The 144,179-nt window shown below is 39.7% G+C and overlaps 2 protein-coding genes across 5 annotated transcripts; one reads left to right on the top strand and one right to left on the bottom strand.

Annotated features, from left to right (window-relative positions):
* The first annotated feature begins 66,056 nt into the window (after window positions 1-66,056).
* Window positions 66,057-68,197, top strand: LOC114691100 (etoposide-induced protein 2.4 homolog). Its single transcript, XM_037203699.1, has one exon. The coding sequence runs from the start codon at window positions 66,206-66,208 to the stop codon at window positions 67,226-67,228; it is 1,023 nt and encodes a 340-aa protein (XP_037059594.1). The 5' UTR covers window positions 66,057-66,205; the 3' UTR covers window positions 67,229-68,197.
* A 6,719-nt stretch (window positions 68,198-74,916) lies between these two features.
* Znf800 (zinc finger protein 800) lies at window positions 74,917-123,445 on the bottom strand. 4 transcript variants are annotated; one of them, XM_028866237.2, is made up of 6 exons: window positions 123,255-123,343; window positions 122,272-122,391; window positions 117,462-117,557; window positions 107,546-107,689; window positions 103,125-104,817; window positions 74,917-79,218 (listed from the first exon to the last, which is right to left on the bottom strand). In XM_028866237.2, the coding sequence occupies exons 2-6, from the start codon at window positions 122,330-122,332 to the stop codon at window positions 79,059-79,061; spliced, it is 2,154 nt and encodes a 717-aa protein (XP_028722070.1). In that variant the 5' UTR covers window positions 122,333-122,391; window positions 123,255-123,343; the 3' UTR covers window positions 74,917-79,058. The 4 variants fall into 4 exon arrangements, with proteins under 4 accessions (XP_028722070.1, XP_028722071.1, XP_028722075.1 ...); XM_028866238.2 differs by lacking the exon at window positions 123,255-123,343 and adding an exon at window positions 122,996-123,077; XM_028866242.2 differs by lacking the exon at window positions 74,917-79,218 and adding an exon at window positions 100,149-101,892 and having other exon boundaries at window positions 122,996-123,445.
* Between the last annotated feature and the right edge of the window lie 20,734 nt (window positions 123,446-144,179).

The raw sequence follows: 144,179 nt of genomic DNA, 5'->3' as shown, positions 1-144,179 counted from the left end.
ATTGAGGCGTAATTCATAAAAGGGTATATTGTTTTGATGAGACTTTTTACAACTGTGGCTGGATGTCTTTCTTTAGTCTTCCAAGAAGGGCCATTTTACTTTTTTAGAGTTACTTTTAAAAGTCATGAGGTCAACAACTTGGACTACTATGCATGTAAGTGCTAATGCAAATTAAAGCCCAAGTTGACCTCCAGCAGCAGTTCATTCTATGTTGACAGTGAGAGAACACTTTGCCTGTTAGGATACTGTTACTCGTGGACTGAAATGCTGAAGAAACCCCTCCCCCTATTTTGTTTTTTTGCAAAAATCAAGGTATATTCTAGGGTTTCCTGGTTGACCTCAACAGATAAACTGAGATGATAGTCTTAGTTCAGAAATGATCTGAATGTAGATTTACAGTCTATGTGTACAGCTGGCTAAGTGAGATCGCTTTCACAGTTCTGCATGTATCCCATCAGCTCCCCATTAGTCACTGAACTCTTAAAACTGGTATTGTAACATTATCACAATGTTTTGCACCAATTTTATAAACTTTACAGTGCAATATGTGTTCCTTTTCTGAGGCAAACCAAAGGTATATTTCTCAAGGTTCTGCTGCTATCAGCAGCGTTGATGGAGGATTTTTTATACATTTGTAATAGATAGAAATAAATCAGAAAAAAAGAAGAAAAAAAAGTGGTGGAGGAAAAGGTGAACACTGCAAGAATACTCAAAAGGGCTGAGAGTTGCAAAGGCCAAGAATGGCTTTGCATAGTAAATGGAATAGAACAGCTCTGAACTATAGCTTACTTTTCCTGGTTTGGTCTGACAGAATGATTGAATGCTTTTGTACAAAAATCAGAGCCTTAAAAACAAGGATTTGGTGAGATTGTAAAATGGTGTGCCACTTTGGCAAAAAAGTTTGGTGGTTGGTCAAAATGCAAAACATTGTTACTCTGTTACTCAACAATTCTACCCTTAGGAATATATCCTCAAACTACTGAAAATGTGCACCTATGAAACATGTACATGAAGGTTTACAGCAGTGTGTTGCTAATAGTAAAAAAGTTAAAACAACTCAAATAGCTATCAAATACTGAGAGAAATAAAATGTAGCTTATTCATACAATAGAATATTACTAAGACATAAAAATGAATGAGAAACTGACAGATTAAATGACTTTGGTGAACCTTCATAAAAAAAATATGTGATCCCTGAAAAGATAGAAAAAGCAAGCTGTAAGATCAAAAGAAACACTTGAGAAAAAATTACCATATACAGCATTAAATAGATTATTTATTCTAATATATTAAAACATTTATTATAAATGAAAGAAACTTTGGGGGTATATTTTTCTCATTTGCAAGAATTCCCAAGTATTCCCTCTGCTTGCTAAAATGTCATAGCCAACATTTAAATAAAATGAGTGCTCACAGCCAAATAACTCAAAAATTTTAATCTTGGAAAATTAAGATCTTGTTAAGCAAAAAGTCAGACTCAAAAAGACAAATATTGCATGTTTTCCCTTCTGTACATGATCTAGATTAAAAATAAGAAAAGAGAGGCTTCTTTTTTAAAATGGGCAGCAGTTGGTCCACAGACTCATAACTTCGCAAAGTACCATGACTATCGAGTGCTCATCTCTAAATGGGACATCTATCACACACACATACACACACACACACACACACACACACACACACACACACACACACACACACCAGCACAAGGCCCAGGGAACATATAGAAAAGTGGGCAGAAATAACATTAGGGGTGGAGAGCAGGGAAGAGCGTTGTGAAATGCTGTCTCCTGGACATAACAAGGCCATTGCACTTGTAACAGCTGTAGTGACCTTCACAAGACCTACACAAAACCAGTCTTTCAGCATTCCAGAATGGAAGGTGGAGGCTCATGAGGCAGTGAATACCTTCTGAGGAAGAGGGGCTCCTTTTTCTTCAGGGGTGTTACCACTGGTATGTTGCCTGTGCTCCAATAAATAGCCCCACACTCATTCAGGCAAGTAACCCCAATTAAACTCAGTGGATCATAGATAAAAAGACATGAAGGTAAGCAAGGATCTGTCAGGAAGGACTCCAGAGGGAGTGGGATGTGGGGGAGGGTAGTGGGTGGTAATCAGATACATTATACGCATGTATTAAATTGTCAAGGGATGATTAGTTCATTAATTAAAATAAAAAAGAACACATGAAAGTAGAAAAATTACTTGGGAAAAAGGGAGACTACGGTGCAACATGAATTGCTAAAAGGTATTATTAATAAAATATCCAGAGCCAGATATTGGGGTGAAAGCTAAAAGATCAGAGGAACAGAACAAGCCACAGCCAACCTCACCTTACCAACTCCTCAACCTCCAGAGCTACTTCCTGTATACTCACACCTATATACCTTTCTGTGCCCTGCCATCTCACTTCCTCTCTCCACCCAGCTACATCACTTCCTTTTTATGCCCAGCTCTATCACTTCCTGTCTGTCTGTACAGACCTCCAGACCTCTATGGTTAACTAGTGCTGGGATTAAAGGCATGTGCCATCACACCTGGCTCTGTTCCCGGTGTGGCCTTGAACTCACAGAGATCTGAATGAATCTCTGCCTCCTGAATGCTAGGTTTAAAGGTTCGTGCTTCCATTGCATTAAACATACATTCCTGTATGTTTAATATAGTGGCTGGCTTTTTCATCTGATCCCCAGATAAGCTTTATTTGGGTGCACAAATAAAATGTCACCACATTCCCCCTTTCTTGTCTAAAATTTAAAAAAAGTTATAAGTAATATAAGAAAAACTATATACATTAAGTACACCATATACAATATATACAGGCAATAAATGCATGAACAATGCCTAGTCTATTTGCATTGGAAAAATTCAGCAAAAATATTCCAATATCCATCCTATCTTGGTGAGTCCAAAATGTACTGAATTCACTTTCTATCCTAACTTGCATTATCAACTGAAAACTATCTTTTGATGTCTTTCAAACTTATAGACTTTACACCTCTTTAGTGAGTTTCTTTTCTGAATTTGTTAACAAGGAAAACTATAATAAAGTAGCCATGAGTTTTCTCTGGTCCCGCCTGTCCCTGCAGTCCCACAGCCACTTATAAAATGATCACTCAGAGGCTTGATATTATTTATAAACTGCATGGCCTATGGCTCAGGCTTCTTGCTAGCTAGCTCTTTTATCTTAACCCATTTCTATTTATCTGTAAGTTGCCACGTGACTGTGGCTTACTGGCACTTTCACATGTTGCTTCTCCTGGCAGTGCTGGTGTCTCTCTGCCTCTGCCTTTCTTCCTCCTGTCTGTCTCCTTGGATTTCTCACCTGCCTCTAAACTGCCTTGCCATAGGCCAAAGCAGCTTATTTATTAACAAACAGGAACAACATATATTCACAGCACTCAGAAAGACATCCCCAACACTTCCCCTTTTCTATCTAATCAAAAAAGAAGGTTTTAGCTTTAATATAGTAAAATTATATATAGAAACAGTTATCAAGCAAGCAAGAATTACAGTTGCAATATCTAGTCTATTTGTATTTTGTAAAATTAAAGAAAATATTCTATCATCTATCCTATATTTGTGAATCTAAAGTTTCATATATAATTTATCTTTTATCATAGCCAAGGAAAATTATAACTATCTAGTCTTCAACTACATCAAAGACCCCAGAAGGATTATTACCTAAGTAAATAAGAAGTGCATTGTAAGCATCTTTAAAAATCTAGAATGGCCGAGATAGCCGGCTGCCTGGACAGTCACCCAAAGTTCCTCTGCAATGTTAGGACATCCATTTTTAGCCCATAGACTTAGTCTCTCCATCATTTTTCCCTGTGTCCTGTAGAATGTCTGGCAGTCTCCTCTGTGAAGCAGGAACATGAAGAACCATCTTGCCATGGGGAAGAGGTAGGGGAAACAAGAGAAGGTAGTGAAGATGAGCATGATCACAGTGATACACGTATATGTAAATGTCAGAACAGACCCCATTATTTAGTTCAATTAGTATATGCTAATGAAAAGTTGAAATAAAGAGATCTCTGAAAATCACCACAGGAAAAAGATTGTCCATCTGTGTAAGAATTGGAGGGAGAGACAGGCAGAGAGACAGAGGCTACAGGGGAAAGTCCTGGGCGGTAACTGAAACAGCAGCAGTGTGTATGTGTGATGGCTTCTGGAGATGTGGAAGCGCTAAGGACTTTACAGTCACCTTGTTCAAGTTCACTTTCAGTTTAAGATGCACTAAAGAATCATGAAATGGGATTTAAAAGTTAGTGATCCTGCTCTGCCCCCGCCCCGCACTGACTGTGTGACCCTGGACAGAGCCCTGATGGCCCTGTTCCTCACTATCACACAGGGCTGATGTAGAGGTTAAATAAGACTTTGTATTAGAATGCCCTTTACCAGCTATACATTCTACAGAATCTGAAATTTAATTGTTATTTCCAGCCATTTTACTTTTTTTTGAGTTTTTTTTAAGTAAATTTATTTTACAACATCATTTAGTTCAACATAATAGCCACAGATTCCCCTGTTCTCCCACTCTCGCCCCCCCCTCGCCCTCCCCCCACCCACCCCCCATTCCCACCTCCTCCAGATCAAGGTCTCCCCCAAGGACCAGGATTGACCTGGTAGTCTCAGTCCAGCCAGGTCCAGTCCCCCCGTCCCAGACTGAGCCAAGTGTCCCAGGTCCCAGGTCCCAGGATTCAAACAGCCAACTCATGCAACAAGCCCAGGACCCGGCACCAACACACGGCTGCCTCCCAAACAGATCAAGCCAAATGACTGTCTCACCCGTTCAGGGGCCTGATCCAGTTGGGGGCCCCTCAACCTTTGGTTCATAGATCCTGTGCTTCCATTCATTTGGTTATTTGTCCCTGTGCTTTATCCAACCCTGGCTTCAACAATTCTCGCTCATATAAACCCTCTTCTTTCTCACTAATTAGACTCCCAGTGCTCCACCAGGGGCCCAGCCGTGGATGTCTGCATCCAGATTCCTCAGACCTTCCTTGGATGGGGTTTATGGCACAACTAACAGGGTGTCTGGCCATCCCATCACCAGAGTAGGTCAGTTCCTGCCGTCTCTCGACCATTGCCAGCAGTCTTTTGTGGGGTATCTTTGTGGATCTCCGTGGGCCTCCCTAACTCTCTGCTTCCTCCCCTTCTCATGTGGTCTTCATTTACCATGGTCTCCTATTCGTTGTTCTCCCTCTCTTTTCTTGATCCAGCTAGGATCTCCCACTCTCTTTCCCTCGACCGTCGCTCTTCATTGTTCCCACTCATGACCAGGCTGTTCATGTAGATCTCATCCATTTCTCCGTGTCTTTTTTGGGGTCCCGTTTTCCAGGTAGCCTCACTGGTGATGTGAGTAGCAGTCCAGTCATCCTTGTTCCACATCTAGCGTCTTCCTATGAGTGAGTACATACCATATTTGTCTCTCTGAGTCTAGGTCACCTCACTCAGGATGATTTTTTCTAGATCAATCCATTTGTCTGCAAACCGTATGATGTCATTGTTTTTCTCTGCTGAGTACTATTCCATTGTGTATATGTGCCACAATTTATTTATCCATTCTTCAGTTGAAGGGCATCTAGGTTGTTTCCAGGATTTGGCTATTACAAACAATGCTGATATGAACATAGCTGAGCAAGTGCTCTTGTGGTATGATTGAGCATTTCTTGGGTATATGCCCAAAAGTGGTATCGCTGAATCTTGGGGGAGATTGATTCCCAATTTTCTAAGAAAGCGCCATATTGATTTCCAAAGTGGTTGTACAAGCTTGCATTCCCACCAGCAGTGGAGGAGAGTTCCCCTAGTTCCACAACCTCTCCAGCATAAAGTGTCTTCAGTGTTTTTGATCTTAGCCATTCTGACAGGCATAAGGTGGTATCTCAGAGTTGTTTTGATTTGCATTTCCCTGATGATTAGGGATGTTGAGCAATTCCTTAAATGTCTTTCAGCCATTTGGGTTTCCTCTGTTGAGAATTCTCTGTTTAATTCTAAAGCCCATTTCTCAATTGGACTGTTGGTCGTTTTGATGTCTAATTTCTTGAGTTCCTTATATATTCTGGATATCAGTCCTCTGTCACCTGTGGGGTTGGTGAAGATCTTTTCCCATTCTGTAGGCTGTCGCTTTGCCTTGTTGACCATATCGTTTGCTCTACAAAAGCTTCTCAGTTTCAGGAGGTCCCATTGATTGATTGTTTGTCTCAGTGTCTGCACTACTGGTGTTATATTTAGGAAGTGATCTCCTATGCCAATGCGTTCAAGATTACTTCCTACTTTCTCTTCTAGCAGGTTTAGAGTAGCTGGATTTATGTTGAGGTCTTTGATCCACTTGGACTTAAGTTTTGTACACGGTGACAGATATGGATCTATTTGCAGCCTTCTACACGTTGATATCCAGTTATGCCAGCACCATTTGTTGAAGATGCTTTCTTTTTTCCATTGTACACTTTTGGCTTCTTTGTCAAAAATTATATGTCCATAGGTGTGTGGGTTAATGTCAGGGTCTTCAATTCGATTCCATTGGTCCACATGTCGGTTTTTATGCCAATACCAAGCTGTTTTTATTACTGTAGCTCTATAGTAGAGCTTGAAGTTAGGGATTGTGATGCCTCCAGAAGTTGTTTTATTGTACAGGTTTCTTTTAGCTATTCTGGGTTTTTTGTTTTTCCATATGAAGTTGAGTATTATTTTTTCCAGGTCTGTGAAGAATTGTGTTGGTATTTTGATGGGGATTGTATTGAATCTGTAGATTGCTTTTGGTAAGATTGCCATTTTTACTATGTTAACCCTGCCTATCCATGAGCATGGGAGATCTTTCCATTTTCTGACATCTTCTTCAATTTCTTTTTTCAGGGACTTAAAGTTCTTGTCATATAGGTCCTTCACTTGCTTGGTTAGTGTTACCCCAAGGTATTTTATGTCATTTTTGGCTATTGTAAAGGGTGATGTATCTCTAATTGTCTTCTCATCTTCTTTGTCCATTGTATATAGGAAGGCTACTGATTTTTTTGAGTTGATCTTGTATCCTGCTATGTTGCTGAAGGTGTTTATAAGCTTTATCAATTCCTGGGTGGAATCTTTGGGGTCACTCAAGTATACTATCATGTCATCTGCAAATAGGGAAAGCTTGACTTCTTCCTTTCCAATTTGTATCCCCTTAATCTCCTTATGTTGTCTTATTGCTCTGGCTAGAACTTCAAGTACTATATTGAATAAGTATGAGGAGAGTGGACAGCCTTGCCTCGTTCCTGACTTTAGTGGAATTGCTTTGAGTTTCTCTCCATTTAATTTGATGTTGGCTGTTGGTTTGCTATATATTGCCTTTATTATGTTTAGGTATGTTCCCCGTATTCCTGATCGCTCCAAGACTTTTATCATGAAGGGGTGCTGGATTTTGTCAAATGCCTTTTCTGCATCTAGTGAGATGATCATGTGTTTTTTTTCTTTGAGTTTGTTTATATGGTGTATTACGTTGATGGACTTTCGTATGTTGAACCACCCTTGCATCCCTGGGATGAAGCCTACTTGATCATGGTGGATAATTGTTCTGATGTGTTCTTGGAGTCTGTTTGCCAATATTTTATTGAGTATTTTTGCATCAATGTTCATGAGGGAGATCGGTCTGTAGTTCTCTTTCTTTGTTGTATCCTTGTTTGGTTTAGGAATCAGGGTAATTGTAGCCTCATAAAAGGAGTTTGGTAATGTTCCTTCTGTTTCTATTATGTGGAACAATTTAGAGAGTATTGGTATTAACTCTTCTTTGAAGATCTGGTAGAATTCTGCGCTGAAACCATCTGGTCCTGGGCTTTTTTTGGTTGGGAGACTTTTAATGACTGTTTCTATTTCCTTAGGGGTTATTGGGCTATTTAAATAGTTTATCTGGTCTTGATTTAGCTTAGGTATGTAGTACTTATCCAGAAAAATGTCCATTTCTTTTAGGTTTTCCAGTTTTGTGGAGTAGAGGTTTTTGAAATATGACCTTATAATTCTCTGGATTTCCTCAATGTCTGCGGCGCGCTCCTCGGCCAGCGAGGAAGAATGACCACCATGCAAGGATCCGTCTCAGAACACACTTTATTGGAGCGCCTCTTGATCAAGGGAGAGCGGGAGGTGAGGGGCCCCGAGGACTAAACTGCAGCTGCTTATATAGGGAATCAGGCAAACGTGTCGTACTGTGATTGGGTCCCGCCAGAATGCTAGCACGGGGAGCCACAGGATAGGCTGAGGACATAAGGCCAATTACCATACTCATGCATCATAGCCAAATATGGAGTTGTTTACAGCTAGGCTACCAGGAAGCCAGCGCCATCTTTGAATAGCGGCTCCCTACATCTCCCCCCTCTTTATTAATTAAGCCGCAGGAGAGAGTATAGGTCTGATTTCTGCAACACAAGTATTTCATCCGATCAGGTCCCCACCTCATGATGTGTTGACCGATCGAGGATGAGTTAACTGTGCATAATTGCCTGCATACCTTCCCGAGTGCAATGGACCTACCAGTCCCTGGGGTACAAAGGCTATGCATGTAACAATTGTCCGCATACCTTCCCAAGTGCAATGGACTAACCAGTCCTAAGGGTGCAAAGGCTATGCGTGTAACAATGGTCCACATGCCTTCCCAAGTGCAATGGACTAACCAGTCCTAAGAGTGCAAAGGCTATGTGACTCCATATGCAGTCAGACTTGCTCTCCTTGAAGGAAGGAAAATGTCCTACACTTCAAGTGCAGTGCACGAGCCTGGCATCCTGTGCTCAATACAAGTAATATGTGAAAGCTGTCCACATACCTTCCCATGTGCAATGGACTGCCAGTCCCAGGGGTGCAAAGGCTATGCATGTAACAATTGTCCACACACCTTCCTGAGTGCAATGGACTAACCAGTCCCAGGGGTGCAAAGGCTGTGTGGATATTAGGTAAAGCCAGATCTGAGGGGAGGAGCCACACTCCAAAGCGGCCAATGCTTGAGTGATAATGCCCTTGTCCTTTTTATACGTGCTCGCAAACGGCAGACCAACCACAGACAAAACACGCATCCTCCAAGGCAGCATGCCAAAATTAAATTCTATCTCCCTTAAACCATCCATACCCAGCCTTAGTCAGGGGGATACAATCCCCAGACTGATCTAACTGGAAACATAAAGATCCTCTCTCGGGAAAGATATGGTTTTCTCCTAAGGTCGCTTATACCATATCCAAATTCAACAAAAGGGAAGATTAATTGCACTATTGGGAGTAAAGTATCTGGGAAAGACTTTTGCGTTATGTTGTGTCGGCATCGGCTTCGGGAACACAGACAGTATCCCCCATCTTTGTTCCATCATCCCTGGCTGCAGGCTCAGCAGAAGCATCAGCAGGCTCAACCACGGAGGCATCCTTGATGACTCTCGTCAATCGACTCGGTACCCAAATTGGATCCTCCTTGTCCTGTGGAAGAACACAAACAGCTCCCCTGGATCTCGATATTACGGGATCCAGTCCATGCCATTTGTTATTTAACACATCTTTCCACATCACTTTTTCCTCCTGACAAGGAGGTGCCACAGTGTGTCTGTCAGCCGCTGAATCGCCAGCATCATTCAAGATTAAAAAATTGAGAGTAAAGAGTGCGAGAGATATTTTCTCTCTGGGAGAAGCATGCTCTGCTATCCCCCGTTTTTGTTTTTGAATCAGTTCTTTAATACTTCTGTTGGCTCTTTCAACAACGCCTTGGCCCTGAGGATTATAGGGCAGGCCTAACGTGTGCACTACTTGAAGTTGTGCACAGAAGGCACGGAATCCGCGAGATGTATACGCGGGGCCATTGTCTGTTTTCATACGCTGAGGCTTTCCCCAGGCTGCCCATGCTTCTAGGCAATGAGTCTTGACATGAGTTACCTTTTCTCCCGTTAAGGGTGTGGCATGAATGACTCCAGAATAAGTGTCAACGGATACATGAAGATATTTTAACCTTCCGAATTCAGGAATATGAGTAACATCCATTTGCCATAACGCATTCGGTTTGAGTCCTTTAGGATTCACACCCACATGAGGTGGATGGAGGAAAGTAACACAGGAAGAACAGGATTTTACAATATCTCTTGCCAGATGTCTAGGAATGGAAAATTTCTGTCTTAACGTGTTTGCTGGCACATGAAAAAGTTTATGGAATTCTCTAGCAGACTCTACGAGATCCGTCACCACCAAGGCCAAGGATCGAGTAGCTCGATCAACCAGATCATTAGCCTGGGACATAAGCCCTGGGAGCAAGGTATGAGCTCGAATGTGCCCAATGAAGAATGGATGCTCCCTATGCAATATACAAGTCTGTATCTGGTGAAGGATGTTAGACACCGTGCTAGTGCCCCACAAATTAATGGGGATATCTACTACAAAAGGTTGAACGGTTCCTTGCTGATTCTCCGTCCTCCAGATCAGCTCTTTTGCACTGATGGAGGGAGTATGAGCATAACCTAGTCCCTGCAATGTTTGAGAGGAGCTCTGTAAAGGCCAATGCCTAGGCCAGGCTTTGAACTGGATAATACTTCGGTCTGCACCTGTATCCAATAGTCCTGAGAATGCCTTTCCTTCTATCTCTAATTCCAGCATGGGTCTTTGATCTAAATCCATGGATAAACATGCCAAATCTATTCCTGTGGAACCAAAACCACCATCTTTCCTCTCTTTATCCTTAGCTGGAAATCACTCATGCATGGAAGGTAAGATAAGCAATTGAGCAATTCTATCTCCTGGAGCTATGGATATAATACCGTGGGGAGAATGGCACAGTACTTTAATCACTCCTGTATAGTCTGAATCTATAACTCCAGGAAATACAATCAACCCTCTCATGGTGGAGGAAGACCGTCCCAATACTATTCCCACAGTTCCCTTTTCTAATGGTCCGGACATATCGGTTTCAATTGCTTGTACTCCCATCTTGCGAGTCAGTACCAGTCCGGTGGCGGCACGGAGGTCCAACCCTGCGGAGCCTGGGGTTGCTCTCCTTGCTGAGGAGGGGGCCTCATGCTGAGACCCTGTATTGCCCCAAAAACTTTCGGGCCCTGCGGACGTGGGCCCCTCACCCCGTTTTTTGGCTCTTGGTCAGTAGACTGAGGGATGGGTCGACCATTAATTTCCTTGACCGACCTACATTCATATACCCAATATTTCCCCTTTTTGCATCTAGGACACAGGCCAGGCTGCCTCTGAGGTGCGGACAGGCGTTCCCTGGCCTTAGGGCATTGCCTCTTAAAGTGTCCCTTCATTCTCTCTTCCTTGGGCGGCTCGTGTGGCTGCAAGGACTGCTGCCGCTAAGCCAGCATTACTTAGCGGTCCCCCAATTTCTCGGCAGGCTTTTAGTCAAGCTTCTAATACCTTTCCTTTCCATGGTGCAATAGCTCTACGACATTCTTTAGTGCTTTGCTCATATACTAATTGTTGAACCAGAGGCATAGCTGTTTCTACATCACCAAATATCTTTCCTGCTGCCTCCATCATTCTAGCTACAAAATCTGAAAAAGGTTCATTAGGTCCCTGAATGATTTTAGTCAAATTCCCTGATACTTCTCCTTTATTTGGTAATGATTTCCAAGCTTTAGAATAAATCTCATTTATCTGCTGATAAACTTCAATAGGATATGCCATCTGATTTACGGTCCATTGTCCTTGACCCAGTAGCATGTCAACCGTCCACTGTGGTTGATTATTCTGAAGATTAATTCTAGCTTGTACCTGGGCTCTATCTGTAACTATAGATTTGAAGTCCAGATACTGTCCTGTAGTTAAGCATGCTCTGGCTATTTCGAATCAATCTGTTGGAGTCATGGCCTGAGCAGTGAGCCTAGTCAATAATGTTAAGGTATAACTAGCTGTTACTCCGTAGGCTCGAGCAGCCTCTACCAGGTCTTTTAATTGTTTATAAGGCACAGGTTCATGATATCTGTTGTTTGCTTGCGGATCTTCAAAGACTGGAAACGCGGACGCTAGCTGTGTCCAGGTGTCTCTCCTGATAAAACGACAACCTCCACCTGTTTGCAGGCACGAAGGTGTTGCTGAGGGTGGATGTGGTCCCGAAGGCGCCGTTGGTTCCACATTCACCCCAGCAGAAACATTATAAGGAGGAGGTCGCTGCTGCCCATATCTCTCTTTTTTATATTCAGCGGCAGCTTCCTCTAAATTTTCCTCTTCATCTGGATCCAATTCATTGTCAGCCTCTTTAGGCCTACTTAAGTTCTCCCCTTTAAAGTCTAATTCTGATAGACTATCCTGGTGCTTAATTAATGCCTTGTGTCCCTTTTTAATGATTTCCACATTGCGTTCTTCCTTGAGACATGCATATATGAAACAGCAAAGAAGAGCAACAATTGTCATAGGAATGAACACAAAAGCAAGCACAAACGGATTTATCCCAACCATCAGCATACCTGGAGAACTTACCGACGTCATCGCCGTTCCTGGCGACTTACCGATGTCACCACCGTTCCTAGAGAACTCACCGACGTCCTCGCCGTTCCTGGCGAACTTACCGACGTCACCGTTCCTGGAGAACTCACCGACGTCACCGCTCCGTGTGCTGAGTTCTGAATCCTCCTCGACCCCTCACCTGGTGTCGAGGTTTCCGTCCCGGGTTTCGGCACCAGTTGTTGTCCGAAGTTTCCGTCCCGGGTTTCGGCACCAGTTGCGGCGCACTCCTCGGCCAGCGAGGAAGAACGACCACCATGCGAGGATCCGTCTCAGAACACACTTTATTGGAGCGCCTCTTGATCAAGGGAGAGCGGGAGGTGAGGGGCCCCGAGGACTAAACTGCAGCTGCTTATATAGGGAATCAGGCAAACGTGCCGTACTGTGATTGGGTCCCGCCAGAATGCTAGCACGGGGAGCCACAGGATAGGCTGAGGACATAAGGCCAATTACCATACTCGTGCATCATAGCCAAATATGGAGTTGTTTACAGCTAGGCTACCAGGAAACCAGCGCCATCTTTGAATAGCGGCTCCCTACAAATGTCTGTTGTTATGTCCCCCTTTTCATTTCTGATTTTGTTGATTTGGATACTCTCTCTGTGTCTTTTGGTTAGTTTGGATAAGGGCTTGTGTATCTTGTTGATTTTCTCAAAGAACCAACTCTTTGTTTCATTAATTTTTTGTATTATTCTCTTAGTTTCTAATTTATTAATTTCACCTCTCACTTTGATAATTTCCTGGCGTCTATTCTTCCTGGGAGACTTTGCTTCTTCTTGTTCTAGAGCTTTCAGGTGTGCTGTTAAGTCACTAGTGTGAGATTTCTCCAACTTCTTTATGTGGGCATTTAGTGCTATGAATTTCCCTCTTAACACTGCTTTCATAGTGTCCCATAAGTTTGGGTATGTGGTGTCTTCATTTTCGTTGATCTCTAGGAAGTCTTTAATTTCTTTCTTTATTTCTTCCTTAACCCATTGGTGATTCAGTTGAGCATTATTCAGTTTCCATGAGATTGTAGGTTTTCTGTAGTTTTTGTTGTTGTTGAGATCTAACTTTAACCCATGGTGGTCTGATAGAACACAGGAGGTTATTCTAATTGTTTTGTATCTGTTGAGATTTGCTTTGTGGTCAAGTATGTGGTCGATTTTAGAGAAAGTTCCATGGGGTGCTGAGAAGAATGTATATTCTTTCTTGTTAGGATGGAATGTTCTGTAGATATCTATTAGGTCCAATTGGGTCATGACATCAGTTAAGTCCTTTATTTCTCTGTTAAGTTTCGATTTGGGAGATCTATCCAGTGGTGAAAGTGGGGTGTTGAGATCTCCCACTATTAATGTGTGGGGTTTTATATGTGGTTTAAGCTTTAGTAATGTTTCTTTTACATATGTGGGTGCCCTTGTGTTTGGGGCATAAATGTTCAGAATTGAAACTTCATCTTGGTGGATCTTTCCTGTGATGAATATGTAATGTCCTTCTTTATCTCTTTTGATTGATTTTAGTTTGAAGTCTATTTTGTTGGATATCAGGATGGCTACCCCTGCTTGTTTCTTAAGACCATTTGATTGGAAAGTCTTTTCCCAGCCTTTTATTCTTAGGTAATGTCTGTCTTTGAATTTGAGATGTGTTTCTTGTATGCAGCAGAAAGTTGGGTTCTGCTTTCATATCCATTCTGTAAGTCTATGTCTTTTTATAGGTGAATTAAGTCCGTTGATATTAAGGGATATTAACGACCAGTGATTGTTCATCCCTGTTATTTTTGGTGGTAGTGTGTGTGTACTTCCCTTCTTTGGGGTTTACTGTTGTGGCTTTATCTATTGCCTGTGTTTTCAAGTGTGTATCTGACTTCTTTCGGTTGGAATTTTCCTTCTAGTGCTTTCTGTAGGGCTGGGTTTGTGGATAGGTATTGTTTAAATCTGGCTTTGTCTTCGAATGTCTTGTTCCTTCCGTCTATGATGATTGAAAGTTTTGCTGGGTATATTAGTCTGGGCTGACATCCATGGTTTCTTAGTGTCTGTATTACATCTGTCCAGGTCCTTCTGGCTTTCAAAGTCTCCATTGAGAAATCGGGTGTTATTCTGATGGGTTTACCTTTATAGGTCACTTGGCCTTTTTCCTTGGCTGCTCTTAATATCCTTTCTTTATTCTGTACATTTAGTTGTTTAATTATTATGTGTCGAGGGGACTTTTTTGGGGGGTCTAGTCTGTTTGGTGTTCTATAGGCTTCTTGTATCTTCATAGGCATTTCCTTCTTTAAGTTGGGAAAGTTTTCTTCTATAATTTTGTTGAATATATTTTCTGTGCCTTTGAGTTGGTATTCTTCACCTTCTTCTATCCCTATAATTCGTAGGTTTGGTCTTTTCATGGTGTCCCAGATTTCTTGGACATTTTGGTTCATGACTTTGTTGGCTTTAGTGTTTCCTTCGACTGATGAAACTATTTCTTCTACTGTATCTTCAATGCTAGAAATCCTCTCTTCCACCTCTTGCATTCTGTTGGTTATACTTGCATCCCGAAGTTCCTGATCTTTTACTCAGGTTTTCTATTTCCAGCATTCCCTCTGTTTGTGTCTTCTTTATTTTTTCAATTTCCCTTTTCAGTTCTTGGACTGTTTCCTTTGTTTGTTTCATTGCTTTTTCATGATTTTCTTTCAGTGCTTTATTGTTTTCTTCCAGGACTTTAATGTTTTCTTCCAGGACTTTATTGTTTTCTTGGAGGGCTTTATTGTTTTCTTCTAATTTGTTTGCCCTTTCCTCTAGTTGTTTACAGCGTTCTTCCAATTTTCTTGTCTTTTCCTCTACACAAGCCTCTACCTTCTTCATGAAGTTACTCATAAGGCTACTTTCTTCTGCTTCTTCCAATTTTTGGTGTTCAGGTCTAGATGTTGGAGGCGGGCTAGGTTCTGGTGATGCTGTATTGCTCTTCATTTTGCTGTATGTACTTCTGCCTTGACATCTTCCCATCTCCTTGTGGTTCCTTCTTCGTCTTATCAGTGTACTTGTTTCAGAAAGAGCTGACAGATTCAGGAAGACTCTCTCTCTTGTCCAAAAGGGAGTTCTCTTGTCCAACTCTCTGGTCCAGAAGGGAAGTCGGGGGCAGGCTCTGGTCCAGAATGGCAATCGGGGGCAGGCTGGGAGCTAGGGGCCGGTCTCTAAGTCTCAAGAAGTGGCTGGAGTCTCGGGCAGATGGGCGTGGGGGCAGGGCGCGGAGATTGCAGGGGTTGCCGGGGGGGCTTGGAAAAGGGGATCCTTCCCGGTGGGGCTAGAAGGGGAGCTGTCTGGTGGCCAGAACCTGGTGCCAAGTTGGGCAGGTCTTGGGGGGGGGGGGGGGGGGGGGGGGGGGGGGGGGGGGGGGGGGGGGGGGGGGGGGGGGGGGGGGGGGGGGGGGGGGGGGGGGGGGGGGGGGGGGGGGGGGGGGGGGGGGGGATCTTCCGGGGGCTAGGGGGAGCTGCGGTGGCAGAACTGGTGCCAAGTTGGGCAGGTCTTCCCGGAGTGGCTGGTGCCCAGGGATGGGGTCCGGGTTGGACCCGGGTACTCACCTCTGGACCAGAAGGGAAGTCGGGGGCAGTCCAGCCATTTTACTTTTAAGAAAAGGAAGACAATTAAAATTCAAACCTTTTTTAAAAATATAGAGCATTTATTAACAATGGGAAAACTACATTTATAATAACAATGTATTAAATATTACAGAATAAACATGGCCAGAAAAGCATTAGAAACTCATAACAGAGAATGGGCACAAAGTCAGACTCATCTAGAGCAAGTAATCTGATGCTTCCGTAGAGCATACCTTTATTTATTTCTCCAAAGAAAGGCAACATTGGACACAAGCACCACTATACTGGCCTCCTCCTGTTCATGGTTTTGCTCTCAGTCATTTTATTTGTCCACACTCAACTACAGTCTGAAAAGGCTAAATAAGAGATTTCTGAGATTAACACTTCACAGTTTAAAATTGTGTCCTAAGAATCAGGTTGAATCTGGTGCTGTCATTCATCCTGCTCCCTCCCACCAAATGCATGAATCATCTCCTCATCTAGTGCATTGCCTCTGTATATGCTATCCTCCCATTAGTCATTTACTCACCATTCCAGTTATCAGATCAATCCCAGGGCTTGTGTTATGTAGTAGCCAAATGCTATGTTGCAGTGCCCATTTCATTCACTTCCCTTCTTCTCCTCACATAGGCCTTTCATCACCTCACATTACCATAGCAAAGAGGATAAGTGCATAAAACAAGTCATGTCTAGAGAAAGAGGCCATGGTCACAACTTTTATCATACTATCTGGTTATAATCATTCCAATAATCATTAATTATGGCTATTAATCTTTTATGTGCCTAATTAATAAATTAAACTTTACCATAGGTATAGGAAAAATACAGTGTGTATTAAATTGGTTCCAACTTCAGTTTCAAACACATACTGTGGGTCTTAGAACCCATCCTCTAAGTTGCTAAGGGAGGGCTACTGTGGTCATGCTCTTGGTCTCTTCAACCATGACGCATCTATTTCTTAGACTGAAATTATTATGAATCACTATTCATATATTTAAATGTCTGGAGTCTTATAATTTTCCAACATAAAAGTTATAGCTTTTAGTTTCACGAATTTAGAGAACATAGAGTCATACCTATAATTTGTGGCTCCCTCAGATACAATATTCTTTCTCAAAATCTTGCACATCAAACTACTTACAAAACACTACCTTTTTTCAGTTGTAGGCAAGAAGAAGGTGGAAATATCACTTAGTATTAAAATGTCATGCTCGTGTGGAACAACATCTGAAAATGTAAAGACCACGGCACAGTAGTTATAGCAGTTTAAATAGGAATGACTCCCATAAGCTTACATATTTGAAATCTTCATCAGGGAGTAGCACTACTTGAGAAGGATTAGGTGTGGCCTTGTTGAAGTAGGTATGGCCTTTTTTTTGAGGAAGTGTGTCACTGGAGATAGGCTTTGGGTTTTCAAAAGCCCAAGCCAGGCTCAGTGGTTCTCTTCCTGCTGCCTTAAGATCTGGATGTAAAACTCTTAGCTACTTCTCCAGCACCATGTCTGCCTGTGTGCCACCATGCTGCCCATCATGACAATAGCAAACTAAACCTCTGAAACTGAAAGCAAGCCCCCAGTTAAATGCTTTCTTTTATAAGAGTTGCCATGGTCACAGAGTCTCTTCATTGCAATAGAACACTGACTAAGACAGTAATTAATAATATTGTCATGTACCACCTACATGGATTTCACAAATTTCTTTTCAAAATGGGAGAAAATGAAAAAGCAGGCTTAATCAGGGTGGGGGGGCTCTATCTTATTCTCACTCTAGACTCTGACCCACTTCTGAGTAAAATATAAACTATTCTAAGGAATCACAGGAAGAGAGAAAAGGAGAAAGGGTTAAGCATGGATCAAACTGACTTTATTTATTTATTTATTTATTTATTTATTTATTTATTTATTTATTTTACAATACTATTCAGTTCTACATAATAGCCACGGATTCCCTTGTTCTCTCCCTTGTTGCTCCCCTCCCCTCCCCCCAGCCCACCCTCTATTCCCACCTCCTCCAGATCAAGGTCTCCCCCGAGGACTGGGATCGACCTGATAGACTCAGTCCAGGCAGGTCCAGTCCCCTCCTCCCAGATTGAGCCAAGCATCCCTGCATAAGTCCCAGGTTTCAAACAGCTAACTCATGCAACGAGCCCAGGACCTGGTACCACTGCCTAGATGCCTCCCAAACAAATCAAGCCAATCGACTGTCTCACCTATTCAGAGGGCCTGATCCAGTTGGGGGCCCCTCAGACTTTGGTTCATAGTTCATGTGTTTCCATTCATTTGGTTATTTGTCCCTGTGCTTTATCCAACCTTGATTTCAACAATTCTCGCTCATATAAACCCTCCTCTTTCTCACTAATTAGACTCCCAGTGTTCCACCAGGGGCCTAGCCATGGATGTCTGCATCCAGATTCCTCAGTCCTTGGATGGGGTTTATGGCACAACTATTAGGGTGTTTGGCCATCCCATCACCAGAGTAGGTAAGTCCCAGCTGTCTCTCGACCATTGCCAGCAGTCTTTTGTGGGGGTATCTTTGTGGATTTCTGTGGGCCTCTTTAGCTCTTTGTTTCTTCCTTTTCTCATGTGGTCTTCTCTTACCATAGTCTCCTATTCCTTGTTCTCCCTCTCTTTTCTTGATCCAGCTAGGATCTCCCACTCTCTTTCCCTCGACTCTCATCCTTCATTGCTCCCACTCATGTCCAGGCTGTTCATGTAGATCTCAGTCATTTCTCCGTGTCTTTCTTGGGGTCCCGTTTTCCAGGTAGCCTCACTGGTGATGTGAGTAGCAGTCCAGTCATCCTTGTTCCACATCTAGCATCTTCCTATGAGTAAGTACATACCATATTTGTCTTTCTGAGTCTGGGTTACCTCACTCAGGATGATTTTTTTCTAGATCCATCCATTTGTCTGCAAACCTCATGATGTCATTGTTTTTCTCTGCTGAGTAGTATTCCATTGTGTATATGTGCCACAATTTATTTATCCATTCTTCAGTTGAAGGGCATCTAGGTTGTTTCCAGGTTTTGGCTATTACAAACAATGCTGATATGAACATAGCTGAGCAAGTAGGAAGCAGTCTTGAATGCATTGGCATAGGAGATCACTTCCTAAATATAACACCAGTAGTGCAGACACTGAGACAAACAATCAATCAATGGGACCTCTTGAAACTGAGAAGCTTTTGTAGAGCAAAGGATATGGTCAACAAGGCAAAGTGACAGCCTAGAGAATGGAAAAAGATCTTCACCAACTCCACAGGTGACAGAGGACTGATATCCAGAATATATAAGGAACTCAAGAAATTAGACATCAAAACGACCAACAGTCCAATTGAGAAATGGGCTTTAGAACTAAACAGAGAATTCTCAACAGAGGAAACTCAAATGGCCGAAAGACATTTAAGGAATTGCTCAACATCCCTAATCATCAGGGAAATGCAAATCAAAACAACTCTGAGATACCACCTTATGCCTGTCAGAATGGCTAAGATCAAAAACACTGAAGACACTTTATGCTGGAAAGGATGTGGAACTAGGGGAACTCTCCTCCACTGTTGGTGGGAATGCAAGCTTGTACAACCACTTTGGAAATCAATATGGCGCTTTCTTAGAAAATTGGGAATCAATCTCCCCCAAGATCCAGCTATACCACTCCTGGGCATATACCCAAGAAATGCTCAATCATACCTCAAACTGACTTTCTAAGAATCCTGGAAGACCTGAAAGGAACGAATTCCATGTCCTGCCAAAATTAAGTGAAGAGTCTGTCTTTTGGTTACTGTCATAGTTAGGGTTTCTGTGAGGAGACACCATGACCATGGCAACTCTTATAAAGGAAAGCATTTAACTGGGTAGATTACAGTGTCAGAAATTTAGTCCATTATCATCACAGTGTGATGGCAGTGATGAAACAGAAACATGGCAGTGTGCAGGGAGACATGGTGCTAGAAAAGGAGCTGGGAATTCTACGTCTTGACTTACAGGTTACAGGAAGTGGTCTGTCTCACTGGGCATGGCTTAAGCATATATAAGACTTCAAAGCCTGCCTCCACAGTGACACACTTCCTCCAACAAGACCACACTCACTCCAACAAAGCCACACCTCTTAATAGGGCCACTCCCTTTGGGGGCCATTTTCATTCAAACCACCATAGTTACATTAACATATGGTATTGATTAGCAGCCCTTCATTTGCCACTTTGATTCCTTTTACCAGTGCTTTTTTTCTGGTTTTATATACATGTGTTTAATTTTCCTAAATTTGCATGTATTTATTTGTGTGGGGGCGTGTACACATGTATCATAGCATACATATGGAGGTTAGAGGATGATTAAGGGAGTCAGTTCTCTCTTTCCACTGTGTGGATTCCAGAAATTGAACTCAATCAGGATTGGAATCAAGCGCCTTTGCCCACTGAGCCAACTCATCCGCCTTCTAACTGTGCTCTATACCTCTATTCCTGAGTCCAAAAAGGGACCTATGTAAAACCTGATGTAGCTGGAGTTTTCTCCAGTCCTGCCTGGCCCATGGTCAGGACAAATCTCTCTCACCCACCAGTCCCACAGTCACTCAGACTCAACCAAGTAAACACATAGAGACATATTGCTTACAAACTGTATGGCCACAGCAGGCTTCTTGCTATCTAATTCTTCTATCTTAAATCAACCCATGTCTATTTGTCTATAAGTTGCCACATGGCTTGTGACCTTCTGGTACCTTACATCTTGTTTGTCATGGCAGCAGCTGGCAGCGTCTCCCTCACTCAGCCTTCCTGTTCCCACAATTTTCTTCTCTCCTTGTCCCGCCTATACTTCCTGCCTGGCTACTAGCCAATCAGTGTTTTATTTATTAACCAATCAGAACAACACATTTAACATACAGAACATCCCACGGCAACCTGAAAATAATAGAATGAGTAGTCTGATTAGGCAGACATTGTAAATTCTGCATGTCCACTTGGCTCTCTCACAGAACTGCCCCTAGGAGAACAGTGATGCTTCAGTGGATGTTAAATTTAAAGCATTTAGTGGGTAAAAGTGATTGTGTTCTGGCCACCTTGTTTTAGAAGCAGCATGTTAGACTCTGTAAGAGAGGTTACTTCTCACCTACCTAGGAGAATCTAGAATGTTAAAGTCCCATTTGTGGGGCCCAGTCAGCTCCACAGAGGCAGTAGGCAGAATCCAGCATCCATTGTTTTCACCATTCTTTGTGCAGGAGCAGGGGACTGGACTGATTGAGCTCCAACTTCATAGCACATTGTTGTGCTTGGCCCAGCAAAGCCTTTCTCTTATTTTACCTTTCAGTTTGTCTCTGTCTGCTATTCCTTTTCCGTCTTTCCTTTTCAGATCACTGGCCACATTTTTTAATGTTTAATGTGTTTTTCTTTCATTGGACCACCCTTACTCTATCCTCAAGCCTCCTCCTAATTTCAGCATCCGGTTGATAGAGGCTTGTCCCATCCCTCACCTGTGGTCATTCCATGATGACCACTTTGACACTTCAGTTACTTGACCCCTGCTTCTTCACTCATTCTATTCCATGCTGCACTGGTATCATCATGAATAACTGATTCATAACCTCCTCCCAAGCTCAGGGATGTAGGCTTAAAGGATAACCTAGCAAGAAGGTTCCTGGGCCTACCAAAGATGCCTTTGTCTCCCCAGAGCCCTGCTGTCAGGGATGCTCCATATAACACATATCCAAAACATCATACTTGTGAACTATGATAATGATGTGATTTTTCCTCCTCTGATTCACAGTAGGGAAATGTAGAGAGCAGAAGAGGACCTAAGTGTGAGAGGTTCTGAGTAAATGCGTATTTTTGACATAGGCACAGCCGCAGTCCTGGAGAGAACTGGCAAGGCCTTCCCTTCTGGTCTGTGTGTGGATGTTAACAGTGAGTGCAGATGTCCATCCTAGTGTTCTCCCCCTACCCCTCCATGGATGTTTGTTGCCTGAAGACTGCTCTCCTACAGAGACTGCTCCTACCAAGATTAGCTAAGCCTGCCTCCTTATTTATTTATGTGCACTAATCCCAGTTCTCTATTCAACTCTCTATAATAAACATGCTGAGCTTGCGGGATGCTGTAGGTTCTGCATCCAAGAGCCCAGTCCACCCAATTCCCAGTATTTCTGTACGTGCATCTATATGCCTGTCTATTCTTCACTTCCTTGCTCTCCCGGTCAGGTCTATCCTTGAGACCATGACAGATGCAGCAGGGAAACAACATGTATCTTCATACTGGCAATGAGATGTACCTGAGGGGAAGATGAAAATGCAAACAATGCAAAATACCTGATTGGTTCTGCTCTTGATCAATAGTGGCCTGCCCTTCAGGATTTTCTATGAAGCCATAACATGCATGCATAGACTAGCAATCTAGAATGCAAACAAAGTATGCCCTTACGTCTTGGGAAGCATAATGGAAAATACAATTGTGCTTATATAATGACACAGAAGAAAATCATCTATGCTCTGCAAAACTAGTACGCTACTTGTGTAGGCCAGTAGTAATGACCTCTGTTGTAGAGCCAAGTCCTCCATGTCCACAGAAACTCTGGTTGCCTGCTAGACATACCATTCTCTGGATAGGAATTCCCACGACAGACATGTCTTCAAGTGGGATAATAGAAGACTGTTAATAACTGTGTCTTTTATGAGAAAGGTTTAGAATATGCAATGCCGCAGAAATTCTTTGAAACTCATTTTTAAATCTTTAGTCTGGCGGTGTCAAGCAGACAAAATGTGAAGTAGCATATTTTTTAAGTATCTCACAGCTGTCAACTAAAAAACTATAGACAGCTTTAATTCAGCCAGCATACTCACTTCCTGCAAATAAAGGGTTGAACAGACACCCATATCTCTACACTAAAAATGCATGTGTCTGGGTATTATTCATTTAGACATAGCACTTTTTATTTGCAGCAGGCTTTGCAATTGCTCCAGGTACTGGCTCCATATGGTAACTCTTTCAGTGGTGTTTTCTGAGACAATAGCCAAAAGAGCTCAGATGTTAAGGTTGTACCATCATGTCTAAAGGCCTGGAGGCGTTGAGTCCTGCAGCTCCATGTGTTGAGAGGAAAAGATATTGAAAACTGTGAGATACATTTTAGAGGTCTGTGAGCCACCATTTCTTGTCCCACATATGCTCCCAGGAAGTTCTATTAGATGATAAAATCTCTCCTTGTCCACAATGTGAAAGTAAAACTGGTCTCCATTTTACAATTTTTGCCTACTTTGTGATGGTGTCTGTGGTAAATATTATCTCCACTTTAGTAATAGAAAGTAGTTGAAACATTGAATCATAGAACTTGGAGCCTTCCCTGGTCCCAGCCAGCTGATCATTTTGCAAAGGGCCATGCATGTAGACACAGTAGAAAGCATTATTATGGGGGAAAAAAATGGAACCTGCTTATTTACCTAGAATAAAACTAAGAACCCACACAGTAAGTCCCACACAGAGCTCTTTGTAGTCATAGTTCTCAGTAACTATTGAATGACTATAGAAACAATGATCAGGTTGTCCTCTGCTGTCCACTTTGGCCATTTAAACTTCTTTGCAAAGCCAAAAAAATATTATTAGGGTATTTTGTATCTGGTTGTATATGATATACAGGACATTTTTTACATCATAAAGTGTTTATCTAACAAAATTTTGTGAAAACGTCATGAAAGAAACAGGGGAAAAAGCAATAGAGCATCTTTGGTTCCTGTGGAGCATAATTAACCAGGTACTTCTTTGCCAGTGTGCATTTATTCATTTGATTTTCCAGCTCTCTCAGGAATCCAGGTGCAAAATAGAGCACTTGAGAACAACCCACGGATTCAGAAGGCCCTCTGGGGAGTGCAAGGCCTATAAACTGAGGCCCTCTGGGGAATGCAAGGTCCATAAACTGATCCACTACCCTTGTCCATAGATGGGGTAAAAAGTACTTTTACTGCCACAATATGGTCCACAGTGTTCCTATTCCTGAAATAATTCCGTATTAGTAACCAATATAGCCTCAGTAACCAAAATTTCCCTCATTTCTCCTAATTGCTTTCGACCAATGGAAAAGTAAATGCAATTGAATGGGAATTGCTTTTCAAGGAGCTGTGTCTGCACTAGAAATGTGAAGAGAGAGAAGGAACAGCCATCTCATTTCCCTGGGCCCAACACTCAGAGCTTTCTATTTGAAAATATAATAGAAAGTTCCTATGGCGACTTCTCATACTGAATTTATATTGTTTTGGTAGATGACATGTTAGATACAGTTATTTCAAGTCAATAATCAAGGGTTTAAAACTCAACCTTGACTTTTCTCATCACTGAACTTGAGTTCTAGCTCAAGTTCTAGTGATCTCTATAGCAGGAGAGTTGATCTCTCCCATTTAAATGAGTTAAAATTAGCAGTTCTTGGACTGGAGAGATGACTCAGCAGTTAAGAACACTAGCTATTCTTGCAGAAGACCCAAGTTTGGTTTCCAGAACCCACGTGGTGCGTATCAAACAGGGACTCTCCTCTTCTAAAGCCACCAATAATATCATGGGAGTTCTCCCTGGTGATGTTATATGTATATGATGTATATGATACTAATCCAAAATGTTCCTCAAAATACTGTCAACATATGACTTTAGGAATTAAGCATCTAAGACATGAATTCTGTATTTACACCCAAACCTTGCAGCAATAAAGGCTGTGGACTCATGCTTGGTTACTAGTACCCACTTGTAACTCCACTTCTGGGGGATCCAGCACCATCTCTTGGCCTTTGTGGGCACCAGGCATGCATGTAGTATACATGCAAGCAACCACTCCTACACATAAAAGATATATCTCTTTTATCTAAATAATTTTTCATACAATATATTCTGATTATGTTTTCCCCTCTCCCAACTTTTCCCAGCTCCTCCCAACTTCCCCATTCATGTAACTATATGCCCTTTCTTTTCCCTTTCTCTCTAGAAAACAGGCAAACAAAAAAAATAAATTAAAAAAAACACAAGAAACACAAAATCAGAAACCATATGATACAAGCAAAAGACCAGTAAGACATTTAAAAAAAAAAAGCTCAAACAAAGCAATATGAGACAAAAAGTCTACAAAAGTACCATTGAGTTCATTTTGCATGGATCACCTGCTGCTGGTCATGGGGTCTGCCCTTAAGTGTGGTTAATTTACCCAGTGAGACACCACTGGAGAAAACTAACTTTTCCTTTGCAGGTGGATGTCATTGGAAATAGCTTTTGTAGCTAGAGTTTTCCTGCCTTGCCCACAGTCAGGACAAATCTTTGTCACCCGCCAGTCCCACAGCCGCTCAGACCCAACCAAGTAAACACAGAGACTTATATTGCATACAAACTGTATGGCCGTGGCAGGCTTCTTGCTAACTGTTCTTATAGCTTAAATTAATCCATTTCCATAAATCTATACCTTGCCACGTGGCTGGTGGCTTACTGGCGTCTTCACATGCTGCTTGTCATGGCGGCAGCTGCAGTGTCTCTGCCTCAGCCTTCTGCTTCCCAGAATTCTCCTCTCTCCTTGTCCCACCTACTTCCTACCTGGCCACTGGCCAATCAGTGTTTTATTTATTGACCAATCAGAGCAATTTGACATACAGACCATCCCACAGCAAGCTTCTTGGTTAGAAGCAGGAGCCTAGGTCCACCCCCCTCTCAGCACTGGGACCCCATCTAGCTTGAATGATGCAGACCTGTGCATGCTGCCACGGTCTGAATGGGTTCATACGTGCATTAGCCTCGTTGTATCTAGCAAATACTGTTTCCTTGGAGTCATCCATCCCCTCTGGCTTTTATAATCTTTCTGTCTCCCCTTCCACAAAGCTCTCTGAGCCCAGAGGGGAGGGAATAAATCTTTTTTTTTTTAATTATTGCTTCATTAGTCATGTTAAGGACAAGTTAGACAAATTCAGTTTCATGCTTTTTCTTCATTCTCTTTAGATGGTGTCAAAATACTATAAGTTTACATGTGTCACGGTGTGGAGAGTGAGGCAGCCTCTCTGTTTACATCTAATGGGTGCATGTCCACCTGCTTGTCTTTACTTATCTGCTTCTGTCTCACCTGCATCCATTGCTGCAAGGTTTGGGTGCAAACCCCAGAATTCATACTTAGAAACTTACTTCCTCAAGTCCTCTGTAGACAGTATTTTCAGGGGCCTTTGGGATTATATAAAATCATCAGTGTGGAACTTCCATGACTCTGTTGATGGCTCTATAAGAAGAAAGCCCTGAAGAGCACACACATTATTTCTCACTGTGTGATACCCTCCATTATGCTGCAATATAACAGGAAATCCCTCACCTGGAGCCAGCAGCATGTCCTTAGACTTGCCAGCCTCTAGAACCATGAGCTAAATCTCTGTTCTTCACATGCCTAGTTTTGGTATTCAGTTACAACAAACATAAAATAGTGTAAGACACCTGCCCAGTGTATGAACCAATGTGAACCCTGCCGCAGCTACTCAGCCACACCCACAATCCCCTCAGGGACACTGAAAACTCAAACAGGCTTTCTTCTGACATACAGGAGATGTAGACTGGTCACACCTAGCCATGCTCTTTATTGCCCTCTCCTCTTTGCTACAATATATTCACAGAGCTTATTATATTCTCATATTCCACCCACAAAGCAAAACATGTCTTTCTTGCTCTTGGAATCCTTCAGATCAGAAGTTCTCAATCTGTGGGTCATGGCCCCTTTGGGAGTGGAATGACTCTTTCACAAGGGTTGCCTAAGACCATCAGACAACATACATTTACATTATGATTCATAACAATAGCAAATTTATAGTTATGAAATAACAACAAAAATAAATTTATGGTTGGGTCATCATAACGTTAGGAACTGTGTTAAAGGGTAGCAGCATTAGGAAGGTTGAGAACCACTGCTCCAAACCAATCTGAACTCTTGTTCATTCTCATTCAAGGCTTGGTCTCTCAACAAAGACTCCAGCCAGACCTCATGGTTGCGATCACTGACTCTGTCACTGTGTGTCACTTTGATTGGGACCCTTGAACTCCATGTGTCTCATTTGTTCCAACAACAAAATGAGATCTCAGAAGGTTGTTAAGAACAAAATGGATTAAAATGCTTAAGCACACAGAACTATGTTCAACATCTAAGAAGTACTCTGTTGCATGTCACAATATTATTGCTTCTGATGTGCAGTGAAGGCTGGGGATGGGGCCACTTTACTAGCATCATAGCAGTACCTAACCTCCAAGCCAGTTAATAGAATTAGCTTTCTCCTCATTTTTTCTTTTCAGTATAATGTTGATTAAATGAACACCTACTTTACCCTTTCAATGAACAGTAAATTTTTTTTTCATTTTTTGAGACAGGGTCTCTCTGTGTAGTTTTGGTGCTTGGCCTGGATCTCTCTCTTTAGACCAAGCTGGCCTTGAACTCACAGAGACCCACCTGGCTCTGCCTCCTGAGGGCTGGGATTAAAGGCGTGAGCCGGCTGAATGTTTTATTTTACATTAGGCAATTGAATTCAACTAAAATACCCCCAATGACCTTATCCTGCCTCCCATGGCATGGGATCCCATGAAGCAAGATGCTGTGATCTCAGGAAGCAGCCAGTCTTCATAAAATTGCTCCTCTGATCATTTGAAATGGGAAGAGCAAAGTGATTAAGCCAGCTACACCTGCCCCATACTTCAAATAATGTAAGAGTTTCTAACAGCAGCTAAAAACCAGCCAAAGCAATATCCCACTTAACAACTTGAGACAACTCACAGAAAACTGCAAAAAGTACCCTAAAATAGCCATGACATAGCCATTTGCAGCTGCGTAAAAACAACTCCTACCACCCAGAGTCAACCACTGTTACTTCTATGAGATCAAAAATGCTGCTGTGTTTGCTGGGAAGTTAACAGTAACCGTAAATCTATTCCCACAAGAACTTTGTTCTGTCCTGAGCACAAATGGCATCAACACCATGGGAATAGACACCTAGTTGGATAATTTTATTTAAATAGTGGATTTTCTGTGGGTATTTTAAAGCAATAAATATGTTTTTGGTTCCTGAACCAGATCCTCTGGCTCAGAGTCTCTCTAAGCGTACTCAGAGATATATCGATTCATCCAGGCCATTAGGGCAAGATCCGATGAGTTATGACTCCAACTATTTGAGGATATTACTTACAGAGTCCCCAAAAGTGTGTTTGGCTCCACGGCTCCCACTTTACAGCTTAAAGTCTTCAAAAGCCTTTTTAAGGAACAGCTATTTAATACCACCAGCCATTTAAAATCGACCCACACTCATTCGAGATTGAGGTAGTCGAACTTCATGTAAGAAAAGGTAATGCCTATTTCTCAACAGTTCTGATCTACCTCAACCCTCTGGTTGGTTCCAAACACGTGTTTTAAATGTCAGCTTTTCAGACACTAATAAATCCACAGCTTCAGCTCAGTGGTTACAATGAAGTTAATTATGATATATGAGAGGCATGATCCTTAAGAATGCCCCAGGCAGGGAGCTTTTAAAATCTCAAATTCATTTAGGTATGTAAATGGAGCCAGTTCTGTGTTTCTGTAAAACCACAAACTATTGATCATTTTCATCAGCATCACCTGCATCCAAACAGTTTCAGACTGATGTTAAATGTATAATTAAATCACTGCCCAGTTGTTTGTTCTCAGATAATTATAATGGCCCACACTTAATAGAGGGTTTGTTATGGTTTGCTCAGTGTATTAAGCTATTTATGAGTATTATTCAATTCAGTATTCAAACAATGACCATTTTTTAATGCAAGCCTCAGAAAGACTCAGGAATGTGTCTGAGATCACGCAGCTCTCTAGAGAAGGCACCAGGTCTATGATGGTTAGTTTTGAATGAAGGATTGACAACACCTGAGAAGGGAGTCTCAGTGAAGAACCTTGTAGGTTAGATTGGCCTGTGGGCATGCCTATGGAGGATTTTCTCAGTTGAGTGGGCAAACCTGTGCACTGTGGATGGCACTGTTCCCTTAGTCCAGGCATTCTGAACTAAGTATAAGGTTAGCTGAGCACAAGAACACTTGCATTCATCTCTGCTCTTGACAGTGAACTTGATAGGCTGGTTCAAGTTTCTGCCACCTTGATTCCCCCGCAATGATGAGCTGAGCCAGCCCTTTCTCCCATAAGTTGCTTTTGTCAGGCTGTTTTGTCAAAGCCACTGGAAAGGAAACTATAACAGCAACTAACCCCAGGTCTGCCTGGTATCCAGGCCTCAGCTCTTGACCCACCAGTCCACACCACTGCACAGGTGTTGAAATGCTGAATTCCCTACTTTCCAGCCCTCAATTAAAAACCAAATATGATTTTATTTACCTCTTTGAATTACTGTTTTTTTTCTTTTCCTTTCAGAATATCCATTTGCCTTGCTTCATAAAAATAAAAAATAATTTAAAAAGCTCTAGTCCCTCTGAAATGCTAAGTGCCTGGAAGCCCCTCCATCACTGAACATCTGTGCAATATGTAACACTACCATTAAGGTCTATAATTTACTTTAAAAAGCAAGTCCCCCTTAATATGAATGTGAACTTCCCTTTGCTTTGTGAGACAGTGTCTTACACTGCACATCTTACTAGCCTTGAAATGACCATGTAGTGTTGTTGGTTGGTTGGTTTTGGTTTTTTTTTTTTAACTCTTTACTCTTTGGCTCTTTGGGGGCTGCCACCCAGCTCCCAAATACATCTCACACAGAGTCTTATTCTTACTTATAAATGCCTGGCCTTAACTTGGCTTGTTTCTAGCCAGCTTTTCTTAACTTAAATTACCCCATCTACTTGTTACCTCTGGGATTTTACCTTTCTCTATTTCTGTATACCTTTCTTTACTTCTTATTCTGTGGCTGGCTGTGTATCTGGGTAGCTGGTCCCTTGAGTCCTCCTCCTCCTCTTGCTCTTTCATCTTTTTTCTCTTTTTCTCCTTCTATTTGTTCTCTCTGCCTGCCAGCCCCACAAATCCCTTCTCCTTCCTTGCTATCAGCCATACAGCTCTTTATTAGACCAATCAGGAGTTTTAGACAGGCAAAGTAACACAGCTTCACAGAGTTAAACAAATGCAACATATCTTTGCATCATGAAACAAATGTTCCACAGCATAAACAAATGTAACACATCTTAAAATAATATTCAACAATATAGGTCAAAATGCCATTGATTTTTGCAACACAAGGTGCTATTATAATACACTTATAATATTATATATTATATATAATACACTTATAATATTATATATTATAATGTATTATAATATAATACAATAAATAAAAATCAATTAAACTGGACAAAATATTTTTATCATAAAATCTGGCTTGTATTAATGTTTGCTTCTTAATAAACCATGCTTAAAGTAATATATAATGTCAAGTACCTAAAACTTCAACTTGAAGTGGTTGAATTTTATTATATGTTATAAATGGATTGCCTTACTTTCATTTTCATGTACTTCTCACCCTTTCATAGCACCCTTAGTAGTAGGTTATTTTTATGCAATTAAAATGTAGAAATACCAGAATCTACATGAAATGTTACATATGTCATTGCTAAAATGTGCACAGCTCAACTGTATACATGAATCTAATTAGACACTTAAATATTAATTTCATTATGGAGCAAGTTTGGGAATTCTTTAAAACAATTACATGAATGAAATCTAACTGACAGGATGCCATGAAGTGACCTATTGTAAAAACAGGTCAAGGATACCACAAAATGTACAAAATAAGGTTGTTGGGGTTTTTTTGTTTGTTTGTTTTTCAGGGAGAACAAAGTAGCAAGCAGTGTTGGGTGAAGAACCCCATTTTCCTGTGTCTTGCAGATGCTGAAGAAAATGCCAGGGCTGCTTCATACAGCCAAGGCAGCATTGAAAGGGACCGGGAAAGGTGGAGACACCAAGGAGACAAGAGGGAGTTACATGTATATGGATGGCCTTGTTAAAGCAGGCTAGGGAGACTGCCAGGCTTGGCCACTGGAATAGCCTACTATTCCATAGAGAATCTCCTTTCCAAGCTTTCAACAGAGGGGAGAAATTAACCTACAAAAGTCCCTAGATTTGTATCTCTGCAGGGTGTCAGCCAATACTTTTAGCTTGTCCTTGTTTCAAAGAGAAACAACTTCAAATGCATCAAAAGGGCATAGACGTCAACTTTGAGGGATTTCCAGTGGTCATAGCTAAGACAATATAAATAATAACAAGAAAAAAGGAGAGGGATAATTCACAACCCAAAGACTAAAATAAAAACCAGGACTTACAACAACAGAGCAAATGAGCCTTCCTTACAGTAGATCTCCACGTATATACGTGGAACGAAGGAATGAGAAAACAGAGGTGCAGTCCAGCAAACGGCACAAAATACACTCTTTTATGCAAAGATTTCTGCTAAAGCTTTAACTTTATAGATGAAAGTTTGATGAGAGGCAAGATAATTTCAGAGTCCCAAAGAATCTCTCCACAAGATGCATAATAACTATGAGAGAGAAAAGAGAAAATGTTAGAAATCTCCTTAACAAGTGGCCGAGGTTAACAACAGTAATGGAGTAAATGTAACTGTGTGCCTGTCAGTATGATGCATGGATTTTCATTTTTGTGGTGCTCTTGCCAAAATCACTATGTAATCTGAACTGAACTATGAGCAAAGATCAGAGTATGAACTGAGTGCTGTTCTTTTGTGAGAATTGATCAATACTCATCAAACACGCCAAAGTCAATGAAACCAAAAGAGTAAAATATAAAAAACTAGCCTCGATTAAAAGATTGCAGGACACATTATTAAAATACAATATGGAAACCTGGATTGGATTCAGACCACAAAGATATTAGTGGAACAGTTGATGAAATCATATGATTTACTAGTACTATCTTAATATCAATTTCCTAATTTTAATCATTGTATTACTTTGGAGTAAGGTATAAGCTGTTGAGAACCTGGAAGAAGGACTTGCACATGTACTTCATATTTTAAAATGTTTTTTAAGTGTGCAGTTGTGTTTAAATGAGTAGTCTTAAAGTATAATAATTAATGTTATTTCCTAAAATGTTCATAATTTTAGTACCTAAATATACCTTTTCTTATTAGAAATTAGAAAAATATCAATTTTCACAACTGTACATTCACCTACACAATTGTAGTTCAATATCTCCCTTTCTCATAATATCTTAGAAAAATGCCAGCTTTTATAATCATATATTTATTGCAATAATAAAGCTGTTTAATTTTACTGTCAAAACACTTCTAAATTTAAGCTTACTTTGAATACATTTACAAAATAAAGAAAATGTGGAGAAAACATGAATTCTTGCCACTGTTGGTCAGCCAGACATCCTTTCATCCTTAAATGTTCATGATAATGGCCCTCTTTGGGCAGCAGGCAGCACATCAGTCTCATAAATGCTCATGATATCTATCTTGGTTAATGTTTCTATTGCTTCGATGAATCATCATGACCAAAAAGCAAGTTGGGGAGGAAAGGATTTATTGGGCTTACACTTTAGCATTGCTGTTCATCACTCAAGGAAGTCAGGACAGGAAGTCAAACAGCAGGATCCCAGAGGCGGGAGCTGATGCAGAGGCCATCGAGGATGCTGCTTACTGGCTTGCTTCCCCTGGCTTGCCCAGCCCACCTTCTTAAAGAACCCAGGGATGGCACCACCCACCAAGGGCTGGGCCCTTCTGCATTGATCACTAATTGAGAAAATGCCTCACAGCTGGATCTCAAGGAGACATTTCCTCACCTGAGGCTCCTTCCTCTGATGACTCTAGCTTGTGTCAAGTTGACACACAAAATCAGCCAGTACAACTGACCCCTCATCAACTTGACACACAAATACATCACTATTAAGCCATAACACTTCCTTTCTTATTCACCCCCAAGATCTTAAATAACTGTAAAAGCCTCACAGTCTTTATAAATTCAAACATATTAAAATTTTAGTTCCTTTAAAATAACCAATGTCTTTAAAAATCCAAAGGCTTTTAAAATTCAAGTCTCTCAACTGTGAGCTCCAGTAAAATACTTCCTTACATGAAGAGGGAAAACTCAGGGCACAGTCACAATCAAAGCAAAGCAAAACAAAATTCCAGCCATTCAATATCTGGGATCCACTCACAATCTTCTGGACTCCTCCAAAGGGCTTGGGTCACTTCTCCAGCTCTACCCTCTGCAGCACACACAGCTTGTCTTCTAGGCACTGGCTGACTCCATTTCACTGTTGCTACTGTTCTTGGCGGTCCTCCTATGGTACTGGCATCTCCAAAATGCTGGGGTCCCTTGCTGCAACTGGGCTGCACCTTCACCAATAACCTCTCATAGGCTCTCTTCATGGTAACAAGCTTCAACTTCTTTGCATGACCCCTTCAGTCCTGAGCGTTTAACTGCCACTGAGTCTCCATCCTCACCAATGGCCTCAGCTGCTCTCCATGACCCCTTTATTCCTTCAAAACCAGTACCACCTGGGTGACCCTTACACATTACCAAGTCCAGCTGCCACCATGACTTGTACAGTACAACATTGGCCACCTCTAGAACACAGTTTCTCTGTGCTCTGAGGAAACATTTCCCAGAAGATATCACCAGTGATGCTGGTCTCTTCTTAATCACCACTAATTTCTTAGCTCCAGCTAACCAGCATCAGTTGTCTAGTAACATAAAAGTTTCACATCAATGGTTCTGGTATCTGGTTAATCACAGCTGATTCTTCAGCCCCAGCTAACCAGAATCACATAATCTTAATTCAAAATAACAAATGGCCCTGATTTAGTCTCTTTTATTTATTTTTTATTCATTTTACATACCAACCACAGATCCTCCTCTGATCCCTCCTCCCGCTTCCCCCCTTCACCCCCCACTCCTCCCACCCTTGTTTCCCCCCATCCTCCATTCCCTCCTCCAAAAGCTTAAGTCCTCCCACTAGGAGACAGCAAAGCCTGGTACATTCAGCTGAGTCAGGACCAAGCTCCTCCCCGCTGCATCAAGGGTGAGCAAGATGTCCGATCATAGGTAATGATCCAGAAAGCCAGCTAATGCACCTGATCACACTGCCAGGGACCCCTCAAACAGACCCAGCTACACAACTGTCTCACGTATGCAGAGGGTCTAGTCTGGTCCCATGCAGGTTCCACAGCTGTTGGTCTAAAGTTCATGAGTTCCTATGAGATTGGTTCAGTTGTCTCTGTAGATTTTCCCATCACGATTGTGACTACCTGCTCCCCTTGCTCATATAACCCCTCTTCCCTTTCTTCAACTGAACCCCCAGATCTCGGCCTGGTGCTTGCTTGTGGATCTCTGCATCAGCTTCCATCAGTTACTGGATGAAGGCTCTTTGATGACAGTTAGGGTATTCACCATTTTGATTACCAGGGTAGGCCAGTTTAGGCAACTTCATTATTGCTAGGAGTCTAATCTGGGGCTGTCCTTGTGGATTCCTGGGAATTTCCCTACCACTAGGTTTTTCCCTTACCCCATAATGTCTTCCTCTATCAAGATATCTCTTTTATTGCTCTCCCACTCCATCCCTCCCCCAGCTTGACCATCTCATTCCCTCATGTTGTAATCCCCCCATCCCCTCCCCTCTATTGCCCCCTCTCATCCCCAGTTTACTCATGGAGATCTCCTCTGTTTCCTATTCCCAAGGTGATCCATGTGTCCCTCTTAGGGTCCTTTTTGTTCCCTAGCTTCTCTGGAGCTGTGGGTTGTAGTCTGATTATACTTTGCTTTATGTCTAGTATCCACTTATTAGTGAGTACATACCATGTTTGTCTTTCTGAGTCTGGGTTACCTCACTCAGGATGATATTTTCTAGTTCCATTCATTTGCCTGCAGATTTCATGATGCCATTGTTTTTCTCTGCTGAGTAGTACTCCATTGTGTATATTTACCACATTTTCTTAATCCATTCTTCAGTTGAAGGGCATCTAGATTGTTTTCAGGTTCTGGCTATTATGAATATTGTTGCTATGAACAGAGTTCAGCATGTGTCCTTGTGGTATGATGGAATATTCCTTGGGTATATACCCGAGTGGCATCCTTGGGTCTTGAAGTAGATTGATTCTCAATTTTCTGAGATGCCGCCATACTGATTTCTAAAATGGCTGTACAAGTTTGCACTCTCATCAACAGTGGAAGAGTGTTCTCCTTGCTCAACATCCTCTCCAACATAAGCTGTCATCAGTGTTTTTGATCTTAGCCATTCTGACAGGTGTAAGATGATATCTCAGAGTCATTTTGATTTGTGTCATCTCTGATGACTAAGGATGTTGAGCAATTCCTTAAATGTCTTTCAGCCATTTGGGATTCTTCCTTTGAGAATTCTCTGTTTAGATCTGTAGCCCATTTTTTAACTGGATTGTTCATTATTTTGATGTCTAATTTCTTGAGTTCTTTATATATTTTAGAGATCAGCCCTCTGTCAGATGTGGGGTTGGTGAAAATCTTTTCCCATTCTGTAGGCTGTTGTTTTGTCTTATTTACTGTGTCCTTTGCCTTACAGAAGCTTCTCAGTTTCAGGAGGCCCCATTTATTAATTGTTGTTCTCAGTGTGTGTGCTACTGGGGTTATATTTAAGAAGTGGTCTCCTGTGCCAATGCATTCTAGGCTACTTCTTACTTTCTCCTCTATCAACAGTTCAGTGTTGTACGATTTATGTTGAGGTCTTTGATACACTTGGACTTGAGTTTTGTACATGGCGACAGATATGGATCAATTTGCAATCATCTACATGTTGACATCCAGTTATGCCAGCACCATTTGTTGAAGATGCCTTCTTTTTCCATTGAACAGTTTGGGCTTCTTTGTAAAAACTCAGGTGTTCATAGGTGTGTGGATTAATGTCAGGGTCTTCAGTTCTATTCCGTTGGTCCACATGTCAGTTTTCATGCCAATACCAAGCTGTTTTTATTACTAGAGCTCTACAGTAGAGCTTGAGGACAGAGATGGTGATGCCTCCAGAGGTTGCTTTATTGTACAGGATTATTTTAGCTATCCTGGGGTTTTTGTTTTTCCATATGAAGTTGAGTATTGTTCTTTACAAGTCTGTGAAGAATTGTGTTGAGATTTTGATAGGGATTTCATTGCATCTGTAGACTGTTTTTGGTAAGATTGCCATTTTTACTGTATTAATCCTACCTATCCATGAGCATGAGAGATCTTTCCACTTTCTGATATCTTCTTCAATTTCTTTCTTCAGAAACTTAAAGTTCTTGTCATACAGGTCTTTCACTTGTTTGATTAGAGTTACCCCAAGGTATTTTATATGTGGCTATTATAAAGGGTAATGTATCTCTGATTTCTTTCTTGGCCCATTTATCATTTGTATATAGGAGAGATACTGATTTTTTTGTTTTTAGTTAATCTTGTATCCTGCCACATTACTGAAGGTGTTTATCAGTTATAGGAGTTCCCTGGTAGAATTTTGGAGGTTACTTATGTAGACTATCATATTATCTGCAAATAGGGAGAGTTTGACTTCTTCCTTTCCAATTTGCATCCCCTTTTGTTGTCTTATTGCTCTAGCTAGAACTTCAAGTACTATATTGAATAAATATAGGGAGAGTGGACAGCCTTGTCTTGTTCTTGATTTTAGTGGAATTGCTTTGAGTTTCTCTCCATTTAATTTGATGGTGGCTGTTGGCTTGCTGTAAATTGCCTTTATTATGTTTAGGAATGTTCCTTGTATTCCTGATCTCTCCAAGACCTTTATCATGAAGGGGTACTGGATTTTGTCAAAGGCTTTTTGAGCATCTGATGAGATGATCATGTGGTTTTTTCTTTCAATTTGTTTATATGATGGATTACATTGACAGATTTTCATATGTTGAACCATCCCTGCATCTCTGAGATAAAGCCTACTTGATCATGGTGGATGATTTTTTTTTATGTGTTCTTGGAGTCGGTGTGCCAGTATTTTATTGAGTATTTTTACATCAGTGTTCATGAGGTAGATTAGTCTGTATTCTCTTTCTTTATTGCATCATTGTGTGGTTTGGGTATCAGGGTCACTGTAGACTCATAGAAAGAGTTTGGCAATGTTCCTTCTGTTTCTATTGTGTGGAACAATTAAGGAGTATTGGTATTAACTCTTCTTTAAAATTCTGCACTGAAATCCTCTGGTCCTTTGCTTTTGTTGTTGTTGTTTTTTGTTTTTGTTTTGTTGGGAGACTTTTAATGACTGCTTCTATTTCCATAGGTGTTATAGGTCTATTTAAATAGTTTAACTGGTCTTGATTTAATTTTGGTATGTAGTACTTATCCAGAAAATTGTCCATTTCTTTTAGATTTTCCAATTTTGTGGAGTACAGATTTTTGAAGTATGGCCTGATGATTCTCTGGATTTCCTCATTGTCCGTTGTTGTCTCCCTTTTCATTTCTGATTTTGTTAATTTGGATATTCTCTCTCTGCCTTTTGTTTGGTTAGTTTGGATAAGGGTTTGTCTATCTTGTTGATTTTCTCATAGAACCAACTCTTTGTTTCATTGATTCTTTGTGCTGTTCTCTTTGTTTCTATTTTATTAATTTCAACTCTCAATTTGATTATTTTCTGGCATCTACTTCTCCTGAGTGAGTTTGATTCTTTTTCTTCTTGAGATTTCAGGTGTGCTGTTAAGTTGCTAGTGTGAGATTTCTCCAACTTCTTTAAGTGGGCATTTAGAGATATGAACTTTCCTCTTAGCACTGCTTCCCTAGTGTCCATAAGTTTGGGTATGTTGTACATTCACTTTCATTGAAATCTAGGAAGTCTTTAATTTCTTTATTTCTTCCTTGACTCAGTGGTGATTCAGTTGAGCATTGTTCAGTTTCCATGAGTTTGTAGGCTTTCTGTAATTTGTGTTGTTGATGAATTTTAACTTTAAGCCGTGGTGGTCTGATAAAATACAAGAAGTTATTCCAATTTGTTTTTAACTGTTGAGAGTTGCTTTGTGACCAAGTATATGGTCAATTTTAGAGAAGATTCCATGGGATGCTGAGAAGAAGGTATATTCTCTTGTGTTTGGGTGGAATGTTCTGTAGCTATCTATTAAGTCCATTTGAGTCATAATGTCTGTTACTTCCCTTATTTCTCTGTTAACTTTCTGTCTGGCAGACCTGTCCCTTGGTGAGAGAGGGGTGTTGAAGTCTCTCACTATTAGTGTGTGGGATTTGATGTATGTAAGTTTTAGTAATGTTTCTTTTACATATGTGTGTGCCCTTGTATTTGGGGTATAACTGTTCAGAATTGTGACTTCATCCTGATGGATTTTTCCTGTGATGAATATGTGATGCCTTTCTTGATCTCTTTTGATTAATTTTAGTTTGAAGTCTATTTTGTTAGATATTAGGATAGCTACACCAGGTTGCTTCTTAAGTCTATTTGATTGGAAAGACTTTTCCCCACCCTTTACTTAGAGGTAGTGTCTGTCTTTGAAGTTGACGTGTGTTTCTCGTATGCAGAAGAAGGATAGATCCTGTTTTCCTATCCATTCTGTTAGCCTGTGTCATTTTGAAGGTGAATTGAGTCCATTGATATTAAGTGATATTAATGACTAGTGATTGTTAATTCCTGTTATTTTTTGGTGGTAGTATTGTATGTTTCCCTTCTTTGGGATTTGTTGGTGTGGGGTTATCTATTGCCTTTGTTTTCATGGGTGCATCTGACTTCCATAAGTTGAATTTTCCCTCTAGTGCTTTTTGTAGGGCCAGATTTGTGGATAGGTATTGTTTAAATCTGGTATTATCATGGAATATCTTGCTTACTCCGTCTATGGTGATTGAGAGTTTTGCTGAATATAATAGTCTGGGTTAGCATCTGTGGTCTCTTACTGTCTACACAATGTCTGTCCAGGACCTTCTGGCTTTTAGAGTCTCCATTGAGAAGTCAGGTGTTATACTGATGGGTCTGCCTTTATATGTTTCTTGACCTTTTTCCTTTACAGCTCTTAATATTTTTTTTGTATTCTGTATGTTTAGTGGTTTGGTTATTATGTGGCAAGGGGACTTTTTGGGGGGTCCAGTCTTTTTGGTGTTCTGTAAGCTTCTTGTATCTTCATAGGCATTTCCTTCTTTAGGTTGGGAAAGTTTTCTTGTATGATTTTGTTGAATACATTTCTGTGCTTTTGAGCTGGTATTCTTCTCCTTCTTCTAATCCTATTACTCTTAGGTTTGGTCTTTTCATGGTGTCCCAGATTTCCTGGATGTTTTCTGTGATGACTTTGTTGGCTTTAATGTTTTCTTTGACTGGTGAATTTATTTCCTCTATCATATCTTCAACAAAAGAGTTCTCTCTTCCATCTCTTGCATTCTGTTGGTTAAGCTTGTATCTGTAGTTCATGTTCATTTACTCAGGTTTTCCATTTCCATCATTCCCACAGTTTGTGTCTTCTTTATTGCCTCTATTTCAGTTTTCAAGTTTTGAACTGTTTCCTTCACCTGTTTGATTGCTTTTTCCTTGACTTTCATTAAGAGATTTACTGATTTCTTCCAATTTTTTGTTTATCTTTTCCTCAATTTCTTTAAAGGAATTTTTCATTTCCTCTTTAAAGGCCTCTATCATCTTCATAAAGTCATTTTTAACATAGTTTTCTTCTGCTTTTTCTATGTTGGAATGTTCAGGTCTTGCTGTAGTAGAACCACTAGGTTCTGATGGTACCATGTTGCTCTTTATGTTGCTAAATGTGTTCTTGCACTGGCATCTACCCATTCCTCCAAGTGGTACAAACAGTGTCTGTGTCTCAGGGAGCCACTCTTGGTCTAATCAGCACTGACAGTGTGTGTGTGTTAGGAAGCTGCTGGGGTCTCCAGTAGATAGGTTTGTTTGGGGGACAATGTGGGGCTTGTAGATTGCAGGGTCCAATGGGGTGGGGAAGGTCTGCCCTCAGGATTCTTGCCTGCTAGCCTGCAACTGGGACTGCATTGGGTATGGGTATGGGGACACATGTTGTGCCCCTGGGCCTAAGGCCTAGAAGCTGGGGTGATTGATTGGTTAGGAGAATGATAACACACCTCTTGGTCCAATGGGAGCTGGAGCTGGCAGAGTCTGTGTCTCAGAGAGCAGCTGTGGTCTCGGGGGATGGGGAGTGTTGGGGGTGGAGTGGGACTTGTAGGTTATAGGGTCCAATGGGGCGTAATGATAGTCAGGCCTGCCTGCAGGATTCTTGCCTGCTGGCCTGCACCTGGGGCTGAAATGGGTATGGGTATCCCTGATAGAGTCTTCAAACTTTTCTCTGAAACTTTGTAAACCAGGCAGGCTTCCATTTTCTGCACTTCTTTAAATATTCATACGTTCCAAGTTCCCACAGAACATCCCACTAAGGTCTCAACACTAAGTGGCTTTTCTAGCCCAAAGTTCCAAAGTCCTTCTACAATTCTCCCCAAAATGTGGTCAGGCCCATCCCAGCAATGCCCCACTCCTGGTACCAATTTCTGTCTTAGTTAGAGTTTCTATTGCTGCAATAAAACACTGTGACCAAAAAACAAGTTGGAGAGGGAAAGTTTTATTGGGCTCATACTTCAGCAGATCCTGGAGGCAGGAGCTGATACAGAGACTGCCTACTGGCTTGCTCAGCTCACCTTCTCTCTTTTTTTATTAAGAAATCTTCTGATTCATTTTACACACCAATGAAAGATTCCACTCTTCCCTCCTCCTGCCTTCCCAGCCTCTCCCCCAACCTACTCCCTCCACACAAGAAGGCAAGACCTCCCATGGGGTGGCACATCCAGTAGAGGCAAGTCCAAGCCATTCCCCCTGCCTCAAGGTTGCATAAGGTGTCACATCATTGGTAGTGGGCTCCCAAAAGCCCACTCATGCACCAGGGATGGATTCTGAATTTACCACCATGGGCCCCCCCAAGCAGATCAAGCTATACAACTGTCTTGCCAAGCAGAAAGCCTAGTCCAGTCCCATGCAGTCTCCACAGCCATTGATCCAACTTTCATGAGTTCCCACTGGTTTGGTTTGGTTGTCTCTACAAGTTTCCCCATCATGATCCTGATGACCTTGCTCATAAAATCCCTCTTCTCTCTCTTTGACTAGATTCCTGGAGCTCTGCCTGGTGTTTGGCTGTGGATCTCTGCATCTGCTTCCACCAGTCATTAGGGAGAAGCTCTATGATGACAGTTACGGTATTCACTGGTCTGATCACTGGGGTAAGCCAGTTCAGTTCAGGCTCCCTCTCCACTATTTCTAGTAGTCCAAGCTGGGGTCATCCTTGGGGATTCCTGGCAACTTCCCTAGCATTGGGTTTCTCTCTATCCCCATGATATCTCCCACTATCATACTATCTCTTTCATTGCTTTCCCCCTCCATCCCTGTTCCAGCTCAACCATCCCATTCCCTTATGTTCTCATCCCCTATCCCCTACTCTCCATTGCCCACCCCTCATCCCCAGTTTACTCATGGATATCTTGTCTATTTCCCCTTCCCAGGGTGGTCCATGCATTCCTCTTTAGGTCTTCTTGTTAGCTAACTGCCTTCTGCAGTCCTGGCTGCACCCTCAGTTCCCTATGCAGTGGGCTCCAGCTCCCAGGCACCTCTGGACAGAGGGGCCTGTGCTGATATGGAGTCTTTATCTGGTTCATTGAGACCACGATCATGGAGGTCGAGGTGATGGTAATGAACCTGAATTTGTTTTGCCTGAAGTTTGGCCAGCTGACCGCGCACAAATTGAGTTAATCAAGACAAGGCCCAAGGGCCGAATGTCAAGACAAGAATGAGGCCAACCAAAGGTCCCAGAAAGGATGGCAGGAGGGTGGTTAACCAGGGAGATACAGAGAACCAATTTTGGAACCAGCCTAGCTCTTGGTCTCTTTTTTTTTTTTTTTTGCACTTCTCTAAGCCTTCGCTGACCTTGGCCTTGCTACTCCTGTGTGATCAGTATAGAAGCAGCACTCTTCCTTAAGAGCGACACCAAGGCCTCCTTGCTGTAAAAAGAGGAGGTCGAGCCATCAGCAGTTTTGGAGGACCACCTCTGAAAGCAAGGTGAGAAAGGATTCAAGGGCGGAAATGCCTCCCTCAAGCTGTGCTATATCTTCATCTATGAAAATTCTAAGCTCTGAATAATGTTGATTAGATAAAACCAGGTAAGTTATGCCCATACCAGCCCCTGAAGCCCCGACCCCCAGGAGGACGGCCAGAGTGACCGCGGTCACGGGTTCCCTTTTCGAGCGATGGGTGGGCCATGAGGGCAGTCATCTCTGCCACAGTCTTCTCTTCCCATCTTCCTTAGAATTGACCTGGGGAATAATAGATTAGCCTAGGGATAAGTTGAACCAATATACAGAATAAGGGGGCAGAGGGATTATTTAAATGAAGAGAAATGCATGGTGTTAGGCCATCAGTACAGGCCCACCAAGTATCATTGGCAGAGAGAAGATATCCAGACTTAAGGGAGGTATTTAGGTTATCTGTGATATTACAAAGGGGTTGATAAATGGGGGGGGAGGGGGGATGGTAGTGCCTTGGGTGACAAGGCAGCAGCCCGAGCCCATAACTTGGGAGAGTGTAAGGCGAGATGTGGGTGGCTATTGCCAGTGACAATCGTGTGGGTTAGTGGTTAGGGAGAAATCTAAATCAATGGTCACTCCTTCATAAAATGGGGGTGCAGAATGATAGCAAAGCTAGCAGGAGTCAACCAAATCAGGCTTGGAGGTATTAAGTACCTAGTAGGTTTTATGATAAAAATGGTAATTATATCTTTGGTAGTTGGTGGGGGAGGTGGGAACGTGGGAGAAAAACCTGTGGATGTCTGAGATTTATTAGTTGTAGGAAAATCATTGTTGCCGAGAAGACAGCACAAATGTGGCCAATGAAAACAGAATGGGAGCGTTCTCTAAATTTTTGTTGAATTTGGGTGAAAAGGAGAGTGGCATTGGAGGTGGGCTTAATGAAGGGGGCTGTATCAAGAAGGGGAATTGAATGAGCGATGTATGCACTATCAGTGTAAATGTTAAGGGGGGAATCATGGAAATCCTGAAAAACCTGTAAAACAGCAAAGAGTTCAACCAGCTGAGCTGAAGGAAAGGGCGAAGGAAAGGGGAACGAGTGACCTTGAAAAGCATAAGCTGCAGTGCCATTGGCTGACCCATCGGTAAAAACGGCCGGGGCATCAGGCAAGGGGCTGAGGGAAATGACTTTTGGGAAAATAAAGGGATGAGTGGATACAAAATGAAGGACTGGGTCATCAGGGAGATGATTGTCAAGAAGGCCCAGGAACCCTGAGAAGGCAACACCCCCAACAATCCAGAGTCTGAAACAAAAATTGAGTTTGTTCGTGGGTGTAGGGGGTTAGGATGGAATCAGGGTTCTTACCAAAGATCTGACACAAGGTCTGGCGACCGCGCATGATTAGAGAAGAAGCAAGTTGGGGATAGGTGGGAATGACCTTCGTATGACTGGCAGGCATATGATTCCATAAGAGGGAATGACCCTTAAGTTTATCCTGGGCCCTTAATGTGGAAGGGGAACTCTACCAAAGGACCCCGGTGGGCACATGGGGAGTAGATAAGACAACAAAAACCATCGGGAGGGAATAATCAATCTGAAAAGAGGCTTGAAAGGGCCTTATGGGCAGCCAGGGTCAATTGACGGGGGGAGGTGGGTTCACTGGGGCCCCGAAGTGCTGTGGATATCACTCTATATAAATAAAACACTGATGGCCAGTGACCAGACAGGAAGTATAGGTGGGACAAAGAGAGAGGAGAATTGGGGAAACAGGAAGAAGGAGGAGAGACTCTGCAGCCACCGCCAGGATAAGCAGCATGTAAAGAGGCCAGTAAGCCACCAGCCACGAGGCAAGGTATAGATTTATAAAAATGGGTTAATTTAAGATAAAAGAACAGTTAGCAAGAAGCCTGCCACGGCCATACAGTTTATAAGTATTATAAGCGTCTGAGTGATTATTTTATACGTGGATTGTGGGACTGCAGGGTTTGGTGGAAGCTGGAGAGAAGCCCTCCAGCAACAAATGGCACCTGACGGCTTGAGTTTCCACCTTAAACCTGAGAATATTTAATAACCAATTCGAAACAGAGCCAAAACAAGGTTCCTGCTTCATGTCTCATACGGGCAGCTAGACACCGCAAAACGCAGGTTTCAACACTGGCGGGTTCCTGACGTGTGTGTTTGACCAGCAGTATGGCAAAAATGAGGCATCTGCCAGCGGCACATTATACTGTGTGGTAGATTTAGTCTTTACTAGTATTTAAAAAAAAAAAAAAAAAAGAGGTTTCTGGGCTACATGCTGCTTTGATAAAAGTGTAGACCCACTATTTTTGAGAATTGATGACTCCTAGAGCTGGCGGAAAATGTACCACCACCATGTTGGGAAGCTGAAGTGGGTGGAGCCAGCAGCCACAGCGCCATTTCAGGCTTAAAAGGCTACATACAGTTTAAAGCAATAACTTCGCAATAAGACTGATTCAGATGAAATAGTTTATAATGCATGTAAAAATGTATGTAGGCTTAAAATATATATATATATATATATATACCATTATATAAACAAATAGTATCTAAAAATAAAGTGTTTAAAAAAAAAACAGCAAAGGTAATAAACCACGTAAAGATGGCTATCACACATAAAATCTGGATTATGTTGTCTTTGATATTCGTAACTAAAGAAAAACATTTGATTATAAAAGCTGTTCAGTTATGCCAAAATGTAAATTTTAAAGATACTTTGACTTCAAAATTTGGATATAAGGATATGTTACTTTGGAAAAGAGGTTCTGCTTTTGTTTCCACAGAAAGCCAGAGGCTGTGGATTTGTTCCAGATTAAGATACATCAGGTTTCACCAGCCAAGATCCCCTGAAAGGTCTCCGATGACACCATGGCCGAGATGATCTAACATCCAGAGTGGTTTCAAGGCAACTGGTTCACACAATACAGCCTCACGGACTACCCCATAGGCCTAAAATTTTCTTTGTGTCCCCATAAGATACAGCGCCCCCCTCCAGCAGGAAGTAGTAAGGGATGCTACGCCCAAATTCCCAAATATACCAAGCTGGCTTTAGAGGTGGAATTGGCTCACTCCCCCTCTAAACCCAGAAATATTGCTTAAAAAAAAATGGTTAAGTGATTCTTGTGTCCCAAATCAGAAGAGCCCTCTGGTGTGGGACAGAGAAAAACCAATATTTTTATTTAAAACAGTTTGATTATAAATGTGATCTCTTTCTAAAAAAGAAAAGGAGATATGATATAGTTATATAGGAGGATATAGAGATGATAAGATAAAAGGGTAGATTAATGAACCTACTTTTAAAGAACAACTTGTTTAAAATGTTTTACATTGGTATAGATTTTAGTTTATGTTTAAAATGTTTTACATTGGTATAAATTTTAGTTTATTGATACAAACTTGAAGTTAATTTTGTTATACTCTACATATATATTTCTATTCTTGTTTGAGGTATTATGTTTATGTAACTCATTTAAAATTGTAATGGATAATTAAAAATAGATTAATAATTAGTCATTTATGATAATCATATCTGTAGCCATGTTAGTTAAGTCTTCTAGGTATACATAGATATATTTCAGATAGATAGGTAATCTTCAAACACTTCATAGACCTAGAGAATATGGCATTTAAATAACTTAGAATTCTGTTGATATGAGACACAATTGCTCCTGGCTACACCAATTTGATCCAGAGAGAATGTTGGGCTTCTAAGACATTTCCATTTGGAAGTTTGTCTTCTTGGCACAAAATGGCCTACTGGGCAAAGAACTGCCCTTGCCTTAACAGCTGACAGTACGAATGCAATGCTGTCCTTCCTGGACAAGCGGGACACAAGGAAAGCGGCCACTGTACTCTGCCAAGACAGGGTAAGATGGTCTTTCAGAATTCCTTCCTGCCTCTAAAAATGATCTGTCAGATACTCTAGGCCTGTAGCCAGTTTGAATGCACCAACAATGCTGAAAAATATTAGGTGACTGTCCAGGCTGCCAGTTGTCTTGGTCTACTCTTGCAAGATTCCCGAAAGTTGCTTGCATCCATCTACCATTTCTCAGGTACCATTATGTTTCTTCTCAGGTCTTTGATGTGGTTAAAGACTAGATAGTTGTAATTTCCTCAGTTATGATAAAAGATAAGTTAGATATAAAACCTTAAACTCACAAATATAAGATAGATAGGACATCTTCTTTAATATTGTAACTGTAATTCTTGCTCGATAATTGTTTTGTTATATGTAATTTTACCATGTTAAAGTTAAAACCTTCCTTTTTAAAAAAAGAAAAAAAGGGGAAGTGCTGTGGATATCACTCTATATAAATAAAACACTGATGGCCAGTGACCAGACAGGAAGTATAGGTGGGACAAAGAGAGAGGAGAATTGGGGAAACAGGAAGAAGGAGGAGAGACTCTGCAGCCACCGCTAGGATAAGCAGCATGTAAAGAGGCCAGTAAGCCACCAGCCACGTGGCAAGGTATAGATTTATAAAAATGGGTTAATTTAAGGTAAAAGAACAGTTAGCAAGAAGCCTGCCACAGCCATACAGTTTATAAGTATTATAAGCGTCTGAGTGATTATTTTACATGTGGATTGTGGGACTGAGGGGTTTAGTGGAAGCTGGAGAGAAGCCCTCCAGCAACACCGAAGAATGTCATAGAGGGGTAGAAGATCAGCAGTAGGGAGTTTTAAGTATGGTCAAAGCCATTGAATATCCCTGAGAAGTTTTTGAAAATTATTAAGGGTGGTAAGGTTGTCTGTGTGCAGATGGATGTGAGGGACCAAGACTCGATTGGAATGCAATCCAAGGCCCAGATAACTAAAGGGCATGGAGCACTGGATCTTATCAGGGGCGAGCTGTAGGCCAGCAGCACAAAGGGCCTGTGACAGATCTTGGAAGGTTGCTTCTAAGATGGAGGAGCTAGGGACAGCCAAAAAAAGGTCATCCATGTAATGTAAGATATAAGTAGAGGGCCATTTTTGGCGTATGGGGTCCACCGCCTGAGACACGAACTTTTGGCAGAGAGTCGGGCTATTCGCCATTCCCTGGAGTAAGACACACCAATGAAAGCGGAGCATGGGGCCCTGAAAATTAACCCAAGGGAGGCTAAAGGCAAAATAAGCTCAATCATCCGGGGTCGGCATTGGGAGCGCCAGCAGGTGAACCCACCGAGACCTCAATGACTCGGGCACAAAAGGGGGCAATGGGGGGGGGCATCATAAGAAGGGGGCTGAGTAAGATTATATGGTGTCTTTGTTGGGAGTGGCTTTTGTGAGAGGGGAGTTAAGGGGGCCAAGGACGCATGAGGTGGCCAATCGGAATTATGATATTTGATGGCCTCTTTTTTGACCAGCCTCATCGCCAGGGTTAAGGGGGGCCAGGTCAAGACCGTGGAGGGAGGTGTAGATAGACTGAGGTGGGGGTGATTGGGTTCCTTCTTCCATATTTTAAATCTCCTTTATAGAGGGCGCTCCTGAAGGGGGCCGGGGGGAGTGGGGAGGATGTGAATCAGCGCAAGAGGGGGGACGAGACTGTTCTTTCATGACTTTTTGTCCCTAAGAAATAACCAACTCGATGTCAGGGGAGGAGGAGGTCCTTTGGATCCTGAGGATATTATTAACAAGGTTCCAATAGGAAAAGGTTACAACAGGGACTTTGGGCCAAAGACGCGGTAGTAGTCAGTAAGGCAGTCGCCCACCCTTCTCCAGTGTTTTTCATCAATCGTCCCTTCTTGGGGAAACCAGGGACAACAGTCCTCTAAGTGACTAAAGAATTTGCTGAGGTCTTTTTTATGAACCCTTATCCCCCGTGTTTTGAGGGCCTCTTTAATGCACTTAATGAAAAGATCATGGGAAGAAGTACCCTGTCCCATGGTTAAGTCTGAAGTTTAGACTAACCTCGTCCTTCTCGCTCTCCTCCAGAAGGTCAAGAAAGGGCGTGGAGTCTGTCAGTCTCAACGAACGATCAGCAAAAATATCTTCACCAGACGTCTGGACTTTCCTGGAGAAGGACATTGAGCTCTCAATGAGGTGAGGGTCAAGGCCCATGTTGGGTGCCAGTTGCCCCAGCCAGCGGGATCTCAATAGGGGTGACCCACCTGTGGGAGAGAATAAAAGGGACAGGAGACACGAAGGAGGACAGCAAGACAGGGTTCTGATCAAGCTGCAAATTTTATTCTCCTCATCAAGGCTTATATATCATGGGAGGGGGAGGGGTCAGGAAGGAGGGAAGGGGTACAGGACGTGCAGATGTGTAGCTGAAGCGGGACATGCAGGTCGTGAAGCTGCAGGATGTTGTGCTAGGTGATAAGGTCACTGGTCAGGGCCCATTGTTCTGTTGCTATGCTACCTGACCTCAGGATGTTCTTTATTTTGGGGGGCATCTGGTTTAGGGTCTGTGGCTTGTTCTCTGGCCTAGCTAATACTTTTCCATGGTTCATGTTTGGTCCCTGACACTTTTGATCTTAGCCATTCTGACAGGTGTAAGATGACATCTCAGAGTCATTTTGATTTGCATCATCCCTGATGACTAAGGATGTTGAGCAATTCCTTAAATGTCTTTTGGCCATTTGAAATTCTTCCTTTGAGAATTCTCTGTTTAGATCTGTAGCCCATTTTTAAATTGGATTGTTCATTATTTTGATGTCTAGTTTCTTGAGTTCTTTATATATTTTGGAGATCAGCCCTCTGTCAGATGTGGGGTTGGTGAAAATCTTTTCGCATTCTATAGGCTGTCGTTTTATCTTATTTACTGTGTCCTTTGCTTTACAGAAGCTTCTTAGTTTCAGGAGGCCCCATTTATTAATTGTTGTTCTCAGTGTCTGTGCTACTGGTCTTATATTTAGGAAGTGTTTTCCTGTGCCAATTCATTCAAGAATATTTCCTACTTTCTCTTCTATCAGGTTGAGTGTAACTGGCTTTATATTGAGTTCTTTGATTCACTTGGACTTGAGTTTTGTGCATGGCGATAGATATGGTTCTATTTGCAATCTTCTACATGTTGAAGTCCAGTTATGCCAGCACTCAGCTCACTTTCTTACAGAATCCAGGACCAGCAGCCCAGGGATGGCACCACCCACCATGGGCTGGACCCTCATACATTGATCACTAATTGAGAAAATGCCTTACAGCTGGATCTCAAGGAAGCATTTCCTCAACTGAAGCTCTTTCCTCTCTGATGACTTTATCTTGTGTCGAGTTAACACAGAAAACCACCCAGTACAATATCACTGCCTCTTCTACTTCTTAAGGTCTTCCTTCTTAAGGACTGGAAATATAACTTATATTCTGATCCAGCTGACTCCACTAGTCTAGAAAATCCTTTCTTAAATGTGATCATGATCCCTAGCAACTCAACCTAAGAGCTCTTTCTTAGCCATCACTCTTCTTACATATTCCATCCTGTGACCAGAGAGGTGGACATCTGCTTTTATCAAAAATGAGCCAATAGCTTGAAGATCATCTTTTTTGCTACCCTTTTCTTGTTGTGCTATTTTGAGAATAACCCAAGTCCTCATACCATGTGTGTGTAGCTATTTCCTTATATATCTTTAAAGATAACATTACTACAATGCCTCTATCATTTAAATATAAAAAGTATTGAAAGACCCTAACCCCTCTGGCTTACACCCCCCAAGCCCCAGAAAATAAGGAACTAAAAAGAAAACTAGTTCCAAGAGCCACCTGACTCAGCCATTATTCAACATGTAACAATGTAAAAAGACTTCTGCTAAGAGATGTGCTCAACTGTGACTGGGATAGTTGCAAGTGTTCCAGGAAGGACCACTGTGACCTTTGTGTAAACTCCACTCCCGCCCTGATACCCCCCTTGAGGTTTCAGGAAGAATGTACATGCTGACATGTTTGTACCTACTCTGTGATTAGACCATGTTCTTATGAAATGAAATTATGTGAGAACTGTAATCTTATGGCTTTTGTGGGTTTTTCCTTTAAAAGCTCCCATGGGGCTACAGTAAGATGTGACTCTTGCTCTCAGGACAAGAGTTTGCCCATCTGTACAGTCCCTTCAATAAAAACCTCGTGCTGTTGCATCAACTGGACTGGAGTCTGGGTTCTTGGAGCACCCACTTGAGACCCTAAACCTTTAAGGTCCAACAGTATTACCTAATACCAAATCTCCACTTGTTTAATTTCATAAATAGGTGATATTTTATTCAAATAAATCCACTGATACTATCTTTAGTAATTGCCTAGCACCCAGCAAAATCCTAACCCCAGTTAATCTAAGCTAGCAGCTCCCAAGTGGTCCACAGAACAGCATAGCAGAGCACACAACTTCCCTCATTTTACATGTCATAGTTGCAGAGGAAATTTCTTTCTTGTAAAATAAAGTCTTTAGACCTTGAGTTCCACATCTTAGTAAGTACATGACCCCAAGTGTCCTTGAAGCTTTACAGTTCTGAGATTATAGCATCTTGAATAAGTCAACAATCTTTGGAAACATCTTTTACAGTAAACCATATATAACTTTGAATTTGAATTTTTACCTGTATTATGGCATTCGACTGAAGTTTTCTTCAACTCATAATTTTTCTAATAGTTGCACATCTCTCCTCCCTACCAGACTCTGACCCTGTGACAGACAAAGGTCACTGTTCTCTCCTCAACCTTTCCAGCTGGTAACACCTTCTAGACACTAGATAAATCTCATTGCATTAGAATGAAGTACACGATGTGAGGACCTTTGAATCTTAAAAGACTCATTCATTGGGTGATGTCCTGGATTGCACAGATATAATTTGAGATAAACTCTGACAAAGGAATATAACAATCAGCTTACTTGTTAGTGTAGAGAAGGAATTAGCAGGACACAGTAATCCTATTTCAAATTAAACCTTTAAAATGCTTTCCAAATTCTTGGAGAGGCTTTCAAAAATGTAAGTAACTATCTAACTTTGATTTTTTTCTTGAGGAGAGAGAATGAGACAGAGAGACAAAGAAATAAGGTGATAGATGGTGTTTGTGGCCAGAATGTTGCAAATTCAGAACTATAGATTCCATAAATCTGCATCCTTGTAGATTGACATGGAGGTCAAGGGCAATGGGTCCTCTTTAAGTTCTTGTTTTGAGATACTGGCAGATGTACCTTGAGGCTTTGGTAGAGCCAGGTGTGGCACAGCGTGGAGAAGCGAGATGGATATGTGTGGGACTCTGCTCTGCTTGAGGTCTTTACATTTATACTCCAAGAGCAGCAGCTTTTCCTTCTGTTATAGGAAAGAAAGTGCATGAATAACAATGTTAAAATTAGTTACCATCAGTGTGTTCAAGACTGGCTAGGGCCATATGTTGGTTATTTAACCAAGCAGGGGCAATATAAGCATCTAGCATTTTTGTTAATGAAATGGTTTGCTGGGGTATCCCACTGGTTTTTGCAAAGCTGTGCAGCCCTTCCTGTAATAAAATACAGTTCTTTACTTCCTGGCACATAGCTTAAGAAGGATGTTGGTCAATTAATACATTAAACATATACTATTTTTCTTTTTTAAATTTAAAAATTCTGCTTCTAGGAACATGGGATAGACATACTTTTCCCCATTACTCCAAAAAGAACTGTGAAAAATCCAGAAGTTATTTATGAAATGAACACAAGTGACCTCCGAAAGGTCAAGAGGCAAAGCATAATTCTTCAGAGTATTTTGAAGCCACATTCTGTTACAAGATTCTCCTTGCAGTATCTATCTGCTCTTATATAGTAGTTTAATGTTTCTTAGTTATACCCAGGTAATAGACTTGGGAAATGACTCCATGATAGATGGCTTGATGGGAAGATTTTTCACCCTCACAAATCCCCCTTTTTGCCTCTCTCCTACAGGCTTGAACAAAGTCAAAACAACCTTCAAAAGCACACAAGCAGTAGTACAGTCATGGTCTCAATTAGTTATGAGGCCCCTGTGTGGCCTGACCACTGCCCTATTCCAGGATATGAGCTTTCAAAACAGTCTCAGAATGATGAGCATCCTTGCTTGGTTCTTCACAAAAATTTAGATATTAGTACTATATGTAAGATGTGTTATACAATTGGCATTCTTACATGCAAGGAAAAGTTAATGTTGATCTAACGTGTGTGTGTGTGTGTGTGTGTGTGTGTGTGTGTGTGTGTGTGTGTGTGTGTGTGTGTGTGTGTGTGTGTGTGTGTGTGTGTTTCATAAGCCATTATACTTAAATGGTGTATTTCCATAGATTAATAGAAATAAAACTTGTGGGAATCATATTTAAAATATTGTAGGCTTTCTGCTATTTTGTTTTTAATCTTCATCTTTTTAGAGAGACTATTATGGACACACCACAGACATTGGTTGTGGCACAGCAGGATTTCCTGTAGTTCTCTGGAATTATAGGTAATAATGAGGCTCTAGGCTGGTGTGGAGGTGGCATGGCTGGGGCATGTAGCTTAGCTGTGGGAGTTGGTGGAGAGGTAGGGGAGACTGAACAAAGGGGAGAAAACACAGAGGAAGGAAACAGAACAAACTTGCCACAAACTAGGGCTGATAGTGAGGCAATTTAAAGCACTGGGTTCTTCAGGAATGTGGCAGAAAGGCTATTATGCCACATTGTCCTCCTTTCCAAGGAACAGTGGGCAGTGTGGCTTCCACTAGGGAAGAAGGAAATCAAAGGTCCCAAGTAGCCCACTGTCTGTGCAGTCATTCTGGTGGTATTCTTAATGTGTGCTTCTGTGAGTCATGGGCACTTAACAAGTCCTGTCTACTTCTGTTGATTCCTGTTCCTCCGTGAACCTCACACCGCATATCCTGTGAATAAAGACAGCCTGTTTCTTCTGGCCATATCCATCCTTACAGAGCTGTTTCTTATAAGCCAATGCTCATACTATAGGACTTGGTGAACTTAAAGAAAATGTGGACTTTGGGAGAATATCATGGTACTTCTCAAGTCTTTATGCAAATCTATCGCTCTTTGAATCAGCTCTGGTGAACTATAGCACACAAGGACACTACAACAATAAATATGCAAATCAATGGTGTCTGTGATTTAAGTAGTGGGTACCCTCTTAGATGTGACACATTATTATGCAGTAGGCCCTGGGGACACACACTGCTTCCTGATTGTTCTCATGAGTAAAAGACATAGAAGAAAAGGAATTGAAGTTCTTCAGTAGACCAGAGATCCAGGGGAAGAGGGAAACTGGGTCTTGGTTGCCATCACAGGCACCCATAAGGAGGCTGCCTTCACATTCTCCCACCATCATAGAATACAATAGCATAGAAGGTAGTAACTGACCCTCAAAACAGATCTCAGTCAGAAATAGTTTTAAAAAAAAATCTCAATTTTTGATTTCTCTATGTCATAGATTTGAAAGAAATGGCCCCCAAAGGGAGTGGCAGTATTAGGAGGTGTGGCCTTGTGGAGTGGCAGTATTAGGAGGTGTGGCCTTGTTGGAGCAGGTGTAGTTTTGTTGGAGGAAGTGTGTCACTGTGGGGACAGGCTTTGAGGTCTCTTTGCTTGAGTTTTCCTCAGTGTGACTTCCTGTTGCCTGCCTATGAAAAGGTAAAGACTCTCAACTCCAGCGCCATGCCTGCCTGCATGCCACCATGATTTCCGCCATAATGATAATGGACTGAAACTCTGAAACTGTAAGCTGCCACCACAATTAAATGCTGTCCTTTATAAGAGTTGCTGTGGTCATGGTGTCTCTTCACAGCAATGGAAACCCTAAGACACTCCATATCTAGGAACGCATTGAAATTAATTGAACATTGGAAGTCAGCAGAGACACTGTGGTTCCAAGTAAGTTGACTAATCTTACTTGGTTACTTGGTTAACTTACTAAGTTAAAGTCAGTAAGACATTTGACTACCTTAAGAATGCTTCCTCTGAGCTGGGCTTGGTGGTGCACACCTTTAATACCAGTAATCAAAGGGCAGAAGCAGGCAGATTTCCATGAGTCCAAGGCCAGTCTGGTCTACATACTGAGTTCCAGGCCAGACAAGGCTACATAATGAGACATTGTCTCAAAAAAAAGTACCTCCTCTAACTGATTGCCAGGGATGTTCTGTAGTTTCTTCTATGAGGGATTCCTTTCAAAATATAAGACATCATCACTTGAGTGCCTGGGTAAACCATGGAAATGAGGAACATATAAAAAGAGGTATGTAAAACGAATTGCTAAATGGTCTTACTAATAGAAAACTTGGAGCCAGATACTGAGGTGAAAGCTGAAAGATCACAGACGCAGAACAGCCAGCCACTAGCTTACCTCTACAAAATCTTCAGCCTCAAGAGATCGAGTTCCTGTTTCCTCATGCCTTATATACCTTTCTGCGTCCTGCCATGTTTCTTCCTGGGATTAAAGAAGGTGTGTGCCACCACTGCCTGGTTCTGTTTCTCTCATGTCGCACAGTGTGGACTTGAACTCACAGAGATCTGATGGATCTCTGCCTCTCAAGTGATAGGATTAAAGGTGTGTGCTACCACTGCCTGACTTCTGTGTCTAATTTAGTGTCTGACTCTGTCCTCTGATCCCCAGGTAAGCTTTATTGGGGTATACAATATATCACCACATTTCCCCTTTTTGTCTAAAATAATAAAAGGTTATAACTAATATAAGAAAAACTATATACAATAAGTATATACAATATATACAGGCAATAAATACACCAACAATGTCTAGTTCATTTGCATTTAACAGATTCAGAGAAAATACTCCATTATCTATCCTATCTTTGTGAATCCAAAGGACTGTATCTAATTTACCTTCTATCCTAATTTACATTACCAACCCAAAACTATCTTTTGATGTCTTTCAAACTTATACACTTTACACTTCTTTAGTGAGTTTCTTTTCTGAATTTGTTAACAAGGAAAACTATAATTACAACTATCTAATCTTTAAATCCCTCAGAGACCTGAGTAAGAGATAATATTAACTAAGTAAACTGGAAGTGCAGGCAAGCAACTACCAAAAAATGTGAGAAATGAAAGAAACACCTGGCTGCCTGGACATTCATCCAAGGTTCCTCTGCAATGTTAGGGCATCCATATTCAGCCTACAGGCCTGGCATACCTGAAAGACTTTTCTGTGAAGCAGGATTTTCCAAAGGGCTATCCTACTTTGTCTTGGCAAAGTACAGCAATGCTTTCTTTAGTGTCCTGCTTGTCCATTTTGAACATCATACTGTCAGCAGTCGATGTAAGGGCACTTTCTTGTCCAGTGGCTAACTTTTGCTCTTGTGGGATGTCATTCTATATGCTGTGAATATGTATTGCTCTGATTAGTTGATAAATAAAACGCTGATTGGCCAGTAGCCAGACAGGAAGTATAGATGGGACAAGCAGACAAGGAGAATTCTGGGAAGAAGGAAGGGCTGAGTCAGGAGTCACCAGCCAGACACAGAGGAAGCAAGATGTCAAGGCAGAACTGAGAAAAGGTACCAAGCCATGTGGCTAACCATAGATAAGAATTATGGGTTAATTTAAGTGTAAGAGCTAGTCAGTAAAAAGACTGAGCAAATGACTGAAAAGTTATAAATAATATTAAGTCTCTGAATGATTATTCTATGAGTGAGCCACAGGATGGCAGAGGCTTGGCAGAACAGAGAAACCTTCCAGCTACAAATGGTGCCAAGATGTGGTAGCAGGAGTTTCCACCTAAAACCTGAGAGAACTTAATAAGAGATTCTAAAATGGATCTAAAAGCAGTTTCCTAGTTGTGTCTCAGGTGAGCCATGAGCTATATAGTATGGCAGGTTCACAGCATGTGGGCTTGAGCTACAGCATGGTGGATTCCCACCAAGTTACACAGACATTTCTCCAAGCCATGCAGCACACTGCATGGCAGATTTAGCTTTTGCTAGTACAGACAAAAAGAAAGAGGTTTCAGGACTACATGCTGCTTTGATAAAGGCATAGACCCACTGCTTCCCAGAGTCAGTCGAGAGCATGGCTCCCAGAGCTGGCAGTGAATTATCTCCGCCATGTTGAAAACCTGAGATGGGCAGAGTCAGCAGCCAAGGCTGCTACTTCACTACTAGCCACTGAAGTTTAAAGCAATAGATTCACAATAAGGCAGATTCAGATGGAATAAGACTTTAAATAGTTTACAGTATGTGTAAAAATGTATGCAGGCTTGGAAGAGAGAGGAAAATAAATACAGACAGTTATATAAAGAAATAGATAGTTTCAATAAATAAAATCTTTAAAGAGACAGTAAAAGTAATATAAAAAATAAGCCATGTAGCCGCGTGGTGGTGGCTCACGCCTTTAACCCCAGCACTCTGGAGGCAGAGGCAGGTGGATCTCTGTGAGTTCGAGGCCAGCCTGGTCTACAGAGTGAGTTCCAGGAAAGGTGCAAAGCTACACAGAGAACCTCTGTCTCAAAAACAAAACAAAACAAAAAATAACAAAACAACAACAACAACAAAAAGCCATGTAAAGATGGAAATCACACACAAAGTCTGAATTGTCTATGGGATTTTTAACTGCAGAGAAACATTTGATTATAAAGGCTACTAAGTTAAACCAATATGTACATTTTAAAGGTATCTTGACTTCAAAATTTGTGTTTAAGTATATATTGCTTTGGAAAAGAGGTTCTGCTTTTGTTTCTACAGAAGATGAGAACCTATGGATTGTTTCTAGACCTATATGGTTTTATCAGCCAAGACCCCCTGAAAGGTCTTCGATGACACCATGGCCCAGATAATCCAACATCCAAAAATCAGCTTCAAAGCAACTGGCTGAGATGATCCACCCTCATAGACTACAGCCAGGATTTAAGTATAATTCTTAATTTAATTTTCTTAGGATTCCCATAAGATTACCAGCATCCCCTATCAGCAGGAAGTAGTATGAGAAACTATGCCCAAATTCTGAAAATATTGTTCATGAATGTTTATTTTTATTTAGAGCAGGTTGATTATAAATAAAATCTCTTTCTAAAAGAATAAAGGGGGATATGATATAGAAGTATAGGATAAATGTTTTACATTGTTATAGATTTTAGTTTATTACCAATTTAAAGTTAATTTTGTTATACTGTATATATATTTCTACTCTCATTTAAGGTATTATATTTATATAACTCATTTAAATTGTAGTGGATAATTAATAAATGCAGATTAATAATTAGTCTTCTATGATAATCAAGCTTAACAGTCATGTTAGTTAAGTTTTCTAGGTATACATAGATATATTTCAAAAACTTCAAAGACCTACAGAATACTGCATTTAAAATGTTTTAAAAACTTAAACTTTCTGGACAATGGGACATGTTTGCTCTTGGCAGCACTGATTTACTTCAAAGAGGAAGATGGGCATTGAATATACTCCATATGGAGTTTATCTTCTTCTTGGCAGAACTGGCCATTTGGGCAAGAAACTGTTCTTGCCTGAACTGCTTGACAAAATGTATAAACTGGACACACAGGACCCATAGGAAGGTGACTACTAAACTTTGCAAGGTGAGATGGTCCTTCAGGTTCCTGCTTCGCAGAAGAAACTGCCAGACATTCTATAGGACACAGGAAGAAGTGACTGAGAGACTAGACCTGTGGGTTAAGATGGATGTCCCAGCATTGCACAGAAACTTTGGATAACTGTCCAGGTAACCAGCTGTCTCTGTCATTCTAGAGTTTTGGAAATTGCTTATAATGCTATTCCTGTTTACTTAGGTAATATTATATCCTTCTGAGATCTTTGGTGGAGTTGAAGACTGGATAGTTATAATTTTCCTTGGTTATAATAAAAGATAAATTAGACATGAAACTTTAGACTCACAAATATAGGATAGATAGAATATTTTCTTTAATTTTGCCAAATACAAATAGACTAGATATTATAACTGTAATTCTTGCTTGGTAACTGTTCTAGCATATGTAATTTTACTATGTTAAAGTTAAAACCTGCCTTTTTGATTAGACAGAAAAGGGCAAGTGCTGTGAGATGTCGTTCTGTATGCTGTGAATATGTATGTGTTGCTCTGATTGGCTGATAAATAAAATGCTGATTGGCCAGTAGCCAGACAGGAAGTATAGGCAGGGCAAGCAGAAAAGGAGAGTTCTGGGAAGAGGAAAGACTGAGTCAGGAGTCTCCAGCCAGATACTGAGGAAGCAAGATGTCAAGGCAGAACTGAGAAAAGGTACCAAGCCATGTGGCTAACCATAGAAAAGAATTATGGGTTAATTTAAGTGTAAGAGCTAGTCAGTAATAAGCCTGAGCAAATGGCTGAGAAGTTATAAATAATATTAAGCCTCTGAATGATTATTCTATAAGTGGACCACAGGACTGCAGGGGCTTGGTGGGATGGAGAAACCTTCCAACTACATTTTGCCACAAAGAAAGTAAACTCCATATGTATTTTCTTCGATACCCATCATCTTCTCTGAAGTAGATTGGTGCTGCCAGGAGCAAGTATGTATCATAGTCATAAAAAAAGAAAAAAAAATCTATGTTATTAAAATATCTTAAATGCCATATTCTATAGATCTTTGAAGTGTTTGAAGATGACCTGTCTATCTAAAATATATTTCTGCTTAACCTTGAAAACATCTAATATGACTACAAGTTTGATTGTAATGACTATTAACTTGCATTTCTTATATCCTAATTAGTTGGTAATAATAACTTTCAAGGACTAGCAATTTGCATTTTATTTTTTTAAATTTATTTTTATTTATTTTTATTTTATCTTTTTTTGCATTATATTGTTAAATGAACTGTATAGGCAAAATACCTTGAACAAGATTAGAAATACATGTACAGTATTTTCTAACAAAATCTATCTCAAATTTGTATCAATATATATATTTTGTATACAATATACAAAAATCCAATCCAGTGTAAAATACTTAAAACTAGTAGTTGCTTTTTAAAAGTAGATTCAATAATCTACCTTTTTATCTTATATCTATATCCTACCCATTTTCTTTTCAGAGTGGATTCAATAATCTATCCTTTTATCCTATTATTTCTGTATCTCTTTCTTTTAAGAGTAGATTCAATAATCTATCTCTTATCTATTATCTTCTTTTTTCTTCTTCTTTTTTTCCCAAACAAGAACCCTAAATCTAATCTCCTTGTTTAGCTTTTTTTTTCCTGACCATTATCAATTAGCAACTTGTAACCAACCATCATAAACAATGACAGTTATCCAAAAGCAATTAGCAGGAAAGGATTGAACCAAATTCATGATGGGGGCCTGTGAGAGGCCCCTCAGTGATTTTCCTGACAACAAAGGCAAAGGATTACTTTGTCTGTCCCTTGTTGGTCTACATTTGTTAGTCTAAAGTTTGCCTTTACCACACCTTCTGCATAATCCAGAAGGGAAGGGCATTTTGTTGCCATTGTTCCTTGAAAAAATATTATTTGTAGAAATGCCCTGTTTACAGTCCCTTTTCAGGTGATCTTGTTTACTGCAATTAAAATACCTGACATTACTATTTTTCTTCAAACCTCTAGAAATCACCTCTCCTATCCAAGCATCATCATGATCATGAGATTCATTATTAATTGTATCTCGGATCCATTCCTTCAAGAGTGCTGATCTTGCATTTAATGGCTTAATTATCCTTTTGCATTGTGCATTAGCATTTTCAAAAGCCATAGATTCAATTATTATCTGGCTAGCTTCTGAATTTAGTATCATTCTATTTACTGCTGAAGACAGTCTTTGTAAGAAATCAGGGAAGGCTTATTTTGGGCCCTGTATAACTTTTGTAAATGACTCAATTTTCTTTCCTACTTCTTCAATTCTGTCCCAAGCATTCAAGGCTGCCATTCAGCATAAAATTAGGGTGTAGTCATCATATAAAGATTGTCTTTGTATATCAGCATAAGAGCCTTCTCCAAGAAGTTGATATTGGGAGATTTCCATACCTCTAGCCCTACGTCATTGTTCCATTGTCTTTGCCTTACCTTTCCACCAGGTCCTCCATTGTAATTGGGGACCAGCCTCGAAGACCACTGTAACCAAATCTTTCCAGTCTTGAGGGATAATTCTATTACAAGTTGACCACAAGTTTAACATTCACTTTACAAACGGAGAATGCATATCATATGATACTATAGCTTCTTTGAATCTCCTCATATCTAACATTTGCACAGGAGTCCAATCAGCTCATACACAGCCTTGAGCATTTGGCAGTTCCTGTATGGTTACTGGATAGATTAAGGCTGACTATTTGAATGCCTTAGGCTGTTTCTCCATAATCGTATAATGCAATGCTGAGATTGGTTCACCTTTAAATTCCTTTGTCTAGGTCTGAATTTCTCTATGAGCTGCTTGTTTTAACAAGTTTTTTTTTTTTAAATTTTTATCTTGGCACTCACATTAACCAACTTTTTAAATGATAAAACAGAAATGATCAAACAAATAATATTCATAATTGACATTACATTTATCCCATCAACATTAATTATCCTCTCATTTAGTAGTTCCATTTTCAGATCACCTAATGTGTTATCAAACAGAGACCAAACACCTTCCATTGTAAAAATATTTCCATTTTTTTAATGTGGGGGAAAAAATCTCATTAAACTAATTTCTCCCTTTAAGGAATCTTAATCAACTCACCAACTCTGCTGTCTATGTAGAACAGTAGAAACCCAAGCTGATTTCAAGGCAGCTACCTTATGTGGAAGCAGCCCAAGATGGGGATCTAGGGAGAGCCCACAACCCACCAGGAGAGAAATGAAAGATCCAGCTGTCTGGATCCAGCTGGTTAAGGACTCTGGCCCATGTAGAGTGGAGATGCCACATGCAGCTCAGGACTGAGCTGGGGCCTGCAAGGCCACAGGCAAGTGGCTTTTTTGTGAATTTGTGCCAGAAATGTTGGGTGCCAGATGTAACACAAATCTTAAAAGGTCTTATAATAAAAAAAAAAAAACCCCAAAGCCAGATATTGGGGTGAAAGCTAAAAGATCACAGACACAGAAAAGCCAGCCACTAGCTTACCTCTACAAAATCCTCAGCCTCAAGAGGTCGAGTTCCTGTTTCCTCATGCTTTATATACCTTTCTGTGTCCTGCCATATTACTTCCTGGAATTAAAGGAGTGTATCACCACTGCCTGGTTTTGTTTCTCTCACATATTCTTGCAGGCCGCAAAAATATATCATAGAGATTTAGTCGTGTATTAAAGCTGAACTTTGACCGGCCAAGGGTTTGTTCAAAAGGAATAAAGTTAACAGCCATTATGAATATTTGGAGTTACCCAGCCTTTAATATTCCAGCTGTCTTCTATTATGAAATCCTTGCATGCCCAGACCAATTGGTAAACAATTTAGCTCCCCAGACCTGCTGTACCTACTAAGTTACTAACTGCCCTGCTGAGCTTAGGAGACAAGATGGCAGGAGATGCCTAGCTTTGTTTCCTGTGCTAATGAAGCTCAGACCATCCCCTCTTGAAAATGCTAAGTGGTTCTCCAGAACATTTGACTGAGAATAAAAGAGGTTTTTACATATCAAGGTGAGAGATAAAACAGCATTCCTGAGGAGGCAGGGCACCACCTGCCCAGGGAAAGAAAGAGCAAGCATTTTCTGTAGACAGGACAGAATAGCATGGCGAGAGAGAAGAGAGGATGACAGAGGTTTCATACAGGGTAAACAGATGTCGAGTACAATTTTCTGAGTGCCAGGAGTAGAGAGTAGCAGAGATAGAGAAAGAGGATACAGAGGACAAAGATGAGGTTGAAAGCATAGAAGTTAGTCATTAGATTGACTATGAGCTAGGGAGCTGGACGGAACTGCAGTTACGGAGACAGGATTTTATCCCAGAGAAATAAAGTAGACGGATATAGAGCTTGATATGTCTAGAGTTATTCCTGCCTTGAATGCCTGGTAGAACTGTAGCTGAATTGACGTAATTTTGTCTAAGAGGAATAAAGTTAACAGACATAAGAACATAGTGTACATAGATTTTTTTCCCTGATATCCCACGCTGGACATAGCAAAGCCCCCTTGGACCAAAGGGAATCAATAATGTATCCCAGTGTGGCCTTGAACTTACAGAGATCCAGATGAATCTCTGCCTCCTGAGTGATAGGATTAAAGGTGTGTGCTACCACTGCCTGACTTCTTCTATGTCTAATTTAGTGGCTGACTCTGTCCTCTGATGCCCAGGTAAGCTTTATTGGGTTATACAATATATCACCACAGAGGTGACTAGAATGGTCTCGCCCCAGCTTCCCTTCCTCTGCTGCCATACCCCACCCCCAGCTTATTGACTGATGGCCTTCACCCATATGATAAGGAACTGCCAGCAAGTGTATTAATAGTAGCATTATCAGCCACCGTTCTTATCTACTGGAGTGTGGAATGGAATTTCACTCAGGTGCATCACTTCAGCTTCAGCTGCTGCTTTTTTGCTATCATTGTCTCCACCCACTTCCATGTCTAGCTGGGGACAGCATGGTGTACTGAGGAGATCCTTAGGTCTAAGCATCCCCCAAGTTAAAACACAACCACACTCCCAGATCACATGAATGCCCACCCAAGGAGATCTTAGGAATGGCCTAGGAACTTGAAACCTTCCCATCCAAGCATGGTGGTATGCACTTGTATTTCCAGCACTTGTGAGGCTGAGGCAAAGGGACCATGAGTACACACCCAGTATGGACTACAAAGTGACACCCTTTGCCATTGGTTGTGGGTTCTTTGGTTGTGTGGTTCTTTCTTTGCCATTGGATGTGGGACTTGAGACTTGGAAAGAAGTAGCCAATTAAAGGGAGTAGCCACTGTAGTCTGTTGTACTCTGCACTTCACAACTGCTTCTTCTGACAGTCAGTGATCCTCCTCTCAGCATTTCTATCAGGGCAGGAGCCAAGGTTTCACATGTGCTTTTCTGTAGACCTCTGCTCTTTGTACTTGCATTTCCACGAGTTCCTTGACACACTGGCAAACTGCTTCAACACAATGTTTACATATTTTAGGAACTTCTGATCAAATTCTATTACTATCTTATTTCAACTTAAGGTTCTCAAGCCCAAGCATTCTATAAATTTACTATTATTATATAATAAACACAATTGAATATTTGGAATGAAAGTTGTATTTTCTGGCTTTTAAAGCTTCTAATGAAATGCTGTAATTAGTATAGACTTCTGGGTAGCTTAAAATATTCAATTATCTTATACAAAAATTATGCTCTAAGTGTGCTTTATTTATCTACTTTGATTAATATTCTTAGTGGTTGTGCTGTGGGCTTCAAGAGACTAGTAAAAGGCTAAGATCCTGGGAGCTGAGGCTTATGAGAATGTGCCTACATTTCCACAGATTGGTTCAGATGGAGATAGACACATTTATCATCCATAGCCCGAGGTGATGGTTTAGTTTTTAGTAGGCAACTAACAGCATCTCCAATGGTTCAATTGATCTTCTGCTCATACTATCCTTAGACTATTCTTTACTTCTTAATAACAGTCTTTTTCTCCTTTCTCAGGAAGAATTGATTTTTCAGTTTAGCCTTTATGATTCACACAAAAAAGAATATAAAGATTGTTGCCTTTAGAAGATGAAAGATCATGAGGTGTATGTGGAATTAAAATGGATCCTTACTTTTAATATGATATCCTTTCTGAAAAAATCAGTATGGTTTAAAAAGTAAAGCACACCCCCTTATAGTAGCTGTAAATGCATTGAATAATTCTAAGTCGTGGAGAAACAGATCTAACTTAACTTTATTTAAATTGAAAAAGAATAATAATAAAGGTCTTTCCAAGAGAGAGAAAGAAACATGAAACCCTTGAGGGACTCTTGCTGCTAAATATACTCATGATGGCTTTGCCACTTATCCCAATTCAGGAGGGACAGCAATGGACACAGCACAAGAAAATAACAAGGGTGGTGACAGTGGCAGCAGTTAATGTTGGATGCTTTCTCAACATGTGCCAGGACATGTCTGAGGTATTCACGTGCTTTCCTTTATTCCTTAAAGGAACTAAGAGATAAATACAATGCTTCTCCACTTGTGGTGGGCTGCATCCTAGTAACCTATAGTAAATTGAAAACAGCCTAGGTTGAAAAGGCATTAAGTACACCTACCACCCTACTGAACATCTGGACTTGGCAGCACAGGGCATTGCAGAGGAACAGTTGTTTATCTTTGTAACTGACTGGAAACAGCAGCTTGCTGTCACTCCCTGGGACCACCAGAGCATATTACAACACATACTGCTAGCTCAGAGATAGATCAAACTTCAAAGTTAGATTGCATACCTTCATAAGGCTGAAAATTTGTAATTTAAACCAAGGCCAATTGAGTTATCATGGCTAAGGTCCATGGAGGGTAGGAATTAAATGGTCCAAGGAACAGCCAAGAAGCTGAGACTGAAGACATCTAGAACTTGAAAGTGCTACAGAGTAAGCACGTTGAGTGGCCAGAAGTCAAATACTACAAGCAAAACCCAAAACTGAAATACAATATCTGGGAAGAAGAAAAACAGAGGAGTAGGCCTCAGCAATGGGTAAATGTCCCTACACAAGTGGAATACATAAGTGCTGATATGATATTCTCCCACATCGAATTAATAGAACTTTTAAACTATACAGAAAAGCTGGGAAATACTGCACCATACACCTGAATTCTCCCAATTCTCTCACTCCTTATTTGACAATTGTTTACACTTGACATAACATATTTATTCTTTTATCCATCCCTCTATCCATCTGTGTGCTTATGAGTTTGTGTGCTATGCTATGTGTGTCTGTACACACCTGTGCACACACTCGTGCATGTGGAGGCCCAACATCAAGTGTCTTCCCTTTTTTTTGTCTGCACTTCCTTTATTGATAAAGGGTCTCTTGCTGAATTTTGAGCTCATAGATGTGGCAAGGCTGCCTGGCCAATAAGCTTTAGGGATCCACCTGTCTCGGTCCCCAAGCTCTGGGATGGCAGACACACACCATCATGACTGGCTAAATATGGTGGCTAGAGATCCAAATTCATACCCATATGCTTACTCTATGGGCCCTTTACTGACTGAACCATCTCCCCACGCCCTCTATTTTTCAAATTCTGTTTTATACCCTAACATTTTGTTGTATTTAAATTGACATATTAATTCTTATACCCATACTCTATTCATCTTATTTGTTGTTGTTGTTGATGATGTTGTTGTTGTTGATGATAATGATGATGATGATGATGAAAATGGTATTGCTCTCTTTGAGCCACTGTCTCAGTGTGCAGCCCTGCTTGGTCCAGAACTCATTATGTAGAGTAGCCTAGCCTTAAATGTGTGGAAATTTCCCTGCTTCTGCCTCTCAAGTGCTAGGTCTACAGACATGTAATCAGCCACTGTACTTGATTTATTCATCTTATTTTTAATGCCTTTCAGAGTCAGTTTCAGACATTAGTCCATGTCACTTCTGAGTCCATATCATCAAGTAGAGTTCAATTTTTTTCTAGATCATTTCTCTTTTTGATAATAACTTTATATATAGTGAAGTGAAGAATTAAGACATTCATTACATATTGTCAAGTGCATACCCCTGTCTAATGCAAACCCCTAACAAGTTATGGACCATTATCCTCATTTCAGAGAGTTCCTTTAGATCCCTCTACAGCTAACATACTTCCCCCATATGAGAGGAAACTATTGTTCTGAGTTTTTCATGATACATCAATTTTTGCCTATCTAAAATTTTGCTGAAATAGAGTCAGGCATCACTAAATTTTTTTGTGTGAGGTTGGTTTTATTCCACATAATGCTTTGAGATTGATCCATGTTTTGTGGGTACTATTCCTGAGTTCTCTTTCTTTTTATTTTCAAGTAGTATCCCACTATATGTACATACCACAATTGCCCATTCTCCTCTTGAATAATACCTGAGCTGTTTCCACTAGTGAGCTACTATGAGTAAAGCTTATTTTAATAGACTTGTTTAAGACTTAAAGTAGACAAATGCTTTGATTTCCTTTATGTAATTACCTAGAAGTAAAATTTCTAAGACATCAGATATATTTATATTTAATTTTATAAGAAACTTCTAAAAAATTTCGAAATTATAACTATACTTTTGCAGAGATCTCAGATAGTGGGCTGTGAGGCACTGGGCAATTAGGTTGTCCACACAAGATTTGCCTTTTGAAGATGCACAGATTATTCACAAAAATATTCCTTATAATACCATACTATAATAAAGGTTGTGAGGGGCGCAGCCCTGGCTCTGGGAGCGCCGGGGTGGAGCGGGCAGCCGGGCGAGGCAGGCGAACCTCGGTGGGCGAGCGCCCGGGCCGGAGCCGCCGCGGCAAGGCTGCGGGGCCCTCCATGATGAGAGATTTGGGGGTACTTCCCTCTGTGTGTGATTGATAGTCTGGGCAGTGAAGAGATGGCTGACAGTATCAAAACCTTTCTGCAGGACCTCGGCAGGGGAATCAAAGACTCCATCTGGGGCATCTGTACCATCTCAAAGCTAGATGCTCGGATCCAGCAGAAGAGAGAGGAACAGTGTCGAAGAAGGGCAAGTAGTGTCTTGGCCCAGAGGAGAGCCCAGAGTGTAGAGCGGAAGCAAGAGAGTGAGCCACGCATTGTTAGTAGGATTTTCCAGTGTTGTGCTTGGAATGGTGGAGTATTCTGGTTCAGTCTCCTCTTGTTTTATCGAGTGTTTATCCCTGTGCTTCAGTCAGTAACAGCCCGGATTATTGGTGATCCATCACTACATGGAGATGTTTGGTCATGGCTGGAATTCTTCCTGACATCAATTTTCAGTGCTCTTTGGGTGCTCCCTCTGTTTGTGCTTAGCAAAGTTGTGAATACCATTTGGTTCCAAGATATAGCTGACCTGGCATTTGAGGTATCTGGGAGAAAACTTCATCCATTCCCCAGCGTCAGCAAAATAATTGCTGACATGCTCTTCAACCTTTTGCTACAGGCACTTTTCCTTATTCAGGGGATGTTTGTGAGTCTCTTCCCCATCCATCTCGTGGGTCAGCTGGTGAGCCTGCTGCATATGTCTCTTCTGTACTCGCTGTACTGCTTTGAGTACCGTTGGTTCAATAAAGGAATTGAAATGCACCAGCGATTGTCAAACATAGAAAGGAATTGGCCTTACTACTTTGGATTTGGCTTGCCCTTGGCTTTCCTCACAGCAATGCAATCCTCCTATATTATCAGTGGCTGCCTCTTCTCTATCCTGTTCCCTTTATTCATCATCAGCGCCAATGAAGCAAAGACTCCTGGAAAAGCATATCTTTTTCAGTTGCGCCTCTTCTCCTTGGTGGTCTTTTTAAGCAACAGACTTTTCCACAAGACAGTCTACCTGCAGTCAGCCCTGAGCAGCTCCTCCTCTGCAGAGAAGTTCCCTTTGCCACATCCTTCTCCTGCCAAACTGAAAGCTGCTGCAGGCCACTGAGTCCTGCTGTCCAGAGGGGTGGGTGGGATTGGGTGGAGGATGTGGCAGCTCTTTTCTCTGTTTTCTGCCCCCCTGCCACGGAAGGCAGGACCCACTGCCAAGGGCCCTCTGTGTATTCCCTTCTCTTTGATGAATTGGAATTTTTGTGTCTTGTGCACGTAAGACAGAATCTTCTCGACTTCAGGAAGTGGATTTTTACTACCACCCTAGGTCTGAAAGGACCAGAGTTTTCCAGCATTTGCCAGCTCCTGTGTCTGGACTGGTTAACTACATTTTTTTTCTTCCTTTCCCTGTATCATTTACCCTCCACTTCTTCCTGCCTTTCCAGCACCCCTGGATGAATGGGCTTTGTGGTTTTAACCGTTGTACTTTGTGAATTTGTTGTTACTGTTTTTCTGTGAAGCACATACATCGGATGTTGGATATAAAGGAGCATTCCAGTTGTTCCAAGTTACTCCCTCTATAGCCATCACTGTCTTGTTTTCTTGTAACTCAGGTTAGGTTTTGGTCTCTCTTGCTCTGCTGCAGAAAAGGAAAATAAGGAAAAAAAGAAAAGAGAAAAGAGCCTGAAGAGATGGGACAGATAGACTCGGCCAAACTGGCTGGGTTTTGAGGAGTCATTTTCTTTCTTCCCCTTGAAGGGGAAACAGCTTTTTTCACTGGTACAGTTTAAGTTCCCCACCTATGGGGTAGTACCAATTCTGGACAAGTGCCACTGCATCACAGAATGCTCAGAAGATCTGAACTTCTTAACCCTGAAAGATGAAATTTACTGTTGGCCACTGCCAGGTCTCATTGGTGTTTTAAGGAATATTGGGTGCTTCATATAGGAACTGAAGGGTTAATCTTATTAAATCCACTCAACCTGTGATTGGTGATGTTTTCCTGTCATTTTAAGAGTCTAAATATGGGGTGGGAGGGCAGATGTAAAAAACTTGTACAATTTTAAAATATCACAATTAAACGTGAGCTTGTTTCCCAAAAAAATAAATAAATAAATAAAAAATAAAGGTTGTGGTAATCTCATGTCAACAGACATCCTGCCAAGCAAGAATGATTGACAGGCCAAGACTGCTGCAGGGTTCCACTGAGGAATCTTCTCAATCTGCATTTGCTATGAGGTCCTTCAACTGTGGCTGGCCTGGAGGATGCCACTGTTGGAGGTCCCAGAAGGTCCTTCAGAGTATGGGCCAGTTGCTAGCGCTGACAGGAGGTATGTGTGAACTTAGCAACAGTGACAGATACTCAAGGACCACTGAAGCTAGAGCCACACAGTTGCCAGTCTCAAAGTCCCCATGCCTACACGTTCTTATCAGGTTCTTTGATTTTTATGCCTACGATATAGTGCTGATGTGGGCAACTACTGGAGATAGTGGCATCCAAGAGGATGCTTGTCCAATTACTTCTAGATGTTTCCTGGGCAATTAATCAAGAGAAGTAATTTCTGACACCCCATTGAATTGAAAGCACTGCTATTCTTTCAAACAGTCAGCACCCAGCTATATTGGGGAGTGTGGAATGGAACTTTTCTGAGCACTGGGGACTTTCAGGTCTTGTCCTCATAGCTCTTTCTCTATGGATACAGACATTTAAAGGACAAGTATCATGTTCATAGGTAATAGCGAAAGTGCATTCAGAAGACCAGTATCAGATCATCTTGTTTGGCTTATCTTAATGGTGATATATAATCATAGACCCTGGAGTAGTAGATAAGTAAAACATTACCAAAGGTTTGGTGTTATTTCATCTTAAACTTGGGTGTGAATATATCATCTTTGGACCCCTGCTAATACTACTAAAAAGAAACCTGCATGGGGCATTCATCATATTATTTGCCTAAAATATAATTTCTACACAGAGAAAATCATGAAAGCCATCACATGTGTGAGATTGCTAACTGTTTATCCCTTTTGGCTAGAAACAATTGAGGTTCAGGAATGGCATCAAAGTAAAACTGCAAAGTTAAGGTTTCTAAGCTGAGGAATCTTTGTAATTCAGCTCAAGCTGGTCATTAAGAACCAGCAGTTCAAGTCTGGGCTTTAACTTTTTTCCCCCTCACTTACAAGCAACGAAGCTGCTTAAAGAGGAACTGTGCTAATGAGGAAGCCAGCACCACGCTGAATAAAAACTGAAACCTGACTTCACGTCCTTTAAAGGGGCCAGCCAGACTAATTGTGATTGTTTGGGGCTTCAAGTCTGGGGTTGCAGTGTTTGGGCCTGACTCTCGCTTGCATTTATTTCCTACTGGTGCCATAACTAATGACCGCAAAGCTAGTCACTCAAAACAACACAAATTCCTAGGGTACACTCAGGAAATCCGAAGTTTCATTAGGCAAAAATCAAGGTGTGAGCAGGCCTGGTCCTCCGGGAGTCTCTTCAAAGAGTCTTCCTTCCTTTCCTGTTTCTGCAGGCTGTTAGCACCAAAGAGGGCATTACTGGAACCTCAGATTCTGTCATCATGTCTCCTGTTCCAATTCTCCTGCCTCCTCTTTCACTTACCAGTACCCTTATGATTACACTAGGTCCACCTGGATTATCCAGTATAATCTCCCATTCTAAGAACCTTTTTGACTCCTTATGACATTTGCTATACTCATAGATCAATGTCTTACTCGGCCATCATCGGAGAAGCTTCCTCCTACAGCAGATGGGAACATACACAGAGACCCACAGCCAGACATTATCAGAGAATGAGAGACCTTGGGACACTCAGCCCTAAACAGAATATCTCCATAAAATACTTCCCCTCAGGGCTCAGGGAACCCTGTGGAAGAGGAAGTGGAAAGAGTGGCCTTTGCATATATATTATGGCTTGCAGTTTGGTGTTTTTTATGGGATGCCTGAGTGAGCAAATGAATGGATCCTGTTTCTTGTGACTTCTTTTGAGCTCTTTTCCTTCTATTTGTTTGTTTTGTCCAGTTCTGATGTGTTAGTTTTTGTTTTCTCATTTATATCATATCATATCATATCATATCACATCACATCACATCATATCATATTATATTATATTATTAGAGAGAGAAGAACCTGACATCACATCACATCATATCATATCATACCATATTATATTATTAGAGAAAGAAGAACATGAGTGAGGGGAATCTGCTGCACAGTCCTATTTTCCTCATAAAGCATTAGAATCATAGACTTCGGGGATCAAATAGGCTTCAGGGAACATCTTTGGGGAAGTGGACAATTATTCTACTGACCCCTGAAGAACACCTACTGGCTTGCAGCTGGGAAGTGAGCCAGAGATGAGCCTCACTGGGCAATCCGTGCTCCAAGACTATGCTAGGGCACAGGATGCCTTCCTTGTCATGGAGAGAAAGGGAGGGAACATTGAGAGCAGGAATGGGGGAGAGAAATTAAGTCACTGTCGGAGGAAAGCCAGCTTCGGAGGAAAAAGGTCAAATGTTCCTGTTCCCCAGGGAAGGAACAAGCAAAATGCTACCAGACCCTCGCTCTGCACGTGGGATCTGAAGGGTGGTGTTAATCATAAACTTCTGCTTGTCTAGAATGGAAAAGGTACAAAAGCCCCTTAAATTTTAGAAAGTGTTGTGTCTGTTGGATGGATTCATTTTTGCCTATTAAGGTTAACATTTCAAATGTGGGCTTCTCTTTATTTCTTTTCCTTTCATTTCGTCTTTTTTAAATGTGCATTTTCAAATATGTTAGTTAATGGCACTTTGGAAATGAAAACGAAACAAAAATATTGTAGTTTCTCAGCTGTTTTGTTTTGTTTTCAGGAAGCCCTGGGCTACAGGACAATGTATGACTCCTACAAGGAACATTGAGTGGAAGATCTAAGGATAGTTAAGAAGAGAAAATCAACTATAAATACCTACCACTCCCAGTGATCCCTAAGCCAATTCACTACACTTTCTGTCCATTAAACCTTCGGAGTTGGGGATTTAGCTCAGTGGTAGAGTGCTTGCCTAGTGCAAGGCCCTGGGTTCAATCCTCAGCTCCAAAAAAAAAAAAAAAAAAAAACCTTCATGGTCCCTTTCTCCTCATGCTCCAACCCACAGTTTGGGGAGCAGGACCCTGCCACACCTTTTTTCTGCAGTTCAAAAGAGACTCAACTTCAAGGTGAGGTTGGAGTTTTCATTATTTCAGAGAACAAGACATTTACTTGGGAATGTGCTAGGTGGTTTAAAATGAATAAAGAGCCTTTTTCATTATATAACAATGAGTAATAATTCATGGGGTCTGCCCAAGTGCTCATACAAGAACAGGGAAGGAATAAGCCTCCACTGAGCCATTTTAAAAGAGCAGTTGAATATCACAATAGCAATTACTTTACAGTATCATACCTCAAGTTATGACCACACTACGTAACTCTCAGAGATCAGGCAATCTTCTTAGGAAAGACACTAACATAATCTGAGGCAGCCTTCCGAACCTTGGTGCATTGGACTCGACAGGTCTTCTCTGTGCGGGACTTTCGCTTTCTGTCCTGTTATTACAGGACATTCAACAGCACCCGTCACCTGCAACTCACCACACTGCTACCTCATCATGACAGTCAGCCCAGTCTCTAGACACTGCTAAACATGCATGCCCCCAGCCGAGAGCCACTGTTACAGGGGAAGCGCACCTCTTCCTGAGGCTACTCACCTAATCTTGATACCTCCGTATCAAGACCCAAAGCATCAGAAACTCCACCTTTCAGTACATTCACTCCTTATCCCATATTCTTCAAATTAAAAGTCCTCTGGTCATCAGAGGCACAAAGATCTTGGGAAGACCTGTTGGTTCCTTGATTACCAAAACATCCTTTGACTCCAGCCTTCACCACCAATTCTCTTTCAGTAATTCCAGCCTTCACCCATATATGGCAGTAAACTTTCCAAGGTCATCCTGTGCCTGTTTTATATCCCACAAGCTCATTTTCCACATTATTTTAGAATTGTCTTTTTACTAAAGTCTTGAAAGATCCACCATCACTGGAAATAAAATAACCAAGTTATTCACTAGACATACACCTAATACTTCATCCATTCTGAGTTATTTCTATGCCCAGACTTTGCCCTGCCCCTTTCCCTTAGGCTCCCCCTTTCATCTACTGGTAAAATCCATTCCACTCACAGTCAAAGTCAAATCCATGAGTCCTTGAAAACCCCTCTGTGGGTCACTCAGCAATACTGACATTCTCTTTCTATACTGCAGACAGCAGAACATATATATAATAGCTTAGCAGCAGATAGCTCTCATATATATAGCTCTCATATATATATATATATATAAAAATTTTGCCTGCATATATGTCTGTGCACCACATGTATGCCTAGAATCTGATGCCTGCAGAAACCAGAAGGCCTGGAGTTAGTTCTAAGACCATGCGGGTGCCAAGAATGAACTAAGCACCTCTGGAGGAACAGCCAACACTCTTACTCACTCAGATACCTCTACAATCCCAATTATCCCTACAATCTCTTTAGCCCTACTTTGGGCTGGTGAGTTCATCAGGATAAAGTGGAAGGGGATGCTGTTAGACAAGACTTCCCTGCGTCCCAGGAGCCCAAAATGTAGTCTAAAGAGGGCTCAGGTTCCAGGTGGACAAATTCCTCCAATTAACAGGATCTTCTCACTGTCACTTGTCACCAAAGGGCCTGAATAAGGCCCTATGAGCATGGGGTCCAGAGCAGGGACCTCCCCTGTTTTAGTCTGGAGGCAATCCAGGAACTAACTCCTCCCTGCACAAAAGGCAGCCCAAATAAAGTTTTTCTATGTGTGTTTTAAACCACCAAGAGTTAACTACCTTAAGAATCACTTAGCTGATAGAGTAAACTGTTGCCAAAACTCCATAAAATCTACAAATGGGGTTGGAGAGACGATGGCTCCTCGCAGCTTGAGAGTGCTTCTGTTTTTCCAGAGGACCTGAGTTCAGTTCCCAATACCCACATCAGGCAGCCCATAGCCACCTGTAATTCCACCTCCAGGGAATTGCAATGCCTTCTTCCAGCCTTTGCAGGCACTTACATACACATGACGCACTCATGTAGATACACATACACAGAGACTCACAAATAAAAATAAAAATTTTAAAACTACTAACAAGTCTTACTAAAAGAAAGTGCTGCGTAAGGAAAAGTTTGAGATACCTATTTTAAAACAGACTTTCCTCTTGTAATGCAGAATTTCTAAAAGACTTGTCTATAAAAAGAAGTAGTCTGTGAACCTCCAGATCTGCAAAATAAGCAGAAAATTTCCAAATTTGAGTGGTATGTGTGCATAGCCATATATCTATTGGTCCTAGACTTCTGAAAATACTATAAGTGAAACCAAACAAAAGCAGTGTTCTCAGTGAGAGTAGTTCTGGATTATAACAGAAGTACTTGTGCTAAGTTTAAAGTAGCAGAGAAACTAAACAAAAAGAGCAGAAGGTAGAGTCTTCAAGGGCCCCACATGAGGAGCCAGCAGCAGAGGACCACGCCTGAACAACAGGCAGCCCAGATGCCAGCAACCAGAGCGAAGAGCCCCCTCCTTCCTCCACCACTACTGAGATGAGTATCCCCACCATCTCCACTTCCTTGTGCTTTAAGGAAATGTCCATGAATAAACAGAAGCTGCTGTGGAAGACACTGAGCCTACTTCTGTCCCAAAGAAAGAGACGAGGTGTGCACTAAACTGTCTTAGAAGGAAATAAAACAAAACTTTAACAGTGCTTTTCTTTAGATAATGGCATTATGGGCAGCTTTTATTTACTTTCTGTACATGAAATATAATTTTTTTAAAAAAATAAACATTTTAAAATTACTTTTTCTAAGTGTAAAAGAAAGCTTTTTTACTGACAAAATTTGAGACACATCTATATTAAAAATGTACAATCCTTCCTGATTTCATAAATTTGAAGGGAAATTTTCTAATTATTAGATGACCTTTTAAATTTCATGTTACTTGATGGCTACGGACACCATAAACATTTTCAAGATCTTTCTTGACTTTTACATGAGTAACTAGGACAGTGAAGAAATGGCTATTTCAGTAAATTATTGGTAGTAGTGATGCCTCCAAGTTTTGCTGCCTGTAATTAGAGCTGACACTAGCCAGCACTGTTGGTGGCACCTTCCAAAGGAGAACTCTATGGTGGTGCTTGTACGCTACTTCAGATAAACTCATTTCACAGTTAAGCTCACCTCTTACAAATAAAATTGGCTCTTTATTAAAATAGCAACATAAATATTAATAAACTTATTTTTATTAAAAAAAGCAGAATTAACAGGGAAAAAATTCAGAACACTACCGTAAATTACACCAGTTAAAAATGGAGTAGAGACAGCCACTGTATCAGTAAGAGGCTCCATAATAAAGCTGTGCCCAGAGGTAAGTTTAGAGTCTTATGTCCTATTACCATATAAGAAATTTAAAAATTATCTAAGTCATCAATTACAAAGAAACACTCATAAAACAACAACTAAACTTGTAAGAATAAGAAAGAATTAGAGATAAATAATTATATTGATATAAGCAGAAAAACTAGAGTTAATAAAATATTTAAATGTTGGTGCCTTTAAAAAAAACTGGCAAGTCTAATAAAAGAAAAGATACAACTAAACACTAAAAAGTCAGGAAATAAGAAAAACACTACAACCACAGATACAGAGAAAAATATTTTTAATTATAAGATAAATATATGCAGAAATCTAACATATTTTTAAATTCTATGAAAATGCATGATTTTTTTTAAAAAATATAATTTTAAAGTTGCTATTCAAGAAGTATGGTTGCCTGTATAGGACAAAACCATAGAAATTTTCAAAATGTTCAGAGAATTATCTTTTGTCTTATAAACAGTGTTATGAGGGGGTTCCTCCAAGACATCAAGGAATAGACAGCTCCTACCGTATTACTAATTTATACCTAAAGCAATAGAGAAATTCCCTTCTGAAGCTAAGAAAGAATAATATAAAAATATATCACCATGATTACAGACTCTGTCTTATGCAGAAATAGCTCTGTATTAAGAAATCTGTTAATAGTAGTGTATTGTGGTAATAGACCACAAAATAAAACCAAATGATAACCTCTAGTTGCCAAGAATGTTTAATATAATTCAACAAGAACAATCCCCCCAAAATGTTTGGTGTATTTGAACCAGAAAATCATTTCCTTTGACTGAAGGCCTGCATCTGAGTCCAGTAGTTAACATTAAAATCTGGTAAAATACTGATGGCATGCTAAAAAGCCAGGGTAAGAGCAAGGCTATTGCCATCACTTATTCAATGAGGTATAAGCATAGCAAAAGAAGCACGAAATTATTATTTATGCTTAAAGTGATGAAGAAAAGAATCAGTGAGGATCAGTGAGAGTTCTGAAAAGTTATCAAATACAAAATCAATTGGCCCTACAAGGAACAGCTTTCACAAAAGCTCTTAAAAATGGGGGTTGGGCGTTGGGAATGATCACAGTCAAATAGCAACAAAATATAAGACAGCTAAAATATAACAAATAAGTTTACAGCACATTAAAAAAAAACTGAAGGACACACAAGATGTCTTCAGTAACCTTGACACATGACAAGTTCCTCAATAGGAGACTTCAGAGTACAAACTTTACAACTCTTTCTCAAATAACCTAGAATCTTAAAGCAATTCTAAAGAAAATGACAGTAGACTTTCTTTTGGACTTTACCAAAATATAACTAAAGCTTATTGAGGAGAATAAAGGAAAAAAACATAGCCAAAAAACAAAAATATTTTTAAAATAAGAGTAATATTACTTCATTGTAAACAGAGTAAAGCAACTGATACCACGGCAGTAGTTAATAGACTTCAGGAAGAGCAAACAAGTGATAAATCCAGAAACCACTCTAGGGAGAAGAATTTAATATCTGATAAATGTCAACTGTTCAAAACAGTAAAAAGAATTTTCAATAAATGATGATGTAAGAACTAAATAAATATTTAGGCCATTAATCATACCTATGCCAAAAATAAATTCCATTTAGAGAAAATATTTAAATCCAAAAAAATGAAAATACAAGGAAACAAACAAATATGCATGTAACACTGACACAGAGAAGATATTTTTAAACATATCACCAAATGCAGGACTCATAAAAGATATTTATTGTTGTGAAAAATACAATGTTTCTGTATATCATAGACATCAAGAATTCAACTGGCACATACTGGAGAAGGGGCAGAATGTCTGCACAAACAGAATAAACAAGTGATTAGTGGTTTTAATATATAAATACCTCCTACTAAGTCAATAGAGAGTGAATCCCCAACAGAAAAAATAGCATATGTATTCATTTATCCTTTCAACAGACATTTATTGTGCATCTAATATGCACCAAATTGCTATGGGCAGAGAATGCAGTGTTGAAGAATCCAGACATCCCCACACAGTCTCTTCTTCATACATTCTAGTGTGGGGAGAAGGAAATAAAACAGAATAAGCAAATAAATAAGATTACAAATAAACTGGGAGAGGAAATGATTGGGAGGTCATGACTACTTTCAATATGGTGCTCCAGGCAGGCCTCTCTCAAAACTCTGCACCCATCGAGAGGATGCACTGTGATGGATGAGAGGGTGGCCATGAAGGGCAACTTAGAAATAGTAGCACTTACTAACCCCCTGAGGTACAGAAAAGAGCCTGCTTGGCCAGTTGGTGGAACTTGCATGGCCACACATGGTAAACAGCGAGAGGAATATACACAAGATGTCAGAGAAAAAAGGGTCAGATGGTGAAGGACTTTGTGAGCCATGGTAAAGAGCTTCAATTTAATTCTATAACCAACAGTATATTTGGTTTAATGGATGAGAAAGGTCACTACCACCAGGTTATCACAAATGTCCTAAAGTAGGTCAAGAACAGTAGCTGAGAGACCATGCAGGACTAGCTGACACAGAGGTCACAAGAAAAAAATGTTGGTCAGGACTAAGTGATAGTACTGAATTTGGAAGGAGACAGATTAAAGACAATTTTGAGTCAGGCATGATTGTGCACACCTACAATTCCAGGCCTTACGAGGCGGAAGCTGGGAGATCACCACAAACTGAAAGCTAACCTCCTCTACATAGTGAGTTCCAGCCCAACCAGAATTTTGCAGATTCTTTCTCAGAAAAATAAAAAGGACTATTTGAGTAATAAAACTGATCGATTAGATGGTCTACTTTGTAAGGAACTAGTCACAAGAGAAGCAGAGGTGGCCTCTGGGTTTCTGACTAGAGAAACTGGCTGAAACGTGATGCCATTTATTCAAGTGAACAACTGATTAAGAGGAGGAAAAAGATGGTAACAAGAGAAAGAGAGGGGAACCTAAAGCTACTCAAAAGACCAGAAAGAATGAGATGCACAGAGCTGAGAGAAGGGCCTTCAAGCTTTTTTCACAGTCACAAAATTGAAGGTCATTTCCATACATTGTAGCAGGAAGATGAGGAGGTCTGTATACAACTCTTGTTTCTCAGAGAAATATGAAAGAAAAGGGACACTCTGAGGCGATACATGCATAAAAACAAGTAGGCCTAGACGTGGGGACCAAGATGACCACAGGGAAAAGATTTGCAATAATGTGTTCAAAGTAGGAGAGGTTGGTTGGGTTTTGTGATTTTCTTAAAGGCAATGGTCAGTTGTTCCGGTCAGGCCAGCGCGAGGCAGAGGTTACATACAGCCAGGGTTGGATTTTTTTTTTGGCTAGGAAAATAACTTGGAAAAAAACTGAGGTTTGAGAGTGCTGAGAGAATTGCATTTCAAGGCATGATTACAATGGGATATGGAATCTGGGCTAGCCAAGGAAATATATGCAAGACATGGCCTGCTCAACAGCAGAAAAGTGAGGTCAAGGAACCAAGAACTCAGGACAGGGGATGGTGATCAGAGGATGGAATGTCTGGTGTGTCAGGTCAGGTCCTAGCAGCAGACACCAAGACAGAGGTCACTGTGCAGCAACTGTGTTGAGGGGACACCTGAGAAAGACAAAAGAAAACAAGAGGAGAGAAAAGGGCCTCCATGCCATAAGGCAGGTCTGACTCACCTGTGAAAGGCAAGAGCAAGAGGGGCTACAGACTGAAGCCAGCAGTCCTAAGGAAATTTCCACCAAGAGTTGAGGGGCCCCCACCCCAAAATCGTTCACTGAGGGACCATGAATGTCACATGAATGTCAAGGCTACCTTGGCTATGACCAGTCACGGGGAATAGCCCAGGAGAAGCACAACCTCCTTGTAAACCCAGGGGCAGAGTCCCTGGGAAAACAAGAGGGGCTCAGCCAACCAGCCTTCCCAGAGCAGCTTTGAGAGGCACGTGATCACCCCTGAACAACATTCTAGAGAGGGTCCAGTTTCTAAAGGTGGCCAGCTAGGTCCTTGGAAACAAGGACCGACTCCAAAGAGAAGAAGGGTAATTGGAGCTGAAGTTACAGGGAAGAGAAAGCCTAATGTTCGGAGTTCAATTACAGTTGTGCATGACACAACTCTGCATTTGTTAGCCACCCAAGGGCCAACGATAATTTGGACAGCAGGAATCTTCGGCAGACGGGCGTGGGAGGTGGAGCTTGATGAGGCCTTGAGGTGAAGAAAACGAAGTTGGCTTCGAAGAACTAATAATGAAAAGAATCTGTGTGGGAACGGGGGGTCATCACAAGAACTACGGAAAAGGAATCGTGTGCGGTGAGATTTTCCAAGAAGCCGGGATTTTGCGGGCGGGCTGAAGAAACGCGTTGCACGTAGCACTGAGAGGCCCGGCGCCCCGAGGGGAGGGCAGGAGGCGGCAGCGGGGGCCGGCGACGCCGCCCCAGCGACGGTGGACGCGGCGGTCTGCAGAGGCGACCCGGGCGCCTGAGGTCCGGCGGTGCGCGCGGCCGCAGGGGCGCGCGGCGGCGTCACGGAGCGGCCGACTTGCCGAGGGCGCGCGCCGCGTGCTGGCGCTCCCTGGCGGCGCCGCGGAGCTTGGCGCGGCAGCTGGAGGCGGCCTGGCGCGTGGTGACGGCGCCCGCGGGCGGACGCAGGATGGCGGCGCTGCGGGGCGACGGCTTCGCCAGGCTTCGGCCCCCACGGGCGCAGCGGACCCCAGGGAGGAAAGACAAAGACACGCCGGTTAGCAACGAGCGGGAACCGCGCAGCCCGGGACTGAGGCGCCGCGTCCCCCGCACCCACCAGGTAAAGCTGCGTCCAGGAGCCCGGCACCCCGGGACACCCCGCCGCACCCCGCGACGGGCAGGGTTGCAGTCACCAAACCCGCCGTGAGCTTGACCCAGAAATTCTTTTAACAAATGTTCCCTTAAAGAATAGCTATGAATGCAAATAAAATTTCAAAGAATGTTCAGTGCAACATCCATAATAGAAAACGGGGAAAGGGAAGGAAGGAAAATTGAAATTTTTTCATATCCACCAATAAAGTATTATAATCTTGCAGTGCAAACTAACTTGCTAATAAAATAATGCTGTGAGATAACATCTAACAATATGGGAAAGTAGTCAATGACAAAATCCATATCATCCGCATTTGTAGTGTGAGCGTATGTACTTGTGTAGTATTCAGACAACACAAATTTATAAAATGATGGAGAAAAACCACAACAGTGTGTTGTTATTTTCAGGTGGTAGGCTGAAGATAGTCTTTATTTTCATTTTATTTATGACTCCCAAAATTATACAATAAGTATATTCCACTATTAAAATAAAAAATTGATGTTTAAATTTTATTCCACTTATGAATTTATAAAGTCATCATCTAGGGTAGCAAGGTGGTAGGCACAAGGAGTTTTAAAGAATGGGCTCACTGAGATCCGCCTATCTTCACTCTAAGCTCTGCAGAAATCACAGTATTACAGAGTATTATCCCTTAAACTTTTAAGTTAATCAAAATGACTGTCTTTTATAAAATTATACCTTATTATATTCTGGTCATTTCTACTTGAGAAAAAAAGTTTCCTGAGCTTTTGACAGGTTAATTTCAACTTGTAAGTTCCTCAGACTTCGGAACATGATAAGCCAAAAAACAGAAAAATCTACCATGATTTTGGAACAAACATTTTAGATAATACCAGTGTTTCAGTTTCAGTAATGGTGCCTGTATCTGAAAGCATTCAATCTAAGAAAAAATAAAATATTACATGAACTATTGGCTAACTATTGGTCTTTTAGGGAATCTGTTTTGCTAAATTATGCCAGGAAACTACAAAAGGAATAATAATATCAATGTGTGCCAGGGCTTTGTTATTAGACAGAAAATCCATTGTAACATAATCTTCAAAAATATTTTAAACTAAAGCAACCTCCAAGTTGTCAGATGGATTTTATTCGGTGATAAGCAAATCAAAAGTTAGATGTTTATGGGCATGTGCTCTGTTGTTTAAGTTGATGACAGAATTAATCACACCACCCCGAAGTTTCCTTCCTTCTGAAGGTTTTGGATAGAATTATGCCCAGAGGCATAACTTTAGTTAAAAAAAAAAAAAAATCACATACCAGAAATAAAATTTACAAAGAGAACAAATCCTAAGAAGCCAAACATTTGTGTCAACTTCCTGAACAAAATGAAGGCTGTAAGAGCTTCTGAAGAAAGTATTAGGTCTTAAAAATCTAACCATCACCAAATGATGTCAAGTTAATTACTTTTAATTTTTTTTAATTATTTACTGTTATGTAGTCTAGGGCATGTGGCGGTCCAATAGTAAAGCCAAGTCCAGCTGACATGTCAGGCTAGGTAGCAAACACCTTCATCTGCTGAGCTAGCTCACCAGCCCTGATTTCAATTTAATTTAACATTCTGGAATGTGTATTATGTCTTAGGGGCTTTGCTCAGACAATAACAGTAGATAGATGATAGACAGATAGATGATAGATAGATAGATAGATAGATAGATAGATAGATAGATAGATAGATAGACAGACAGATAGATAGATAACCTAAGGTCCCTATTTCTGAGGATTGTCTAGAAAACTAGTTTCCCAGTATTAGGATGAGTCAGACTCTAAGGCTAACCTGAATCCCTAAGGCACACTGCAGACCTGCCAGGGCTTTTCTTCTCATATTCTTCAGATGAACCTTCTCATTTCCTGTCATTCATTCCTTTGCTCGGATTCGTAAAAGCATCCCACTGTCTGCACACTAGATGAATCAATAGCTGTTAACCTTTGAGGAGAGCCAAAGACCAGTCTGAGGCTCTGCCTAAAAATGTCATCCTCCAGAAACTTGCACAGAACCAAACTAGAAACTGACTTCCTGAACACAAACGTGAGAACAAACAGCTGCTTCCCTCGAATTGCTACTTTCATATGTAGAAAACTACTGCTTCTGGGGCAGGGGTGTGTGTAATTTAAAAGGTTTTAACTGCTCAGTACTAAGTCTTGATGAGACCTGATTTACTTGATTTAGTTAAATCTGTGATCTGGCCTATATTACAGCAAATATCCTCCATCTTTACCGTCAATTGGGCCATTCCCCCTGAGGCAACAAATACCAGAAACCTTGGCTCACCAAGGTATGTAAAGCCCAAACAGAATGTCATACAGTGTTCTTGCCAGGTTAAGTTAGCCTGTATAATGGGACAACCAAATTCCTCCAAGACGCATGTTAGAATCAACACACATTATATCCTCTCCATCAAGTTCAAATAAGTCAGAAAATTTGTGTGCTACAGAGAAAATATATTTTGTTCCTATTTCTTGGCAAGACCTCTTGGAAAGACAATGGCTGGTGCTGATATGCAAAATAATGAGATACAATAATGTGTGCCAGTCCTTTGCTCAGCAAACTGGAAAGCCATGCTATGTGCCTGGCATCACTAGTGCACCATCTGACCTTCCCCTGAGCCTATGCCTTTCCCCCTCCATTGGAATATTTCCTTAAGTGGGACTGAAAGCTAGAGCGACTAGTATTTGAGGATGCTGACAGTCTTCTGCTGTGGAATACCCACAGTTCTGAAATTAATATATTTGCTGATACTAAAACAGACATGGAAACAAAAATGGATGCGCTGGGAGGCATCAAGTTTTATTCAGTTACATGCTAAAGAAAAACTTATTTCAGTTTTCTCTTATGGATCATTATTTTAGAAAATTTGAGCCAAAATATTTTATTCTTTTCACCTTAAAAAATGTTTCCCACCTGTGTGCTTTTCTTGTCACTTAATTCATTAAAGGGGGGAGGGGTCTTCCTACTATTCAAGTTCTCATTTTCTCTCTACGTCCTGCTGCCCCCCAACCCCCCACACACACACACATATTTTCTATAGCACTTTCTCTACTATTTCCTACTCTATTTTGCTTTTCTTAAAAAACAAAACAAAACAACAACAAAAACCCAAGCCAATCCTCCAGATGTGTGGAGAAGAACACTAACAGCATTTATTGTTGATAGTGTGAATCATCTCTTATGTACCCACATTCATACAGAAAGTTTTGACTTGCCTACTGTGTCTGCCAGATCAGCAATGTCGTTGTTGCCTGCTGAATTAACCAACCAATCTACTCTTAGCATTCCAGTCATTACCTCTCAACACTATGGCCAATTCCCTACTCTAAGACACTGCCTCCACTTTAAAAATAATTCTCTACTATGTAAGAGAGAATTGAAGCAGAGCTTGAAATAAAAATGAATATGGCTTGATGGAAGAAGTCACAACTAATATCTACTCAAAAAAAAAAAACTACAAAATCAAATATATTATGAACCCAAGCAGGAACATTAAGATCACATATCCCAACAAATTAATACTATAGATGGAAGAAACATGGGAATATAGTATTTGAGTGCAAGAAACTAAAATCTTAAAGTAATAAATATCTCAAAATAGTTATAAAATAATTCAGAGTGAAATGATATTACCCTAATTAGAGAGCCAACATTAAGGACAAATTAAGGAAATAAATGAAAAGAAAGAATTGCAAGAATAAAAATTACTCAGAATTGTTCAGTTGGGACTCCTGCTCCCCCTTGCACAAGCTGGGAAATCCTGTTTGCCCTACTTACTCCATCCCTCCCATGCTGAGAAAACTCTGAACAAAGGAATGCCATCCAAGTGCATGCCCAGGGACCAAGCTGGGCACAGTCCCAGCTCCTGGGTGGCACGTCATCACCTCTTGCCTAAGATCTATAAAACCTCCCTGCCTTAGCCTGGGCATGTGACTTATTTGGCCCTGCTTTTGGTGCTGGTGAACCTGCCCAGGAACCACGCCCAATAAACCTCAATTTACCAGTTTTTAATCTAGTCTGATCTGGCTGTTTGCATCAGCAGACACATATCAAAAATATATAAGATAAAATAGAATAGTTATCTACAGAAGTGGCCCAAAAGGCTCTTTCTCACTACAGGTAACAAAGTGAGGTAGACCCAAAAGCTCTTTTGCTTATTAATAGTTACCATTCACTTGCTGGATACCAGACATTAAGCTATGTGTTTTCATATACATTACCTCAAATTTCTTTTTATTGAAGTCAGTTCTGTAAAATGCTAGTTTTAAAAAAATGTGCTCAAGGAGATAATCTATACCTCCATAAGAAATTAGGAAAGCAGAAATTGTCAATGTTCATGGCCTGGTCTAATATGAGAGGACACCAAAAATTGAAACTATCTAGTCTGAGTAGCAATTGTGCTCATAAAGAGAAAGATGTCACACTAAACTGACTCAATGCTTATCAAGAAACTAAGCTTACACTACCAAAAGAGAAACATAAACACCAACCCAGCCTCAAACCTTTTGATCTATAATAGTGTCCTGACTGCAAGATATGCTAAGTGCAATGATGGCACAAAGCTTATGTGAGTAACTAAACAATATCTAATTTGACATAAAGCCCAGTCTATGAGATGGAACGCATACCCAGCACTGCTTGTGTGATCAAGAACCTGAGACTAGATAGATATCCCAGGAACCTAGGTTAAAATTAAATACTTCTGTACTAAAACAAAACAAAAACATGTAGTAGTAAAATGACTCCTAATGACATTCTACTATACTCATAGATCAGTGCCTTGCTCAGCCATCATCAGAGAGGGTTCCTCTTGCAGCAGATGGGAACAAATACAGAGACCCACAGCCAGACATTATGCAGAGAATGAGAGACCTTGGAGCACTCAGCCCTAAATGAAATGTTTCCTTCAAATCCTTCCCCTCAGGGCTCAGGGAACCCTGTGGAAGAAGAGTTGGAAAGAGTGTAAGAGCCAGAGGAGATGGAGGATACCAAGGAAACAAGGCCTTCTTAATCAACAGGACTGATGCACATACAAGTTCACAGAGACTAAGGCAGCATGCACAGGACCTGTATGGGTCCACACCAGATGGGGTCCTACAGCTGAAAGGAGAAGTGGGCATATGCCCTCATCCATAACCCAGAAGCTATCTCCAACAGATAAGCAGCTGCAAATGAAAATTTAATTTTCTCCAAGAGATTCTCACTGGGGAAACAAACTCTTAAGGGTAGGCTGCATGCCTAGCAGTATATGACCAACAGAAAACAAAACTGAGCAGCATCTTTGCTTATCTCAATGCCATGGCAGAGCTCTTTTTTATTTTTATTTTTTCTCATCTTTTACTCTATAGGTCTTCTGCATATATATTATGGCTTCTAGTTTTGTGTTTTTATGAGATTGAGTGTGCAAATGAGTGGGTCTCTGTGTCTAAATCTAAAGGCTCTTTGTGCCTTTTCTTGAGCTCTTTTTCTTCTGTTTCTTCTGATCTATTCCAATGTGTTTTTATTTTATCTTATTTTATTATATCTTGTTTTATTATTATCCCTTATAAGCCTGTTTGTTTTCCAGTGGGAAATAGAAAGGGGGTGGATCTGGATGGGAGAGGAGTTGGGCAGCAACTGGGAGGAGTAGAGAGAAGAGAAACCATAATCAGGATATATCATATGAAAAAATGTGTTTTCAATAAAAGAAAAATATAAAAAGAAACTCATTATAATTTGCTTTGCCATATTTGCCTACTGGAGGAAAATGCACTGACTGAATATTAGATGCCACTGTACCCAGTACTTCCTAGTGTAAATTAAAGGACTGGCACTGTATCGTTCACACACCAGCACTTGTGAGGCCAGGTACAGTAAGTGTCCTCTAGCACTAGTCAGTTCTTTAGGGGAGCCAGAGAACAGGTGGCTCATGGAGACTGAGCATGGATCCCCAGGACCCATGAAAATTGAGGGCATCCAGAATGCCAGCCACAGAAGGCTGGAAACAGGATGATTCCAGGAGCTCCTGAGCCAGGTAGCCCAGTCAATGATGAATTCCCTGGAGTTCATTCAGGAAGAAACTCTCAGAAAATAAAGTGGAAAGCAATTTGGAAAAGCAGCCAGTGTCAACCTCTAGCCTCCACATCCGCATGTCCATATGTCTAGACCCACATGAACACATCCACACAAATACATCCACATGCCATCCACACACATAGATTGACGAGCAGTGTTGCTTCTCACTGGCCCCAAGACTGAACATTTGTACATTACCATACAAACTTACATAAGTCTAAAGTAAATGAATTTCTCTAAACCTTCCTACCATTTCCTTCTTAGTTTTTGCTTTGTTGTTATTTTGTTTTGTACTAGGGACTGCACCAAGAACTTCACTTATATTAAGCAAGCATTCTACCACTAAGCAACATCCCAAGCCTTCTGCCATTTTTTCCTTTTTTAAATAGAAAAGTAAATATTCAGATTTCTATTTTTGGTAACTAGCAGTAATAGCTGCTGTATAAATTTCTCTAAATATTTTTAACATCGGCATGATTCATTATAAAATAAATCAACAACCATGACTTCTTTTTCTCTAAAAGAAATGTGAACAGTACATTATATTAAACAGAAAATTATTTGATATGATATACTAGAAATAAGTCATTATTTTAAAGTCTATTCACCTGGCTTAGCAAAAACCAGTTGCCTAAATGATATATAAGTGGAAAGTTCATGGAGCAAAAAATAAAAATGCCTAGATTCTATAATTTTCAGGTATACTTTTGAACATGTCTTTAAAAAAAAAAAAGATACCAAAACTGTGAATGATACAGTGCAATTTGCAATGGTTGCATTATATAAAACAGCTCTCAAAAGCCCTAGACACTGGTTACTGCCTGCCTCTTGGGGAAGGAAAAAAAAGAGAATGGATGTGGTAGAGAGAAAACTTATCTTCCACAGCACCCTTTCTGCAATGTGCTTTTTCAGATATAATGTTATTACCTAACGAAACAACCCTTATGAGACAGCTTCTTTCTCTTCAGTAACTACACATGACCTGGGCAATCAATTTTCTCCATTTTAAAATGAAGTTACACTAAGTCTCTACATCTCCATCTACATTTCAACAGAATTATGGCTCAACAAGTATACGTGAAATGCCAGCTGACAAAAGAAAACCATAAGCCTTACTTTGTGGCAGTTTATATCATGTAATTATTTACACTTCTCCCTGCAGTTTCCATGAAGGCTGTAAAAAACAGCAGCGTAATCAAGAATCTGGAAGAAAATTCAGGTTTGTAAACTTAACAATGTTTTCCTTCTTTCTATTCTGTACCAAGTAAATTGTGGGTAAGTGCACATCCAAACTATTGCCTCCAACATACACATCCCAATGAATGAACAAATCATAGATGTACATACAAAGAGGTTGACTTTTATGATAGTTTAAAATAAATCCTAAAATAAGAAAATGTTGAAACTCACCCTTTTTGTACCCCCAGAATCTCCTAAAACCATTTATAATCTTCTTAAACAGAAGATAATAACAGAAGAGATAGCAAAAGTAGAAAAGTATAAAGATAGTACTAAGAACAATAGTGTATGAAGAAGGCACTATAAAGAGACCAAAACTCAGCTGCTTCCTTGCAAGGCAAGGAAAATGGGAAGAGGCCTGGTGGTTCATTCATTTATAACCATATATGCCATTGCTTCAAACTGATGGACAGTCTTGGTCTCCAAAGGCTAGATTTTATTCACAAGGACAGCAAAATTAATATGAATGCAATATTACTAAGAGTAAAAGTGAAAATAAACAGAAAGGCAGATACTGGAAGATCAATGGAAGAAGACGTCTCTGTGGACTAGAACAGTCAGGAACAGATTTAGAGAAGACAGGCTTCGAAGTCTGTATGATCAGCAGAGGGATGGTGGCACCAGGAACAAAGGGAAGAAATCAACAACAGGAATCTCTTCTAATATGATGAAGCAGTAGTAAGATGATGATTCAGTTTATCATGGCTTGTTTCTAAGTAGTAAGTTCATTAAAAATGTTCAAAATTATTTTCTCAAATTTTCATTAGAGAATGATGGCATGCTAGTAATAGATTTCAGCTAACCACTAGGGGCTGAAGAAAGGGCTCAGTGGCTAAGAGCATTTGCTGCTCTTCCAGATGAGTTTGGGTCCTAGTGCTGCACACACTGAGCAGCTCACAACCACCTGCAAACCCGGCTCTAGGCCATTCAACACCCACCATCCAGCCTGATGATACACACATGCATGTGTACATATAAGCACATACACATAAATACAACTAAAAAATCTTTTTTAAAGAAACTGACTGTGTAATTCAACTACAAGATCAGCATGCACCTAGATCCACTTTTTAATAGGGCAGAGCCCTAGGCACGAGAAAACTGTACTTACACAGAATGTCTGGCACCCTTTCCCAGTGTTTTCTTGCAGGTACCTCATATTATTTCCTGTCATAACCTTCATACTCAGAAATCAGCTCCACCCAAAAAGCACAAAACCAGGAAATCAAGTGGTGCCAGTTTTCCATTAAAATTATGTACTGGGCCTGCTGAATGAAATAAACTCTGGGTTTTTACTACATGAAAAAGAAAGTCATATAAATTAATATAAAACAACATGCCGGGCAGTGGTGGCACACGCCTTTAATCCCAGCACTCGGGAGGCAGAGCCAGGTGGATCTCTGTGAGTTCGAGGCCAGCCTGGGCTACCAAATGAGTTCCAGGAGAGGCACAAAGCTACACAGAGAAACCCTGTCTTGAAAAACCAAAAAAAAAAACAACAAAACTCCCTTCGATCTTTGTAATCTGTTGATCTTAAAAAGTAAAGAAAAGGACAATGTATAAACAAGTATGGGCAAAATACACAATACACATTGATGGTGCTCACTGTGAGAGGGACAAAGAGTGGGTGTGCTACTGTTGATTACATACTGGTAAACCTTGCAAGAAATTTCCAAGTGAAATTTCTCTCTAGAATGTTAGCAGATAGGTGAGAAAGAACAGCATGTATAAAAATGCCATGAAACAAGTGATGTCCTCAAGTCAGAAAATATACTCTAAACTTAAACTCTACAGTTTTTTGTTATACTTTAAACACCTAAGCATACTATTACATTTATTATCATTTCCTAATGCTTTGCTGGAATGTGGGTTGGTATAAGGAAGCCTGCTTGGAGGAACAGGATCAGTGTTCACAAAATTAAATGCTTAAAACTATAGTAAAATGTTATAGTTATAATACAGTTCAGTGGTACAGCAATCTGCCTTGTGTTATGTGATGGGGATATCAGGCCTTTATGCTAATTTTTAATGATTAAGTCAAAGTTAAAACATAAAAGAAACCATTTTCAAGGCATTAGAGCAGAAAATTATAAGCCCCCACCCCCAATTTTCTATAGCTCCTGTAGCTTTACTCTGTCTTCTAACTCATGTCTATTAGCATTCTATCGCTGAGCTTAAGTTTTAGGGTCACAACTCATCCAAAAACTTACTCTACTGGGACTTCCCACACACACAGTCTCCGGGGATTCTTCCCTTTAAAATCGGATATTTAAAGTCAGTCCCCAAAAGTGGTAGCTCAAAAGGTATGCAGGGTTACACTTCCTGTATTAAATGAGTGGAGTTCATGACACGGAGTTGCTGACTTCTGAAAAGTCACTCGCTGTACCTTCCTGAGGACCTTGGCCTAGGGTAAGCAAGCTCCTTCATGTCTTGCGACAAAAATATCCATCTGAACTGTTGTATTGTTCAGCTCCAAGATCAAGGCAAGTTTTATTGCTAGGTTTTTCCTTCAGAAAGGTGGAACAAGGAAAGAATAGTGAAGTCCAGAGGAATGTATGTGGCAATGTATGACCCTCGTTCTAACATCTAAGAATTCATCAGCCCAAAAGATGCAGCTCTGAAAAATAAAACTAGCATATTTCAGTCACTTGTTCAGCCTTTAATAGCATTTTTTCCTTATACTCTAGCTATGGTTACTAATTAATCACATGGATTATACCCTACTTAAGTACATATGTATGGTGTGTGCTGTATATGAGTTTTAGGAGTATATGTCCATGCATGCACACACAATGACCACAGGAGGATGTCGGCTATCTTCCTCTGCTTCTGTCCATCTTATTGCCTTGGGACAGGGTGTCTCATTGAACCAGAAGTTCGCAATTTGCTAGGCTGGCTGGCAGCTACTGGAATCAATCTAGCTATTCCCACTTCACAATATGGGGTTACAGGTACCCCGGCCTTTTCTACATGGGTACTTGGAACTCAAATTTAGGTCCCCGTGCCCTGCCCCTACTTGATGCTGCCTAAGCTGAAACACAGGCCATTCCTTTCCAGTCAGAGACATAGAGACTGTTCATGGAAAACACCTACAGTTCAAAACTATGGGATTCAACAACAACAACAAAAAATGTTCATTCCAAGAACATCAACATATTGTTTTATTTAAAAAAAATAAAATATTTCTCTTTAAAGGAGTGGTCTTTTAAAGTAAGTATCAGAGATTTACCTCAAAAGCCCTCTGAATAAAATGCATCAATTAACTCACATCTCATGCTACTACAATTTATGTATGTGTATTTGATATTACCTTAAGGTAATATCAAATACACATACACACATGTATAAGGAGAGGCAGACACAGAGATAACCAGTTCTTGTTAGACACCATTTCTCAAATGAACCATTAAAATAGAAACAGAGAAGCTAGGTGTTACCCTAATCACCAAGGAAACCAAAAGAACGCAAGAGGTAGCAGATACAGTGACTCTATTATTCTAACTGGTAATTCTTCAAAACCTGTGGCTTCCACATCTACATCAGTACTAATAGACCCAAAATGTCTGCCCTGGGCAGTCTCTCCTGACCACTAACCTGAATGTTCTAGAGAAGAACCTCAAACTCAACACGTTGAAGTTAATTCATTCTCTTTCCTCCTCCTGAATTCCCTACCTTGGAGAATTCTGCCCAACCAAAATGCCTGAAACTGGAAATCACCAGGGTTCGTTTCTTATCTTCATTGTCCAGAAAATTCCACTCGTGAAATTGTGTTGGCAGCCTTCTTTTTGTCTCATTGCTATTGCCTAAATTTTGCCATTTACACATGTTTACAGGGCTGAAGCTCATTCATAATTAATTTTCCCACCACATACATCTTTTCACTCCACTCCACATCTGTCTCTTCAGTGCTATGAGAAGACCCCATTTAAAATCCTTCAATGGCTACTCCTAATCTTGAAAATGTAATTCAAAGTACTTACTGGGTCTATAACATCTCAATTTGGCCACTGTCTAGTCCCATATTCCTTCATTTAATCTAAATGTAGTTTCTAATCTCTTAATCTAAATCTGGTAATTTTTTGTGCCTCTTTTAAAACTCAAGGATAAATTTAGGAATTAGAAGTGACTTTCCCAACCCCAGCATGCCTTAAGATTACACCTTGTGTCCTTACAGTGAGTGCGCTTACTCCTCTTTCACAGCACCTGAGTCCACCACACAGAAAGCTGCGCTCAAGATGTCTATAGATGAATGGTACAAAACAGCAAAAGCTGTACAAAACATATCCCATGGAATGGCTTTTGATAGCTGAACAACTAACTGCTGGGGGTGGGGAGTGTTAAGCAAGACATGGTGGCACATACCTATAATACCAGCATGTGAAAGACTGAGGCAGGAGGATTTGAGTTCAAGTCCTGCCTAAGTAGCACAGTATGTTCCACACCAGTCTGGACTATATAACAAGATCCTGTCTAAAAATCAAAACAAAGAAAACGTAATTCACTTATTACTGTAATACTAACTTCACTGTTGATACTTTAAAGTTTCTTTCACCTTTTACTCATTAAAGTTTAAACAAATTTTTAATCCCTAAAAGGGAAATAAATACCAAACTTCAGACACAACTTGTCTGACAAGTAATAAACTCTTTCATTAACATGATACAAAAGTGTGCATCAGTCAGGAATCTGGGTTAATTGGATCTAGCAAACACCTGTTTGACTACATGCCTAGGCTACTACCTATGCATCAGCAGCAAGTAAACAACTTACTGCACCACCCTCTAACCCCCACTACACTGCAGTCCTAGTGGTAAACTTCTTATCATGTATCATAGTCCCCAAACAAAACTAGTTTTCTTTTTTGCTTCCAGATTTTTTTGATGTGTTCAGTATAGAGGTAGACATAGTTTTACAGTCTTTAAATAACTAAATTACCTTTGCTGATAAGAATTCAAAAGAACCCAGCTAGGCAGTAGTACCACACACCTTCAATCCCAGCACTCAGTCAGAGGGGGAGGCAGGCGAATCTCTGTGAGTTCAAGGCCAGCCTGGTCTACAGAGTGAGTTCCAGGACAGCCAGCTACACAAAGAAATCCTATCTAGAAAAACAAAACAAAAAACAAGCAAATAAAAGAAAGGAATTTAAAAGAACCCAATTTCACTGGAGTTGAAGATAGGAAGCTGAAAGGATCTGGGCCTGTGATTAATGACAGGAAGTTTGTAACAGTTTTTAAACACACAACAGGCATATTGATCCAAAAATCCAAAGTCAGAAACTTTTTGAGTGCCAATGACAACACAAATAGAAAATTCCAAACCTGACCTCATATGATGGATCACAATAAAAATGTAACCACATTAAAAATACTAAGTAAATATCTCCAGGCTATCTGTCCAGTGTCAATAAAACCCAACCTAACTTCATTTTTTATGTTAGATCCCATTATTAAGGCATCCTATTTAATATGCAAACATCTAAAACCCAAAAACATCCCAAATCTAAGATGCTTCTGGTCTCAAACATTTGAGACAATAACTTATACACAGCATCACCCGCCACCACCAGGTATCTGTTGTTTCCAGTTTCACCTGGTTAAACAACCACCCACTAACATAATCCAAGAAACTGGCTTTAGAGAATTCCTTTAAATACCAAACTCCTCTTGCACTTTGAAAGTAAGATATGTATTCACAGCACTGCAGGCATTCTGTAGTGTAAGATACAGCAAATGGTGATTTGTGTCTTTATATAAACTCCTTTTACACAAGATGAATAACCTTCCTCTACAGAAAAGTTGAGGTCAACTAAGAAGAATGACTATTTCTAAAGCAGCAGTTCTCAACCTGTGGGTTGTGACCCCTTTGTGGGTCAAAGGACCCTTTCACAGGGGTCACCTAAGACCATTGGAAAACACAATTACATTACGATTCCTAACAGCAGCAAAAGTATAGTTATGAAGTAATAACGGAAATAATTTTATCGTTGGGGGTCACCACACATGAGGAACTGTATTAAAGGGCTGCAGCATCAGGAAGGTTGAGAACCACTGTTCTAAAGAGATCCATCCACAGCCGAAGAGATTGCTCAGTGGTTAAGAGCACTTGATGCTCTTCCAGAGGACTCAGGTTCAATTCCCAGCACTCACATGGCAGCTCTGTTCTTTTCTTCCCTTCCTTCAACCATCTCTTAAGAGCTGTTATGTGCCAGGTATAGCACAAAGCACTGGCCACACAAAGACAAGGCAACACTGGCCTGTAAATACGTTCATGCACCCACAGTAACATTACCAAGAAAAAGGAGTGGGAATGATGAGTGGAGAAAGGGAGGGACAGAGGGACTTCACATTGTACTGCTACCAAGTTACTGCGGAAATACTTTCTAGCACCTAGTTTCTGTGGGAGTTCATGACTTAGAATGATACACTGTTGAATAAGATATTACCAGTCAAGAAGCAAACTATCAAGTGGTTCTGCCAAAAATGGCATCAAACTCCCGCTCCACCACACCCCAGTCCATAAATAACATTTGCTCTAACTTAACTGCTGGTGTCTTGGCTTTATCATAGATGTTACATCTGACTTTTCACTAAACAGTTAAGAGTAATGCCTCCTCAAAAGGCAACGAACAGCAAATGGCCAGGAAAGATAACCACAGAAACTAGGTGCTAGAAAGTATTTCCGCAGTAACTTGATAGCAACTTCAGTGATCACTACAAGTCACAAGTATTTTTTGACTATTACATGAAGCAAAGAAGACTAAGTATATTAAATGCAATACAATGTGGTCTTTGTATATACTGCATCATTAATTTATAAAATTCCCACACCAAACCTATGTTGATAGTTTCTAAAATTGTTTTATAGACAAGAAATTTCAAGTTGATAAGTAACCTGCCCAAACTACAAAACTGTAAATAAATAAGCCAAGACTTGAACTTGAACCCTAGTTTGCAAACTCCATGCTTTAACAATGACATCATTCTCTTTTCACTAAAAGAGCAGAATGGTGCCAGGTACATCACAGGCACTATATAGTATCTGTTGTGAAAAGAATGACTAACAGAATGGAAAGCAGCTATCACAGCAAGTCAAATTCCAAAAACACAAACAGAAAAGCAAGAACAATGCCTTTAGAATGTAGGGTTCACTACTCCCTATGGTGGGATGCCTCGCTCAGCCCTGATACAGGAGGGAGGAGCTTGGTCTTGCCTCAACTTGATATGCCATGCTTTGTTAACTCCCATGGGAGGCCTTAACAGGGGAAACTGTGGTTGGTATGTAAAATAAGGAAGGAAGGAAGGAAGGAAGGAAGGAGGAAGGAGGGAGGGAGGGAGGGAGGGAGGGAGGGAGGGAGGAGGAAGGAGGAAGGAAGGAAGGAAGGAAGGAAGGAAGGAAGGAAGGAAGGAAGGAAGGAAGGAAGGAAGGAAGGAAAAGCAAGAGAGAAATGGAGGGTTCACTAAATTGCCAGCTTAAATTATACAGTGTAACAGTGTGTCTGGCAAATAGTAACAACTTGTTACAGAACAACCGAAATGCTGCTATAGGAAACACAGGGACATTTTCATTAAAATAGCAGGATTTTTATGACTTTACAAAGCCAAAGATGGAAATGCATCAGACACTTCAAAAGGAACTGCAAACGTTGATCAAAGGACTCATATTTTCTTAGTATGGTTAAGACTATTAATGTATTCAAGAACATGGGCTACCTTTAAACTAAGGTTTTCATGTATATTAGAATCCTTATATTCTAGCACTATCTTTTAAATAATACTCTCAAAAGATTCCTTCTATTGGGGCTCAGGAGCATGTTTTATGCTACTGACTTTCCTAAGATGATCACATGACAGGACCAGCAGAGAAAAACCTGTCCAAAGACTACTACACTATAGACTAGCCAGCAACCTATGAAGAAACCTATCATGACAGAAAAATTTGCTAAATATACCTAATTCAACCAATCTCACTTTCCCTTAAGAGCCTGACAAGCTACATGAGAAAGCAGCTAAAAAGTGCAGAAAAGACAGGAAGCAGAAATAATGGGCAACTACAACTATATCGAGAAGACATAGAGTGAGATATCTTTTTTAAGTGAGTCTTAGAAGGGCTACAAGAGAAACAATACTTTTTGCTGCCAAGACAGCAACACCCAATCACTAGATTTCCCCCCAATTTTCGTATCACCTACGTAACGGAAATCTAGTGAAGCCAATTTAACTGGATTTCCACAAGACCTGGCCACTTCCTTCTCCCTTATGTGACCCACATAAAACTTTCAGAAAAACCTCCTCGCCTTACCAGATACAAGCCAGACAAAATTATGTGCTTGCAACCAAAAAGGAATGAAAGATCCTGACAGCTTCTTTACTGAGTGCACATGTACTAACACACCAGCTTCTAGACATTAGACAAGCCAGGTGGTGGCTGGCAAGCCCAGCCTTCTGATTCCCACATCTATTTTGCAGCATCTGTGGTTTACATACTATATTACTGAGCCCTAGTTACCTAGTCTCAGAGCTCAAAAAAAATACTAAACCTTAAAAATGAATGACTTGGGGCTGAGGAAATAGGTAAAGTGCCTAGTGTGCAAGCATGAGGACTGAGTTCAGTTCCCAGCACCCACATAAAGTCAGGCATGGCAGCCTGTGTATGCAACTCCAGTGCAGGGGGTGGAAGTTTGGGAAAACGGGTGGAGTCCCCTTGGATAGGCTTCAGTCTATCCAAACATTAAGAGCCAGATTCATGAGACACCCTGTCTCAAAACATAAAAGTGGGTAGAAATCCTGATGTCAACCTCTGGCCTGCATATACAGACACAGACACAGACACAGACACACACACACACACACACACACACACACACACACACACACAAATTAAAAACTCTTCATTATAAATTCCATACTTCAATATTAACAAGAGCTCCAGAGCATTTACTAGAAATGAAACTATATCCTTTAAAAGCTTCTTGCTCTATGTGTGCATAAATGCATGTGTGAAGATTTTTGTGGTAAGTGAACTGGTTTTCTTAGAATCATATTGAATAAATGTTGATAAGTCAAGGTAGTCAAGCACAAAAATGATAATTAAAAAATATGAAAATATCTTGTGGAAAAGTAAGACCCACTGGCCTATCTCACACCCTGAATCCTGTCCACACAAAGGATAATGCTAAAATATTCTCAGCATGATGCCCACAGATGCCCAATAGGCAGCACACCGTGGAACTGAATATAGCTAATAAGCAAAAACTATGAAAATAACTCCCCTACAGAAACTCCTACTTCCCTAACTACCTCTCTGTAAAAACTAGAGGACACTCCTTTCCCTGGCCACACCCACCTCACCCTGTAATCCAGTTACTGTGCTCATTGTGCCTAGTGCCTCCTTCCTTTCTTATCCCATTCAGAATCAGAGCTACCAGTCACTGCCAGCACACACTGTGAGTTCAGGGCTGCTAAGGCACCTTTCTACTGAACAAGAATCTCAGTTACTTCTTAAAAACATTTGCAGAGCTAAGAATGTCTGACTAAATGATACAGTTCTGTTTCTCAGAGCTAGTTTATTTTCAATATATTCCCAGATAGTAGGTAGCAAAGTTCCATATTCAAAACCTAAATTATAATGAAAACTACATGCACTTAAAGTACATTCTTACATAGTAATATCTCATCTAAACAGAACATTATTAGATACTCTCAAAGTGTTTCCAGATTATATGGAGCAGTAAAGGCAGAAGCTGGTTATTACTGCTCAAGCATCCAAAACAGGCTTTTTGTTTTCAGAGAGGTGGCTAATTTAACCATATCATTCTATCACTTAGACATTATTTCATTTGCCATAAATATACCTCAGCTACTAGACACAAGCTTTTGAGTACCAGAATCATCATGAAAGGTAACCTCAGCACTCAGGAGGCTGAAGGGGATAATCCTGAACCCGAGTCCATCCTGGACTAAATAAAATAGCAAGTGTCAGGCCAGCCTAAGGTACATAGTGAGACCCTATCTCAAAATAGAGAGGGCTAAAAAGGCAGTTCAGTGGTAGACCTCTGTAACATAGGCCCTGAACTCAATTCCAAGCCCCACTACACAAACAACAAAAGCAGTCACATTGCTTTAGTTTAAGATCAAAGATTCACCTAGGCCCTCAGAGAAGCAAACTGAACCAACAAAAGCTCCAAGGTCAAAAACAGTTAATGACTGCCACTGGGCTTGTTTCTTTATCTCTTTACAGCGCCTTCACCAGACATTCCCAACTCAGATAAATAGTGTGCCCCTGAACAATCTATTCTTTCCATAAGTGAATGACTTCTTTCGAACAGTACTACATATCTATAAGGCTTGTTTTATTTTTAAAAATGCAACAATGTTATTTAATATTTGTTCCCAGTCAGTAGTTTGCACATGACCAAAAATATTTGTGTGACAGAGCAGATGCCAATGAGATTTTTAAAACGAATGGTTATAGGAGGGCCATAAAAACAAAGCTTAATTTACAATGAACATGCTTTTTAAAACTCCCCAGTATCTTATCAAGAGAAATGAAAAAAAAAAAAACTGTAAGAAAGATAAGCTACTAACATCTGATTATTAAGTACAAATGCAACAGATCTAGTGTGTAACAAAGTTCTCTTCCAATGCACAAGTTTCCATCTACACTTAATTTAGTAGTAATAATAAAGTTCCTAACTGACTATGTCGTTCAAGTCTTTTCTAGAAATAACATCTAACATTTATGATAACATGCCAGGTACTGTTCTCAGAATTTTGCATGTAGTCTTTCTCTTCTGAAAAAACCCATTAAGTAAAATACACCACTCCTATTTTATAAGTGAAATAACTAAGGCAGAGAACGTTAGTGTAGACTTGCAAAGGTCACAAGGGATATAATTTGTGGACCCAAAATTTTACCAACTACTCTAGCTCCAGCTCATTGTTATAAGCTACCAGTAAGATGACTAAGTAGTGAATCTCTCTGCATTTGATAAAATGTGCAAATGTTAAGGTTGTGTCAACTAGGGGTGTACACTTTATTTCCTAGTAGCTATGTGGCATAAATATGTTATTGAACTTTTCCAATCTTCAGTTTTCTTTCTATAAAATGGGAATAATGAAGAAACAGGTCTTATGTCACAGGTCTATCAGTAGGGTTTAGAGACATTACATATGTGATGTGTTAACAGAATGTGTGGTATACAAGTACAGCATAAATATTATTAGCTATCACTAGGACTTATCTTCATTTTCACAAACTCTTCTTAAAGGTAGTATTTCCTAAAGCAAATCTCCCCAACACTAGGATAATAAAGAGACCTAGAACCACACATGGTAACACACACCTGGACCCCCAGCACTGGGGAGGCTAAGGGAGAAGGATTGTGAATGTGAGGCCAGCATAAGCTACAAGGCAAAACCCAAGAATGTGTTAGGCACTGTAGCAACTTACAGTCAGTCCTCTGACATCAAAAATATGCAATCAAACCAACTAATTGCAGAACAGACACAAATACCAAAAACTATCTTTGAGCTTTTTTCCTAACCAGATGTACCTATGGTTTCTAAGTTTTCCTTTGCTTCTGAAGGTGTGGTAGCAAAAATAGGTGGAGAAGCTTGAAAACTCCCTCCCAAATTCAGTGTGAAACATTGAAGCTTCAGAAGAAAATGAACTGCATGCTCTTATCCTTACCTCCCCCAAATGATTTAGCTATCTGGGACTAATGGTCTCTTTTAATCAAACAGAAGGAAAAAGGGAAGGTAGGAGCTAGAAGCTCAGAAGAAAGAAATAAAGATGCAAATTAGTGAGGGGAAAATTAATTAGGAAGGGAAAATACTGGTTAATAAGTTTAAGGAAACATGTTGTTATTGTGCATTTTACCATGTGTCTATTGCCTCAGAAACCAATTGGCTGCTTCTAAGATTGTCTATCCTTACATATTTAGCTCATAAAACCAGAGTATAAAGAAAAGCACAGTGCACAGGAGGACTTTTATCTAAGAGCAGAGCCAACATCATACTGTGTATACTACAGCCTGGCTTTGAATCAGCTCTCAGAACCATGGCTAAATCGTAATCCTCACAGACTGTGGATTCCATTAGAGAAGTAGCTTCTACAACTCCAAAATGAGGATCTAAAACATTCCTGTGGCCACAGCAGGAAACCTAGGAACCTAATTTCTAAATCATAAGGCCATTTCCATGTTGTCTTCAGTAGCCATGCTATTTGAAGACCTTTTGCAATGTCACACCAGGGAGTGATATTGTGCCTGTTTCCATACATACCTGCCACATACCTATAGGATAACTCCCTGTTCTCACAACATAAAGTCATAGCAAACCAAAAACAGCTGTCCTCTGTTGCATCCACAGTTTCAAAGCAGAGCAGAATTTATTGCCTATAAATTAATATAATAAATAATTTCTTTAAAAATGTGAAAGTACTTTTCAGCAGTAAAGCAGCCTGTGCAAACCAAGAGCTCAGTTCATACAAACAAAACTATGTTAAAAATTAATAGAGAATGTTTGTCCAGGGGGTTCTTCTCAAAGATGAACAACAAATCCACCTGTGTATTCACTGTCAGTCTGATGAACACTTGCTTACTGTCACCCAGACCTCATTCAGTTCTCACCTGCACTATCCAATCCAGCCAAGGTGAAGTATAACTGTGTCTGTTACTGTTTCTGTTCTTGACTACCCTCGGGAAGAGAAGGTGTCTTTAGAAAGGAAGATAAAGTCTTGAGAAAAATTCCTTTAAAATTTCATAAAGAGAGGTCTATTTCTTTTTTACTAAAATCTGGGTCACAAAAGATGGACAAGAATTCATTATTTTCAATTTTACAGTAGGAATCATATATTATCTAAAGCAGTCGTTTAAAATTCCCCTGCCTCTACTTCCTAATTGCTGAGTTATAGACATGTGCCATCATATCTGACTTGGAAAAAACTCTTGATCAAATAGCAGCTAAAGTGGATATAATTTTATAACCAGAGACAGGTCTAAATATAAATGACCAGTTTGGATGACTACTAACTCACTTCACAGTACACTAACAGGAAGTCATATGAACATTTGTTCATATAGACTATGTGCAGAAATACTTTCAAATACCCTTATTTGTTCTACACTGGTCCCAGTTTAGCCTGTTATGTCTTCTATGACAAAATGCCCCCACCTTAGGCAAGTCCTGACACAGCATCGCTTTTTCCATAATGGCCTAGAAAAAAAATCTTCTGAAGACACATGTGTTTTCTACTTATAAGGTCCTGTTCTGTGGCACACAGAATAAGGTCCTTTAAGGGGGAAACATACTGTAAATAGCCCTGTGAGGGTAGTAAATAAAGAACTTCCAATGTTGTCTCTGCCCTCCAACATCAAGCTATTTTTCTTTCCTTCCTACCATAATTAACAAGTCAAACAGACTGGAAAAGGTCAGCAGAGTATGTATTGTGTGTAGGAATGCACAAAAAAATAACACCTTGCAAATGTCAAAAATACAGGTTTAATAATGTGCAACTAATGAAGATGGTTTATAAATTAAATGCCACCTACTACACATTTGGTCCCTAAATATATTATGCTATTAGTCATTAAAGTTAGACCTCTAAGTACAAATTCTCCATCTGTGGAAAAGTTATCTGTTTTTAAATTAAAGAGAAATCATTACTTCTTAAAAATAAAACTATCAAGATATAATTCAAGTGTAGCTGCTCATAGTCACTGAGTAAGTTTGATAATAAAACATTTAAATTTCAACCAATGTACCTGTGTTGAAGCACATTTAGCTGAAATAACTTTTAGTCTGGTTTATTTTCATCACATATAGTACATTTTTCCAACAAAAACATGTACATTCAATATAGAACATTTCCAGCAACAATTACAGTCTTTCTAATTTCCTTTCACAGTATATTTTAGTGCAAAGCACTGAGAAGGGTAAATGTTTTTCTAACTATAGAAGCATTTTATTATGACCTTCTAGATCTTCAACATTTAAAAATTTTTACAAAAAGTATACAGATGGACAGGGTCCATTCTAAGTACAGCTGTGAACCTACATAAAAACATGGTATATTTTCTGCAGTACCTTTTAAAATAATTTGACACAAATTACTAAAAAATAAAATATTCCCTAAAAGTACAAAATATTGATACACAAAACCTGCCCAAAATTTCATAAAGATAAATGTATTTCTTTTTTCCTAAAATCTTGATTACAAAAGATGGACAAGAATTCATTATTTTCAATTTTACAGTAGGAATCAAATATTATCTAAAGTGGTCATTTAAAATTTTTCCTTGGGAGAAAAAAAAAAATTAGGATGGACACCCCTATCTTCCTTTTCCAGCAACATTTAAAGAAATAAACTAGAAACACAAGAAGTGGCTGCATATGGATTGTCTGCCCCTATAAAATATTAGTAAGCTATTTATTACCTTCATATAAACATTAGTAAATGTGTGTTCTTTAAAAAAATAGGAACTGAGAAATAAGATCGCATCTATCATTAAAGTGCTTTATATAAAATTTAAAGAAAAATAGGGGAATGTTTAATTTTCATAAAAACTTCTGATGTTTACAAATGATAAATGTAATAATGATCTATGCATAAAATGAACTGGAACTTTCTTTGAAGTATGTATTTTAGAATAAAACTTTCAAACATTTAAGTGCTAAAGAAAAACTCAAATATAAATGGATGCAAAATAATTATAAATATTCAGTAGGCTACTAAATATTCATAATATATTGATACTAATTTGTCTTTTGATCCTAACATACTTTCTACAAAAAAAAAATCATATTTACCTATACAATCTAGATAAAATTTTGCATGTAAGTGAAATAAACTTAAACCACTAAAAATACAAAGTTTCTATCAATTAAAAACTATTATTTTCTTCATATTGTTGATCATTTTAATCAACAAATTATTTGGAAAGCAAAATTCCCAACATTTTTGTAGAAATTGTAGACCATATATACAGGGTCTATGAAGACAATATAGAATATCACAGCTACTCGAAAGTGCTGGAATGGGCATTGCCTTAGAAACTGGTTAGATGGTTATTGTTTTAGTCAGAAATCAGCAGTTACAGTTGAAAATTTATGAAAATGTTCTTTTTTTCCTCATAGTACCATGTGAAGACGTTTAGTGGTTCTAACAACTTAAAGTCTTTCCACAAAAATGAACTCCAAACCTTTTCGTACATCACTTGAAGTTATCTGAGGAGAAATAGGAATAAATGAACACTTTTGAGTTTACCAATAAAACCTTGGTCTTAAGTTACACAACAGTAAATGACTTCTAAAGGACGGCTTCATCTCAAGTTTGCACACTAGTAAAACAATGTGACAATCAAACCACACTAACACCTAGGCACCCAAACTAAAAGACCTTTGCTCTAGAGCCTGTATCTCAAGCATGTTTAATACTAAGTACATTAAATGTCTCATTGCAAGGGGCAAAGGTGCTACAAGCAAACCCTAAAATATCTAGACTTACGAAAAACAAGTATTGGGAGTCTACTCCTTACTTTATATTGCATTTAAAAATCTTTAATTTGTTCCAGAACTTTCTTTAAAAAGTAGAACTGTTCTTTCTTCCAAATGGGAGTTTTGCCTTCCGTTTGCACTCACGCTTCCCCCCCCTCTCTCTCACACACACACACAAACACACACACACACACCTACTGAACAATACTAACTACGTTGAAATGATCACTGATAAGTTTATTAAACAGAAAGGGAAACAGGAGTGTATGTACCTAAAAAAATCTTTCCCCTATAGATCAAAACTTAAAAACTCACTAACACATACTCCCAAAGAGAAGAAAAAAAATTCAAACTTTTGTTTGCTAACTTTTCCCCTTCCCATGGAAGCTAAAAGTAAATAACAAGTGCTAATTCTTCTAAATTCCATCTGGGGATTTTTTTTTTCCTAAGTGATACACTTTATTTAACCTACAAATTTTTATAATTACAGTGCCTTAAAATGTTTTTCCTACAATTATCTCCTTCATAAATTCATTCTGATATACTTAACTTTCCTACAATGCGTGAGAATTAGTAGATTAAATAAAATTGGTAGACTGAGTCAAATTAAACCTGTGCAAGTTAGTTCAACATGAGATTCTATGTAAACATAGACCAGAATAAATGTACTTTACAACGTTAAAACAAAAACACTGACCCTGTGTCATCTACCTACAACTACATTGCATTGTCCTCTGGAAGGCAAGTTCTGAGATTAACTTTTGTTCCCAAGCTACTGGAATAAAGGTCACTGAGAGATAAAAGCAATAACCATCCCTCTTGCAGTTCCTACTGCTATATGATTTATCAAAGAAAGTGTTAAAATGGAACCAGCTATAAATTATGGCCAAATGACTTTTTTTTTTTTTTTTTTTTAGTTCGATGAGGGGGAGGGGGAACAAAACTCTGTAACTGTTCCTCACCAGACAAGAGCCTTAGATCTTGTACTTCGGCCTTTGGTTTTGTTTCCTTCAGGTGAATTGGTAGCATTTGCCTTATGAGTTTTCTTATGATGTTCAAGGTAAGTCTTTTTGGCAAATGCCTTTCCACATTTATTGCATCTGTGAAGAGAAAAGTTTTTTGTGACTTTCACTTCAATACCGACGTCAGCTACTTCATACTTTTTACTAGGAGAATTGGAAGTGCCATCATGTTTTGAATCACTGTGTTTCGCTTCATCCCTTGAAGGGCCTCTTTTTGCCACTTTGTTTAGAACAAAATCAATAGGCTTTTTTATAGCTCTGATTTCTAAACTGGCTGTTATTTTCCCAAGGTAGCGAGATGACTTTTTATGAACCACAGTTATATGTCTTATCACATCACGTTTCCGACGAGTTTCGTAAGTGCAGAGAGGACACTTGTAGAATTTAACATAAATGTTATTTCCATCTGTGTGCAACTCAATGTGTTTAGTCAAGTTCTGCTTGGAAGTAAACTGGCGTTTACAGAGTTTACAGTAAAGTTGCTTAAAGTCAAAGCCAGCTGAAAGTTTTGGTTTCCTGACTTTTTGCTGGCCACCTGCAGCTGAAGGACTAGCTGATTTAGGGCTTTCAGAGTCCTGTTTAACTTTATTCTTCTGTGTTGCCGGTGTGTTCTTTTTCTCATTTGAATGGTTTGTTCCCTTTAATTCATTCTGTGGAGAATGGGCAATTGAAGGGGGTGAAGATTCCACAGACTCTGCTGGTTCAACTTTAACTTTTATTTCAGAACTGCTGGCAGTATTATTCGGGCCTTTCTCTCTCTTAGAGTTCACTCCAGAAAGAGTTATCTTGTGGACAATTTGCATATGTCTCTTAAGCATTATTTGTGAACTGTATTTCCTCTTGCAAAGGAGGCATTTGCATGCAGTTAAATTGTATTCAGCCTTTGAAGACTTTTGTTTCCGAGTCTTAAAAGATTTTTTAGGAGAAGCGGAATCCAGGAACAAAGGCTGCCCAGGCTTTGTTGCTATATCAGGAGTAATTGAATCCCTCCTCAGTCCTCGATGAACTTCATCAAAATGCCTCCTAACATTCGCCTTTGTAGCAAATGATTTACAACAAACCGGACAGCTCCTGCTTAATGAAACTAGAACACTCTTACTGCGTCCTTCCGAAGACTGGTTTGGAGCCTTCCGTGTTTCAATGTACTTTTTCAGTTCCTCCATCTTTTTCTTGTGCACTTTCCGAATGTGACGACGGACTCCTCGTCTAGAATTGAATTCTTTTCGACAAAGACAACATATCAACTGGTGACCAAGGTCAGAACTATCAGACGTTTCCACGTCAGCCTGGGATTCCTGAGGTTGCTCCTCAGAGGGAGGTGCAGCTTCATCTACAACAGTCTCTACAGGAGGAGGCTCCACAGCTTCCACCACATCTGGATCTGTGTCTGGGACTGCTTTTGGCTGCTCCGTGCTTGTCTCCTGTACTTGCACTTCAGTTTGTTCTGGGGTACTGCTCGACTCTGTGACTTCAGCAGGGTTATCAGTCCTTGAAATATATTGAAACACTGCATTCTGATTGGTTTCTATGGGTTCTAGCTTAATAATATACTCTCTCTTGTCCACTCTTGGATATATGGCTTCTAGGAGATCATTTATGGCTTGGCTTTGCTTATCATTTACATCAGGAAGGTCTGTTAAGGGAAAAAAAAATTGTTTTTAACCTGACATGATTAACCTATTCTAACCCTCTAATATTTTAAAATATATAATGAAGTTTATCTTTTAGTAGTACGTTTCTTTTTATAGCATTATCTACTTTTCAGCATTTTATGAATATAAAACCTAGTTATTAACTAAATTAAAACTTTGCTTTAATTTATCATCAGATGAAAAAGGTAAAATATGAAGCATTACTTCTAAGTTCCCTTATTATAAAATACATAAGCACATGGATAGTCCTAAAGAATAAAAATACTCTTATTTATAGTCTGAAAATTTTAGAGAACCAAAGCCAACTCAAGTTCTTACAACCTGGGATGGATAAAATATCAGGAAGGATGCTATTATATATAAATAATTTTTAATACAATATAATAGTATTCTAGCTAATGTAAGTCTAATAAAAAATGTAACTTAATTTTACTGGGACAGTTGAACATCTCACGGAAATAAAAAATGTCTGCAAGCCAACATAAATGGCTTGAGGTATAAAAACCCAGTCTTTTCTCAACATGACAAAATTTTACTGAAACAACCGGTTAGAAACTATTAATCTACAAATAGAGCTAATTTTACTTACTTGTACAATAGCAACCTCCTCTATAGGCAACCAAATAGTCTGCTGCAACAAGACTGGCTGGCATCCGTTATGTTTCCACATACAACTCTAAAATCTAGTTACAAATATAATACTAAATCTAGTAACTATTTAGAAATCAAAACATAATCCATTGTAGTTCTTCTAATCCTCTTTCCCTTTTTCCTCATTTTTCATGGGTGTGTTTGGGTGTGAGTATGTTTACATGTATGTGTGTATGCATACAGAGGCCCAAGGTTGATGCTGGGAGTCATCCTCCATCAACATCACCTTATCCACTGAGGCAGGTTCTCTTAATGAAACCTACAACTCCCTAATGTGTCTGCCTGCTTTAGCGATTCCCGTTTCCACTTTCTGAGGATGGACTTACAGGCAGGCCACAATGCCCACCCTGTATGTATGGGGGTTTTGGAGACATGAACTCTGACCTCAGCCTTGTGTGACAAGAGCCATTCTTTGTTTTTGTAAGTAGTAAAGCAGCACGGTAATACTTTCATAAAAGTATATGTAGAACTGCCAAAAGAAAGTACGTGTAGAAATGCCAAGAAGAATGCACAATAATCTGGCAAGTCCATTTATAATTTACACTATGTAAATTACCTCTACATCCTAAATATAATGAAAAACATCAAGAAATAAAATACTACTTTAATTAAAATGTTAAAATTTTAAACTGATTCCTCTAGAATACCTTTTAATTTATAGCTCAATAATAAAAAGTTCAGTAAGCTCAAATACAAGTACATAGATTGTCTTAAATAATAAAAAGTGGCCAGATAATGGTGGCCCACACCTTTAATCCTAGCACTTGCAGGTGGATCTCTGAGTTCGAGGCCAGTCTGGTCTACAGAGCAAGTTCCAAGACAGCCAGGGCTACACAGAGTAACCATGTCTTGAAAAAACAAAAACAAAAATAAAAACAAAAAAAGAAAAAGATTTAAAGACTAAAAATGTTACTATTTTTAGTCTCAAAGTTGTAGACTGGCAAAACCAACCCAAAGTTTCCATAACCCAGGATGGATAAACACCATGAAGAATTATCTTATAAATGAGTTTCCATAAAATATAACCATATTCTTCATGTAAAAATTTCTAGACAAATATGAAATATTTATTCAATCTATACCCTATAGCACACTTTAACATAGTTTGATATTAATTAAAAAAATACTCCACTATTCAGTTTTTGCACTATATCTCCTTACCAAAAAACTTAAAAATAAAAAAGATGAGTTGAGAAATGCAAAAGATCCAAAATATATCTATGGTATCAGGCTAATAAGATAAGTATCTCATTTTTTTTAAGTCCACAAAGTTTAAATCCCTGAACAAGAAAAAAGGAAGTTACTTAGTATTACTATGTTTTAAAGAATGAGTTAATTCTTTAAAGTAAGAAAATAATAACACTGTACATACTACTTATTTATTCATACAAATAAAGTACATTTAATTCAGACATTTGGTTCTACAAAGACTATTAGCATGTCACTTGCCTTCATCACAAGAAGTACTAATCCTGTTAGTCTAGATATACTCTAACACTGATTATGTGACATCTAAATAAATTCCACTAAGAATAAATCTGACCTTCAAATTAAGATCCAGAAAACACTAGAAAAATTAATAAATATTTTTAATGCTCTCTACGATTCCCAAAATATCAACTAATTTACTCATTCTCTGCTATTTATTGGAAACATTCTCATTTACTTAAGGAGAATCTAAGTAAGTGATCAATCACATTTAGCAACAAGTTGTTAAAAGAAATATACCATGAAATTGCTCCCTAAAAGATAGCTTAATATTGTAACTTTCAAATACTAACCAAACTATATGAACCACATAAACATTCAAAAACAATCATCAATATTTCAATACAAATAAATATACTCACAGATATAAATTCATAGATTAGGAAAATCCAAATGGAAAACACTGACATAAAAGTACTATCCAAGGAACTAAATATAACAATGTCAAGTGATTCATTTTATTCTCCATCACTAAATTATCTATAACTAGAATACCACTTTAGTGCAAAATACATAAAAGCAGTAAAAAAAAAAATACTTAACTCTAAAATGCATATAAATAAAACTTACTGTCATCCATTTGGAGACTTGGTGGGCAGTAAAATTTCTTATGAGTAATTAAATTTGGTAATCCTCTAAAAAGACTACGGCATAATTTACATTCAAAAATAGTGTCCACATCTTTTAACAAAATATGTTTAAGTTGTTTGGTTCCTGGAGGGAAAAGAAATACATGAAAATTAACTCTGACCAGCACTTTTAAATAAGGTATTAACTGTTGATAATTCAAAAACAGTTACTCTGAAAACAAAATACAGAAATAATGTCAATTTCTACCACAGAATATTTATTAACTAAGTGATAAAATAAGTTCTAAGCAAATATTATATGATTTGGCAATTTACACAGCCAAAAACGATGCCCTTTTTCTACTTCAGTAGCCAATCAATTCACTGGCTATACCAAAGCAGTGGTTTTGACATCTGATTGAACATTCAAGTGAGGTGAGAGTAAAGATATACATGGCCCTTCCTAGAGAGTCTAAGTCAGTAGGTCTGGAAGAGGGTGAGAAAATGTTTCCTATTACTCTTGAAAATTTTCTGCTAGTTCAGCCAGCTCTTTTCTAAATCTGCAAGTGAAAAATAAGAGGTTTTGGTTTTGGTTTTTTATCACATTTCCCAATTCATTAAAGGTCTAAATTCTTATCACAGGATTATTTATGAACATCCTTTTAATTTTCAGTTATATTACTTCAGGCTCTGGGCCAATATAGAGTTATATTATTTCATGATAAAGCAGAGAATCTCTTTCTCTACTGAAAGAGAACTTTGAATTTTGCTCAGGCTTCTTGATAGCATTATCAATTTATATATCTCAATCCTTTGTCCATGAGAACTCTTACCCCAATTCCAGTTACTTATCAATATAATTACTGTAGTCCAATATCTGTCTTATCCATTGATTATAAATCCTCAAAGCAGCCAACACAAAGCTTACTATATTTATAACCACAAGGTGTTCGGTTCTAATAATAGAGAAATGCTACTGACCTAAGGAATCTAAGCATTATGGTAGAAGATCAAAAGACATAGAATAATTGGCAAAAATCATAAACTCTTTAAAGCATCCACATTTAGGAATAAAGCATAAGACTTTTTGTTGTTACTTCCAACAGGTCTTTGCTATAGTAACTTACTAATTAATAATAAATACCTTAATTTTGTTACTTTCATTGACAAGGTATCCTGCATAATACCCTTAAGAACACTTAAGTACTGAATGTTCTATCATTTAACACGCATTTGACTGTCTACAAAGCTCTGGTACTACTGAAGAATATAAACTACCTTAACATAGTGAAATTAAAACTGTAAGTTCTGTCACACCCAAAGCATTAGATGGAGCTGGTAGAAGATCTCGGAAGAGGAGAAGGAACAACTGTAGGAGCCAGAGGGGTGAAGGACACCAGGAAAGCACAGCCAACAGAATCAACTATGCAGGTCTCACAGGAGCTCACAGAGATTGAAGCAGCAGTCAGAGATCCTGCATGGGTCTACTATAGAACCTCTGTATTCATACTGTGGTTGTTTAGCTTGGGGTGTTTGTGGAACTTCTAACAATGGGAGTGGGGTATCTCTGACTCTTTTGCCTGGGACCCTTTTCCTCCTCCTGGGTTGCCTCGTCCAGTCTTGATGTGAGGGTTTGTGCCTAGTCTTACTGCATTTTGTTATACCATGTTGGGTTGATATCATTGAGAAGCCTGCTCTTTTCTGAAGGGAAAGGAAGGAGCAGTGGATCTGGAGGGGGGGGGGGACTGAGAGAAGAGGAAGGGGAGGCTGCTGTCAAGATGTATTGTATAAGAGAAGAATAAAATAAAAAGAAAAAAGAAAAACATCGTAGGGGCTATAAAAGTTCAATGTGTCTAACCCAATCTTTAGCAATCTATCTTTACTTAGCGCTCTACCACTGAGCTAAATCCCCAACCCCTTATCATCATTTTAAAGATGGGTCATCTCTCAAAATTCTATTGCAAAATATTGCTTAAAGGGTTATTAGAACATTACTAAGTGTTTAAAGATAACAAATCTGATCCAATCTAGTTATATTATCTTAAAGAGCTATATAATATCTGCATTTTTGGTTCATCCACCTTGTATCACAGAGCAAAACGAACCAAAACTAGTTATTTCACATGACAAAAGAATTTCATGATAGACAGCTATATTTGGTTCCTAACTAGCCCCAAAATGATTAACAAACTAGATGTGGTAAACCTGGGATTGAAATACTTTGGTTAAATCTCTATAACAGATGTACATTTAGTTTCACAAAATGTAGCTGAATATAGGACTAGTGGGAAGAAAAAAATGAAAATTTTACATACTAATTCTAAATTAAAAGATCTACTATATTCAAAATAGAGATTGAATCTTGCCTTTAAAAATTGTCAACAGAACCTACTGTGGTAAATGCACCAGTAGCAGGATATACTGAAGAGGCAGAGGCAAGAGGATCATGAGCAAGGCAATCTGGACTACACCTTTGGGGCTCAAGAGATGGCTCTGCAGTAAAAAGTACCTACTGCCCTTGCAGAAGACCTGGGTTCGATTCCCACCACCATGTGGAGGCTCACAACCATCCATAAATCCAGTTCCAGGGGATCCAACAACCTCTTTGGCTTCTGTAGGTACCAGGGATACATATGGTACCAAACATGCATGCAAACAAAACACTTGCACACATAAAATAAAAATAAATAAATCTTTTTTTTTAAATAGTCAAAACATTGAAGGAAAAAAGGTTGAAGAAAAACAAAGGAATCTATTTAACTAAAAAAATGCAACTAAAGGGGTTAAAAAGACAGCTCAGTGACTAAGAGCGTGTGCTCTTACAGAGGACCCAAGTTTGGTTCTCAGCACCCTCATCTGGCAGCTCACAAGTGCCTACAACTCCAGTTCCCCAAGGGTTCTAACATCTCTGGCCCATGCAAGTACCTGCACTCATATGTATACCCACACACATAGACATAATAATTAAAAATAAAAAAACTAAGATTTAATTCAACTTTAAATTTAAATAAGTGAATAGCAGCATATTGAAAACATTACCCATCTTATATAAACATGGTTATAATTAATTTAAAAATAGTGAAGGGTAAAAGCTTATATCCTTAAATTAAGTAACCACTTCGTTCACTAGGATCTCTGAATCATAGAAAAAGACATCAATTTCTTATATATCCTAGTTAAATAGTTATATTCAGTAGCGAGCATATTACTTACTCCCAATAGGCATCAAAAAAATTATCTCCTCTAACCTATCAATTATAAACACTTTCCTCAAAATGCAAACACACACACACACACACACACACACACACACACACACACACACACCAGTTACTGTTGACTCAGGCACACCAATTTCTTTTGGGTCAGAAATACAATAAACCCTTTCTGAATGGAGATGGAGGAGGAGTGGATGGGGGATAGAAGGGAGGTGGATGGGAGGAGAGGAAGCAGGGGAAACTGTGGTTGGTATATAAAATAAATTTTTAAAAATTTAGTAAGAAATACAACAAATGTCCTCTTGCTCTTCAGTCCTTTGTATGCCATCAACCATGTGATTCTTACTATAACGTCTCCTCCCCTGGTCTGACTCACTTATGATGCTTCAGATCCAGGTAAGAGGGCACTTCTGCCAGTGTGCCTTCTCTGACCTTCCTGTAAGACGCTCTCACCTGCACTCCCAGTGCCCCTTACATCTACCCAACCTTCCCCACTCTCCTGTACGTAGTTACTGTTCTGTGTACCTACTGTGCTAAGATTCCTAAGGGAAAAGTTCTCTTGGACATTCACCTGTACTACTATCCTCAGGACAATGCCTGAATGACTTTTAGTATAACTTTCTATATATTTATGAGTATCACTGTTTTCAATCTATGTGTAGTCGACTTGATAATCAAAAAGGTTTTCTAATTCCACATACAAACATTTTACAAAGGAAAAGGTAAGATGTGTCTTGTTGCATAAACAGATATTAAAAGATTTCCTCTAGTTTCAGCCACCATTTAAGATGCTGTATTTTTCACATCAGAACAGAATGGATTTCTTCAAAATCAGCTACCATTTTTCTGACTGTCACAGCAGACACAGCCTCTGTCATACTAAAACTCCTCCTCACCCAAGAAAGAGGCATGGTCATCTAGACAGCAACATAAAGTTTGTCTACATTCTGAATCCTGAGAAACAGAGCCATGCTGATTTTCTCCAAACAATTCCTTTTTTAAAAAAATTGCTCTCTTTCTTGCTTAGGTTCTTAAATTAAATTAGAAGTCACTGCTAACTGCTTAATAGATCATCAACCAGGATCCAAAAAAAAAAAAAGCCAAAGGGTAAGAGTTTTGATAATGGAATACTGGCACATAAATTTATAAGTAGGATAAAATTACTTTAAAACTATACCTACTTGCCGGGCGTTTTTTTTTTTTTTAAGATAACTTTAAAATAATATAACTTTAGATATAATACATATATATCAGAGGCTGAAGAGATAGTTTCAGGGTTGAGAGCACTTGCTGCTCTTCCAAATGACTACTTTCAGTTCCCAGAATCCATGTCAGGTGGCTCACAACAGCCTATTAACTCCAGTTCCAGGGGATCAGATGCCCTCTTCTGGACTCCTCCGACACTGCATTCATGTACACAGGTGTGTACACACACACACACACACACACACACACACACACACACACACACACACACACAGAAAGAAAGATCCCATCAAAGAATAGAGCAATCTCTGTTATATACCTTTCACAGACCTTACTTCCATGCTAAGCTTATCTAGAATTAAAAACACAGCATCATAAGTTCAGTCATGGCTTACACTAACTTTAACTAAAGTTACTTCAATCAAAAAAAAAGTAACTTTGAGATGATAAAATCTAGGAAGGTAACGACAAGAACCATTATACAAAATACTTATTTTTCACCAGCATACCACAAATTAACAATTTATTCTTTCCTGGGGAGGGGACAATGAAGTTCTTTGCATAAAGTAGTATAGTATATTCTATATGTACAGAACCTTTCCTCTATAATTTGATATATTATTTTTATAATACATTTAAATTTTAACATGTCAATTTCATATTAAAGACTAGTTTTGTTTGAATGCTGGACACCTTCCCTCATTTTCCTGTTTCTAACTTTAGGGCATTCTACAGCTTCTTTGCCTCTGTAAGATGACTAAGAGACTAACAAAATATAATCTAAACTAAATCAGTGTAAATAAATACCTAAAAGATGTTCAGTAAATATCTAAAGGTGTTGTTTTTTTTTTTTCTTCAAAACTGTGTTTTGAAGGGAGTGAGAGAGGAAGGAAGATCAGCCAAACATGTTAAGAAAAAGGAGGGAAGTGTGAGGACATCACATCTCAGGTGTGATCCTACAAGCATTTACCCAGGCATGATAAGACTCCTGGAAAGCATAGGGCATGGAAGAGGTAGTACCAGAGGCTAGTATTTGGAGCAAACAGTGGGTTTCAAGTCATTCATCAGGGTTCAGAGTAGAAAATCTAGAGCCACATTTAACTCTACAGTAATTTCAACAACCAAATCTACCCACAAAAGCAAAGCTAGACAAGAATGTACATCTGCTACCATTTCTACTGGGAGGAAACAAGAATATGCTTATGCATGGATAAAAGGAAGAGGAAACAACTAGGCACCAGTCGTCACTTGTGCAAAGGAGTAGGGGAAGCTTTCCTTTTGCCCTATAAACTGTTATATCCACATTATCATTTCTTACCCCCCCCCAAAAAAAAAAACTACTTAAATTTTACAAATCAAGCAGTTAGAAATAAATAGATAGCAGAGGTCAGAAAGAATTTTTTATTTAAAGCCAAGAAACTAGTGCAAAGCAAACACAAACACTAAAATCTAAAACAGTAAGAATGGGTTAAAACTGCCCAGGAGTCAATGCAGCACACATGAGCTGGTGAAGATGAGTCAACTTCTTCTCCAGACAGAGGCCTTTACGGGTTTCCAGCTTGGGTAGGAATTAGTATCAGCTCAGGGACAGCCCAGTGTGGGAGGAAGTAAGAAACTCAAAGATGGCACAGTAGTTGAAGACCAACATCTGAGCTTGAAGATGCAGGCAGATGCTACAGCACTCCTATCCAACCTGAGTTAGCCTGTCACTTACTAAGCAGACTCAGGGACTTCACGGTTTTACTGTCAGGTACCTATCAGATACACAGCACTACCAGGATAGTTTTTTCAACACAAAGTTGTGTGACCTAGATACAGTGGAAAGAGGCTGGAAAGAGATGAGTCACTGAGGGTGTGCTTATAGAAGACTGGGTCAGGGAGGAACTGAATTCAGGTTAGAATGGACATTAAACCCGTAAGTCAGTCTCCTAAGGTTTACCTTGGCCTGAAACACCTTTGTCCTACAAAGAGCTGCTTCAGTAGACTTTAGATTGACTAGATATATGAGAGATTATTGTCCTGAGGAAATTAAAATTTCTGATTTATGGGACACAATAATGAATTAATTCTCCCTTAATCCAAAATTAATTTCTCTGTACAACTCTGCACATTTCTAAATCACCTCTAATTTAAATTATAGTTATTTTCAGAGTTTTTCTATTATTAAAAAAATTATATATTTCAGAATATTTTCTATATTAAAAATAACTCAATGTGTTGGGGAAATTTTTTTAAAAGCACTTTTAGCTAGTTTTGTATCAACTGTATGTCAAGTTAGAGTCATCTGAGAAGAAGACAGCCTCAACTGAAAAAATCCCCCAACTAGATTGGTCTCTAGGCCTGTCTGTGGGGCATTTTCCTGACTGATGACTGATGTGGGAGGGCCCAGTCTACTGTGGGTGGTGCCATCCCTGGGCAGGTAGGCCTGGGTGCTGTAAGAAGGCTGAGCAAGCCATGGGAAGCAAACCAGTAAGCAGCATTCCTCCATGGTCTCTGCATCAGCTCCTGTTCCCAGGTTCCTGCCCTGACTTCTTTCAATGAAGGACTGTGATGTAAAAGTATAAGATAAACCCTTTTCTTGACCAAGTTGCTTTTGGTCATAGTGTTTTATCACAGCAATAAAATCTCTAACTAAAACAAACACATTTCAGAAGACAAACAAACAGCTATGGAATGACATCAATTCCGATCACCTATCTCACTGCCCCATCTTTAGCTTATGTCGTAAAAAACCGGCAAACACAGACAACCAATGACTGTAGTGCAGGAAAACACTAATTTCATCTTTAGTTTCCTTCTCTAGTGGTTTGAATGAGAATAGCCCCTGTTGGGGAATACTGTTTTTAAGATGTATTCGTTTACGCTGTGGAACATTAGTTTAATAATGCAAAGCTGTGCTGCATTCTTTTATGATGCATTTGTTTAACTCTATGAAGCTGTGTTACTGTGCCTGTCTAAAACACCTGATTGGTCTAATAAAGATCTGAATGGCCAATAGCCAGGCAGGAGAAAGGATAGGCGGGGCTGGTGGGCAGAGAGAACAAATAGGAGAAATCTGGGAGGAAAAAAGAAAAAACAGCAAGAAAAGGAGCCAGCCACAGAGTAAGAGTGAAAGTAAGATTTACAGAAGTAAGAAAAGGAAAAGCCCAGAGGCAAAAGGTAGATGGGATAATTTAAGTTGAGGAAAGCTGGCTAGCAAATAAGCCAAGCTAAGCCTGGGTATTCAAAGAAATAGTAAGTCTCCCTGTGTACTTATTTGGGAGCTAGATGGCGAGCCCCGCAAAAGAGCAAAAACAACCAACAACAGCCCCTATAGGCTCATATATTGGATGCTTAGTCACCAGGGAGTGGCGCTATCTGAAAGGATTAGGATTAGGAAGTGTGACCTTATTGAAAAAAATTTGTCACTGGGGGTGGGCTTTGAGGTTTCAAAAGCCCAACCCAGGCTCAGTGTATCTCTCTCTCTCCCTTTCTGCCTGTGGACCAGGATGGAGCTCTCAGCTCCTGCTCCAGCACCATGCCATGCATACCTCAATTCTCCCTGCCATGATGATAATGAACTAAACCTCTGAAACTGTAAGCCAGCCTTGATAAAGTCTTTTGTAAGAGTTGCCATGGTCATGGTGTCTCTTTACAGCAACAGAACACCTTCCAAAATTTAAAAAACACACAAACTTTGTATACATAATCTTCTGAAAAGCATTTTATGAGATAAATCATTTATGTGGTAATCATAAAATAATACAGTAATAAACTAAGGCAGTAAAAAGTAACCTTAACTCTAAATTTTGAATTTTTTAAAAGAAACCAAGTTATACTACTAAATGGGAAAAACTGTTATTCTCATTTTCATTACAAAGAACAAAAAAATATTTATCTCTGTTTTAAAACTGCTAAAACAAACAGAAATGAACTAATATTCTCTTATGCAAGAAATATAAACCATTCCTAACAAATGAAAGCTGTTTATTCATCATAGGTGACTTTGACTTTAGATTATTCTGTTAATCAAGGATGGGTATCAAAAGTAACAACAACAAATACTCAAAATCAGGTAGACACCTAGCATAAAGATAGGCATAAAGACAGGCACTGTGACACTTCTTGTAGTAAAGACAACAGACATAAAAGCCATGTCTAAGTCCACAAAATGGTTCTTGGAGCTCAGAGAAAAAGTTAATCTATTTCTTTGAATCATAAAGTAAAGCAAATGTTTATTTCACTTCTCTACAATTTTTTTCTTTAAAAACAATTTATTAATGTATTTTGTTTGTGTGTGCCTGAGTGTGTGTGTATGTATGTATACATACATATATACATATCACATGTATGAAGTCACCTGCATGAGAAGATGATGTTGGTTCCCCTGGAATTAAGAGTTACAGGCAGCTATAAACTGTTACATGGATGCAGAAAACTGAAAGTGGGTCTTCTGCAAGGATAAGCACTCTTAACTACTGAACCAACTCTCCAATCCCTCCCTATACTATTTTAAAACAAGGACTTCAAAAAACTTATTATTTTTTTTAAATAATGATGAGATCCTACTATCCATTAATTAGGTGTCAATTCATTATATTTATCTGCTTATTGATGCTTGACTGAACGGTGATGTCAGAACATAAATCTATGAAAAATACATAAGGAGTTGTAGAATCATAGCAACCTATGATCTCACTGATAACACAGGAGCCCTCACTTCTCAATCACTTACATGTAATGCATAACACCTATTCTAAAGCATTGAACTGTAACTGCACAAATATAACATAGCCAATTCCTATAATAATCTACAAGAAACAGAAGCTTGGGTTTGGACAAGTGGCTGAGAGGTTAAAAGCACTGCTCTTCCAGAGAACCCAGGTTCAATTCCCAAGCACCCATAGGGCAGGTAATAACTGTTTATAACTATACTCCAAGGGCTCCAATGCCCTCTTCTGGCTTCTGTGGGCACCAGGCATGCAAGTAGTACACAGACATACAGGTAGTCAAAACATTCATAGATGTAAAATAAAATTTTAAAGGAAAGGAATAAAAACTTAATAAACGTATCTGAAGATATCAGGGCTAGAACAAGTCTTTTTTTCTATCCTGTGCTCTAGTAAAGATAATGAAAAATCCAGAGTTTGGCAGGAGGTAAGCCCTTAAAACAGAAATGATAAGAAATTAATCTAGAATAATATCTCACATAATTTAATATAATTTACACCAAAGTTTATAAAGAACCAGAATAATTGACTGCCTTAAGAAGTAACAGCATTTTATCTTAAAATATACTAGACTCCTCTAAACTACAGTAAAAAAAAAAAAAAAATTTAATTACCATTTAGTAGGTAGTATTGAATAAAAATTTCCAGACTAGGTCAATATTTATTCATTTGTCTTAAAAATATGACAACTCAAATATACTATAAAAAAAACCAATATACAGGCTTTCTAGATAGTCTTTAATTACTGTGTGATGTCTGAAAAATATAACTAAAATGTTCATACCTGATCGAAAGCACTCAATTATTTGCTGAATACCAGATTTGGATGTCTGTAGTGGTTGCTGTAACAAAGGAGGATCTCCAGGTTCCAGGATATAAACTACATGGGAGACAAACACACACCCCAAACCACAAAAAAGGATTATTTAAATCACTTATTATTAAATCAAACAATAGTTTGCCACAGTCATGTTAATAATGAGAATTATAAGACAAATGAAGCAATGGAGGGAAAATCTCAATCATTCTCAGTATTAAAGACTCAATCAAGGCTAGTTATTAGGTCTAACAGCCAACACTTACTCCTTTGGCATCAGTATATACTGTTTGCCTTTTTATTCCCCTTAGAGAACTACTTTAACAAAAACCCTTAAGGCTATGGTGGCTTAACTATACCCAATAAATCCTTCCAAAAGCCTTAAAAAAAAAAAAAAAACCTGATCAAGCACCCTGGACAATCATGAGAACAAAACTCAAACCCAACTGCCTAAGAAAGAAATAAACAAGTATACAGTTATAGACATACAAGACTTCCATTCAAGTACTCTGTAGCACTGTATTAACTGAGAGAAACTTCAAATATCAAAGTCTCTTTATAGGGACCAAACTAAAAGCTATGAAATAGTCACATAACAGCTGAAAAGCACCAGCCAGTACAGCTCCACTGTACTGACAACAAAGGATGTCAGTATTGTTAAATAATAAAAACAGGGTACAGACTATGACCTATTTACATTAATACATATTTATGCAGATACAGAAATACATAAATTTAGTTGCTATCAGTATGTGTGTAGATGGTAAGAGAAAGTTATCTTGGAAGGATACCAACAGAATTTAGCAAAGGTTCTGTCAGGGTGGTTTATCAAGGATAATGTTCACTTTCTGCCTCACATTTCTATTACTTCAGAGCATAGAAATTAGGCATTTTAGAAGTAAAGTAAAAATAACTTTTCCATTTTAAAAATAAAAATTTTCACTTTCATATCTAGTGCATTACTGCCCCTTCCCTTTGCAAAATTCTCAATGAGCAGAAAAATAAGATCATGTGACACAAGGTAGCTGAGAAGGACAACTGTGTTTCTATCACTTGTCAAATAGCAGGCTGTAGTGAAGAAAAACTGGCCAATTTAATTACTTTTTAAGAACATAATGTCCTACCCAACTAATGCCATCATAACCCAGGGACCATTCTCTCTGTGTAGTGGTTGGGGCAGCAAGTTCCCTTCAACTGGATGTGCTACTGCTGCTTTGCATCTTAGGCCTGGAGAGCAATTCCATTCCTGACACAGATTAGCTGAGGCTATGATGCTATGCGTACAGATGCAGCCCTAGACTCTCCTTCATACTTCAAGTACTCAAGTAAGAGGAACCTCTTCTCAGGACCGTATCATCTCACCAAATAAAATTGTAAACACTTTAGGTGCATAAAAAGAATTTACACAGACAACTAACAGTCTGCGAACACTGACAGTAACTGCAGTAATAAGAAATTTAAGACTCCGAGGCACACTCCTGCATGTCAATTACATGGCTCTTTGCTGAGGTATAACTAAGACAGCTAAATGCTCAGTCAGATCTCTTTTCCTTGTCTCTAACATGGAGCTAACAAATTACCAAAAAAAAAAAAAAAAAGGTACTTTGTAATTATTAAATAAGATATGACGAAAATTAATCAAAACACAGCCTGGGATATAGCAAGTGCTCAGTAAACATTTCAGCAACATCAGCGATATCATGTACAACTGTTTTCCTTGCACCAAAACCAATCTTTTCACAAAATGTAAGTCAAATCAACCTTTAAAAGAGACAAGAGCAGAGGTTTATTAGCAGTCTGTTAGTGCTGAGTTAGAGGGATCACTTTTCAGAACTTGTATATGATAGCAATTAATAACTTTAAAGCATAATTAGCTACAAAGAGAGTGACAATCTACCAACTGTAGAGAACTACGGTTTGGCTTTCTAAGGGACAAGAAGCAGAGAACAAAAAAAAGAAAAATAACAGGGACGGTAAAGGAGAGCTCTGAGGAGAAAGAGACTTTGTCAGAGTTCCTCATTTGGGGGTGTGCTCCAGAAAACTTTCTGTAATACACCACTTCCACTTCCATGTGACAATATCCAACTTCAGGACTAGAGCAAAGTGTCTTATCAACCACCTCACAACACTTCCACTAGAGCACATACACACCCTGAGACAACATTCTAAATAAGCCTGATGTCTTGGCTCTGTCTGCATGAACACATTTACTCAGTAGACATATCTGTGTAGCTCCCACTGTTAAAATATACTTTTTCATTTGAAATGTGTTTGCAAATATATATGTATATGTATACATCTATATGTATACATGTGTGTATACATCTATATATACATATATATACATACATGTAACATTCTAAAATGTCCTCTTATATAACCTGTTAGCTGTTCCAAGATCAAATGACCAGACTCATCCAGACTATAAACATTTCAAAAAAATTATCTCCCCCAACAAAAACCACCCAAATCCTCAGAACATTTTACTTTACACTCTTCCGAGAGCACCTATTTTTGTAGTTCTTGCCTGCCTTAAAGCAAGCTCCTTAAAGATCTTTCTAATTATGATATCCAGGATTTGTTACCAAAATACAGAAGTTGGGGGAGCAGTTGGAGAACAGAAAAGAGAATTGTCGGGGAAGGTGAAGAAAAGATGATGGAGGCCAGGCGGTGGTGGCGCACGCCTTTAATCCCAGCACTCGGGAGGCAGAGGCAGGCGGATCTCTGTGAGTTCGAGGCCAGCCTGGACTACCAAGTGAGTTCCAGGAAAAGGCGCAAAGCTACACAGAGAAACCCTGTCTCAAAAAAAAAAAAAAAAGATGATGGAAAAGAGATTTTCTATGTACTGATAAATGATTAAGTGCATGATGCTTACATCAGATTCCTTGTACCATTGTACTTTTAACGGCTGAAAACTTCTGTTTAAAAAATTGTCAAAATGAGAGTGTGTGTGTGTACTGACAGACTTCTAATGCCACCTCTCACTATAAATTTACCCATTCCATCAAAACATAATGGTCTCTTCAGGAACATTCTCATCTGAGGTCTCACCCTCTGTTCGTAATGCAAATGAAGACAGACCACTCATGAAACCCATTAAAGAATTTCTCAAACATCACATCATCATCCCTCCATCTGAGGACATCTTAATCACTATTATACCATACTTCTTTCAGATCTGGAAATGTCCTCATTCAGCACAGGCCTTTCCTGAAATAATGACAATGAACTAACCTAAAAGTCAGCAAATGTCTAGCTTTCCATTGAAATAAACATTCCTAAGTATTTAGTTTTACCTAAGGAAGAAAATATTAATAAGCAGTAGCTTTTAATTTTTTAATTAATGGTATTTACTGATTTCTTATTAATGGGAAAGAAAAAATTCAATCCACATTAAAAAATTAAATTCTAGGAAGCATTTTTAAAGGCATTAAGTATTTTAAATACTTAATTAACATAAATCATGTTCAGAAATTCCCTTATTTATTTGTTTAAATCTATCTTTTCCCACTCAAAAGCTATAAAGAAAGCACTGTCTCCTTCACCATTTATATCCCCATTGCCTTGGATAACACCTGGCACCTAAGAGATGCTCAATAATGACTTGTTAAAGAAATAAATGAGCAAATAGTAAATGCTATTCAACTCCAGACTATGTAAGCAATACATCTTCACCTCAGATACACAAGATGTCAGCATGAAGGGAGCTGACATTAGGTGGGCCAGGAGCTGAATAAAAACTGGAGGCAAGTGTTCTATTAGGTTATTACTGATACAACAAAATACAAGAGACATAAGGCTGGAGCCAAATGGTTAGTGTCAAGTTCTTAAAAGGAGTTTCTTCCCCTTTATTACTACCATTTTTCCTTTCTCAAAAAAAATTATTTAAAATAAACTATGGTAAAAACCTAAATACATGAGTGTAATTAAAATATTTCAATTAAAAACAAGCCAAAGTAGAAAAAAACATACCAACTCTGGTAACTTTTAAGTAAAATGCGATAAACACTTGTCTTTGAACTAGAATAAAACAGCCTTTATCTGTAGCGACAGTATGTTTTCCATGATGCCCTTTTAAGTTAAGGCCAAAGTTCTAAGAACCATCAATAGTTTACAAGTACAATCAATGTCTATCAAATTAGAATTCACTAATATTTTTCATGAGAGTCAAAACGTTTTAATATCATAAATTTAAGCGAATCACTTCAACTGAGAATACCTGAAATATACTTAAGTATTCTAAGTAATTTGCAATACAATAAATTCTATCCCATTTTAGATGTTTTTAAATTTAAAATTTTTTTTTTCCTTTCAAGTGCAATCAATCTTCTTGACCCAAACTAAACATTTGAGGGTTTGGAGAGGGGGGCGGGGCATAAACATTATCCTACGGTTAAAAAAAAAAACTGCTTGGGAAACTTACTTCAGTGTGATAAGCAATTTTCATGAAGATGAATGCTAGCATTCCACCACCTGTCTATCTAGCTTTGCCTTTTCCTTCCGTTTGAAACATTCAGCGCGTGGAGTAAACCACTAACTGAAAGCCTTGAAAAAGGAAAAGCAGCTGACTGATCTTGTGGAAATGATTGACGGTGACACTTGCAGCACTTTCTCTAGGGGATCAAGCAAGGGAGATCTCTAGTTTGTCCAGGCTTTTGGTTTTACGCTGGAGAAACAGACCCCGCGTTAGTTAGGAAAGACTCCTTAGAGGCAACACTGAAGGCACAGCGGCTCTGATGGAGGAGAGCAAGGACACTGGGCAAGAAAACGGACTTACCTGGTTCACAGCATCCGTGATGGTGGTGGTCAGTTTGACAGTATTTGTCCCTCAAAGGCATTTTTAATGGGTACGACCTATTTTTCTCTTCACTGTGAGAAGCTCTTCATTGCGGCTTGGCTGTGGACAGAAGCACAAACCCGTCACCGACCCTGAACTTCGCGGGGTGGCTGTGGCTGCAATCTCCACCGACCATTCCCACCATGCGCCCTCTGTTCTCCCACCCCGGGGCCCGCACCTTCCGCTCGGCAAAGAAACGGATGCCCGCCGGGCCTCCAAGCCTCAAGTCCCCCCGCACAGGTTCATCGCCCTACCCGGAAACGCAGCGTCCGGCGCGCAGCGCACGGCCAAGGCCTGGCGAGCTGCGCAGGCGGCTGCGGCCTCGCTGGCCGGGCCGGGCCGGGCCGAGTCGGGCCAGCGCGCGGAGAGCGGGGCGCGACCGGAGCCCCTGCGCGGCAGAGGACAAGCTCGCGCCCTCCCGCCACGCACGTGCGTCGGGGTCTCCCCGGAGCAGGTCGCGTCCGCGCCGCCAAGTGCGCCCAACTTACTCAACTCCCGGGACGGGCAGGCGAGCGGGCCGAGGCACCAGCCGGGGCGCACGACGCGGCAGAGGGCCCCACCTGGCGCAGCCCCCCGGCGCACCGCGCCAAGCCTAGCGGGCTGCGGCCCGGCGCGCTCCCAAAGAGTCCCCCGGCGGCGCGGACGCGGAAGCGCTAGAGCTCACCACGTCCTCGGGCCGCGGCGGCGGCTCAAGGCGGCCCTCGGCGCTCCGGGCCGGCGAGCTGGCGGCGCGCGGGCGCAGGCAGTTGACAGGAGGAACGGCCGGGCGCAGCAGCCGAAGGAGCTGGAACCGGAGCGGGCAGGACTGAGGCGCCCCTCGCCAGAGCAACGGCCGCGCCGAGCCCGGCTCCCCTCAGCGCCGCTCCACCTGCAACGGTCCCCCGGGTTTTGGAGAGGGGCGGGGAGCTGCGCGGGTCCCCCACCTGGGGCCTGGCGGGTAGCAGATGCTTCGGGAAACTTTATTGAAGTCAGTCCCGTTCTTCTCTCGGCCGCCCCCTCCCCGGACAGCCGGAGCGACCGCCGTGGAGAGGGTAGGAAGGGGGAAGCAGAGGAGTCTCCGGCTGCGACAGGGAGCGACTGACTGACCCCGGACGGAGATGGGGCGAGGGCAGGAAGTGACAAGCTCACGGAGTGGGTGGGGGGAGTGTGGCCGGCACGCCCGGCAGCGCGGCGCGCATGCGCTCGGCGGGCAGCCCCGGTGGGGAGGCGACGCGCGCGCGGGGCCGGCCTCCGGGGGGAGGCTGCGGGGCTGGCGGCGCCGAGGGCGGCGGGGCGGATGGCGGGCCTCTCCGGCGCGCGCCCGTGCGTCCTCCCGCCGCCGCCGGCTGCGGAGCCCCGGCCCGAGGCTGCGTGCGTCCGGAGGTGTGAGAGCCGCGGGCGCGTCCTCCTCCGGGCACGCGCTGTTCTCGCTCGGGCACCAAACTGTTGCTCGCGCTGCGCGCTTCGGCCGACCCGATCCAGGCAGGCTTGGGAAGGCGACGCGGAGTGTGAGCCCGAAGTAGACTCGATCCGAAAAGGCTACCTACCAGGTGTTGGCTAGCCAACAGTTGTGTAAGTGTGCCTTCTGGAACTTGGGAGACCAGAGTCTCCATCAGGCTCCCAGGAGGAGGACAATTGGTAGGAGATTGGTACTCCTGCAGCGTCCTGATGGTGCAAACTTGAAAGTGAAGTTGGATCCCTTGGCTAGCACGCACCTTCCTTCTTTGGAAAACCCCGAAGGGTGAAGATGACCATCTTCTGTCAAGTCTGCAAACCTCGAGCTGCTTCTCATGGCGAGTAGCTGCTGCCCTTATCTTCCTAACTCTGAGAATGGAATTCTTGCTCTTGGTGACTTCAAGTGTGTATGTCAGCTACTGGTCAGGATAGTTTAAGAGCGCCCATTTGCCCTTAATTAAGATTAACGAAAACCACGATTATCTAACTTAAGCTTCCAGTTTTCGAGCTTCCGAAACAATAAATTTTAGGAAAATAGACTCTATTTTTGACATGGTCTTTCTTGCTAAGTCACTCAGCTGGCCTGGAACTCACTTGAGTAGTCCATCCAGGTTGACCTTCACCTCAGGATTCTCCTGCCTTTGTTTGCACTTTCCTTCTCAAAGCTGGGATTACAGGCTGGCCACCACACTCAGCTCTGTGTTTGTAAAGAAAATCACCAAAATCCATTTTGAAAATCCCAAAGTTTATAAACAAACGGAGTTTGTAAACAATTAGTAGGATTGTTAAATAGAATGCTTGCATAGGTCCTGTCCAATTGGAACAGAATAGGATAGAAAAATGATCTGCAGCTACGTAGTATATATTATTATCTGTCCCACTGTCAAGAAACATGGAGATTATAGGTCAATATGCTATAAATTGCTCCTTCTATGTGATGGCATTATACAACCTCTAAAAATCGTACATTGTCAGTAAAGTGCTAGCAAGAAAACCTGAGTTTGATCCCAGAACCCATATTAGAAAAAATACCGTGGGACAGAGCGGCGGCAGTGGCGCACATGTTTAATCCCAGCACTCAGGAGGCGGAGGCAGGTGGATCTCTGAGTTCGAGGCCAGCCTGGACTATGGGGTGAGCTGCAGGACAGCCAAAAAAAGCTACACAGAGAAATCCTGTCTCAAAAAACCAAAAGAAAAAAAATACCACAAGGGTGGAGGGCAGATATGGACGGACTGGGAAATGAATGTGATTGGGGTACATGATGTGAAATTCACAAAGAATCAATAAAAAAAATATGGGGGAAAAAAAGAAAAAATACCAAGTCCGTGGTGGCAGTGCACCTGCAATCCCTGTGCTAAGGAGACCAATACAGAAGAATCCCGGGGCTTGCTGGCCAGCTGGCATAATCAAACGGATGAGGCCTGAGAGCAACTGAAGACATACAACATGGATCTTTATCCTGTTCACACACAATCCGTATATCACGTATGCACAAAAATTATCTTGTCCAATATTATGGAACAAAAATGATGGTTTTTTTTTTTTTTTTTTTGTTTTTTTTTTTTTTTTGGTTTTTCGAGACAGGGTTTCTCTGTGTAGCCTTGTGCCTGATGGGTTTTTTTGAAATGTAATGAAGCTACAATTATAGATGCTTTTGTCTGAAGCATAGAAGATTTTAATAAGAGTTAACAGTCGAAAGGAAAGCTGTTAACATATCTTACAGTGTTATGTAAATAGTTAAAATTCCACTCTTTTAAATGGCTATAATTATGTGAAATTATATAAAATAGTAAAACACAAAATAAATACAAAAATATACACACCACTCAAAACTTCAATGGAAAAAATGAAAGACAAGACTATCAACGTTGGAGATAGTTGAGTGGTAAAATTTGAAGTAAAAATATTTTTGTTTCAAAGGATATTTTCCTTAATTTTATACAATAAGTATTTATCCCATTCATAAAAATAAATACTAAATTTTTCTAAGCCTGGAAAGTACTATGTATGGGAATTTAAATGTTTGCTTGCCAGGTATTAGTTTTAAAACTTGTTTCATGGAGGCTGGAGAGATGGCTCAGTGGTTAAGAGCACTTGTTGCTCTTGCAGAGGACCTGGGTTTGGTTCCCAGCACCCACATGGTGACTCACAACTATAACTCCAATTCCAGAGGATCCAACCCCCTTCTGACCTCCAGAAGCACCAGGTACATGTGGTGCAAATTACATACATGCAAGCAAAACACTCATATGAATGTTTTTAAATTTTTAATAAAAATTATCACTTATAAGTGCAGTGTTACAAATATCTGGTCATCACTAGAAGGTCCTAAAATTGCTAAGTAATTTTTTTTTAAATCTAAAAAATACAGACAAAATTGAGATGTAGATAAAACAGACCCTAAACACTGGGTCATAGAATTTTTAAAATGAAAATAAATTATGTAGTAAACCTTACTTTATACCTAAGAAGACAGAGACCCAGAAATACTAAGTGACCAGACTAACTGCTGTCCAGACCTGGGTAGCTCCCTACTGTAATGAGAGTACTAATATAGAAGACGCATTTAGTCCTTAAAATGTTTTCAAGTACTAACTTCTAATCCCATCAGCAATCCAATGATGTTTCCCTCTTTCATTCTATAGTGAAACTGAGGTTAAAAAAAAAAATAGATTTGCAGCTGACAGGCAGTTGAGCCAATATCTGAAGCAATTTGACATGGGAACTCATGAATTTAGCCACTGTTGTCCTCACTATATCATAGCTGTTTGGGATCCATCACATTGTATGTGAAGGATGAACCAATAGATCCTGCCAGCTTGAAAGGTGTGATATGTCAGGATACTATGTACACAGTGGACATAGTGATCCCAGGAGGCAAAGGTAGAAGGAGTTCAAGGCCATTCTTGTCTACATGACAATTTGATGCCAGCCTGAGCTACAAGAGAACCTTACTCAATAAACATGAAGTCAAAATGGAGTAGCTAAGTCATAAGAACTTAGCTGAAATTTTATGGTGCTCTAGAACTTAAAGAAATTTTGGTTACCTAGAATTTTCACTCTACCTTTATAGACAGTGTTCACAAATCATCCCAGGTATGAATGTGAACTATATCCCATATGTTGAACACTTTTTCCCAATTTGGTGACACTGTTTTGGGAGGTGTGAAAACTTTGGGACTCAGGGTTTGTCTGGAGGAAGATCACTGGAGATGTAACAGTGAAGGTTATATCCAGGTTATGTCCAGGTCTCTTTCTCTGTTTGTTCTTCCTGCCTACCATGAGATGAACAGTTCTGCCATATGATTTTGCTTGTGATGTTCTGCCTCACTTTGGGTCCCAGAGTCAACAAAGCCAAGAAGTATGAAGTGGGGCCTCTGAAAACATGAGCCACAGGCCCCCTACTGTTTGAGTTATTTGGTCACAGAAATGAGATATTTGGTCTAGATAATGAGATATCAGATATTTGGTCACAGAAATGAGTGGTCTAGATAAATTATAACAGCTTTGACTTTTTTGGGGGGGGACAGAATCTCTCTGGCTCAAACTGGTATTACTTCTTAAAGTCTAGAAGTACATCCTATTGAGTAACCCAAATTCTATTATATGGTTTAAAGTTACTCTTTCTTATTCTCAGTGTTAGAGACTAAGACACATTCACACACATAATTATTGCATACCAAGCCACCACTGGAGCATCAAGCTATTGTATATGCTCTCAATTTGTAGATCAGTAATTTGGGTTAGCCTTGTCTGAGTCACCAAGTTGCTGCTCATCTGGAGGCTTGACTGAATGTATCACATAGCTGGCAGCTGGTGATGTATGATGACTGGAACCCCTCAGTGTAGCCTTTGATCCTCAAGGTTAGGAGCTTGGACTTCCTCATACAGTAGCAGCATGCCAAGCCAGTCCAGTGAGAGCTGTAGCACCTCAGGAGTTCTATAACATCATATCCACCACATGCTTTTAGTCAAAGCAGGTCAAAAGTCCAGCATACTGTATTACATTCCCACAAGCGATGTATAAAGGCTCCTGTTTCCCATATCCTCAACAGTGTTTGCTATTGTTTTTAATGATACTCATTTTAATGGGTGGGACAAAACCTCAGCAGTTTGTGTTTCCATGGTGACTAGATGTTTAGCATTTCTTCATGTATGGATTGGCCATCTTATATTTTGTCAGTTCATTAACTGAATTATTTGAGTTTGGGGTTTGCTTGTTGTTTGTATAGTCTAAACATTAGTCCCCTGTCAGATGTGTAGCTGGAGAAGATTTCTCTCCAATTCCACAGCTGTCTTTTCACTCTGTTCATTGTTTTCTTTGTTGTACAGAGCTTTTTTTAAATGCAATCCTATTGTAATCATTGCCTCAGCTTTTGGTCCCTTTTTTGTTTTTTGTTTGTTTGGTTGGTTGGTTGGTTGGTTTGGTTTGTTTTTTTTTTTTGTTTTGTTTTGTTTTTTTGAGACAGGGTTTCTCTGTAGTTTTGGTGACTGTCCTGGATCTCACTCTGTAGTATACTGGGATGAAAGGCATGCGCCACCACTGCCCGGCTTGGATCCCTTTCAAAAAGTTCTTGTCTATACCTGTATTTTGAAGTGTTTTCCTAAAGTAGTTTGATAGTTTCGATTTTTAATTAATTTTATTATTATTATTATTATTATTGGTTTTTCGAGACAGGGTTTCTCTGTGTAGCTTTGAGCCTTTCCTGGATCTCGCTCTGTAGACCAGGCTGGCCTTGAACTCACAGAGATCCACCTGCCTCTGCCTCCCGAGTGCTGGGATTAAAGGCGTACGCCACCACCGCCCAAAATAAATAAAAAAATTTATTTTTGTACATAGTGAAAAATAAGGATTTAGTTTCATTCTTCTATACATGCATATCCAATTTTCCCAGGACCATCTATTGAAATCACTATGGAAGTTCACAAAAACTAAAAACTATCTTGTGATCCACCTATACCACTCTTGGAAATATATACAAAGGAATATATGTCAGCATATTATAGAGACATCTGGTCATCAGGTTTCTCATGATACTGTTCATTATGGCTAAGTTATAGAATCAGCCTAGATATCCATCATCAAATGGATGAAGAAAATGTGGTACATATATACAATGGAATGTTATTTAGCTGTAAAGAATGAAATGACAGTTTTAGACTGGAGTGAAACTGGAGATCTTTACATGAGATAAACTAGATTTATACAGCTAGCACATATTTTCTCATGTAGAATCTAGATTTAAATATATATACAGACAGGGATCAGTATATAGATAGGTGGGTGGGTAGATGATAGATAGATAGATAGATAGATAGATAGATAGATAGATAGATAGATAGATAGATAGAAACTGAAAAATAGAAGTCTAAAGGGAAGGGGACTATAGAAAGAAGATAATGTGTGTGACACAAGCAGAAGATGGAAAGAGGATGGGGTAGGCAATAGGGATGAACAACAGTAGAGTTTAATAATACATATTTATAAAAATTCCATCCTGAAACAGTGTTTTCTATGATAACAGTTTACAGAAGATTGAATGCACATCCTCCAGGTAATGACTCTCACACCACTATGATCCTGATCTGCCACTTGAGGACCACTGCCTCTGCTACAGTTCCACCCCTGCATACCTCCCTCAGGTAATAAATACCACTCACTCCCACTTGGACCCTAGCCCTTGACACCTAAGGACCACCTATAAGACACTGTGAGCCTTCTACAGACTTCTGAGGATCTGCAACAAAAATCTAACCCTACAGAAGGTTTTCTCTTAGGCTCACAAGCTGCACCCAGGACTACTGAGCTAGGACTACTTCTGATACCCTGTTTGCACATCAGCATTGAGTGGCCCTGAAACTGAAGCAAGTACCATTCAGCTTGTCCACCACCTGACAAGTTGTCATAACAAGAAAAAATATCAACTCAACAAAGGTAGGATAGAAAAACCAAGAAACACTACCAGTGGCCTAACTCCAGATGCCTAAGTCTCATCACAAAAACACAATATGAATAACTAAAACAATATGTCTGCTTTGAAAAAATATATAGTAATGTATATATATATTATATAATATATACATATATATAGTAATGTCCCTAAGTAAAGCAAATTAGATGACTCACAATGATTTCAAAATATCAATTTTAAATATATTCAAGGAACTCATAGAGGATATAAATGCTGATGTGGACACAAAGCAACAAAACAAGATATAAAATTTAATATAATTTTTGAAGTGCAAACTAAAATGAAACTTGAAAAATTCAGTAAGTCAAATGAAAAACTCAATGGAGAAATTCACCAACAGAGTGATCTAAGCCATCAACAGAATATCAGGACTTGAAGAAATAGTAGAGGAATTGGATCACTCATTCAAAGAAAATGTTTTAAAAAATGAATGGAAAATGTAAAAACTCTGGGACACTATAAAAAGACCAAATAAACTAATTTGGAGAAGAACCCCAGATTAGGTGAAAGGCACAAAATATTTTCAACAAAACCATAGAAGAAAATGGTCTCAAATCTAAAGAGATGCATGTCAAAATTCAAAAGGTATACAGGACACCAAGTAAAAACTGCACATATAAAGTACCCAAAAAACTAAGTGTACAGAACAGAGCTTTTAAAACCACAAGAGCTAAAGACCAAGTCACATGTAAAGGAGAGCCATCAATGTAACAGCTGTTTTTCAATGCATATACAATACAATTTAAAAGCAAGAAGAGCTATGATAGGTATTCTACACATTCTGAAAGGCCATAGATGCCATCTAGACTACTACACCCAGAAAAATTATAGTAGGAGAAATATTTGCCCACTAAGCCAGTTCTACAAAGGATACTGGAAAGAATAGTTCGGCCTAAAGAGAAGGATAAATATACCCAAGATGGTATTGGGAATAGTCCTAGAACAGTTAATCAAAAGAGGTCTAAAAAATGCACAAAACAACAAAATGATAGGAATTAACATGTTGTTTGATAATAACTCTTAATGGCCTCAATCCTCAGGGAGGACAAAAAACAAAGACTAACAGATTGGATTGGAATATAGAAATCATCTTTTTGTTCCCAAGAAACATATCTCATATTGATAATAGGCATCACCTTAAGGTAAAATAAAGGGGAGTAAAGGGTGTTCCAAGCAAATGGAACTCTTAATATCTGGCAAGATAGACTTCAAAACAAAACTAGTCAGAAGAAATAGGGAAGGTCACTTCAAACTCATTTAAGGGAAAAAAAGAAAATATTAAAATTCAAACCACAGATGAGCCAAACACAAGTACTCAATACTTTTAGATCTAAAAATATATTATGTCAAAGCCAGTGATAGTGATTTTAATAACCCACTCTTACCAATAGGTCATCTGGGAGAAAATTAAAAGAAACATTGAAGTTAAATAACATAAACCAAGTAGGTCTAACAGACATCACCAGATGTCCACCCAAATGCTAAAGAATACATATTCTTTTTAGCAGCCCATAGAACTTTCTCAAAGTTGACAAAGTATTATGCTACAAAACAAGTCTCAACAAATATAGGAAAGTTGAAACAACTTTCATTCTATCTGATCACAATGAAATAAAATAGCAACAGCAATAGAAAGCACCAAAATTTAAGGAAATGAAACAATATTCTATTGAATGAATATTGGGTCAAGGATTTTTTAATCAAAAATTTTCATACAATATATTTGATCATGATGGTTTCCCCTCCACCAACTCCTCCTACATCATCCCCACCTCGCAACCCACCCAACTCCACTCCCTTTTTTCCTCCTTCCCTCCTCCCCCCCCCAAAAAAAAAACAGAACTAAAGAAAAAATGCACACACGGACAGACACAAACACACACACAAAAAAAAAAAAACAACACAAAATTGGAAACGATAATATATAAGCAACAGGCACGTAAGACAAGAAATGCCCAAACAAGGGAGTATGAGGTGGAAAGTCTGCAAAAATCCCAGTGAATTCATTTTGTGTTGGTCACTACTGCTGAGCATGGGCCACCCTTTAGGTGTGGTCAATATACCCAGTGAGACTTCATTGGAGAAAATTAAATTTTTCTTTGTAAGCAGATGTCAATTGAAGAGTGCTCCTTGGTTTATGGATGGCAATCTGTGTCCACTTCCCCCTCTCAGAGCTGGGACCTCATCTGCTTAGAACCTGTGCAGACCCTATATATGCTTCTACAGGCTCTGTGAGTTCATATGTACATCTTTCCTGTTGTGTCTGGAAGACACCATTTCCTTGGAGTTATCCATCCCCTCTGGTTCTTATAATCTTTCTGCCTCCTCTTCACCATAGTTCCCTGAGCCCTGAGGGGAAAGGATGAATGAAGACCTCCCACTTAGGACTGAGTGTTCCAAAGTCCCTTACTCTCTGCACTTTATTCAATTGTGGGTCTCTATATTTCCATCTACTTCAAGAGGAAGCTTTTCTAAGAGTGGCTGAGTGAGGCTCCAATCTATGGATATAGCAGAATGTCATTTTATCGTATCACTATGTTTCTTTAGCAGAACAGTAGTATTTGGTTTTCCCCTAGGCCCATGCCCTATCCAGTCTCAGGTTCTAGGCCACACAGTATCAGGCATGGGGTCCATCTCATGAAGTGGGCCCTAAATCAAGAGAGTGGTTGGTTACTCCTACAACATTTGTGCCATTATTACACTAGCAAGTCTTGCAGTCAGGTATCTAGTGTAGATAACCAGGTTTGTAACTTGGTTGATGTTTAAATTTCTCCTTTGGTATGCAAAGTAACTTCCAGTAACATGAACACTAGTCAGGAGAGGTAAGCCTCTAGATAAGCATCAGTTTAACTTCTCTATGTTCAACGGGATATATGTTATTAGAAGGAAATTTTAAAGTTCCTAAAATTGAATGAAAATGAAATTGCAATATACCAAATCTGTGAGATTATAATGAAGTTCTAAGAGAAAACTCTATAGGGCTAAATGCCTATATCAAAAACGTTGAGAGATCTCCAATTAATAATGATGCACTTGAAGACCATGTTAAAAAAAAAAAAAAAGAACAAGCACGAAAATATGTATATGGGAATATACAATGTATTGGACTGAAATTTTAAATCAATTCAAAGAATTGTTGGAATAAATTGTGTCTTTGATAAAATTAAGAAAGTTGACAGAACTTTAGACAAATTAACCAAAAGAAAGAAAAGATCCAAGATAATAAAATTAGAAATGGGAGAGATTACAAAACCATTATTCTTACCCCTGAACTATGGAAATTTCACCTGAAAGGGACAAATTACAACAGACACTGAGGAATTACAAAGACTCATGAGAATACACTTAAAAATCTACATTTTTCTAAACTGGAAAATCTAAAAGAAGTGGGTAGAGTTATAGATGTATATGACCTACCAAAGTTAAATAAAGATTAAGTAAATAAGTAAAAAATATTAATCAACAAGATGGAGAAGAAATTTTAAATTTCTCAACTAAGAAAAAAAGACCAAGGCTAGATGGAGCCATCACAGAGTTACCAGATTTTCATAGATGAATATACACCAATAATCCACCAATTTCACACAATAAAAAAGGAAGAAACATTCCAAATTATCTTCATGGAACAAGTATTGTCCTGATAGCCAGACCAGATAAAGACTCCTCACAAAAAAATTATAAGCCAAATCTTTTTGGTGATTATAGTAACAAAAATTCTCAATAAAATACATCAAAAAGATCATCTACCACAAATCAGCTTCATCACAGAGATGCAGGGTTCAACATATGTAATACAACAAATGTAATTCATCACATAACATGACTAATGGACACAAACCACATGACCATCTCATTAGATACAGTAAAGGCCAAGAACAAAATACAGCATCCTTGTATGATAAAAAGTCTAGAGAATTTAGAGATATAGAGGACACAACATAATAAAGACAATATACAACAAGCCCACAACCAACATCATGTTAAATGGAGAAAAAGCATTTCCATTAAAATCAGGAACAAGACAAGGATGTCTCTTCTCCCCACTCCAGTTCAATATATCACTTGAAGTTTTAGCTAAAGCAATAAGCCAAATCAAAGGAGAGATAAAGGAGATACAAATAGGAAAGTAAAAAGTCAACATATTTTTATTTGCTGATGTTATTCTATACAATAAAGACTCTACCAGAAAACTCTTACAGCTGATAAACACATCCAGCAAAGTAACAGTATAAAAATTGGCAAACAAGCCAGGTGGTGCTGGTGCACGATTTAATCCCAGCACTTGGGAGGCAGAGCCAGGCGTATCTCTGTGAGTTCAAGGCCTAGTCTACAGAGCAAGATCCAGGACAGGCACCAAAATGACAAAGAGAAACCCTGTCTCAAAAAAAAAAAAAAAAGCAAACAAAAGTCAGTAGGCTTTCTATATACAAACAATAAATATATCAAGAAAGAAGTCAGGGAAACAATTCCATGTACAATAGCTTCGAAAAAATTTAACCAAAGAAGTATACAACTTTAAAGCATTGATGAAAGAAAATGAAGACACCAGAAAAATGGAAGGATCTCCAATGCTCATGGATTGGTAAGATTCATTTTGTGAGCCACCATGTAGTTGCTGGAAATTGAACTCATGACCTCTGGAAGGGTAGCCAGTGCTCTTAACCTCTGAGAGCCTACAGATTCAACATAATCCCCATCAAAATTCCAATGCAATTCTTCACAGAAATTGAAAAAATATTCTGAAATTTCAGATTGAAATCCCAAAGATTCAGGATGGTCAAATTAATTCTGAACAGTAAAATCACTCTTGGAGGTATCACTATCCCTTATTCCAAGTTATACAACAGAGTGATAGTAATGAAAATCTAATACTGACATAAAAGCAGACATAAGGATCAATGGAATAGAATTAAGGACCCAGATACAAAATCACTCACCTAAAGCCATCTGATTTTTTACAGAGAGGCCAAAAATACACATTAAAAAGAAAAGAGCTTCAACAAACAGATGTGGTCAAACAAGATAGCTACATGTAGAAGAATGAAACTAGATCCTTACCTCTCACCCTGGAACTCAATTCTAAATTGACAAGGACTGCAACCTAAGACATAGGTAACATAAATCTGATGAGAAAGTGGGGAATACACTTAAATGTACAGGCATCGAAAGTGACTCCCTGAACAGGACTCCAGTAGTACAGGCATTGAGACCAACAACAGACAAAAGGAACTTCATGAAACTAAGACCTTCTTATATCGAAGGGCACTATCATTTAAGTGAAGTTACAACATAAAGAATGGGGGAAATCTTTACCAGCTACACATTTGAGAAAAGGTTAGTATCTAGAATATGAAAAAAAACTAAAAAACAAAAAACCCTAAATATCAAGAAAACAAACCAAGTAAGAAATGGGGCATGGCCAGGCAGTGGTGAAGTATGCCTTTAATCCTAGCACTCAGGAAGCAGAGGCAAGTGGATCACTGAGTTTAATCCAGCCTGCTCTGCAGAGTGACTTCCAGAACAGCCAATGCTACACAGAGAAACCCTATCTTGAAAAGAAAAAAAGGAATGGGACATGGAACTAAACAGGACTCTTAAAAGAAGAAAAAGGAATGACTGAGAAATATTATTTTGAAGGTTCAACATCCTTAGCCATCAGAAAACACAAATTAAAATCACTTTGACACTCCTGCCAGGAAAGCAGATAGGTCAACTGCAGATCTTCACCTGTTCCTCCTCTTCTCCAAATCCCCAGTCTCATCCCCAACTCTGTAGCAGATTGCCTGCTGAAGCCTCCCCCTCTTCTGTGACCCCATCTCCAGTGGTCCATGCAGATCTTAATCTCAAAACTCCCTCTCCATTTATCCCATTATCCCAGCTGCTAACTCCAGCAGACATTCTCCAGGAACCTTACACCCAGGCCTGCCAGAGAAGCAGGGAGGACAGTGAAGAAGGTAGGCAAGCATCAGATCTTCACTCTACCACCTCTTCTCCAAACCCAGTCATCCAGTTTTATCCCCAGTTCTGCAGCAGAGAACCTGTTGTGACCTCTCCTAACTCTGCCCTCATCACAGGAGACTAAGCAGGGCCTGGTGGAACACCCTACTTTCCTACCTCCTGTGGATCCACCTCAGTCCTTCCCTTCTAGCCCATACCCAGTCCTAAGTATCAGCTTCCAATACCTAGAAATATATGTTGCTCAGAACACTGAGAGGCAACAAATAGAAGGATCACAGAATTCCTACCAGGCAACACACAGCCACCACACTTTCCTAAGAACCAGAGAGGGCAACAAAAACCAAAGAACAAAACATCTACCCAACAAAGACAAGACTAGATATCACACATAGAATCACAATTATCCCAAACCCAGATACCTAGACACAAGCCTAAAAAACAGCCAGGACATTCTGTCTCCACTAGAGCCCAGCAACCCTACCACAGTATGTCCTAGAATTGCAACATACTTGAAGGACAAAACAAAGACCTTAAAATAGCCTTTATGAATACTATAGAGGTCTGTAAGAGAAAGTGAATAAACACCTTAAAGAAATCTGTGGAAACACGGTGTAAAGAAATAAATAAACAGTACAAGACCTGAAAGTGAAAATAAGATCAATAAAGAAAAAAAAACTGAAGGAAATCTGGAAATGAAAAATTTAGGAACTCAAACAGGAATCTCAGAGGCAAGCCCCACCAACAGAATAGAAGAGGTAGGAGAGAGAATCTTAGGCATTGAAAACACAATGGAAGAAATGGATACCATGGTCAAAGAAAATGTTAAATCAAAATTTAAAAAATTTCTGTCACAAAATATCCAGAAAGTCTGGGACACTATAAAAGATCAAATCTATGAATATTAGGAATAGAGGAAGGAGAAGAAACCGAAGGCAAAGGGCCAGAAAATTCTTTTTAAAAAAAATCATGGAAGACAATTTCCCCAACCTAAAGAAGGATGTGCCTGTAAGGTACAAGAAGCATACAGAACACCAAAGAGACTGGTTCAGAAAAGAAATTGTCCTCAACACATAGTAACCGAAGCATTAAACTTACATAACAAAGAATATTAAAAGCTGCAAGGGAAAAAAACCAAGTAATATATAAAGGCAGACCTATTAGAATAACACCTGACTTCTCAATGGAGACTCTAAAAGCAAGAAGGGCCTAGACTAATGTTTTTAAGACCCTGGGAGACCACAGATGCAAGCCTAGACTACTATACCCAGCTAAACTTTCAGTAACAATGGAGAACACAAAGGCATCCATGATGAAAACAAATAATAAGCAATGCCTATCTACAAGCCCAGTCCTACAGAAGATGCTAGAAGGAAAATGCTGACCTGGAAAAGTTTACCCACACTCAAGAAAACAAAGAATAAATAACCCCAGACCAGCAAATCAAAAGAGGTAAAACACACACACCAAACCAAATCAACAAGAATTAACAAATACCACTCGATAATCTCTCAATAGAGATGTTCTCATTTACCTCAGTAAAAAGACACAGCCTAACAAAATGGGTGTGAAAACAGGAACCATTTTTCTGCTACACCTACCATGAAGGATAGACATCATTGAAAAAGATATTCCAAGAAAATAGACCTAAGAAATAAGCTGATTTAGCCATTTTAATACCTGATAAAATAGACTTCAAACCAAAACTAATAACAGGGAAGAACACTGCATACACATTCAAGGAAAAAATTTGCCAACAGGACTCACCTAGAACTCTCTCTATAGACCAGGCTAGCCTTGAACTCACAGAGATCTGCCTCCTGAGTGCTGGGATTAAAGGCCTCTGCTATCACTGTTCAGCGTGAAACTGCAACTCTTAACATGTATGTAACAAACACAAGGGCAGTCAAGTTTATAAAACAATACTACAGCTTAAGTCATGTACTGACCCTCAAACATTGATACTGGGAGACTTCAATACCCCCACTCTCACCAGTAGGCAGGTCATCCAGACAAAAACTAAACAGAGAAATGCTGGAGGTAACTGGCATTATAAACCAAATGGACCTAACATATCTACAGAAGATTTTACAAAAACACAAAATAAAATACTTTCATCTCAGCACTTCTTGTAACTTTCTCCAAAATTAACTGCATGCAAACCAAGTCTCAACACAAATCAAGTCTCAACACATAAAAGAAAATTGAAATAACACAAACACTGCATCCTATCTGACCACCATGGATAAAAGCTAGATATAAACAAAAACAAAGCTTACAAACTCATGGAAACTGAAAAATTCTATGCTGAATTAAAAACAGGTCAAGGCAGAAATTAAAGACTAGAACTGAATGAAAAATAATGCACAACATACTCAAAGGACACAGTAAAGGTAATTCTAAGAGGCAAGTTCATAGGATTAAGTGCCTACATTAAAAAAAATCAGAGAATTCACACAACACACATGAAAGCTTGAGAATAAAAAGGAGAAATCACATCCAATGGAGTAAATGGAAATAAATAAACTGAGGGCTGAAATCAATAAAATAGAAACAAATAAAATAAGAATCAATGAAAATAAGGAGTTGGTTCTTTAAAAAACCAATAAGATTGACAAACCCTTACCCAAATTAACTAAAAGGCAGAGAGAGAATATCCAAATTAACAAAATTAGAAATGAAGAAGGGGAACATAACAACAGACACTGAAGAAATTTATAGACTCATAAGTACATACTTTAAAAACCTGTGTTCCACCTAATTGGAAAAGCTAAAAGAAATGGATAATTTTCTCAATACATATCACTTCACAAAATTAAATCAAGTTCAGATAAGCAAATTAAAGAAACTTGCAATGCTCAGTGAAAAAGAAACAGTCATTAAAAGTCTTCTAGTCAAAAAAAAAAAAAAAGCCCAGAGCCAAATGGTTTTTGCACAAAATTCTGCCAGTCTTTTAAAGAAGATTGAATACCAATACCTCAAATTATTCCACAAAATAGAAACAGAAAGGACATTACCAAATTTGTTTTATGAGACCAAGCTTATCCTAATACCCAAATCATATAGAGACCCCAAGGAAGAAAGAGAAATACAGGCCAGTTTCCCTTATGAACTAGATGCAAAAATACTCAATAAAGTATTTGCAAACCATATGCAAGAATACTTCATAAAGATCATTCACCATTATCAAGTATTCTACCATATAAATAAACTGAAAGACAAAAAATACATGATCATCTCATTAGATGCAGAAAAGGCCTTTGACAAAATCAACACCCCTTCATAATAAAAGCCCTAGAGAGTTTGATACAAGGGACATACTTCAGTGTAGTAAAGGCAGTTTATAGCAAGCTTATAGTCAACATCAAATTAAATGGAGAGAAACTCAAAGCAATTCTACTAAAATCAGGAACAAGACAAGGTTATCCATTCTCTCCATACCTATTCAATATAGTACTTGAAATCTTAACTAGAACGATAAGACAATTAAATGAAATCAAGCAGGGGGGAATGGAAAGTAAGAAGTCAAAATATCCTTATTTGTAGATGATAAGATGGTATATATTAAATGACTCTAAAAATTCCACTAGGAAATCATTACAGCTGATAAATACTTTCAGCAAAGTATCTGGATACAAAATTAACTCACAGAAATCAGTAACCCTCCTATATACACATGATGAACTGAGAAATCAAGGCAACACCTTTCACAATAGACTCAAATAATATAAAATATTTTGACCAAGCAAGTTACAGACTTAGATGATTAAAAAAAAAAAACTCTTTAAGACATTGAAGAAATAGAAGACATTAGAAAATGGGACGATCTCTTATGCTCAGTAATCTATAGAAGCAATATACTAAAAATGGTGATCCTGCCAAAAGCAATCTACATATTCAACATAATCACCATCAAAATTCTAACACAGTTCTTCACAGATCATGAAAGTATAATTTTCTGCTTCATATGCAAACACCAAAAATCCAGGTGTTTGAAACAATCCTGAATAATAAAGAAACTGCTAGAGATCACCATCCTCAATTTCAAGTTGTACTACAAAGTTAAATAAAAACAGCATGGCATTGGCATAAAAACAGGCATGTTGATCAATGGAATCTAACTGAAGACTCAGACACAAGTCAACACACCTATGAACACCTATTTTTTTTTTTATAAAGAAGCCAGGCATATACACTGGGGGGAAAAAGACAGCATCTTTAGCAATTGGTGCTGATCAAATTGAAAGCCTGCATGTAGAAGAATGCAAAGAGATCCATACTTATCACCTTGTATAAAACTCAACTCAAATGGTTCAAAGACCTCAACTTAAGGCCCAATATACTGAATCTGACAGAAGAGAAAGTGGGGAATAGCTTTGAATTCATTGGCATAAGGATAGGACTTTCTGAACAGAACACCAATAACATAGGCACTAAGATCAACAAGGACACCATCATTCAGACAAAGCAGCAGCCTGCCGAATGGGGAAAGATTTTTTTACTAACTGTACATCTGATAGAGAGCTAATGTCCAAAATATATAAAAAACTCAAAAAACTAGATATCAAGAAAATAAATAAATTTTAAAAAGGGCACAGATCTAAGCAGGGAATTCTCAAAAGAGGAAAGACACGTGGCTGAGAAACACTTAAAGAAGTGTTCAAAATCCTTAGCCATCAAGGAAATACAAATCAAAACTACTATGAGATTTCACTTACACTTATCAGAATGGCTCAGATCAACAAAGTGAATGATAGCTCATGCTGGCAATGATGTGGAGTAAGGGGAACATTCATTCACTGCTGGTGGGACTGCAGACTTGTACAGCCACTGTGCAAATCAGTGTGGTGGCTCTACAAGAAGCTAGAATTAGACCTACCTTAAAGATTCAGCTACACCACTGTTGGGTATATACCCAAAGAACACTTCATCCTACCACAGAGGGCACTTTTTCAACTGTGTTCATCGCTGCCCTGATAGCCAGAAATTGGAAATAACATAGATGTTCCTGAACAGGTGAATGAATAAAAAAAATGTGATGGATTTACACAATACAATATTACTCAGTTATTAAAAAATGAAATTTGTCCAGGTGGTGGTAGCACACACCTTTAATCCCAGCACTTGGGAGGCAGAGCCAGGTGAATCTCTGTGAGTTTGAGGCCAGCCTGGTCTACAGAGCAAGATCCAGGACAGGCACCAAAACTACTCAGAGAAACCCTATCTCAAAAAACAAAACAAAAAAAATGAAATTTGCAATAAACTAATGGAACTTAAAAAAAATAATCCTAAATGAGGTAACTCAGACACAAAAAGAAAAATATGTTATGTATTTACTTGTATGTAGAAATTAGTTGTTAAGTCAGTGATAACCAAGTTACAATCTGTAAAACCACAGAGGTTATGTACAGAGTAAGGGAGTAGGGGACAGATAGATCTTCCTAGGGAAGATAAATTGAATAGGTTTTTCTAAATGGACAGGGAAGGGATTGGAATGGGAGAATCAAGTGAGGAGGGAGAAGGAAGAAGGGGATGAGGGAGAGAGTATAGAGAGACAGCTGAAATTAAGGGCCATTTCTGTGGTAGTATGGTGACATAATATAGTAGAACCTTCCTAAAATATATACATATATGAAGGTAATCTAAATGAAATCACCAAATGGTGGAGGTGACAGAGCCCCAACTGGCCATCTCTTGTCCCCAAATGAAGTTTTCAGAACTGAAAATGTCTTACATCTAATTGAATTGTTGGCCAAATGGGTCCCATGAGATTCCCCCAAACAACCCAGGCTGATGTCAAGCCTATAGGTTACTCTCCACAAATTGATTGCCAGGCCTTATTGTTGAAGATACCTATACACAACTCATTGAACACAGAGAAGTCAATCTGGTACCTACATAAAGCCTTCATGCTACATTCTAGCAGGAAAGAACTCTGCACACTTACAGAAAATAAACATGAACACCAATCAGCCACAAATCTTTTGATCTAAAATAGTGTCCTGCCTATAAGGTATGCTAGAGCAATGATTTCACAAAGCTCATGGGAGTAACCAACCAACATCTGATTGGATTTAAGACCTGCTCTGTGAGGTAGAACCCATTCCCATCACTGCTTGGGTGACCAAGAATATGAGATAAGGTAGGCCAGGGATCTAGAGGGAAACCAAATACTACTGTTCTGCTAAAGAGACATAGCCATAAAATGACACTTTGCTATATCATAGATCACTGTCTTGAGCAGCTATGACCAGTGAAATTTCCACAAGTAGATAGGTGTAGGGTCTTAGCCTACCTGATTGAGGATGGACTGGGTCTGAGGAAAGGTAAGTGTACCACTGCTCACCTGTTCCCCAGGTTCCTTTTTGTCCCAGAGACAATCAGACACTGCAGGGAGTCAAGTAAAGCAGGAACTCATTTATTATTAAGCAGTGAGCATCTTTTAAAGGAGAAAACCGCAGAACCCTAGGAGGGGGTGGAAGGAACCAGTCATTTTTAAGGTCACCCTATACTCATTCCTTCGTCCACAAGCTGTTTATGTGTTGACATCATCTTGCCTGAATTTTGTATCCAATCTAATCTCAGCATAAACAACTTGGGCTCCACCTGTCCAACTTCCTCTTGGTGCCATCGTTGCAGCCCATGTGCCCCACAGATGGGAACAAACACAAGAGACCTATAGACAGACGATACATGTAGAGAGAGATCTTGGAACACTCAACCCTAAAAGTATGTCTTCGTCAAATCCTTCCCCTCAGGGTTCAGGGAACTCTGTTGAAGAGTTGGAAAGAGTGAAAAGTGCTAGAGGAGATGGAGGACACCAAGGAAATTGGCCCTCTAAATCTTGTGGTCAATGCACATATGAGCTCACAGAGGACACATATACATGACCTGCACAGGTCTGCCCCAAATGAAGTTCTAGAGCTAAAAGGAGAAATGGACACATGCCCCCATTTCTAACCCAGAGGCTATGTCTCATTGATAACCACTTGCAAATGAAAACTTAGTTTTCTCCAAGGGAGTGACACTGGGGAAATAAACTGCTCTTAAAGGTAGGCTGCATGCCCAGCAGTAAATGAGGAACTCAATGGCACCTTTGAAGGTTCCTTGTCTCATGTCTCATGGCATGTCAGGGCTTTTGTTCTTATCTTTTTATTTTATTTATATATTTTTCTCTTTTTTTAACCTACAGGTCATTTGTGTATACATTATAGCTTCCAGGTTAGTGTTTGCGTGGGATTCCTGAGTGTGTGAATGAGGGGACCTCTGAGTCTGTATCTGTTTCTTGGGCCTTTTCTTGCGTTCTTTTCCTTCTGTTTGTTTTTGTCCTATTCTAGTGTGTTAGTTTTTGTTTTATCTTATTATAGTTTCTTTTATTATCCCTTAGAAGCATATTTGTTTTCTAGTGAGAGACAGAAGGGGGTGGATCCATGTGGAAGGGGATGTAGCAGGTAACTGGGAAGTATAGAGGGAGGGAAACCATAAGCAGGAGCTATTCTGTGAGGAAAAAAATCTGTTTCCATTGAAAGAAAACAGTAAATAAATAAATACACTTTGAGATGTCATTTAACCCCAGTCAGGATATCTAAAATTAAAAGAACAAAATGGCAACAAAGCTGTTATTGATATGAAAAAGGGGGAAATACTATGCACTTTTGGTAGGAATGTAATTATTGCAGCCACCATAGAACTCAATGTCCTCAAAAAGCTAGAAAATCTACCAAAAGATTCAACTATAACACTGTTGGCATGTATATCCAAAGGACTCTATTTCCTACTATACAGATAGTTGTTCATCCATGTTCATTGTTGCTCTATTCACAATAGCCAGGAAATGGAAACAGACTCGTTGTCCATCAATTTATCAATGGATAATAAAAGTGGGTATATTTACACAATGGAATGTTACTTAGCTGTTAAAAAAAATGAAATGTGCAGGTAAATTTAGAGCTAGAAATCATTCTTAGTGAAATAACCTAGACCAGAGACAAATATCTCATGTTCTCTCTCATATGTGTAAACCAGCTTGGAATCTTTAGATATATGTGTTTAAATTGGAGTACCCATAGAATTCAGGAAATAGGGAGCAATGGGATGGTTGAAGGGAGGGGAGACAACATAAGTGGCATGAAGGGGGGAATAGGGAATAATGGATCAAGAAGAAATAAGTGGGGTCGGGGAGAGCAGTGCAGGGTAAAAAAGGAAATATGAGGAGGGATAACTAACACCAAGGACCTTTGAAATGCCGTATATAAACCTACTACTGTAGAAGCTTCCCAAAATATAAACATATGCATATATGAAAAGAATTTAAATGGAGTAACACCATAACAAGGAGTATAATGCCCTCCTAGACACTGTAGGCTATCAAATTAAAAGTTCAATGCCAGAAATGAGTTACCTCTTTCAGAGTTGTCGGTCTATTGGGTCTATAGCTCAGACATTACAGGCCATTACTCTTGGTTGCCCTCCAGAACTTGACAGTA

Source organism: Peromyscus leucopus, chromosome 3 (genome assembly GCF_004664715.2).
Source record: "Peromyscus leucopus breed LL Stock chromosome 3, UCI_PerLeu_2.1, whole genome shotgun sequence".
NCBI classification, from domain to species: Eukaryota; Metazoa; Chordata; class Mammalia; order Rodentia; family Cricetidae; genus Peromyscus; species Peromyscus leucopus.
Note: the sequence above shows the minus strand (reverse complement) of the source record. Positions and strands in the feature narration are given on the sequence as shown.

Coding starts and splice junctions, on each gene's coding strand:
- Znf800 (XM_028866237.2), bottom strand. CDS start 122,332: ATGCCTTTGAGGGACAAATACTGTCAAACTGACCACCACCATCACGGA. Junction 117,558..122,271: donor TCACGGATGCTGTGAACCAG/GTAAGTCCGTTT, acceptor TCTCCCATGTAG/TTTATATCCTGGAACCTGGA. Junction 107,690..117,461: donor AATTGAGTGCTTTCGATCAG/GTATGAACATTT, acceptor TTTTCCCTCCAG/GAACCAAACAACTTAAACAT.
- LOC114691100 (XM_037203699.1), top strand. CDS start 66,206: ATGGCTGACAGTATCAAAACCTTTCTGCAGGACCTCGGCAGGGGAATC.